General features: G+C 37.4%; 2 protein-coding genes across 7 annotated transcripts; both read left to right on the top strand.

Annotated features, from left to right (window-relative positions):
- The first annotated feature begins 608 nt into the window (after positions 1-608).
- On the top strand, positions 609-69,837 carry LOC139121132 (aryl hydrocarbon receptor nuclear translocator 2-like). Of its 6 annotated transcripts, none has more exons than XM_070685781.1 (17): positions 609-908; positions 9,140-9,179; positions 50,060-50,113; positions 50,482-50,526; positions 51,029-51,186; positions 54,313-54,392; positions 54,982-55,074; positions 55,554-55,671; positions 55,998-56,027; positions 56,274-56,474; positions 57,127-57,310; positions 58,208-58,314; positions 59,956-60,106; positions 60,918-61,383; positions 62,785-62,953; positions 63,657-63,695; positions 64,011-69,837. In XM_070685781.1, the coding sequence occupies exons 1-17, from the start codon at positions 890-892 to the stop codon at positions 64,268-64,270; spliced, it is 2,214 nt and encodes a 737-aa protein (XP_070541882.1). In that variant the 5' UTR covers positions 609-889; the 3' UTR covers positions 64,271-69,837. The 6 variants fall into 6 exon arrangements, with proteins under 6 accessions (XP_070541882.1, XP_070541881.1, XP_070541880.1 ...); XM_070685780.1 differs by having other exon boundaries at positions 56,274-56,480; positions 64,014-69,837; XM_070685779.1 differs by having other exon boundaries at positions 56,274-56,480.
- A 2,742-nt stretch (positions 69,838-72,579) lies between these two features.
- Positions 72,580-97,448, top strand: LOC139121131 (protein AF-9-like). The gene is made up of 5 exons (XM_070685778.1): positions 72,580-72,693; positions 88,529-88,706; positions 90,024-90,250; positions 91,898-92,080; positions 93,594-97,448. Exons 1-5 carry the CDS (start codon positions 72,682-72,684, stop codon positions 94,587-94,589), a joined length of 1,596 nt encoding a protein of 531 aa, XP_070541879.1. The 5' UTR covers positions 72,580-72,681; the 3' UTR covers positions 94,590-97,448.
- Positions 97,449-102,410: the final 4,962 nt, after the last annotated feature.

Here is a 102,410-nt window from a genome sequence, read left to right as displayed (position 1 = left end):
CATTTTGACAATTCCATGCGCAGTCCCAGTAAAATGTATTCAGAGGTTTGACTTCCTTCTCGTATTTTTTGTGCACACTGCAAAGGAACATCGATATCAACTGCCATCTTTGCACGGTGAAAGTGTTTTAATATCGTAATAAACCAACGAACGACGACAAGAACAATATCTTCTGATGTTAAATATGTAAATAAATAAATACGTATACCTAATGAAGAAACATTTAAGTACACCTATAAGTAAGTAAGTAAATAATAAATAAATAAATAAATAAATAAATAAATAAATAAATAAATAAATAAATAAATAAATAAATAAATAAATAAATAAACACACATTTATTCATATGTAGACTGAATATAAAAAACAACAACAATACACTTTGTAATTTAGCATACAATGATTTAAAGCTGGCTACAGATCTAGAACTGCTAAACTTGTGACTCCGGATCTAAAGAAATTAAAAATACAAAATTAGAAGATGTGGCGCGCTACGAGCTACAAAATCATTCGTGAGTACGCATCGCAGCGCCAAAGTGCTTGTTTCATATGTTTTGAGTGAATGTCAACGCGTCTAGGGAGCCCTACAATTAATTATCGAATCTCGCATTGAGCGAGAATTGAAGTCGTGACTTCCGTATGCCAAGAATAAACAGTCGTACGCAAGCCGGAGACGTGACAGACGACTATTCAAGGCCTATGCAGATGTCCACAGCTTTTTGTAATTATTCACCGCTCACTGTTCGGAGTTTGTCGCGATTATAGGATATCGGGTATTCACGACAACTTACAGCCAGCTTATTCTTACGTTGGCTGGTTGACTAGGTTTAAGTAAGCGTAGATATACGCGACGCCTGACCCTTTCTGACCTTGTACAGAACAATTCATCATGTCGGCAACAACAACCGGTGAGCATTGAAATTTATTTTTTATCCCAACCGAATTGTCGCCGTCTTTTCCTTCTTCAAATCGTCTTCTTCCTCTATCGAGTCACATAACGAGATTTCTTCAAGGGTAAACAGATCGCAGTCCGTCGACTAATCTTCCGTTACCAATCAGGAAACGCAGTTCGAGTTCGGAGCTGCAGTTTTTTGGTTTCTCGAACTGGTTGCAAAATACTTCAAAACCGGAAAAAGAAGCTTGTTGCGTATTGTTATAGCACAGGCATTCGAGTATCTATTGTTGCACTAGACTGTGTGATATAAAGGGACCGAAGAAATATAGCTAGAGTAGTAGTTTCCATCACGTAAGGTCGTCTTGTTTATACGAGCCCTCGGTGTTTGTTCGGTTCGCGTTTCAGAGATTTTACCGCCGAAAGCGGAAGTGACATGTGTAAGGATACATATGCCATCTGCCCTTGTCAGCAGCGATTCAAGTCACCGTTAACTGACATCAAGCAAATCGCTCAAATTGTAACGGATAACTTGGCATCTGAACTCAGTCAAAGTTGAATTTGTGCAGGAGGGCGGTTCGTAGAATTTGACAGTACTTGTACAGTTGTGTTATATGACAAGACTATGCGTTTTTCGAAATGACAGTAGTATAGGTGGAACAATTTTCAAATCGATTTAGCCAAAACTTTGATTTACTATCATGTATCTTGATTTTTGCAAGGTAACCAAATGATACTCAAAAATCTGTTCTGTTGTAAGGGAAGACAAAAAGAGTTTCCATGAAACTATTTTTAAAATAATCTCTGGTTAAATCAATTGTTTTGATGAAGAGCCATATTTCACAAAGCTGTGTGATTTTCCATGCATTTTGATTTAACTTTTGAAATTGCCCATGTCAAGAGTTATTTTGTAAGAGGAGTTTAATTGACTTAGTCAAACATATCACAGTTATGAGAATGCTGAATCAAACAATAACATTCTGGAAGGTGTATAGTACAGGAAATAATTAAATATGGCAGAAATTATGAGGAAAATAAAACATTTATTTACTTGATATGGGAAGTTAATGAGGTTAAAGTACAGTGAGTAGTCATTCAATTGTCTGACAGCAAAGTAATAATTTATCCATAAAATGTTAGCTAATTGCCAATAGTAAGAAATAGGGAATCAACCTAGCCTGGCAACAAAGAAAAGATCTAAGAGGGAATATATATATATATATATATATATATATATATATATATATATATATATATATATATATATATATATATATATATATATATATATATATAAATTTATATATATATATTAGGCCTTTTTTTATTCATAGCAAACGTCAGAAGTTTTTTTCCAAAAATTCGGCAGAGTGCAGAGGAAAATGAGTTGCTTTGTTATTTCTTTAACATTTGTCAAGAATGGGGGAAAGCGCAAATAAATTTTCATATTTTCAACAAGAATGAAAATCAAAGGCCCACAGAATATTCACGCATAGGCTTGCATCTTGCAGTCTGCATGAAAGGAAGTGTGAATTGTAGCATCACTCATGAAGTAAAATTTCTGATTTCTTTAGCTATGCCGATGACATGATTTTGAGAGTTAGGAAATAGAAAGGGCCACTTCAGTCTATCAACTACTTATTCCGTTATAGATTTAACTCCCAAAATGTACATAAAACTTTTTGTCACTCCTCCTGTACTATTCAATTTTTCAAGTGTTTTATTACGTACACGTGAAGCATTTTGATAGTTCCGCTACTGGGCAAGTCTTGAAAATGTATGAGTAAACTATCGCATGGTTGTTAATGTCACAATGATGCACATTAAATTACATACTAGTTCAGCTATCATATTTAAAGGACTAGTATTTATGACAAATTTCTTTTAAAATTTGTCATTTTTATGACTACAGAAAGCGAATTGTATTCATGTTCAATCCAAATACAATCTGGAGTGATACATTAATCCTGTGATGTGTTTTTAAAGATTTAAAGGGAAAAAATTAAAGAAAAAATAAATAGCGTAAAATTGAAGAATTGTGTAAGCTTGATGCTGCCCGATGAATAACCTTTAAAATTCAATTTTTCATGCAGGCATATTGCGTGAGTAATTTAGCACGGAAGAAAAAATAGATCATTTCATTGAAAAAAGAATAAAAACAAATGTGTCATGTTATAATTGATGGTAACTTTGGTATTAATTTTAGCAGTCTTTTTTCAATACTGCCAGCTTTTTTTGGGGTGTGTGCATGTATTATTTCAGGTGCATGTATTATTTCAGACATGAGTATTTTTTGACAGCTTTTGAAATATCAAGGAAATATGCATTGAAAAACTTCCTGGACATCAGCGTTCTGGTTAATGAAAAATGTTGAAATTTTGCCAGCTCCGTTGAGGGGCATGTAAAATTTGCAGCTGTCAAGTTTAGAGCAGTGATCTACACTTTGCTAAGTTTGTGAATGTGTAGGTACAGAGTGCAAAGTTTCCCATCGTTGAACACTACCATCTCATTTCATGTTTTTCCAGCTTTACATATAAATGTAACACCCGTCCTCTTACCAAACACAAACATTTTGAGGAAAACTGTACTTTTTGGCAATCTGTCTCCAAAGCAGCTCATCTACATGAGGTATATGTTACTGTCGGTTATTAGAATAAGAGAAAATCTGTATTACCCCACATGTACATGAGGTAGCACTGATATCCTTTTGATCTGCAGATGTCATTCCACATGAAGTCTGAGAAAAACTCTTCTCACAGAAAACATTCTGATCTATTCATATTAAATGAGATGGAATCTAAATGCGCACATTGTGTTTCTGATTGATGAATTTAATCTGTCTAAGAGTTAGTTTTGGATTTTTTCGTAAAGACACGGAACACTTCCATATTAAACTGTATTGAAGGTGTGAGCTATAGCAATTACCATCATGATGTAAGGTAGAAGTGTCGTTTTTGCCCTTTTGAATGCATGAGAGAAAAAGTCACATTTGATTGCAGATTTTCAGTATCACAAAGAATGAGTACAAATTCACTGTGAAGAGAAAGTTGCTGGCAGGTAAAAGACAAGGGTGTTTCAAAATAGAAAGACTGGGGTACGGTAATAAATGTATTTTGAATGGAAGACAGATTATGTGCTGTCATCTCATCATCATTCATAGCTGTGCTTTTATCATCCTTTCCCTGAGTAATATAAAATTCCCAACATGCTCCATGGTCAGATGGACCACACCGCAGGGAACGTCGGCGAATTGTTCATTCATTCCCGATGCAGCATTCCCAGAATTTGGCTGTTATTGGCTCATTCATGATGGATTCAATGCTGGCTAATTCAGTTGGACTCCCCAAACTGAATTCTTTCCTTTGTCAGTAAAAACTGACTTCCCATCTGACAATTGTTTAAGGATATTGCAGTATGCTGTAATGATAGCAAATGCAAAAATAATCCAGTGAATATTGATCAGATTTTATTACTCAAATTACATGAAGAAGCAAACTTGATTTCCTTTGATTGATTTCTCTTGCGCTTTTAATAATGCCTCATGCGAAACATTAGATGGATCTAGATAAAAAGTGAATTCGACAGCAACATGAATGTCTAGTGAAATATTAATTCCATGTAGTCTTTCGTGATCTACCTGTCACGCTACCAGTTTTCGTTGCAATTTTTTTGGTAAAATTTGAAATGTGGGAAAAAAGCTGGTGAAATATTGGCATCATTCAGTGGTTCAAGTGCATTTTATAATGAATTATACATGATAGTTTTGTTTCTTTGACATTGGATGCAAATTATTTTAAGAATACGTGACAGCAATGGGTGTATGTCTTTGCCAAGGAAAACCACACAGTCACCTTTTGTACCTCATGGTTATCAATTTCTACGCAATGGTTGATAACAAATGATTGATTTTTCTTCTATAATTAATTTCAGCATTTGCATCACAGTGCCAAGGCATTAAGATTGTAGAGAATAGAAAATCTGGAAATGTCCTTGTGCTAGTTGTATGTACATTTTAAACACAACAGCAGTGCACAATGAGGATACCATTATCCCTTTAAAATGGCTTAAATATCATTTGAATATTTGAGAGGATCTCTCCACAGCCATACTAACAATGATTTGTGAAGTTTTAACATTATTTAGAGATTGTTGATAATTCCTTGAACTTGGTTTCAGTTCAAGCAAAATAATTCCACCGAGTCCAAAATCGATTGTCCATCTAGAATGGTGACCTAAAAGCTGAGTGAGAATCTTGAGATGTAATATTTATGTCGCAGTAGGAGGCATTGAATTGTGAAACCAGAAGCAGAACCTCAGGTCTTGTAAAGGTGATTTGATTGTGTTTCAACAGAAATGAAATTGGTGCAGCAGAGATTGACAAGCTACTCTTCAAATGAAAAAAAGTCTCGTATATAAAATCTGTATCTTTCAAACAGAACTGCCTACAGTGCTTGATAATATGGAAACTGTAGATGGTTGTAAACCTGTGTGTCATTGGTAAAATGAATAATTTGCATATGAATAGAACACCAAGGTCATGGGGGCTGTACAATAAACCAACCTAATTGCTTCTTAGTATAGGTACAGTTTGTCCATGTATTTTGCTATGATACAGAGAATTTTAGTGTCATACTATCGTTAGTTATCAGATATTTCATAACAGAGATTTATTAGTTTGTAGGAGTCAGGTATTTTCTACGCAGATTTTTTTTTATCAGATGTATATTTTTTCTCGTCTTGATGTCGTCAACTTTATTACAATAAATATTTAATTCAGTGTCAAGTTTTTCCCATCAAATCATCTTCTATTGCAAGTCAGGGATTACTGGAAAATTTCCCCTTTTTGAGAACTTTTAAATTTCAGTGCAATGAAATTTATAAGTGAAATTTTGTGATGATAGGGTCACTTGAAAATATACTGGGAATTTTATAATGGTAGGGTCACTTGAAAATATACCATATATAATATATCTGACAGAACTCATAATTGAATGCTGAAGATGTTACCAAATAACATCAATGAAAATTGCATATACTGAATGTTAATGTTCTTCTCTATGATTTCCATGATCTTGAAAACTGTATTATCCATATTTTTAGACTGGCTTATTGCATATTGAAACATCCTTTTTATTGAAGAGGATTCATATATTGTATTTGAGCATGTAATCCTTCGTGAGTACTTTTCAGCTGTTAATGCCTCGGTAGACTTTCCCGTATTTCCCCTTCTTTGTCATGTTTTATAAAAGCTAATAATATCTATGCTGCAAGTACAAGAACACTGTGAAATTTGTAAAAAAAGGAATGGTATCAGAAGCAAGACTTCATTGAGGTTCCTTGTCTGAAACCAGTTTAATGCTGGAGAAGAGGTGAATCAGCTCCTAGGACTTGAAGGTGAAAGGTGTTCACAGATTGGGAAAACAGACTTCTGTATCTCATTCTCATGAACATCAATCTAGACTGGTCGTGTGAGTCTTTTCTACACATAAGCTTGAAAAAATATCCACAAACTAGGCTAACAGTACACTACACTTTGACAGAAAATTTCAAACTCCTTTGGAAAACATGCACACAGGGATGTTTTGAAAAGTGACCTCATTGTAGTCCCCATCCAAATTTGCCGCTGCGCGTAAACATTGCTGTTCTGATGTGTTCACTTTGCGTGTTTATATTCTTAGCTCACTGCTTTCCCCAAAAAACAAAAACAAAAATCCGTAAAAACACTGAAAATTGAAAAAACCACATCCTCAAATCAGTTTTTTGAGATACTTTGGCTGAGAAACAAACCTATAAGTTTTGCTTGCCGTAGGGTTTAAGTATGACGATTAGCATAATAACCAAGACATATATGTAGTATATCTTACAGAAGCCGTTCTCCATTGGGTATGAAAGTGGAAAGACTGCTCATCTCATTTACCTGAGTTGACAGAATAACCAGCAAACTTTGGTCCAAACAAGTAACAATTTAATGTGATCTATATTTATGTGAAACTCACAGAGTTTAGATGTGAGGGGTTAATTATTGGGTACTGTGAACCATGCAATTGATGTAGTGTTGATGAAATGCATCACATATCTCTTACAAATCAGGCTGATGTTGGTTTGTGTTGCTCAGATTATAAAGGGTTTCAGTGGTATGTTTGACTGCCCAAGACGCTGAGTAAAATTATTGTATTTTGGGATTTCACTCCCATATTTTTAGTTTGTTTATTAGGCAGTGAAAATTATTTCAGTCTTTAAAAAAGTAATTTAGCATATCAGACTACTGTAAAGCAGAACATTACATGTACATGAAGTGTGGTTATAAAAAGTGAACATTCTGGTTCTTTTCCTCAAACAGGTTCTAAATCATGCCGTTTTCTGTTCTGAATTGAAATCTGTGGGCATAGTGGAAGAGTTTTGAATGAAACATTGTAAGGAATATGAGCAGGCATTATTGAATGCCCAGATGAACAATACGTTCCCTAAATGAGAACTCTGAACAGTTCTGTGAATAGCAGTCCCAGTGGATTGCTCAGATAAAAGAAAATGTAAAATCTCCAATTTAGGAGTTCATTATGAGTTCTCCAAGCTGAATAGGATACTAGCACAACGTTCAAGGATATCAAATTACCCAATTTTAAAATGCAGCCTACATGTAACTATTTCTGTGTATACTCATGAATGGATGTTTTAATAGTCTGTGCCATATTTGTAGATTTTTCTAAAAACTTTTCCTAGGGAGTTTTCTCTGAACTTTTCCCAACGTAACAGTTGGATGTATTGAGGCAGTTCATACCTCCAAATTGAAAGAGATAAATTTTTTGCTATAAAAATGAGGGGTCATCATCCAAAATTTGGTACCAGGGAAAGCGATATTTATCCACACTTGAAATTCAAAATGGCTGCCATCCCTGTGTTAACACTACGGGAAAAAATTAGATTTTCGATTCGATTTCACACAAATAAGACGTTGAAAATTTTATTAACTTTTTGTGCCTCAAAATGAGCCCAAACGAGTGGTTGACCAGAAAAGTATGTGAAAATTTGAGAGTCAGAATATGTCCCCGAGGTGAATTCTACCTTTAATGATGGAGTTTACGTCACTGCCAGTCAGCTGATGGTGCAGTGAAGCTACATTGACTTACATATCCCATCAATCTTTACTGTCATTCAAGCAGCCAATTTCACTTCTTCTCAGGGATGTCTCTCAGAGCAATTTATCCTTTTCTCATTTTGCAGATTGAATGATCCCACACTGTGAAATTTCAGACAGAAAATGAGTTCTTTATTTGAGTCAGTTTAACCATTTTCTTTCCTCTGTCAAAGTGCAGTCTTTTACAGGCTTACTTGAAACAGATTACATTGATATGTTGTCTTCTAATCATCAAAATCAAATGTTTTGACATCTACAGTGTTGTCTCACTTTATTCTTATATAATTAGACAAATAATTTTGTGCTGTAGACAAAAAATAAATGTTGTTGAATATCCAATTAATACAAAAAATAAATGTTGTTGAATATCCAATTAATATACATGGAGTTTGTGCATGGGTGTCAGAGCGAAATTTTCATGTTTTTTTAATTTGTCAGTTTATTTTGCTTTTTTCCGAACTGGGAAAAAATTGCCTCTTCATCGATCTTGCGCACATGGGCAAAAACAATGAAATATCATTTAACCCACTTTCTGTGCAGAAGATCTCTTTTGGAAGTTGATATTGAGAAGTCGAAAAGCAAATTTGCTTTGGACATGCTGTTTTACAAGAGGATCACATTACATGACTGAAAAGAAAATATTTGTTAACCTGTATAGAGAGTGAATATCAGTTTTGTTTCTCCAGCGTACACTACACCATGATGAGTGTGTATGTGAACCATGATGAGTGTGTATGTGAACCATGTAGAAATGGTATTCCGAAGGAACAGATTCTGTGTGATTGGAAAACCTGGCTTCATTTAAGATGATCATGTACAGTTTGGTGATTTTTTTCAAGGGCAGAATTCCAATATGTGAAGGATTTAGCTAGCTGAAGTTTATATGGAAGAGAGAGAATTCACAACGGGTATTTCAGTGTTTGTGTAACTCACTTTAAAAAGTTTGTTTCCAAATCTTATTCTGTATGGTATCTACGATATAATCTATCAGTGTCGTCTAAATCATGGAACTCAACATAATCACCATGGTGATTATTGTTGGATTATTGTTGGACTTTCAAACAAAGGCTATTAGTTTAACTGACTGTTTGTGTATTCTCCTTCAATTTCAGGAACCGAAGACTTGCAAGGAAACCGAAAGAGGAAGATGGGGTAAGTGTGACGTGATTGATCCCATTCCTGAAGTACCCTGTGTCGCAAATAACTTGTGTTGTACACCAGTGCGTGTATAGCTACAGTTCACACAGTATGTACTCTGGGTACATGTATGGACTTTGCGGTCTGTTTTCCTATATTGTTTTCTGTGGTCATCATGAATTTCCAGGAACACACAGCCACCCTCATCCCACTTTGTCATCAAAGCCTGCCAACTCCAGTGATTTGTCAAATTTTGAGACAATTCTTCACTCTTCACTCTTTTTCTTTCAATCACACAAAAAATTTAATGTCAGGGCTTGAGATCCAAGAACATTGAATGTTAGGATTTTACCTCCAATAACACGCATTTTTCTATCCCACCACCTCTCAAGGTGATTGGCAAGCCAGTGAAAGGACCCTTTAACTTTGTGAAATAAGGAAGAATATATACATGTACATGTGGATCTGTCATTCCGCAAATGCTTCAGAAATAAAAAATCATTTGTAATTTGAATTCCGCATTGCATACGTTTAGGTTATTGTTACCAGCTTCTGTTTAAGTTTGAGCATGATGCATGTATACATCTCCTGTGTACATGTGCCTCTTTTGATATTCTGATCAACGATTGAGCGGAGAAGAAGCTGATCATCGTCTAACATCTTGCCAAGAATGATGTTGGAATTGTCATTTTGACGTACATGTAACCAATCAACATGTAACAGTTCTCATCGTCACACAAATCATAAAAAAATGAAACCCCGCTTCTGCGTACCAGCAACATCTGTAGGAACTCATTTGATGTGTATTAAATAGTCTGTAACAACTAGGCGTAAAAAATCCCCGTCACCCTATTGTTGTAAATAATTGAACATCCATCTCAGTGAATAGCCTTTGTCACAGCTTTAGGCAAATGAAAGTTTAATTTTAATGGAGTGTGTGCATTTTTCGTGAAGGACGTCAAACAGTCTATCATTTGTAAAGAATAGGATACTTTCCTTTCTGATTGACAACTTTTCCATAAAAATATAATCAGAAGCAAGATGTAGAAAGATGTAGTCACTATTACAGAATCTCACAAACAGAGACAGTGCTTTGTTGGCATGGAATTGCAAAGTCCATCATTTGTAGTTTGTAAAACTTGATATTTACATTTGTTTACATTGGTTTTAAAGTTACTGGTCTGTAACAAAGACCATGTGGACCCAAGTACCAGCTGTTACAAAATGGAGAAAAAGCTTGTTCTGATCTTGGCAGTAAATGAAATGTCAAGTATTGTGGCTCATTGTGGAAGAGCTTTCCGGCAGACGGGATTCAGAATGTGTGTTTAGCTTTTATTTAGCCGACTCTGTGAAGAGTAGTTGTTCAGAGTGTAGAGGTGTATATCCTGATCAACATTGTCTATGAGTGATTTTCCCTGAATGCAGTGAACCTTGAGTTGATTTGTATGAGGACATGTCCAATATATGGTGCCGCTTGTTTCATTCAGTGTCCCAGTTTCGAGAGCAGGTCTGACTGGTTTTGAAACAAGGGCAGTGCAAAACCATTGTCCAGGGTAGCATATATCCATAATTTCATGTGAAAAAAAGCCAGATCAGGTATGCCCAGGGGAACTCTTATACAATAACAGGAAAATCCTTATGATGTTTTCCAGATAATATTTCCCTCTTCAAGGCCTTAGAACACTGTGATACACTCACATCCTAATTGACTCTCTACTGGTGAACTAGACTTGTGCAAGTGTAAAAGAAGCAGGTCTGTTCCGTTGTGTTGAAAATTCAATGCTATTCCAGAACTTAGATTATTGAAAGAATATTTCATGGCAGATGCCCCGAAAGTGTCCTAAAAAGAAAGACAAGTGAATTCCATGGGCACCCTGGTGTACAGAGAAAGAGATTTACTGCTAAAAGCTAAACTATAAATCCCAACATATTTCTACCCAAGTAACAATTTCTGTGCCACAGTACCGTATGCTGTTCAATCTAGGCTGCCCCAAATCATGATGGCCCATCAATTACTGTAATTTTTTCATCATTCCCAACAATGTGAACATTGTATCCCTACAGCATGGCAAGACGTACACTGATAACAGCCACATGTGCTGTTTTCCAGCGTTTTATTATATTTGAAAATTCGGTAGCTAGCCCAAGCCTTATGGTACTTGCTTGTGGAGAAATCCATGACATGTTAAGCTCATTCTTGCCTATATTGGTCTGTATATGTATGTACTGAACATGGGCCAGTCACTTCATAGCTAACTATGGCTCAGGGGCTATGATGTCATTCCAAACGAACAAACAAAAAGGCACAAGGAACTGTTGACAGTTTAGACCAAACATGTTCACACTCTACAGGACAAGGAAATGGGGTGAAAAGGTTAGGGGGGAAAAATGAAAAAAAAGTAAGTATGCTACAAACAATTTGCCTATTGTCAATTGTGTGTTGAAATCAAATTATACTTTGCAAATGTTAGAACATCTTTGAAGTTTTTTAAAATTGGGTATCATATAGACTTAATATTTTGAACACTTTTGCTTATACATGGTGTGTTTTTGCTAAAAGAAGGTAGCCCTGTGAACATTGCCACACAAACAAGTAATTGTAGTGCTCAGTCTCTCACACTGCAAAACACACTGAGTCACTCACTGTGGGTATCCTCAACAATAGGAGAATATGCAGGCTGTTTGTTAGTACACAGATTCCTCTTTCTGTACATCTTTTCAGGAAATTCTCGGTGTCAGCAGTGTGGTCCTGTGAATGAGACTGCAAAAATACTCTCTGGTCCAAATTTTTGTCGTTCCGACAGACAAGTATAGTTTGATGTCAGTCATTGTAACATCCAAACTATAACTAAATCAGAGCCTGGCACCAGTTGTGGAAAAAGGGTATCCAAACTGCATGATCATGCACAGAAAAGGACCATCAACTGAAAGCAAAAAGAATGTAAGTTTAGATGTGAGGAGTAATCAAAATGATCGTTTAGTATTGGTAAGGTTTTACAGGACATACATTGCATGTGGTAATGTTTGAGATAGAGAGATTGTTCTCCTTTGGTGTCCTTATGGGGACAGCAAGTTGAAAGTTTTCTCCGTGGAATATTGCTTGGCCATGCCGGGGTCAAGTAACAACAGCGTAGGAACACAGACCAATTTGTGTGGTTACTGGTATTTCAATATGCCCATAAAGGAAATTGTGTGAAATTTTACAAATTAATACACAAGGAAACAGAAATTTACCAATATTATCCACAACCTAGAAATTCAGATTCGTGGCCAATTTACATAACAATTCATGATTTGCATATTTTTTGTTGTTAAAAATGTATTCTTTTGTATAGTTATTAACATAAGAACAGGTTACCAAAAAAAACTGGGAAGGGCCATCCCCCAAACTCCCCTTGTGGAAAACCGTGTTTACTAGGTCTGGCAAGTATACAGCATCTTAGGTGGAGTACTAGTAATTTTTCCGGATATAAAAGAGTTTCAAATCCGTGGTGTCTTGCTGACCAACATATGTCAAAAATACCAGAATATTGGCGTGTTACAGAGCATGCTGACTATGCATATGTACGGCTCTCACACATGCATGCACAGACTAATAATATGTATCCAAGCACCTCCGACAGGCTTCCTGGGGCCATATTTTAATAGTTGCAAATTAAGTTTGTGAATTACAGCCATTGACATTACTAGTGAGGGAAAACATATAGCAACACCTGCAGTGGTGATGTGTTCAGTGTTATTGCCTTACCCAGCAACAGGACAGCTTGGAAAATATTTGAAGCAAATTTTTTTCTGAATTTCCGCTATTCAAAGCTGTGGATGTATGGAAATATGGCAACCTTGTAAATTCCTCAAAAAATCTGTAAATATTCTGAAGTACAATAATGGGCATTGTGCCTTTACTGTGCTCCAATTTGTCTTTTGTACTATATGGTAGGAGTATAGATATCAATAGGACTTGCATTTACAGTGATCAAAATTGATGATAGTCACAAGACAGATGACAATAACGGGATAAGGAAGTGTCATACCTGTAGAGTAATAAACCAACTTGATACAAGGACATGTATCTGTATTTCAATACAGATATGAAAAATGAGAGAAAATGAAGTTTTCATTGCTCATGAAAATTTTTTACAACTTCTTGAAGAGTCTCCTTGTCATTGTCAACCATACTGGCATCACAGTTTGTCAATATAAGACTGATGACACCTGTGACATGAAAAAACAGCCCTGACAGAGCCTGTTTGAATGTGGGTTGATAACAGTCAATAGCCCGTGGCAATCGACAACAAAAGGACATGCTGTTAATTTAAAGACAGGTGCATACTCTGATTCAAGTTTGGATCGTAACCATGTTTATTGTCAGGAGTTCTTTAGCAAGCAAACCTAAGGCGTTGTATTTTTGTGTCTATTCAAGTTCATCCATATATCAGTTCTCTGTGAAAAGTACTTGTATGGTTGTGTGAACTGCAGGAGGTAACTTCGAATGAATTCTTGTTCTTCGTAAAAATGTGTGATTTTTATGGATTTATGTTTATTGTCAGGAGTTTTAGCAAGCAAACCTCAGGCGTTGTATTTAAGTTCATCCATATTTCAGTTCTCTCTGAAAAGTACTTGTATAGTTGTGTGAACTGCAGGAGGTAACTTCAAATTCTTGCTCTTCGTAAAATGTGTGATTTTATGGACATATACTTGTATAGGTAATTTTATATTACAGCAAAAAAAACTTGAGAACGTTTTGGTTTCAATCTTTGAATCTTTAATGCCAAAATAATGATTTACGTAAAAAGCTGTATGTTTTGCATATGTACCGGTACCACGGTCCGGTACCACGGTACTGATGTGGCAGCTGACCGGGTAGATTGCCTAACGGGGTAGATTGCCTAACAACATGGTATGACTCCACTATTTTCCTGTATGGTGCTGTAGTTTCTGTGTTTACTGTTTGCATAAGCCAGTGCATGACCTGAGCCACAGGGCCAGTGAACTCCTTCCGTCGCTCTTACTTATAAACCCCTCAACCTCTTTTCATGGAATGACAGCTGGCAGGTAATCTCAAATTTTTTCAAAGAAATGAGCTGGCGTAAGGTGATTGACCTCATATTGGACAGTGGAGTTTTGGCGGAAAAAAATTTCTGTTTGATATATGGTGTAACTTGCCAAATCAATTATCTTATACTGATCTTTGGAATCTACCAGAACCAGTGTTACAGTGCCTACGTGCAAGTCGTGATGATGTTCTTGTAGAATTTTGACCTACAAGGTCCGATCAGCCGTTGCCGCGGGGACCTTAATTTATACACGAATAGAATCGTATTCGCCTCACTTTCATAATTCTGTTTTAGAAAAAATGTTGAAAAAAATGTGTGAAAAATTCTGAATGTAAAATTAATTTCTATGCTTGAGTCCTGTTGAGGCGGGAGTATTAATTTACCTTTTTTCCCCAAGCAAATACTTGATCTGACTGATCATAATTTGATGTATTTCATAAATCTTGTCAGAATTTTTGTCAGCCCTTGTGAAAAAGGCTAATGGTGTCATTCTGCCGCCTATAAATTGATGTAACATAGACTCCCCTACTAGTCTCAGGGGTCAATGATCTGAAGTGCCTTGTTCCCTGCAGAAAATTGCAAAGGCAGTATAAGTATCATACTCCGGATGAAATTGTCAGTTAGTTGATAATTGTATCATAGTGGGATACTGAGAAAACATTTGAATGTTTCGTGCTAATTATAGTCAAGATTTTGCTGTCACATTCCATTTGAAGTATAAATTTTAAAAGATACTCAACTTTCTTGGTGTTATACAAGAGGCATTATTAACACTCCCTTATGCATGTATCAGTGGAGATTTTCACACATGAACATACTGATTTCCGTAGAAATCAGAAGGGCTGTGGCAACACTTTCTCCGTGATACACTTGGAACAGGAATCTTTCCCGCTGCAGTCATTGATTTGTGCTTTGCCTTAATGTTGATCTGTGGTATATTAATCTTCAGAAGCCAAAAAAGTAGTGAAAATTAGTAAGACATCAGTGTTTTTGCTAGGGGTGGGGAATATTGGTAAATGATTTTGAAACACTGGTACCATTTCTACTGTCTACTGTCCCTAATCTGATTGCATTGATATACCGAATGGGGTCTTGGCAAAATAACTTTAGAACCCCAGTAGAATTTACTTGCTCTACTACCCTGAACAAAAACACTGGACATTGGTTCATATTCCCCAGAATGATCCAGACTTCACTTCGATTCCCTGTATCAAGGAATTATCCTGTTCCCATTGTAATAATGGGATGAGACCACAGACATGTTCACCAGTACCTCCCGGCAGTACCTACATGCAACCATCTACAAATACTTGTATTTTGAATTCTGATGACTGGTAATTCCAGTCTGGTCAATGTGAATTTCAAAACCATCAGTTCAAGCTCCTCTAATACTCCAGCTGAGTTCCTGTTGTGCACAGATGTCATTAGACTTGGTTCAAGTCTGTGATTTGTGAATGTTTGAGTGGAGTGAACGCAATGATTTGTATTTTGCTTTCATGTGAAACGCGCGCGTGAGTGGACGCGATGAGTAGGGTGAACGCGATGAGTGGAGTGAACGCTATACAGCGGAGTTTCACCCGGAATCACAGACTTGGCTTTCTTGCAGGGTTTGCGTTGCTATAAATTATTCATGAGATGACGTTTTCTTTACTCATATATTATTCATAAGATGACATCACTAAATTTTACACATTGGGAGGAGTTACCAATTGACCCAAACGAGACGTGCATAAAACTCACATGGCGTTGTTGACAAAATGTCGAGTGCGATCACTCCCACAAAAGTCAGCACGACCTCTGTTCTATGACCGAAAACGCGTGAAAATATGTGTTGTTTGTGGGGCCCATGTTACAAAATGCGAAAATCGTGGCCGGTTATTCAAGGATGGAAAAAGACACCGTCCTTACAGTTGGAGCCTGTTCTCTTACGTGCCCAAAGCGATGGAAATCAAAACAATGTGAGGCGACTTCGTATGTCAGTGATTTTCCGCTGCCGGTTGGTGTGCAGACGAACACATCTTTTCCCTCAATGTAACTCTCAACAAGCTTTCTTTGGTAATCTCGGATGATTAGCGGTGGTCGACCGATCAGTTGTAAAACGCGGTGGATGTACGAACTTGATGCTATTATTCGCCCAGATATAAACGTACTCGATGTCTAGCTTTGCACGGAGATGACAACAAACTTTTTAATGCATGCAGATGTTTATTAGCAAGCGTTCTTCTTATTGGCCAGAATAACGGCGGGGGCTGTCAATCATTTTGTATTTGCTCTACGTCACTGTGTACACAGTCCGTCTCACCGCCTGTACTTTGCAAGAAGTCCAAGTCGGTGAATCCGGCAGAAACTAACTCACTACTGCGCAGACTCAAACGTGACGCATTCAATCGCTGGGAAAACCTGGCGTGAGCTGCCAAATTCCGGATAGGTTTGTACGAAATAGGAGAGACACAAGAGAAACTACTATAAGGGAGCCTTCAGTAATTACAGGGGGGGGTGGGCGGGGGAATTTCGCGAACACCTGTACCGTAAAATGTGACCCTCCCCCCAATCCTCCTGTCTAAAATGTGACCCTCCCCCTTGTCCGACATTCTAAAACTTGACCCTCCCCCCCCCACCACCGCGGTATTCTCCCCGGGAATTATTAAAAAAGTATCAGCTAATTTACATAACAATTGGTTCAATTGTTATGTTAGGGACAAATTACAGAGGGGAGGGCTGGTCTTTTGGAGGGACAGTCGCAATTTATCACGCAAGAATTTTTGAAGAGATATGGTATTTCATACAGTTTAGGGCGGGTCACCATATTTTGTGCAACTATAAGAAGGCAAGATGTAGCTAATTTAGTGCTTCATCCAAAAATATCAAATCATAATACATGGAGTCTATCAGGCAAATTTTGACAATTTACCCCCACAAAACATGCTATATCTGTATTTTATATATGTTTGATAATGTATTTAAATGTACTTTGCTTGAATAGGGAAGTAAAATGTGCATTTGTGTACAAGAAATTGATTTCTGAATTTCATCTAAAAATTTGGTTCACTATCCATGGTGTTTATCATGAAATTATGAATACTTTTTTACAATACAAAAATAGGTAAATCTTTGCATTTGTGTACTCTTGATTATTGATATTAATTTTCTTGATTAGACTAGAGTGGTTATAAGTCTATGGTTGTGTAAGAAATTTGATTTGGAATTTCACCAAATGTCATTCAATACACTATGCATTGGGGTATATGATGAAACTATGAATAATTTTTTTTCAGTACAAAATTAGATAAATCTGTGCATTTATGTATGCTTGATTATTCACATTATTGTTCTTGATAAGACTAGAATGGTTACAAGTCCATGGTGTGCAAGAAATTTGATTTTGGAATTTCACCAAAATGTCGATTCACTATGCATAGGGGTCTATGATGAAACTATGAATAATTTTTTTTTCAGTACAAAATTAGATAAATCTGTGCTTTTATGCATGCTTGATTATTCACATTATTGTTCTTGATAAGACTAGAATGGTTACAAGTCCATGGTTGTGCAAGAAATTGATTTTGGAATTTCACCAAAATGTCGATTCACTATGCATAGGGGTCTATGATGAAACTATGAATAATTCTTTTTCAGTACAAAATTAGATAAATCTGTGCATTTCTGTATGCTTGATTATTAAGATTATTGTTCTTGATTAGACTAGAGTGGTTACAAGTCTATGGTTGTGGAAGAAATTTGATTTTGAAATTTCACCAAAATGTCAATTCACTATGCATGACGGTCTATAAGTGTGTGCGTATATTGTTGGTGATTTCCTATTTAGGAAATATCACACGGACAATCAAAGTTTTGGCCATAATATCAGCTTCTGTCAAAAGTGACCCTCCCCCTAAGATAGGTTTATAAAAAGTGACCCTCCCCCTTGAACTGTTTTCTAAAAAGTGACCCTCCCCCAATTCCCCGGCCCACCCCCCTGTAATTTCTGAAGGCTCCCTAATGATTTTATTTTTTTAAAATTCACCGACTTGAACCAAGTCTAAGATGTCATGTGTACAGGAGATGTTCCCCTCATCAAAGTGGACTCAGAATGATGCATCCTGGGATACATCCCTTCAACTGGGAACCCAAAGTGGGTTCAGCATAGATTGTAGGGCAGTTTAATCCAGGGTACGGTTAAGTCAGAGTTGTGTCACATGGATGTTGGTCCAGTCAACTGACTAGTTAGAATAAAGGGGAGAACATTAACAGGGAGTTATTGTGTCTGGGGTCATACAAGTTAGCAAAGGTTGCTGACACTAGATCAAAATGTGTGTATTAAGGTTGATAGAATTTGTGATACAGTCACTCCTACTGAGGTATAAATGTAATGTGAGCATTTCTAGTCAGCCGGCACTTTTACAAAAAATTTGTGGTTCATATGCTGTACCGTAAGTCCATTTTGTAAATATTAAGCCACAGAAAGAAATTATTGTGAACAGTAAATCTGAAAAATGAAATGTAGTGGCGGCTGAAATGTGAACTAAAAGTAGAACTAATAGTCAGGTTAATTTACAAAAGCAGATAAATTGTGTGAAGATTGAAAACCAAAGATATATTCCTCCATGTGTGTCAGAGTGACTTGCCTAAAAGTATAATCAAAATGGTTTTTCCATTCTTTGTACAAACCATTTCAGTGTTTTTGCTAAGGTTGGGGAATATTGGTAAATTATTTGGGAACCCCGGTAACATTTCTGCTGTCCCCTAATCTGATTGCATTGATATACCAAGGGGAACCCCGGTAAATGACTGGGGAACCCCGGCTTAACAAAAACACTGCATTTACATGCATATATTTCCCTATTATTATTATTTTGATTTTTTTATGCTCACTTTGTAGAATCCATAAATTGTACTTTCTTTGGTTTGCCTTCCGTCAAATTTAATATAAAATATATTTAATAAAACAGCTTTTAGTATTAAATGTATACATAAAATGTATTTAGCACAGAAAACACAAGGTGAGGAAAATTGAAGAAAAAAATGATTTTACAACAAAAAAATATTAAAGTAGTATCTACAGTAGACCACACTGTTGAGGTACGGTAACTCACTCATAGAAAATACAATTTTATGAACATAGATTCCTTGTATTGAAACATCTCCATATGACAAAGATAATATTATCAGGCGGTACATGTAGTAAACAATTTCTTTGAAGTCGTGTTGAACTAACAAATTTGCGTGTATGTGTCAAACTCCTGAAAGTCTAATAACAAATATGTTCACTACCAACCACATGGTCAGCATCATTCAACGTGGTAGCGGATATTTTTGATACCAGCTTCCACTTCATTTTTCATAAGATTGAAACTTGGCTCACTCATTTGGACTCATGCTGTTTCTTTTGATAACTACTATACTTTTAGGGGCCTGCGGTAGACTTCCCCCAGTCACTTGGCATTTCTCGGCAGCAGTTACTAGCTGACCTAGCTGTGGCCCAAAGTGTTCACCCCATGATCTACACAGCAGCCTACCACTCATGCGACAGCCTGCTAACGTTTACTACTTCAATTTATTCAGTTTTGATATTTATATGCCCACAGACTAGGAACATGTCTAGGGCCACTGATAATTTACAACACCTGCATGATAAACCAAAAGTTTCATCGTTTACGCCTTGGTGAAATAATGTTATACTGGTATATGCACCGTACCAAGGAATCATTCACATTTTGTTTTGAATTGGTTTTCTGTTCAAATTTATTGTGTCTTTGAGAAGTTCAAATCGAGGTATCATTGTCAGATTTATGGACACCTAAACTTTCATCTGAGAAGGCAGGGATTTTGTATTAAATGCAATGGGTTTGATGTGTTGTGCACATTTTAATCCTCCTCAGTAATGCCAACATGGTAATTAACGTACAATGTGTTATGCTTCTCGAAATGGAAAGACATAAATTTTGGCTCAAACTTTCCATGAGGAAACTTCAAATCATCTTCTCTTGAAAACAAGAATAAACATCAGGGATCACCATGCAAAATTTTGCACTCAGGAAAGAAATTATCTAGAATATTTACCATCTTTTGAAATTCAAAATGGCTGCCATCTCTGTGTATTAAAAAACTCAATGGAAAAAAAAAATTTTTGATTTTCAAAAAAAATAGATGGTGAAATTTAAATTTAAATTTAAAGCTTTAAAATGAGCCCCCACAAATGGTAGACCAGAAAAGAATTGTACATTTTTTAGAGTCTGATTATCTGTCCCTGATACACATTCTACTGTTACTTTAAGGCTACAGCAAAAAGTGTAGTTCATTTCAAGCAAAAATTTTCCCTCTCATCTCACAAAGAAACACAGCACGAAGAGAATTTTTGATGAAAAGCTGGAGCAACAGTGACCAAATGTTTACAATCATTTGATCATATATACAGACTAAAATAAAATTTGATTTGCCAAACTGTCACAGTAAAAACAAAGCATTTTAACAACGGAGAGAAAATGAAATAAAGAAATATTTACTTAGATAAAACATTTCTAGGTTTAAATTTACAGTTGACATGGTATGCCTAAGTTACTGTAAAAATTATTTGATGGATTCAGTTATTTCCATGATGGAAATCTCATCCAGATGTTGGAATGATTGCAGTATTTTTATGGTTTTTTTTTGCTGTCAATATGCTCATAAAAGTGAACTGGAATTACACAGTTTTGCTGTAATGAAACTAATTTACCATTCGTATTACCAGGAATGTGTTCATTGAAAAACTGTCGAACATCAGATTTTACATATACCGGGTACTTCTAGCCTCAGGGTGTACCATGTTCTAGTGTACGTATTTTATTTTTAGCCTGAAGGCAGTTACACATTTCATGGTAGAAAAAATTGTTAGTCCCTTTCATACTACAATGTTATTGTTTGGTGTATGTCATGTACGGCAGTTAACTTGGTAATATTTATGCATCATCTGTTTTTCTTTCATGAACTTACATCCTGGTATTTTTTTGAAGTATACAGTATTTAAAATTCAACATATTTTGTGAGGAAACTACAAATTATTGTTTGAAAATAAGTTTTATCATGGCATGATAAAATAAGTTTTATCATGGCAATTTGTTACATTTGTAGAGAATGGTTGGCTATGGTAGAGTGTACAGTTAACCTGCATTCATGTCAACAAATTACCAGGATGTAAGTCATTTAGGCGGGTCATGAAAATGGCCAATTCAAATTGCTGCCACAAGTAGAAATATTGTATAGAATCTATTATTTCTCATCCTCTCTTATCAGCTGTTTGTCACTCTATGCAACAAACGTGATTTCAGAATATTTGCTACAACATGATCCAGGATTTATGAAAAACATACAATGGAATACTATATTATAAAAATTCTACATACTGGCAGTGGTAAGATAATAGCGCTGATCACGATTTCAGCTACATGCGCCCAACATTGGACACCGCTTCCTGAAATTCGGACAAATTGCGTGGCTGTTGTTGCAGCTTGTAGTCTGAGCCATAAATTCATATGAATGAGTGTGACTTTAGTATCCTTTGTAACACTAGCAGGTTTTATTTTCATCGTTCTTGTTGAAAGTGTGGACAAACATTTATTTTGGCATATTAATGAGACCAAAATGACATCATTTGCGATCAGCCCTATTCTGTACATGCTTTTTTGCAGTGATAGAGGTCTCCTTCAAGGTCCCAGAAAAAAAAATGTGGTGATATTGATAAAACTAAAAGAGCTAGAGAGAAATATTCTAGAGAGAAATATTCTAGAGGAATGACTATTACTGAATTTACACAGTTTTATAGTCTATATTGTTGAACATTTACAACCTATGAAATCAAGCATTGTTATCCGTTAGTTTATTCAAATGCCACATGACTCCGGATATTCCTTTGAATTCAAAGACACAAAATTGAAAACTCAGTGTGTAGCAACTGTATCAGTTATTGAGTGACAGATTCCGTCGAAAATCTTGCAATGAAATATTTAAGAGAAGCCTGGGCACTCCTTATCCTGTAGATTTTTTTGCCGTGAATGCGCAAGTCTCAGTAAATTGAATCACCAATCTTGAAATGCTAATAATTCACAAAGATGATGGTAATGCTCTTCAAGTCAGTTATACTGCATTTGTTCTGCCAGTGGCATCTGACATCATGAATGTCTGGGGATGCTTTCATTAAAACAGCTGTCTCTACCACTCAGCATTTCAGTTTCATCTGTGCCTTCCAGCATGTTATACATAATGTAAAACATGCTGTATGACTTACAGTCATTGATCCATGAAATATTAACTCTAAAATTTACAAAATTTTCCTAAAATTATCATTTTAAATGAAACATTTTAAATGGATGAATCAATCTCTTTCTTTCAATTCTGTTTTTTCGTACTAACATGGCCACCATTGCTCTAATTGGCTTTGTTAGGTCAATTGATGTACCGGTATAGACATACAGCTACTGATAAAATGGGGTAAAACTTGCATACCATGGCTGTTGGTTTGTTTCTGAGAACCTTTTAGACCGATTCAAGACATTCACAAAATTGTGTGACACCAACATGAACCCTACCCTCATAAATTTTTATTCACAAATTATTCCCTTTTGTACTGTTGACAGCAATGAGTTTTTCATGATTGTCACCATGGACATTTCTCTCAACTGCTATCTCTCAGATTCCACGATAGATATCTAATATCGTTTCATCGTTTTTCCTTTCTTTGTTTGAGATTTCACATTGAAAGCCCATTTACTTTATCGGCAAAGAGTGAAATGTAGGCATTGTGCAAATATTAGAATAACGTGGGGACATGCAGGTGGCCGGTAAACCTGTATCGTTTTCTCTTTAGACAAACAGCAGTATGACAAAATGGCATATTTATGTAGTCCTGCATTTACAAATAGACTGCAGTTAAGTTCTATGATGTTCTTTGTGACTGCATGTGTCTTGTGTGTCTTTATGGAGGGATAACAATTTGTAATGTGAAAACCAGCTTCTCTCAGTTTTCTTGAAATAGTCAGGCATGGTTGAGTTGGCAACGCAATTATATTGTTTTTGGCTGAAGGCAGTGTGATCCCACCATTAAAATCTGTGTTCATGTTCTTCACTTTCTAAGATATCATGACCTACATTACTATTGGTGTTGCAACTCTGACTTTTTTATTATAATCACTCCCTTTCTTTTCCACGTGCATCTAAAAGTGACTGTGCTGACAGGTCAGTTATGAAACAGATTCAACGTCTGTAGCCATCATGTGCAACATTCAAAAAATCACAGAAATGGTATGTATGGTCTCTCTCTGTTCAGTGATTGTGATTGGCCAAAGGAAATCACCTGACCTGTCTGTTCAAGTTTGATTGGCACATAAGCAATGATACCAAAAGCCATGCTGTATATTTTTTGTGAAAATCAGTGCCCTAGTAATGGCTTCAGAAAATAACCCAGTGCACATATTCTGTTAGCGTCAATGTGAAAAATGTAACCAGAATTACAACTTGAAATGGTTAAATTTTAAGAGAATTCTGAACTTGTGTTGATGAAAATCAAAACCACCGTATGTGAACATTTATCATTCACTGCATAGCAAATATGCTCTACAGGCCTGTTACATTGCACTTTTACCCAATTCACTGTCTTCTGTAGAAATGCAAATTTTATTGCATCAAAACACATCCACTTATTGTGACTGGATCTGCTCATGACATGACCTGAAACAAACTCCAGCCATGGTGGATTAACTCTGGTAGGGCACGATGTGGTGATTTGTCCATGGTGAGTTATATTATGACGAGTCATTCTGTCCTAACTGAAAGAGACTGCTACATGCAATCACTGAATTTACACAAACTGAAAAGTACACATATGCACTGGGGCAAGAGCGGAAATCACCACCTTGCAATACAAAAGTTTTTCCGAAGGCATACCAGCCATGAATTGGCCTTTTACTGGTAGATCAAAGATTGGAATTTCTCCCTATACTCTGGTCGACATCTTTCAGACTTCCTCCCATCACATAACAGCTGTGTGACATCTTCAGCCTTGGTATTATCCAATGCAATATGAAGCTGGCTTCCACCACCACTCTGTGTCAGTCACCATTAGGAAGCGCTTTTATTCAATATCATTTTGCCATTAACAAGTGGATCCATATCCTGTCAAGGTAGAAAGAATAGTATGTCAGAAACAATCAGAAGATATCAAAGAGAAATTTTCATTTCAAATTAGAGAGAAGTCAAGATGAGCTAGTCATACATTCTAAGGCCAAGAGTGTCAAGATTACGTAGATGTAGATCTGCATTGAATTCAAAGCTGTGGAAAGTGCTGTGCATTTCATTGCATTAGGAATATGGATTTATGGGAATATGATTTCTTGATGAGATGAACTGTGAATATTTGTCGCCTTCAATTTCCTTGTTCTGAGCCTTATCATCAACAAGTATAACATGTATGTATATTTGTGACATTAATGAATCTTGGAAAAGTAATTCAAATGTCAGAAATTTAGAGAAAATTAGGCATAAATTATACTTCAATGTTAAAGAATCAAAATGAACTGAGTAGACAGTTATAATACTTATATGTATTTGTAGCACTGCAGTGAGATACATGTATTGGTTACCAGTGAAATGAGTAAGAGATTAGTCAACACGATCTTGATTCTTATGTTACATCCAAGACATGTATACTTTGTACCACCACTGGATACAGCTTTTCAGCCATTAGCGTCATGGAGAATTTCAGTTTATCATGATGTCAGTTGAACTCAGTGTGCGGGTGAAATACTATACTGTAAGGTATATCCAGAATTCACTGTCACCCGATACATATTACATCAATATTTGACACACAACCAGGGAGAGAGTAACTATGATGGATTTTGTGTAGAGATGTACATGTCCTGCCTCTATCATTGAAAATTATTGCCCACTTTTGTACTTGAACTCTGCAGTTGAACCAAACATGAGAAGTGAAAATGGACCAAGTGGAATTAGCTTATACCCAGGCCATTGTCTTTCAGATACAAACTAAATCATTGCTTTTCACAGTGAAGTTCAATTGGATTCAAGGAGAAGTGACATCAAATTGTACCAGTTGTTTTTAAAGTCATATGTTGATCATGACAAGAAAATAAAGCAAACTGGTATATTCTTGGAGTGAGAAGTAACGTGTTTTATGTTATGTATGTCTCAGTGTAGTTTGCATTTGATATGTTGTCAATCATATTGTTTGGAAGGTTGTGCAAAACCAATAACCAGGTTTGACCAATTCTGTTTTCTCTCCAGTGAAATTAGCAAAGGAACCATGCATTCAAATCTCTGAAGATTTGTGTACTGGATTTGTGGCAATGTTAAATTGTCCAAACAGATGTGTTTCTAGTTATTTATTTGTTATGAAAGGTACCCAAGACTGGCAAATTTAGGCAGATGAGGCCCTTCATTATTCATGTCCACCAGCAAAACTGACTCCTAGCAAAATGACAATCTCACAACCTTATTCAAACAAATGTTGAACTTTGAGGTGCCTTTTAACCCCATCACTCAAATTTCCTTCTAAGCAAGCTTTGATAAATGTCACATTAAAAAACAAGTGTGAAGAAATAGAAAAGTGCAGTTTTCAAAAGAGTTGAACAATCCCAATCGTGTGTAGTCTGTTTTGAAAAAAATTACCGCAAAGGTTTCCAGGCATGGTGTATCTTAATCCCAGTAGATTTCACATCGAGTGAACACACCCAGGCACTGTTTGTAAGGAAACTTACATGTAAATCACCAGATGTGTATCAAACCGTTGGGTTCAGAGAAAATAATTTGTCCAAAAAATGAGAAAACTGGTCCTGAAACTTGACAAATGTGTAATTAGCCGAAAATATCTGAAGGGAAATCATCTGTACAACCCAAATACCAAATTTTAAAGTTATCAGACTATCAGTTATATATACAATGTTTTGACCTAACTAAGAAAATTTGCCCTAAAAATTTACATTTGCAAATTTCACAATTAATTGAACAAATCTGATCTTTAGTCACCTTGAAACAAAGTTAAGCTTGGGAAAATTATTTTCAGAAAATATGTTTTGATCAAAGATGAGGCAAATATCCCCCAAAAGCTCAAATATGCCAATTTCATTATCTTTTGAAGAAAACTGAATGAGGTCATTTATTTTAGGCTGCAGGTCAAATTTTATCCAATCCAGTACAGCCATTGTCAAGATGTCAACAAATGTCCAAAATAAGTAATTTGTAAATTAATTCTTATTGTGTAAATCTTGAGAACCGAACTCTCTGCAGTTCTTCATACTCGATAACTACATCTGTACACCAAATTTCAGTTGAATCTGATCAGCATTGTTTAAACGACAGACTGGAGTATGACATCATAATGAGTAGATACAGCAGCTAAAAAACTGGAAAACAAAACGTTGGCTGGCACATTGGTGATACAAATGTAGCCTGTGAATAAATTCAGCTTTTTTCGCCAACCACATGTGAATGTTGTCGCTCTGAAGAACAGCTTGGAACCTCGTGATTAGATTGGTGGTTGATGTTGGCATGGCAAAACAGCATGTACCGGTATGTACAAAATGTTGCGTTGCCAGCACAAATCTGTGACTATATCATGTCTACTTTTGTGAACAGTGGTGCTTGTACAATTGCTCTTCCAGGAAAGAAACAATCGCATGTAAACCTCAATTTTTTGGTTTGATACACTCTAGTTTTGCTCTGATCATGGCTTTTATAATCTGTTGTTGGAAACACAGTCACAAGATGTCAAATTCAGTGATTGAATTGGGTTCCTGTGTCCTTGGCAAGAGGTCAAGATCGCTTTGCAGACAACAATCTCAGGACTGACGTTGATTTTGTCTGTACTTACCAATTTGGAGCCATGGACTCTGTTGGGAATTGTGCAGGTCTGCACTTGCGCATATTTCATTTTGCATAGTAGCACGCTTAATTGCATTCAGTGATTTCCCTGCTGCTGTGAGAAAAGACTGCCTCATGGGATTTCAGCAGGTTTTGATTTAACCTCTATTTCTATTCTCTTTTCTACTAAACTATATTGCTTTCTGTGTTTTGTTTCACTGCTATACAGTGACTCAGGGTCAAAAGTGTCAACAAAACCTTAGAAAGACAATGGTACAGTCATCATTATTCCAGATATGTGAAATGCTGAAATTGAAATTCATAGATGTTACCTTGCATACACAATGTGGCCAGAGGGACAGGACTCAGTCCAGTGGCTTGGAATTAATATCTTCCAAGGGATAAGATGAACGTTAGCCCTAATTTACATATGAGAACACCACAATTAATATATCTAGGTACATGTATATACTTATGCTATTTAAACTTAAAAGGCACGTTATACCCTATGGTTTATTGTGCATGGTTGTCCATATTTATATTGTATGCATGCCTGATGTAAGTATGGAGGATTTACCAATGCTTTCTTGCAGAATGTTTGAAAATAGAGTGTAGGAATTTAAGACATTTACAAAATTTACCTTCATTATATGCTGAAATTTTCTCACTGAGCTGGTGAGATACCAGTATTCTTACATGTAAAACAATAAGCCTCCTTGTCATATAACTTTGAAGTCATCATATTTGTTGAAAAGATTAGTCAGGGCCTTTGTTTCTTTTAAAGCTTAATTAATCTAAACACTCAAGTGACATTCTTGGCAGGGTAAATGTACATCAAAGCATGACCTGGGCAGGACAGCATTGCCAGTCGATTTCATCTGAAAAATGATATGTTTACAGCACTTAGGCTGTGTATTTGTAGCTAACACTACCGGAACTTTGGAACAACACTTGGTCTGGGCTGGTGTGTTTTTTTTTGACGGTGGGAGGTAGCTTGCATGCTGCTGATGTTTTAAAAGCTATATTGACCGTGAAGGTGTCCTGTTGCAACATTTACCATCTCAGGTAATAGCAACCATCGCAGGAACTTTGTACGCAGCAACTTCATGAACTGATGCTTTCCTGTTGGAGAAGCCTATGTGAATCTTTGATAATATGTAGATGTTGAAATTTTAGCAGGTTTAATATATCAAATTGATTCACAGGTATATATACTAGTATATTTAAGCAATAAAGCACACCCGGTGACGGTATATCATGAAATTTTTACCCGTTCACGACAAATATGCATGAATGATGAATTACATCATACCATTACCGGTACATGTATATTGATGGCGCAAATACTAGATCTGATTGGTCAAGACATCAAAATAACCATGCTATATTTGCAATATACCACAGTATGAACAGGCACAACGTCTCAGCTAGAGAAAAGTTCCTTTTTTGACATTTTATGCCAGAATTTCAATTCAATATGATGATATCATAACAATAAACCTGGGTATCCCACTCCATTTTGACCAGTTCACTCCATAGACATGTACATGTATGAACTCGCTATCACTTGTGCACATAGGTTGTGAACTGGTCAAAATCTTGTGGTATACCGTGGCTTGGTGCGGTTAATTGCTTAATCAACAACTTCTATCAAAGTATTAGTTTGTGATGTTTATTTAGTTCTTATCTTTGAAAAAATGGTTGTAAATTTAAGTATTTTAGTATTAGTCATGCCCTATTGGTAGTTGTAGATAATTTCAGGGTCCAAAGTACCGTAGATTGTGCGCATTTCAAATGTTTAATATGACAAATATATTTTTTCCAGTATAATCTGTACAGTTCTCAAGAAACCTGTTTGGAAACAGGCAATTTCAAGGATCTTTACCGTTAGAAAAACAATGTGCAATTGTTCAATTATGGATTTAAAAAATGACTTTTCTGAAAAGATACGTATGTTACCTGAATTATAATAGCAAAGAAACATTTTGTGGCATAAAAAATCTTTTGGATGATTTGCAATATTTTTTCCACAGACGGTGAAAATATAACACCATTTGTAGAACTGCATCATTATCTCACAATAATGGAAACACAGATGACAAAATATGTGGTGGATGGACTTCGAAGTTACAACTAGCTTTTCACAAAATCATGATATTTTGAATTCTGTTATGAACCTCAACTCACAGAAACTTGAGAGCGCAAACTTATCTTTCCAACTATCACAGGTTATGCAGATTTATTATAAAAACTCATGAAACATTTACAATCTCTTCTCCATGACACCAAGATGGTATACAATGGGATTATTTCGTAGAGTCGGTGCATTATTCACTAACATGGCAGTAATTGGCATCGAAAAACTGATAATATACACCGTAACTCCATGGATGAACACAGACGTTGATTATTAGTGAATTTAACAGTCACATCTCCACTATGCAGATGTCTCTTTCTCTTAAGCCTAACTAAAATGTGAGGTCACATCATGTCTCTCGGGAGGAGTTCATAATTCACAGCCTGAAACTCATGATACTGAGTGACCATGCAATGTCTACATGATATGTACACATTGTGTACATAATATGTACATGATATGTACACATTGTATACATATCATGTACACAAAGGTGTAAATGTGTATCATACCAATATATTTTGTGTGAAAAATCTGTGCATTTCACATGCATTACCATCTGACTGACCTCACTGATTAAATATAATTATTCTGTGAGAACCACACAGTTGGTCACTTTTTGGCCAGTGAAATTTCCCATTGGAAAATTTCCACCCAGAAGATTTGCTATTGATTTACTGTCAAGAGTTCAGTGGAATTTTTAGGCCAAATAGAATCCAGCTGTCAGTTAGTCTTTTAAATTTTGATAACAGCACAAATAACTTTAATCCCAGGAGCAGGCTGCGCTGGTTGAATTCATTTACTGTATGGTTCAAACCAATTACAGTTATCATCCTGGATTTCTTTGTGAGGGAAAAAAGCCTTTGAACATATGTCACTCTGAAGAGAAATGTGAAATATGTAATTCATTGACCATGCACGTTGCATCTGTTAAAGAGACAGCGTCACTATTCTTTGGTGTTTTGTATGGAAAGAGCAAGCCTCTTCAAAAGTAACCGTGAACTCTTAAACGATGATCACATGTTATGACTCCCCCAAAACCCTGTAATATTGCATGCTGTTTGAGAGTAGATTTGAACTCATTAACATGGCAGGTTTTCCAGTTGAAAAGAAGTGATATTATTGTTTTCTGATCTATCTGTAAGCAGGGTTGAAGGTACTGCACATTTTGTTGCTTAATCCAACAGTATGTTTTAATGTTCTGACAAATGTACAAGTAACTGACTTCACAAAATGAATGACAGTAGTGCCAAATGACTGCCAGTTTGTCTGTAAGGTAGTTTGTACCTCAAAATTGAACGATTTAACCTTTTGCTCAAACTTTCTCTGAGAGAACTCAAAGCCTTTTGAAATCAAAATCAAATCAGGGGTCAGCCACCATGCAAAATTTGATACTAGGGAAAGAAAGTACCCAATATTTCCAGACATTTGAAATTCAAAATGGCCACCATGCATCTCTGTATTATGAAGGGGAAATAAAATTTTTCGATTTGCAAGCTTTTCTTTATTATTTAAACTTTATATACTCTGTGAGCTTGAAAATGAACCCCAAAGATGATAAACCTAAAATGTACTTTAACCCTTTGAGCACTGTAATTTTTCCCATAAAATTATCAGGGCAACTTTTTACCAATTTTTTTTGGATTTGTGTGTGAGTTTTTTTATAATTTTGGACCAAATGAACATAAATTTTCATGAACTACAGTTTTTGACCAAAATTTTGGAAAAAAATCTGAAAAAATTTTTCTTCATCTGAAAGAAATTGTTGGCGTTATTTTCTACAAAGGCAACATTAATCACCTTTGGCACTCAAAGGGTTGAAAGTTTGAGAGTCTGAACATTGGAACAAAACCTCAACTCTTAAGGTATCCATAGACAGCTATAAAAATTTGACATGTCATTTATTTACATGTGTCCATAGAGTTTACAGTTCTGCTTGACGAGTATATTTTGTCTGTCCACAGTAAATGCTTATATACAGTTATCACCAAGGTGTTAAACTTCTGCTTTCAGTTCTTGTTAACCTGTAGATAATCCAATGTTTTGTGTACACTGCTCTCTAAGTGTTATCAATCTGATAAAAAATAGGATGTAGATGTGGGTACCATCTCTACCTTTGTTTGTTATTAAACTAACTGATCATAATTTTTGCTCTCCTATTGTCTGACCTATTGTCTGTTTTGTTTAAATCTTGTGCTTCAGTTAGGACAACTGACCAATGAGAAGGTGTCTTACAAGTTGTTTTAATACCTCCATAGCATTGTGCAAATACAATTTGATTGGCTAATGAATCATGGGATAATGCTGAATTCAACACTGACATTCAGTTGTGTCTATTGGCAGAATGGTTTTGTTGGTGTTATATTTATCCTTTGGTATCACTTATCAAAATTATGTATAGCGACACACAATGTGTTATGACAGTACAGTTTACAGAGCTTTGACACTGCATTTTTATGACTTTAATAGGGCATTATTCTGATAGCCAAACAATATCTCAGAGGCCTGTATCTGTATGTTGAAGACATATGTTGATATTGATTTCTGAATGTGTTGTAGAATCTACTGAACTAGTACTGCATGTTTTTAACAAGGAACGTCTATTTAGATGTACGACATGCTGTACACACATTTAGCGTTGTTCAGTAATGGGTATTTAGCAATGTGTGAAGTTTCCAAAGCCCTTATGTTACCTGACTTGTTAACCATTGCATGACATGTTTCACAGAAAAGTATGCACTCCTATACACACTTCAGTATCATTGAAGGTTGGCGGCCTTCCCCGGGTACAATGTACCTTCTATTAGGGGCAGTTTTTTTGTCAGCTTGACTTCTGAGCAAATTGACTCACTGTGCACAAAATTTCAAAGGAGAACAGGAGACTGAAATCACACAAACAGTCAATGTCATCAACCACAAAAGTGAGATTACCAGGGATTGAAGACTGTCCTTTAACCCTTTTCCTGCCAAGTCCATATTTCACCACCAGGTCAAGATGGTTAAAATTAATGAAACACAACATATTCCATATGATGTATTTTAACATAATACTGTACATTTGAAGGCTGTTGAAAACATAATACTGTAAAGTTGATTTTTTTTGGACAAAAGATGCTATAACATACCAAGCCAAGTGGGTGAAAATACGTCATGTTTTGGCTCAATACTGCTTTTGACTGAGTTGGCTGATGGGGAAGTGATACAGTTATTAAAGGAAATGGAATAGCAGATCAATTTGAAATTGTAACAGCAACTTTGACTTGCTATTACAATTAGCTAGGTGACAGATACAAGAGAAAAGGGAAAGCTGCATAATATGTTTCAACAAGGAGACAAAGTCTTCAATACTGTGTATATGTAATATGATCCAGAACTGACACAGATCTTGCCGACTAGCTATTTAAATCTGCAGAACTATATAGATATTGGTATTCCATGTGATGTAGTGAATATGTCTGCCCCCATTATCTATATTTAACCATGCCCAGACTGTTTGAAGTGTTTTTTGAATCCAGTCGAAAAGGAGAAATTTCCTGCTATCTTGAGACTTACCATCATGCATTATGAATAGAAATTGAATATAATACTAATACCCCTTGACTCAGCTTTATGTTACAGACACTCATACCGGCTTGGATATGCAAATGTTAAACTTGAAACACCCCCAAAATGAATGAATAGATAAACAAACAAACAAACAAACAAACAAACAAACATAAATGAATAAATAAATAAATGAATGAATAAATAAATAAATAAATAATGAAAAATAAAAAATATGCAGATATTTAAATTTAAACACCCCTGAAAAAGAATAAACAACAAATAACAAACAAACAAACAAATAAATAAATAAATAAATAAATAAATGAAAATAAAAAAAATTCAAATTTCGTAAGTAACATTTAGGGTAGTCAATAGCAAAATAAACCCAGGCTGAACTGATTGTGAAATTTAATGAGCAATTTTCACCCCTTAAATACTGCCATTTGGCTTAACCCCCCAATATTTGAATAGTGCGGTTTTTGCCTGTAACAAAAGGAAAGATACAGGGGTGAAAGGGGTTAAACCAAGGCATGCCCGTGTGGTTAATTTGGTGTCCTGACCCCAACTCAACTCTAAGAACATTAATTCCTGGGTATTTGCTGCAAGTGCCATGGGTAAGTCAGATTTGAATCTTCTAAGCTGAAAGTGATGATACGTCCTTGGAAGGGAGAGATTCTGTGATGAACTCACTCCCTTTGGACTCGTAAATTTTCCTTTCCCTGACATTACTTACACTGGTAAATGAGAATTTCACCTCTAATAGCTTGATTCTGTTAATACGCACTCCGAGACTGGCATAAAATTCCACACCAGGACATTTTTTCAGCCTAATTTTGTTTGTGAGGAGACTGAAAATCTTGTTTTATAAATTAAGATCAGTACCAGTAGTTACACAATGAGCATTTGAAATTTTTTGTCCAAAATTTGACACAACGATTCCAACATGGCATTTCCAGTACTTGCCATTTATTTTTCTGTATCATGCTCTCAAAGGAACTCTCAAATTCTTTTTATTGTAACCTAAAAACTGTCATTATGCCCATCCCAAGCACTATTTCCCTCCACACCACTGTATCAGTTGCGCTCTGTGCCACAATGTACATGTAACTGTATGTAAGACTGATTCTTTCACGATCATACCCGTGAAAAATCCTTGAAGTCAGGAATATTTAACCCTTTCACCCCTAGTTCCCTTTGTACGTGTCCAACTTTACCATAGAAAACAATGGATTTGGGACAAACCATGGTGGTGAAAGGGTTAAAAGCATGTGTATTCAACAGATTCATCATAGTATCTTTGTTCAATCTGAAAGCATTGCTGGTGGAATTTTATGATTCAGTCCCATTTCACCATCTCCCTTGATTGCTTGTATATACAGCCTCAGAAATGCATACCCATTCTTTCATCATCAGAATCTTACAAACAATGAGATGAAATTTCCTATTAAATACTACCCAGTAACCATTTGCTCTCCTTGCCCTGCATATTCATGTACACGGTATTTTTTTTCTTGGAAGGTTTGTTAATTCTCATACTTTTATAATACAGACCATAAAAAGTGAAACATGATCAGCACGACTTGTTTACCATTGAACTCAGTTCCCCCAGAATGATAACTTCAATGGTCGTATATCTCTTCTTTTCAAATAAAATCTGTGATTACTTTTTTTATTACCTTAATGCTGAGGACAAATAGCGAAGTGAAACTACCAGCACTTGTGATCAAGGTTTTTGATATGTAATCAAAAGACAGAAGTACCCAGGTACTATACCTTCGAACAAATGATTCCAGTCTGAATTCAGGGATTTTTGCTATCCACTTTTAGAAGCCTACATGCCTGGAGCATTCTGACAATAGATGAAGCTAGGGTGGGTTTTCAATTATTTTAATCACTGCTATTAGTCGCTCTAGTTTGTTGCTCTAATGAGTTCTTCAGGCCATTCACCATTGTTACAAGGCTAGTGGAAAAATTCAAACTTTTTATTTTTCATCTGTCCTTTCTCTGTGTTTAATAATTTTTTAGTTGAGCCGCTTATCTGAACATCTCAAACATCTTGAAGCCTCTGCAGACACATAAACCTCTCTGCCTCACAAATCAACAGTACCCTGCTTTTGTGTGTTTTAATATGACACAATTTACATCCTGCTTTTGTGTTTTTCATATGACGCAATTTACGATTTTGTTTTAAAAAAAAATCACCATTTCACTAGCTGATTCCAAGCAGCTCGTATTGAAGCAATGGAACTTTTCTGTTCTTTTTGAAATGTGGAGCGGTAACTTTGATGGCCTAGATTTAGTTCGAAAATCAAAGACTTAAACTTTTGCTCAAACTTTTCTCTAGCAAACTGTCAACCAATTTCTTTCAAAAGGAAGAATTTTGATACTAGAGAAAAAAATTACCTGATATTTACCGATGTTTGAAATTCAACATGGCTGCCATCCTTGTCTTATATCTATGGCAAAAAATAAAATTCCTGATTTTCACAAAACTTAGCCATTGAAAATTTTATTTTACTTTTGACATGGTCATTTTAATTTACAAATATCTACAATTTTTTTCGAGATTAGATTAAATGACGATTCCATGGATTTATAGAGCAACAACTGAAACTTTTTGTATGATGTTTTCATATTTTTGTTTTTTCATTATGTACACTTACTTCAACTTCCTGTAAAACATGGTGTAATACAACCTGTCTGTTTCACAAACAATAGATACAGGCTGTGTTGACAAATCAAATAATATGTATTTCAACTTGGTTTTCAGGAGTAGAATATAAAGACATAATTCACAGACAACAAAGTACATCAAGAGTTACTGCAGCTTGTGGAACTTTTTTCTGTTCACCCCCAATTTCCTATAAACAGGTCCACAATTACCATTGATAACAATAGGTTCAGACCAAACCATTGTGGTGAAAGGGTTGATTTTCACAAAATGTATCTTCTTGATGCTGCTGACCTTTTCAGCATGAAAGAATGAACCTTGTTATTTACACACATGCATTATGCATGTGGGTATTCAGTTATTATGAATTGCGTGGTGTGGCCAGCCTATTTTGAAAAAAAGTCTTGAAAGTGTCAAACTAGGCAATACATGAAACTGACGGTTTATCTTCAAATATGACATCATGTGCTGTATAATGTATGCCACTCTGAAAATTCAGTAAAGTCTCGATTAGATTCAAACTCACAATATACTGGTCTGAGTCACCTGTGAAGACGTCAAAGTCAAAACTGTGTACCCAAAAATTCCTCCAGATGAATTCAGAAATAAATTCAGTAAATATTATAAGAAAGAAGTTTTCAATTTTCTTGACATTTGTCAATCATACTGAGTCAGGAGGAATTTAGAAGCTTATGAGATATTTGTTGTTTCAGTTTTTAGAGTTATTGACAGATATAAAGGTAATGATGCAGAAGATGTTGTTTCAGAAGGAACGACTGTAAAGTGCAACTTGAGTAACTCGTTTGTGAAGAAAATAGCAAGGCAAATCTCTGTAGTGGTCCAAAACAAGCTGTTTCAATGATGTGAACGCTGCAACACACTCTGAATGTAGTTTCATTTATTCATCAAGAAGAGGCAAAGAAAAGTAAATTGCATTCGTTGTCCCCCGTAAATACATCAGACCGTTCTGTTATGCCCCCTCCCTCCAATTTAATTGTGTTCTGTTTCTGTGCTGAAATTGATGTCGGCTTACAAGCCCAGTTGAATTACAATAAGTTCTGGTGCTTATGAGAGATGTATAGTCATCTAATGAGACTTCGGGGGTGGATCTGAATTGAGTTTGTGAAATACTGTAGGGTGATTTTGCTACATGTCGTTGGGGAAAATGTACATTGTGCCATGCAACAAGGTATTTGTGTTATTTTCTGTGGACCAAACACCACAATTTGAATACATGTATTGCATACTGAAAATGGCATCTAAAAAAGGTTGAAAGATTTTTTAGTTTGATGGTGCTGATTCTCTGTTCAAATAGGATTAGTTACATGTTGTAGGAAAAGAATGAAAATCAGTGCTTCATATCACATTTATCAAACTCTGTATTATTTCAGAAATTCTGTCAACATTTCCTTTGTTATGATGTCAGCATATCATTAGAGCCGCAACCCAGTACAGCCTCTTCATCGTTTTCCATGTTCATAGCAATTCTTGCCCATTCATGTTATCATGGTGCGTATTTTATTACTCCTACACTGTGCTGAACTTCATTGTTGTTTCCTTTTGAAACTCAAAAAAACAGTTGTGACTGAAAAGATAAAGAATATTCTAAAACAAATTTTTAGCAGTGTAGAGGTTTATGTTAGCATTAATCTGCTGTTTCTAACGATAGTTGTATGGTCAGAGGCAAATTTGAAACCACTCTGAGGACAGCAGAAACCTTTGTGTTTATCCTAAATCCCTATGATTCAACAGTAATGTAATATTCCCGATGTCATCTGTATGGTCAGAAGGGCAGATCACTATGCAAGTTTAATGTCCATTCAATCTTGATCAGCGCCGTGCCTTGAAATTTATGTTTGTAATCAGCAGGAACGCTACTGAGTATTTCACGGTCAGTTTCTTATCCTCAGGCAAGCCAATTTGATGAAAAACGATTCGGTCAAATTTCTGACGTTACATTATTCAATGCCTGTGTTTTGGTATTAAAACTCATCCGGAATCAGTGTTAAGACTCTTTTTTACCAACACGGTTAATAGGATCATATGAATAATGATGAAGCCCCTGAATTGACTGTTAACTCAGAAAATGCATGTGTCAGCCATGGAGATTTATAGACTGTTCCAGCAAAGTTAATCGCAAAGGCCCATGCGTACTCAAAGCGAGTTTACACAGCTACAGTGGTACTGCAAACCAACAAGGCTTACTGTGTTGGAGAGTGCTACACGTAAACACTGAGAAAACCTAATGACGGTAATGCCAGACCAGAGAACAGACTGTTGTCTGGACGACAGAATATTCATCTTATCCATTCTCCTCCTTCAGTACCTCATTAGTATTCTGGTCATGCTCAACTCTTGTGTTTTCACAGACTAATTCAGGGAGTCTGTTTGGGTATTGTTACACAGTGAACCAATTTTTTTTTCATTTTCTTTTTTGTGTATTTTACCTTAAGTATGAGGAATCAGACAAAATTACGCTTGAAAGAAAAAGGTGGTTAGAGACATAAAAGAGGGGAAAAAGGAGCATGGTATACAGTAAAACAGTATTCCACATCTGACTGTTTCCCATGTGTTATATCAATAGACCGTTTTCATGTAAGTATGTTGCCATTTGCTGAGCATGGTTGTGTATAAGTCTCACACCAGCTGTTTAGTTCTGCTCAGCAAAGATGTTCGTTGATGTGCCATTTTTTTCAATCATAGCAGGAGTGAAGCTTGCACATATACAGTACAGCGACGAACACATGCAGTCTTGTATCTAGCCAACACTTCAAACTCAAGACTACACATACACATACATAGTTATGAGTTAAACTTGTATAACCATTTTGAACAAAGTTATCTTTAAAATTTAATAGGGATCAACATTGGTGATACCAGCCTGGCCATCACCAAGCCCCAGAAAAACAACATGTTTTTTTTTTTCTCTACCAACTGATGCCCTTTCAATCATGAGAATTGAGTTACTTGTCAGGTGTGCTTTGGGAATGCCACATACTGGTGGGAATAAAATGTGAAAAGAAAGTTTATCCAGAATAGGATTTACATGCAAATGGAAGTAAAAGGTTTAATCACCAGAGAAAGTGAATTCCTCCACAGAACTCCTCAATTTGCCTAGCAACAAATCAGGTTGATTTCCTTCCCCCACCTGATGTCATGTGTTTTATCCGTCGCCAAGGGAACAGACTTATCCCCATGTCAACAGAATTATTCTCTTGTTCTTTCCTCCCCAGCATAATAAAGTAGAGTGTTACAATTTTGCCCCTCACATGTTTTACTGATTGCAACTGAAATTGTTGTCAAGAAGCAGTCTTTGTACATGGCCGTTGATCAAGACCAAATGAAATTGCATCTGTTTTCCTGACAACAGACTTATGTGCAGTTTCCACATGGTGCCATTGGTTAGATGTTGTCATGTGAATGTCACATGTCCAGAATGACCCAATCAGAGGAGCTGTACAACCACATGCTCATACACTTCAGATTTCCAAAGATATCAATGATAGAACCAAAGTTAAAATACTATTAAAGATAGGTTGTGATAGTCAGCAGGATATTGAAAATATTCATGAGTGCAAATATTAAATGTAATTAAAAGATCTCACAAAGGATGAAAATGTTGATTCAGAAGCTGCGCATTTGCCTTCAGGTCAAGTTCAAAATCAGTGTAAAATCATGGTACCTAAAGTATTGTAACACATACTGCTGTTATACACACTTGTGTACTAAAATTGTCATGTTTATTTATGTTACAGCAAGACAAGTCTGCATAAATCATGTTTTATGTCTTTTTTAAGGGGTCTGCAAATGATTATAGTCCCTTAAAAATTGAATGGGAGACGTGTTAGGAGCTTTACTGATTCAAACCATAGACAATAGTACTATAAGTTACTCACATGCACATGTCTATGTTCAAATCAACTGGACCTGACTTTGACAGATGAATCTGCCAGGAATAAGGTAAAGGATTACAAGGTATAGTCTGGTAAATGACTCACTAATAATAATGCCCTTTCACTGATAAGGATCTTCCTGCTCAAGTAAATGTACCCATAGTATGTCTTACAGTTACATCTACAGTTACATCTAATAGAATCTGATATCAACTAGACTAGGAACTCGAAGGAAAGTTGGTGGAGGTTAGACATGTATATGACATTACAATGAAACCTGTCTAAACCGAACACTCTCTAAACTGGAAACCTGTCCAAAATGAACTCTTTTCCCAGTCCCATTCCGATAGAACTCTATGTGAAAAGGACCTCTATAAACCAAACACCTCTCCAAATGGAACAATTTTCTCAGTCCCTGAACAGTTCAGTTTAGACATGTTTTACTGTACATGTAATATCCTCAATCTACACACACTGCCAAGGTTGTTTTGAAAATTCTCAACAAATAATCCGCTGATCGCTGAATGATAATTGCATTGTTTCAAATGGTTGCCTGAATGTTACAGAACTTGTCAATTCATAGTCCCTCTGCTCTTGTTATCTTTTGATGTTGGAGTGAAGCGCTTATCAGCTAGTCTGCAGGCCCTCATGGGGTTGATATCGGGATTTCCTCACCATGAATTTGTACATCCGATAACAAGTATCTCTACTGTTCTGTGCATATTTCTTGAATTGGCGACCCTAAAGCACAATGGAAATCGAAAAGATCATGTTTGGCAAACCCTTGTCAGCAGTAAAAAATTCAATCAATAAGCATTATCTCAGTAGTCAGTCTGTCTCTCATCTCTGAGCTTGACAAAGTACGTAGCTTGCATAACAAAAGACACGATAAATCATTTTAAACAAGGCCGTTGACATTCAGGAAAATTGAAAATCATGATAGGTTATCAATAATAGCCAGTGTTTCCCAGTTGTCGCAGGGATTCCTGTTTCATGTCACACTTGATTATTAATATTGATATTTCAATGGCAGTCAATATTGCACGTATCAGCAGGCAATAAAAGCTAATAAAATCTTAGAGGGAGGATAGAGACAATAAAAAGTGATCATAGGTTGATAATATGATAGAGATAGTGAACGGTGAATGAATTACTATTTGATATCATTTTATAGGATCATATTTTATGACATGCAGCAATGTAATATTTCTATATGCAAACGCATGATGACTTTCGATGGTGCCGGAGCCTGGTTGACTTTGAGCCCTGTGTATGATTTGACCCCTAGACCCTGAACCTTGAACCCTATGTGTGTGATTTGAATCCTGAACCTTGAAACCTGTACATGATTTGAACCCTGGATACCAAATTTTGAACCATGTGTATGATTTCTGAGAGCCCTACATGTACGTGTAGTGTAACACAATGTAATATAATATAATGTAATTCAAAGTAATGTATAAATGTAATGTAATGTCAATGCAATGTAATTAATATAGTGTAAGCCTTTATTGTGATTGTGTCCCCATTTTTAGCTTGATAATGAAATATAATAAAAGTTCTGCTGAAAGAAAAACTAGAAAAATTAAAGTATCTGAACTCATGAACTCTGTTCATGATGTTAACCCTGTATATGATCTCTCAACCATTAGCTCTATAGATAAATTCTCTTCAGAGAGCACACTGGTTGTACAAATATCTGAGTACCTGTGGTTTGTTTGATGACTTGGCATCCGGAAAATTTAAAGTTCACAGTTGTGAACAGAATACTCTTCCTTCAAATGATCTGTTGTGAAGAAATGATTCTTGCACCATTGAAGGGTCGGCTGTCCGATCACTGAAGGATTTCAGCTTGCATGCCAACCACACCTCATTTAACTGGAATACATGTACAATAGAACTCCAGGAGCTGTGCATCGTTGATAGATAGCCTGACATGAGTTACGAGCGTGCTTGGTTTGTAGATCTGGCGAGCAGATTGTACGGCTCACAAAAACTAGAGTGGAGCACCACAGGGAGCTTTTGTACATCACTTGTTTCTGCCTGAAACACACACATCATAGTTGTTAACTCATATTATTTTGATATTCAAATCGCGCCAGTGTAAATATGAAGTGTTTGTGATATATTTTGGGTGTGTGGCATGTTTTACAATGTGTGAACAGTCTAGTGTATAGTGAGAAAGGGCATGTGAGCTGTGAGTATGGCTGGTAAATGGATAACATGCTGCATAGTATATGTATAGGCTGGTATATGGATATACAGATGTGTTTGTGTCATCAAATTTCAAAAACAGGATGCTGCAGAAAGCTCCACTGAAAGTGATTGTTTGATAACTTGGCAAAGTTCATCCTGTATACAGGCGGGTATTGCCCTCCCCTTCCCTCTGGTCTGTCTGCAACAAAGAAACTGATACAGCCATGTCACGATTTGCGGTTTTCATCTAACCCAAGCTTGTAACCCGGTCATCACCACCCTCAGGGCTTACATCCCAGTCAGACCAGTCTACTGTGACCCGACCAGCTTTTCATCTGGTTTCGAAACATAAATCTGTTTTCTGTGTCAGCCTGTGTAGCAACCTGATCGTCATGACAACTCCTACCGGTAGTTGCTGTCGTGAGTCCCACATCAACCTTTCAACCTAACATTTACATGTGAAGCTATCTACCACATTCTGTATTCCATACAGGTTCCGGCACCCACTCCAATTCTTTGCCCCTGCAAAGCAGGCTGTTCATGCAGTCTTTCATATGTCAATCATGACAATCTTCCGAACAATCCCTTGCACATCCTTGCATACCCATCCTATGCAATACTTAACCACACCATTCGCCAGTAATCCCTGTAACTAATTCCAGCCACTGTATGCAGCTACTGATATTTGAAATTTAAATCACTGAGTTACTGTACTTGGTATGCCATGTTGACCCATCAATATGATAGACATGTGTAGAATATGTGTATTAAAGGTATACTGTCACCTGTTCCAATTTTGCCACAGTTACCATGGGAAGAGAAAAACTAACCAATCACAGATTTTAACGGGTGGCCACTTTTTAAAAACAGCTCCCTTGCATGGGCATTTAGTTGAATACCAAGGAACGCCCCTTTGACCATATAATAGACTACAGGTGACTGTATACCTTTAATTGTTCTAGCTCCACACAAAATGATTCTACCTTATCTTCCAAGTGGCATTTACCAATTGCAAGATTACCCATGAATGATAACTACATCCCTATTCCATTCCTCAAGAATACCAGCAACATACCAGTAGTTGGTGAGTTTGGTGTATGGGTGGGTGTGGGGGTATACATGTCTTTGAATCATGCGCTGAACAGAAAAAGCAGTGAAACCAAGAGAAAGTGAACCAAGATTGGTCTTTTCCAATCTGTCAAGAAGACACAGAGTGCTTCTTCTTTCTTAAACATATGTTTCCTGGCGTGAACATTATCATCTCAAAGAATCATGGGCCAGACACGAATAATCATCAATAATTCATGTGAAAAAGCCCCTGGTGCATCATTAATGCCTGGTATGTGTTCAGAAGAAGGAGACACTAGGTTGATCAAGAGGATAAGTGGTATGTCAATTAATATGCTGTATTTTTGGAAAGCTATGACATTGAAATTATGATTGACTTTTGCGGCAGGAAAAGAAAAAGCGAAAAGCTTTAAAGACTGTACCTTTTTTCCAGTTTATTCCCATTTCCTATAATAGAGATCCAGCTTTACCATAGCAAACAATAAGGTCTTACCAAAGTTTGTGATGAAGGGTTCCCCCTAAATTCCATGTAAACAGGTTCATGATCACCATTGATAATAATGGTAATGGACCAAACCATTGTTACATAAGAGGGTTAAGGTTAGCACATCTTTTTAATAATATGGCTGTAATTACACCGTGCCCTTTGAAAACTTTAGCTGACCTCTTTCTCAATCACAAATGGTGTAGTGAGTCTGAAGTCACAGTGTAAATGTTTGGATCAGCTAAGCAAAGTTAATACCTCAGTTTAGCTGTACCGGTATATAAAATTCAAAATGGCTGCCATTCTCTGTATAATTCAATGTGAAAAAATTCAATTTCAAATGATCACGACTTTAACCCTTTCACCACCATGGTTTGTCCCAAATCCATTGTTTTCTATGGTAAAGTTGGACCTGTACACAGGGAACTGGGTGAAAGGGTTAAGACACTGAAAACTCAAATTTCCTTGACAGATTTCATTGACCAGAAAAGAGAGTTGAAAAATGATTTGACAGTTGGAAATGTTATCCTTAGAGGAGTTGTAAGGTTGTGCATTTTATGCGTTTTGGTATGGTAATGTCAGAAAGTTTGGATGCTTGGGCAGAATGCAAGTAATAAAGTTATGCAATTCGCTGTATGTAAGACCTACAATATCCAAGATGTGAAATGATTGGATTTCTGTGAATTTGTAATTACAGGTTCTTCATAATTTACAAATGATTAGTTTTGGAAACGAGATTGATTACATAATTTCTGAATCGTTGTGTATCACTGAATCAGGATGCTGAGACGATTCACAAGTTGAAATGTGTATGCTAGTGTCCTATCCTGTAGCATTTGATGATCAAGACGCTGTAAAAATTTATCCACGGCACAATCAGGTCACTGAAGTACAGTCGTAAAATTAATTCACCTTATAATCAGGTGAACAGATTTTCCCAAATGACAGAAGTGAAAATAAACGCTTGTTGGCAGGCAGAGGCAGTAAGACAGAGCACAAGTTTCTGCCGCTTGCACCGGTGTCAGATAAAATAAAAGAGCTGTAGACAGAGGTTTGCAGACAGCTCTGTGTTGGATTAACCTTTGAACTTGTGTGGCAAGATAGTCATTCCATTACAAGTGGTAAAGAGGTAGACGACAAACCAATAGAGAAATGATGACCATGGAATACCAATTAATCTGCAGATACAATGCATTCCCTCATGGCGTGGGCTACGATGACTGTTGCCAGCTCTATTTTCACAGGTCACTTCACAAAAACGATCTTTTATTCCAAGAACGACAGTGTCTATTTACATGAAACAGCACAGCTAGCATGATAGTGACATTTAAAGTGGCAGCTCTGCCGGAATCATAATCGTTTATATTTTCCTTGCCCAAGACCTTTGGTTTTATGTCTTATCTTTCCATGTTTTTTTTGCAGACGTGGATAATTTTCCATCAGGAAAATGTCAATATTCACTGGTCACTAGTTATTTTACTCAAATGTGTGTGGACTATGGTACTGCATCAGTCTTAATCTTGGTTTTAGACTACAGAATATGTAAATTTTTGTCTAGTGGAAAAAAGGAAGAAAAATAAATACCATACAGAAATCAATGCCATACAGATATTTAAAGGCATATAAAAATTTACCAGAAGAGGAAGTGTTAATTATTTTTTGAATTTCCTCACAGACGGAAACCCAAGGAGGATGAGGGCATACATGAATTAAACAAAAGCTTATCCATCAAAGCGTTTTACATAATGAAAATGAATTTTTTATGTCTGATGTCAAATATTTATCAAACAAATATATCAAGTTCTTATAAAACCGTGCTCTTCTAACAATAATAATGATGAAGATGAATGATTATGATGATGAATGAATAAATAAATAAATAAATAAATAAATAAATATTTAATCAATAAATTAACTTTTACTTGCAATTGGTAACTTTGGTTGTAAAGATGACTGCTCTCCAGAAGGTCAAAAGGTAGATCTAAGTACAAATAATCCAAACATGTACCTCAATGTCTTAGATCAAATTTTCCATTTGTAGGTGGACATATTGGAGTGAACTAACATGTTTGGCACAAACAGATATCCTTTTTCTGCCCTCTATCCAAACATGGAGGTAGGAAGAGATCCAAAGTATCCATCTTTTTTTAGGTGTGAAAAATATTTAGTTGTATATGTCATGCAACACTTACGGTTTCCTGTTTTGTTTGTGTAGCATTCAGTACTTGTCACAGACATTCTCACATAGAAGGGCCCTAATCATGCCCCTAATGTGCAGCATCTCAGAAGATGTTATCCAATTGGTTGGCTGAATCTCAACAAATGGACTCCCTAAGTTGTTGTGAATACTGACAATCGACCGATCAGATACATGTATAACCTTCTGAGCATGCTGCACATCAGCAGATAGAAGGTGCAGGTGTCTTGTTGTCATATTCCAGTCATACAGCATTGTAATTGTATATGTTACATGTACCGGTACGTTATTCATTGTAATAACATTCAATAGACATGTATAGTAGAACAGGTGGATTGAGTTTATTTATTGTTGTCGTATGCCGCGATTTTAGAAGTCAGCATATTCTTCCACTGAAATCAAGCCCTACATGTAGCACACTAACTGTGATGCCTGCTGTGTACCGTGGACTTATGATTTAAGTTTTGACAGGCAGATTATAAGATGTGCCAAATTTTATTTGCATGACAGTCGCACAAACTCATGGTGTGTTTGTCAAGGTACTACCTGTTACAATGACTCCAGACAAACCCACTGAGTGAGTTTATGATCAATTTGAGGACATCAGTCTTGACAGGAATATTTATAACTGAAAATAAATATTCATATCAACCGACATATTTTGGGCAGGGAATCTTGGAAGTGATGGGAATTACTTTTAAAAAAAGTTCAGGGAGGTTGATATTGAGAAAGGCGTACAGAGTTGTTCTGTCCTGGTGTTGTCATGTTGTGGTCATGTTTGTGGTTACATTTTCTCAGTACAATTAAGTTTCCCCATCTATATTCAAAGGAACACATTTCTACAGATGCATCCTAAGGACGTTGCAATTGTAGTACAGCTAGCCCTGAAAAACTGATTTATAATGTTATTTGTGCAGGACGTAGGTAACAAATACTCAGTGTATTCTGCACAGTATCGGCAAACTCCAATACATCCCAGGAACAATTGCATGCTACTTTGATTCTGAAGGAGGCGTTTCTGAAAATACAAAAAAGCAGACTGGCAGTCAGTGGAACCACGCCATTTTGAAACTGTGATTAATGGGTGTAAGACTGCAGATTTTTCTCTGTCGTTGAGATTGTATCCGGTTGACTTGATGTAATAGTTGGTTTCATCACATGTGCGGAGGGAGCTGGCAGTGAAGGGTGTAACTTAATATGCATTTCATAGAGCGGTACATGGACCGCCTTGCTGTCAGCTTGTAATCCATAGATTCTTGAGAAAACTCAGCTGCTGTGTTTGGTCAATGTGTAATTTGCAAGTAGCCAGATCACTGTGATTAGCTGTTTGACTTTGTAGCCTCTGAGGTGACAAAATTCAATTTTGTTGCAAGGATTTACTCACAAACAGGGGATTGGTCTGTTTGATTGATTTCTTTGATTATGTATATTATGTTGGGGTGATGCCGAGGTCAGCTTGCGCATTTGATGGAAAAAATGGACTTTATTCGACTTCAATCAATAAATAATGAAAAGGAAAGAAATTGTAAATGATTACTTCTCCTTTGATGAGCACATGCCAGTCAAACATTTCAGTATTGCTACTTTTTTCTGGAATTCAGTAAAGATAAAACGATGAAAATTTAATGAAAATTGGTCCCTTAGTGAATGAAGAAATTTCTTTTCATGAATTTGGTTGCGGTCATTACGTATAACATTTTCAGCTCACTGCTTGCTCTTTGATTAATGGAATGATGGAAGGTCATCTCCTAGGGTCCCACATTGTGCAATGGAATATTGTGATACCATCCATTATTGAACCTGCTCCCCCCGGTTTCCTGTAGACAGGTTCACAATCACCATAGAGAACAGTGGGTATGGGCTAAACCATAATGGCACAGGGTGGAAAACAACAAAAGAAAACTTAAGCATATGCCAAGGTTTTTCGCATTTCATAATTCACAATTTTCATTCATAGAATATACCTCTTTCAACATTCTTGTAGGGAGGCAATATTTTTAGCCACAGATTGCTTTTTTTCTCCAAAATTGTTTCAATTTTACATTATAGCCAGTATTCCAAATACCGTGTGGTGCTTGTGTCATGAAACATGCCAAATTGTGTCTGGCTTCAGCAAGACACTTTACATTAATTGGTCCTATTAGTCCCTTGAAAGCAGGGTCAAAGGTTAGAGGAACTGTATGTAATATATCAAATTATTTCGAAATTTCAGTAACAAAGTTGAGATTGGTAAAAAAGTGAAACAAAACTTATGTAATTGCAGATTTCTAACATCAAAATCTTGGTGACTGTTATAGTCGTTTTCATCTAGTAAGAAAATGTCTGCAAAAATGTTTAATCTACATGCAAGGCATTAAGTCTAATGGGTGTGGTTGTGCATTTTCAGTTGAGTGAGCATATACTCCTTAGAGCCATAGTGCATTAAACATATTGTATCTGACCACCTCACTTCACATCACCATACTAGATACGACAGCATGTACTTGCTGATGTTGACAGAGAAAGGTTTGGGAGAAAGGAATCGTCCGCCTGTAAAATATATTTACCAGTCTGATTGAGAAAAATGTAAGAGCCAAACTCCAAAGTGAGAGTTCCAGACTGCATGGTGAATATTGCTCAATGCAGTGAATTTAGAAGTTTGATGGCATTATAATTATTAAAAGTACTGCAACATAAGGTTTTACCAATGATGTAGATTAGACATGATTGGAACAGCAGGTCTTGTTCAAACTGAAACAGAAAGACACTTTGAACGTATGTCAGAGTTTCTTCTGTGTATGTGAGATTTACTGAATTCTCATTTTAAGTTGGCTATATTACATAGTTTTCAGCATTTGAACTTGGAAATAGCTTAAAAAATATGTTTTTGTAATTAAATGTTGTGTTTATCGTATGACAGCTTTGAGAGGGATGAAAACTCAGAAAAGCATCCACGGAAAACCAGCAGTCAATTATCAGGAATCTGATGTGGGCCATTTATTAAGCATTTTGTATTGGGTTTGGGGGGGGGGGGGCTGCAAATTGTGTTGAAAGTTGCTATTGTCGTCAACCATGCTATGGAAGTTTTCAGATCTCAGAATTGGGCTGAAGAAACTAGAATTTTTTAAAGTGATTCAATCTGCCAACAACACTGATAATCTTCACCGGTGTTAAAATGGTGAGGTTGTTGTGAACTATTGTTTTACATGTTGACCCTCCATCATTATGTAGTTTTAGACTGCTTTAATTATAATTCAGCCACCGTTACTGAATCAAAGCTGAGTATATTTCATTGAACTGTTCGGCTGCCGTTTGTTTAAAGCAGAAACTAGTCATCAGCTCTCTTTGAATTCCCGGCTGTAGCCGCCATTGTTTGCCAAGTGTGCCCTCTGGCAAAGCATTATATGCCTGCTTGGTCTCTGATTAAAAATTCTATCAAAGTAAACATTTGCAAAATTCACATCGTTTATGATAGGCTTGGGAATATTATGAAACAGTAAAACGTCGACGGTCGGGTGAATGCTGAATAACGAGGAGAATGAAGCGATGATGAAAGGTGGCTTGTTTCTGACCCCCTAGGCAAGCTGGAAAAGGGGACCACTGATGATTGGTACAGCTACTTGCTTTCAGTGAGATGTTCTTGTACCAGTGCATGCAGATTCAGATCTGTGGTGGCAATTTTCGTCTCATTTCCTGGAAAATATATCCTGTCATGTCAGTTTTATCTGTGAAGTTATTGTTCTGTAGTTATTTTACCATTTCTTGTCGTCAAATTTCTAAGTGTAAAAACAGCTATGTAGTGGGTGGTAATGTGGTGGGTAATAATTATTTTGTATGGAGGTGCCTTGCAAATATCATCCATGCATATGAATAACGTTCGTAACATGAAATTTTCTCTTGTTTGTTTACGGTCTTCATCAAAATGATGTCTTTCTAAATTGCTTCTGTGTAAATATATCATAAAATTAAAACGTCATCAGACTCTAAGCTGGTTGTCAGCTTGTAAAAAAGCAAATAGTGGTCATTTTGTGAGATGCAATGTTATGTATTTCCTCAATTTACAAGTCTGATTTATAAAGTGGTCACTTTTCATTTCTTTATTAATTTGTGAAAAAGTTACCACATTGTCCGGTGAGTGTTCTCATCTCCTTTCATTTAATATTGAATGCTGGTCATAAAATTATATGGAAAGCACAAAGAATGGGGGACAAACACCCTGGCTTTGTGAAAGTACCAGGATAAAACTCACTTCAGTTTGCTATGTGGCTAATAATTAGAAAACGATGTGTGATAGAGAATAAAGCCTATTTGAAGGTTTTTACACGGTGGGTTGCTGTATACATGGGTTACATGATGAAATAAATGGACTAATAAAACAATATAGAGGCAGAAATCTGTAGGTTTCTCTCTTTTCTTTTTGATGTTTTATGATGTGACTGTCTCATCACGTCACATCTCTTTCCAAATCCCGTATTGGCAGAAACACTGTAATTTCCTATGTTTGTGAATTTGAATAAACAGAAAACCAGGACTATTGGAATATTGGTCAAGAAATCATGAACCACAGATAACAATATAGGTTTTCCAGAATGAGTGTGGAAGCATATATCACAGTGGTCAGTTAAAATTGATTGTGCATGTCATTCATACAATTTATTTTCCTATCTGTTCATTTCTTTTTAGTTTTATTAAAGACTATATTTTGCCTATTTATGAAAATGTGTGATTTCATCATATGCTGATTTTTCTTTTGGAAACAAATAGTTTTATTCTTTTGTTTGATTTATGCATCTTTTTTTTTCCATGAACATTTTGCAGAGAGTTTGAAGAAGATGAATCCTCTCAGACTGCCACCACAACAAAATATGCTAAGTAAGTCAACCAACCAAACCAATCAAAGTGCCTCTGACATACTAGTTTGGATGTTAGTGCAAGATGTGATGTGATTGGCTGATCTCTCATTTCAGTACTTGAAATCAGTTTTATTCTTTTTTTCTTTTATTCTTTCGTCCACAAGTGAACCTAAAGCCTTATGTTCATATTTCTCATAGTCTACTTTGAAATATATGTAGTTTTCTGTATTTACTTTTTACAATCTGTCAAAAAACCTTAATAATTTCAAATTAATCATATATATTTTAAATATATATACTTTTCATTAAAATTCTTTCTGTATGGTCGGCTTCAGCTTTTTCTTTGCTTCACGTTTGAGTATTTTCTTTTTTCCAATGTGGATGTAGGAATGATGACGAGAGTAAACATGGCGACAAGGAACGCTTCGCCAGGTAAGACTGGCTTGGTGGTTCTTGTCTTTGTTGTTTATCCCCTTCAGTGCCCCCCATCAACCCCCCTCCCCCCACCCTACACTAACACATTGACTTTTCTACTCTTCAATTCTGTTCTCTTTTCTTTGCCTTGGTCCCAGCTTGTGAGTAGATTCTGTTTGAAGAGAGTTCGGTTATAGAGAGAGGGCTTTACCATATTACTACAACAACCTTTGCACTGTACCATTCAAATTTGTATTAAAAACTGCCTGCTGTGGGAATCAATGGTGTTGGCTACACCTGGGAATGACGCCCTCTCGTGGCAAGTATAGGGAACGTTTAAAAACAAAACTTTTGGCTTGTTATTTTTTCGTTTGCGTTAGTGGCATTATCTGTAGATTACAAGAAAGCTCTTTTATTTCACTTCAAACTTGTATATTGATTGGTTGGTTGGTTTAAATATTTGTAGCATTTTTGATATTTGAATGTACACAAACTAAATCAATTTGCTACTCCGCTACAGAGAGAATCACAGCGAGATAGAAAGACGGCGGCGCAACAAGATGACGGCATACATCACAGAACTTTCTGACATGGTGCCAACATGCAGTGCATTAGCCAGGAAGCCAGACAAGTTGACCATTTTAAGGATGGCAGTGTCACACATGAAATCCCTCAGAGGTCAGTTTGGTATAACTTCTCTGATTTCAGAAATTTTGCTTGATCTCAAATTCATTTCTGTTAACTTTACTGTATTGCTAGCTAGCTAACTAAACTGTTGAAATTTCCCCCACCCACAGCAGCCATTGATGCTGTCTTTGTCATTTTCAATGACGGTTGCAGCATTCTGTCGTATGCTAGGGGATCAGATGAGGCATACGTGTGATTGAACATGCACTGATGATATTTAGAGGGCTTGTCCAGCATTATGGTAACATATAGAGCACTGTCGTAGAATCAGAGTAAAACCAATCAATCACAATAAAAGTACAGACTCAATAAATTTGCTGAAGTTTAATTTTTTTCAAGGTGAATGCTAAACATACCGTCAAGTTGTAAGTCAAGTTGTACATTGTCATAATGATTTCAAACATTTTTTTCACGCTCTAGAAGCATCTGCATTGTTTTATCACGACATCTAATTTTTCTACCATAATTTTTTTTCTGTCAAAATCTGCACTTTCCAGAGATTTTTTTTATGAGAAAACCCTGGAAACTTGTCCGTGTTTCTTTTTATGGGAATTGTTCATATAAATGTATATGTAGATTGATTCACTGATCATTCACATTGATTTAACTTTTACAAATCAAATAGATGCTTGCTGTATACTCATAATTGCTTATCACTAAATAGAGAGCTGTGGATTCCCTGAAAAATGCTGATTTTGATTTAGTGTCCAAAAGTACACGGTGTGTTATAAAAATAAAACGTGAAGAACCACTATGATTTCGTAATGTCCATGAATTTATTTTGAATGTTACTTGTCAATTAACCATTTGGGTGCTAAAGTCTATTTTTATCGCCCGTATGTAACCCAGTCAATTTTTTCTAGATTTTTGCCAAAATTTTGATAAAAAACTGCTTTTCAAGAAATGTTAAGTCCATTTTGTCCAAAATAAAAAAAATATTGCAGAAAGATATGTGACAAATTGGTAAATTATTACATGCCTAGATGTGAGTGCAAATCAGTGCATTGATTTGAACAGGAACATCCTGGAAGTTAGCGGGCTGGTGAACGATGTACTGACCGGTTTCCATGGTTACCTGGTCCAGTGAAGACCTTCAACAATTTCAACGTCAAAGTAGACGCTGAACGCTAGATGTAAAATTTCCATCCGCGCACTACTCTTTTGATTTTTGTAAATAGTCGCGCCAGCGGCTTACTGACTACGCATGCGCATATTTATAATATACTATGCGAGTAACCGGAAGTGTACCCTTCTTTCGTGGGCGCCGCCATGTTTTTTTGAGTGCTTGTAAATAAACAAATTCGAAACGTGCTCGCTATTATTTTATAACATGCCATTAATAAAATATATCTTTTTTATTAGCGAGTAATTACTATTATCCACCCTGTCGCTGATACAAAATATCGTTACTATCACGCCTAAAAAATAGAAGAAGTGAGAAAACTGTCGTGCATATGAACGAGAACATTTGCAAAGAATGCTGGGATTGAATCTTAGAAAGGCGCCCTCTGTGTCAATAACTATGTGCAAAATTTGCCCGTTTTTAGAAGTAACGCTGGTTTTCAGCTTACAATATCGGAAGTTGGGCGGTACAGTTACTATTGCAAAGTTAATGATGGCACAATACGTCCCTTGTTAAACACAATAGGTAGTAATCATGGTAAAAATTGCCAATTTATGTCAAACTTTTTTACACATAACAGAAAATCTATACCTACAGGGTCTGACATCGTGTACGTGAACTGTCATCAGAGGGTAAACCGGTCATACTTGTACAAACGTATATAGAAAGTAACAATTAATTCTATTTTATCCTTTATGATTACTAATCATGAATCGATACAAATAACATTTTTAATCTCAACGCCTGGCGCGACACTAAGGGCTGAGCCCTATATAATATTATCTGTTTGATGCTGGTCTATAATGGTAAAATTGTTTGAAAATGCCCTGCATGTAACTAAATGTTATATAGCATAATTAACTGTGAAAAGGTATGTAATAAAAATATTATTGCCTGAATACATGGGTTTATGTGCCTTCGCAGCAGGAGACAATTTGCCCTCCTGGCGTCGGGCAAATTGTCACCTGCTCTCGGGCACCTAAACCCATGTATTCAGGCAATAATATACCGGTATAATGTTGCACTAAAATTTTAGCCAGAAAACTTACAGCATTCAAAAGGTTAAAATATAGACTATCTGAGCAAGTAAAGCAAAACCATACAGCATCACAGGATAAAATTACTTCGAATCCATACTGTACTAAAATCAATGTGAGGTCAATCAGCATCTGTCACTTTTAAATTATCTCCTCATTAATGTGGATGCTATTGTCAAGATCCCTGATATTTTAATATTTATTTGACCTGTGGTGGTTAGTGAATATCAACAGATTTGATTTTTTATATTTTTAATTTTTTTAAACAAATTTCCCAGTTTTACCGAACAAATGTCAATATCTACATAACTGTGTTCGATGCAAGGTAAATTGCCATAACTACTAGATACAGCATGACTTTCCATGATGTTGTATCCGGCAAAGTGGCAGATATCAATCCTAGCCAGAAAACTATCCTTGTCTTTCTCTGTTGACCATCAGAGTCTGGCTGGGCAAACTCTGGCAACAACAACCATATCAATATCATCCACTTCATAACTTGTCAGTGGGACAAGACAGATTTATCACAGAGCTCTGTCTTCCAACATTGAAATTTATGAATATTTCATTTATACTTAATGGACTATCAAACAGCGCCTTATTGGCAAAACCCAATGTCACTGATATTTTGACATTTATTTGACCCGTACTTTTTGGTGCTCAGTGAATAGCCACAGGTTTCACTGTTTGTCAGGTTACAAATATCGCACCTGGATCAAAAAGTGACAAGTTTATACAAAAACACCTTTATCAGTGAACACTTGGCTTCTCAAAATATTTACTATGGTGAGTAGTACACATGCTGACCTGCATTACCGTGGATGTGTTCATCAACTTTACCCCTTCACCACACATGGTTTGGCCCAAATGCCTTTGATATGAATGGTGATGTGGACCTGTTGACAGGGAATCAGGGAGGAATAGGTTAAAATCTATAAGTTTGTATCTTTGATGTAGGTACTGGCAACACAAGTACAGAAGGGACATACAAACCTTCATTTCTAACTGACCAAGAACTCAAACACTTGATATTAGAGGTAGGTCCTGATGCTCGTAATCAATATTTCAAACTTCTAGAAGCCATAGCCTAGCCCAGTCTACAGTGTTTTGTTTTAGGTATTTTCCTGCAGCTTGTCAATAATTTCGTTTTTGCTGCAAGACAAGCATTTTCAAGTACTGCCATTGAAGGGAATACACTTGAAGTTTGCTTTGTGAGTCTCTGGTGGACTTGTTTTGTTTGTAAAGCGTAAAGAGGGGCAGAAAATGGAAGACTCCTTGTTTGCTAGATGTCAAATTGTCCCAAGACACCCATTTTAAAACATATCCCCCTAAGTCATCCCACCAAGGGACCATGGTCATCCCCTATCTGAGAAATCAAGATATTTGCCATGGCAGCCAGCAGCACATGAATATTGGATGACCTCAGAGTTTTCCTGTCTCACCATCAATCATTTGTAAGTGACAGCTGTATATAACATGTCAAGAAAATATTTAACCAAAGTGTCAGTGGGACTTAGAGTTCCTCATTGAATTCTGCACCAACAGTTGCTCCAGCACTTGACTCCGCCTTATCAATTTTCGATTACTTGACAATTTATATGGCTTTTGCTCTTGTCTGCCTGACAGGCTGCCGATGGTTTTTTGTTTGTTGTCTCTTGTGAGACAGGCAGAGTTATATATGTGTCGGATTCCGTCACGCCGGTGCTAAATCAAACACAGGTAGGTGAGATTTCCAATCACTGATAAATGGATAATTTGTCACTGTAAATGATAGTGTTATATGACAAAGGAGGTTTGTTTATGGTCACAATGTACTTGAAATTTTGAAAGGAGGTACCGCATTGGGATGGCTTCAAGGGATGTACAAATCATGAAGTTGACCATTGCAAACCGGCAATAGCTAAATGAAGTTTTTTAAAAGCTCTTTCCATTCTGTATCCAAGGAATTGCACAAACTATGGTATACACTGTCAGATATGAGAGAAGGAAAAAATTTGACATCCTTAACCAGCAAGTAGCCATACCTCTTCACTTAAATGTACCCAACAACTTTGTTACGATTAAAAATTGAAAATTTTAGCTTCTTTTCTTTAGAATTCTCTTCTGATTGCTTTTGTATGGCATTTGAGCAGTAATATATTTAAGGTATTATCTCAATGTCCTGGGTCTCTGTTATATTTGCGTGATTCTCTTTGCAGTCTGATTGGTTCAACAACACACTATTTGACCTGGTGCATCCTGATGACATTGAAAAGTTACGTGAACAACTTTCAACATCAGAATCGCCAACAACAGGAAGAATCCTGGATCTCAAAAGTAGGTGTTACTCTTGTCACTTTTGTCTCATTCAACCGAATCATACGATCAAACAGGAAGTGAAAAAGAAAAATCGCAATGAGCATATTAAGTGGGTGTGCTTTAAAGGATTGTGATTGGTTCCATAACATTACCATGTGGATTGGCATGAGGATGTGCTTGTTGAAAATCCAGTTGACTAGTGACACTTGAATCTATTCACAAAACCAGAGAGTGTTTATTTACCCCTCATCTTGTTTACCAGATCTTATTTACCAGATCTTGGCTGCATTTAGTTGTCAATTTTATGAGAAAAAACACTTATTTGCTTTGTTTTATTCATTCAGCTGGAACTGTCAAAAAAGAAGGACATCAAAGTAAGTACCACTGACAGTTTATAAAATCCAATATATCTTGTTTATAATTTTGAATTTTTGAGTTACAAGACCTAGCATCTGACATATGTGATTTGCTGAATCAAACACTGTATACTGTACCATGTCAAAATATCAAGCAAAATGAAATCAGTAAACATCAGCAGTAAGCGAATATTTACCGATCACAATTTTGATTGTGCATTCATAGTGCATTCTGAAAAACGCTAATTTACTCCTGCATTGCAGCATCCATGCGTCTTTGTATGGGATCCCGGAGAGGCTTCATTATCCGGATGAAGATTGGCAATGCCCAGATAGATCCCATGGCATACGGACGGTATCAACACATGAGGAACATCCGCAATGGGCTCGGTCCTTCAAAAGATGGAGAGCATTACGCAGTCGTCCACTGCACCGGATACATCAAAAACTGGCCACCAGCTTCAGGTATAGGTATGATGATATACAAATGCAGTCGTCTCATTGACTGACACACATCACATGTTCAGTTTTACTTTTACTGAGCAGTTGTGTCATTGGCCAACAAAAGTCACATGATCAATGAGAAGATGAATCAGAGAAAAGCAATTGAACATTGTTTGTTCCGCATGTGACAAATTGTAAAATTTACATCAGTGAAGTAAAGTACACAAGAGGTTAATCACTTTCCATATTCAAAAGTGATTACAGAGTCATTGGTATTAACTTTGGAATATATACTTTATTTGTTTTTAATGTTATCTGCAGTTTCTTCTACTACTCCTAAAAGCATGGTTGAGATACACAGTATTCATATTGTCAACTCAGCCTGTACATGAGTTAACTGGCTTGTTACTGTTGACAAGTGAATTCAGGCCAGGACTAGAATTCAAGTGTAAACATTGACAGTGCATTTCACTTTTATTGATACTGTTATTACAATTTCATAGTTGGTATTTCAACATGCTTTGGGGAGTAGAACATGAACTTACAATTGCCGCAAAAAACAAGAATATTGAAAAATTCATCAATGGTTACAGCTACTAGGCCTTGAATGTCTGTTTTCATAGAAGTCTGACTTTGTTTCTTCATGGAAGTTTGATTTTAATCATTTTTACAGCTGCAGGTCGGGACCAGACAGAGGGAGAAGAAGGTCACAGTACAAACCACTACTGCCTGGTTGCCATCGGCAGACTTCAAGTCACCAGCTCGCCAAATTGTGCTGACCTAGGGGGTTCAGGCACCCCAACTGAATTCATATCCAGACATAGTATGGATGGCAAGTTCACATTCGTTGATCAAAGGTTAGTTCACAGTGTTTGTGAAATAGTGTTTTCAATTTACAGTGGAGTCACATTCACTCATTGACGTTGTTGCCTAGGATGAAATGTTGCGTGTTTCGAACATTTTAGGTGATAGAAAATGATATGTCATATATGAAAATGAGAATAAACTGACACCTTTCAAGTCATCTAGTTGTACAGTATAGGATTTGTGATTTATGACTATTCACCATTGATAACTTGTCATTATCATTGATTTACATACTTAAAGTATAGTAATTGATACACTTTGCATCAATGAATATTCTTTATGTTCCACTGCACTGCATTCTACCATAATTATCCTTAGGGTCCTAGCACCCCTGATGATATAATATTGCCATTTAATTTCATTTAAAGTGCTATTTAAATAAATCAATCTCAACACGTAAAGGTAAAGTATTCTAATCAAATGTATGTTCACTGTATATCTCTGTATTCCCCGGTATTGAGATCCAGTCCATCCTATTTCCTGTTATTGAGAACCCAATCCTCCATTGAGAAAAGCAGGATTTGACAAGGTCTGATGGTGAATTGGATAATTATAAAGTTGATCCTGAAGAACATTTAAAAATTCCTCCTGCTTGATAAACCTTAACAGACATCAGTTGCAACACAGTTCTGCTGTAGCTAGACTCTCTTCACAATGAAGCAATATAACAGAATATTTTACTTATAAGAGGATTAGAATATTAAAAGATATTCATGTGATCCTGTTCATAATTCAATCGTTTTAGTTGGTATCATTGTACATATTATTTATCACAAAGGCAAGTTTTGAAATCCTGCTGATGTGGGTTTTAAAGGATTTATTCTTTGAGTATTCCACATTTCATGTGATTATTTCAATTTTCATTTTCATATTCATTTTTTTTTCAGAGTAACTGGTGTCTTAGGTTATCAACCTCAAGAACTTCTTGGTAAATCATGTTTCGATTACTATCACCCTGAAGACATGAGTCATCTCAAAGACAGTTTCCAACAAGGTATTTCATAAGTCCTTCTTGATTTTAGTGGGTGAAATCTGACATTCTTTTATTGATTTCTGACATTTATATAATATTAGGATGTAATTATTGTTGACACATGAAAGGGTGGAGGGGTAGATCACAACTTGTGACCTGCATCATGCAGCATAGGGGTGATGGTGAATTACCCTGAGGTCAATCCTTTGAACTCAGCAAATAAAACAGTCATTTACAGGACACCTGTCAATAGGTCAGAGTTCACATGATTCGGTCATCAAGGTACAGGTGTTATCATTGACATTTTAAAAAAGTCCTTCCTTTGCATCATTTGCACAAAGGATGTACACATGACAAACCATTTCAGTTACACAGTAAGTGAGGCTACCCACAATTCCCCTTGATTTGTTCACTCAGACATTTTTTGCTAAAGGCTTTTTCAATTTTATCAGTTTCTTAACAATTTTTAACTTACAATTTAAGTTCAGGATTATTTGTTAAGACTATGTTCCAAAATTATTGATTATGTTTAACATTTAAGAGTAAATTGAATGAGAAGTTGATGTTCGGAGGTGTTAAAAATTGAACACTTGTCAAGATAAAGTTATCAGCAACTAAGATGGTCTCATCATACCACCTGTCAGACATTCAAACTTCCTTTGTAACGAACATTACAAAAAATCAATACTCTTTCTTTTGCCAACACAGATGCAACTTATTCCCTTAGTTTCCTTGAAAATATTGTGTATGGCTGTCAAAAATCTATGTCGACAAAATTACAAAATTGCTATCTCCTCCGCGGAAAAGGGGTTGATCTTCTCATTATTCACAGTGAGAAATCAGAAAATTATGATGATCAGAACTATGTTGCCAGAATTTTGAAATATGGACCGAGTTGTTCTGTGTACAGACGAAATTTGCTTCAGTTAAGTGAGTGATCTCCGTGTGTACAGATCATGGAGGATTGTGGGTAGCCTCACGTACTGTGTGTTATCCTTTCAAAGAGAACTTGACTTTTTTCAGTCATTGAGCAACAAATGTTTGCATATGAATAGAATGGTACAGGTGATGAGGGTTGAGCCCTCTTGAGTCGCCATTCCACAGAGCTTTGCTCTTTATATATATGTGTTTCTCATTTTAACCTCATGAGATGCAGCTGTTATAGTTGAAGTGATGTCTTCATAATGTTACAGGACAGCTTGTCAGCATCTTTTCTATTGCTTCATCATGAAACCTATTCTCACTACCAGACTTGAATAAAGCTATACATTTTGCTTTGATGTTGCAGGACCTGTTTATAGGACATAGGGTGAAATTTTCAATCAATAAATGTCACATGTTTCTATCTACTAGTTAAATTTTGTGTTGCAGTTCGCCATAAAAACTACCTAGTACACGTCCACCTAAATACCTAGTAACACATTTTTCCATGAAATTACACATAAAGTTTTCTTTCACTTACTATTGTGAAATTCAAATCAAGGTAGTTCGTGTGAGGGCGCTGTTTCTAGATACAGCAAGTTAAGGTTAAGATATACAGTTGAACAGTACATCATCAATTGGAGTGCAGAATTCTACGTTTTAATTTGTTTGTGTATCTGATTTTGAAAATCCAGGGTTTCTATCAAGTGTTAATTCTTACCCTTTTTTCCTTTTGTGCAGTTTTAAAATTGAAAGGGCAGGTGTTGTCAGTCATGTATCGCTTTCAAGCCAAGAATCGTGACTGGGTCTGGTTGAGAACCAGTTGTTTCAGTTTCCAGAACCCTTATACAGATGAAGTGGAGTACATAGTTTGCACAAATACCTCAGTCAAGTAAGTTATCCTGATGCTGTATTTTGCTCATGAGATCCCACTGCTGAATTCCAATTTTTAGTGGCACAGATTTAATTGTGTAGGATCAAACGAAAACAAAATTAGATTTGTGAACAAAAACTTTTGGATAAAAATGCAAGGGTTTTTCTAGAGCCCTTCAGCTATCTACCTATAACCAAATCCCATGATTAAAGGGAAGTTCACCAAGGTTGATTTTTAAACGTGCTACAATTGCATTTTAAGGCTTCATCAACTTAATGTATTTTGAATCATGGGAGAAAGCGCCAAGCTTGGCGCTTTCATTAGGTGATATGGCAGGGACCATCTTTGGATGGGTATGGCATTGTCATTCACGTTCACACCATAACTATTGTATATCTTATGCAAATATGCACAGCCTGGCGTGAACGTGAGTGGTTGGACAATGCCATACCACGGTCCCTTGTGGAGGGACTGTGGCCATACACACCGGGTGATGATGAAGCCCAAAAATGCAACTTCCACCACTATTTTTGTCCGGTTTTGGAAAAAACCATGCACGTTATACCATGCACGTTATAAATGGTGAAAACTGCTTTTCTGGAATAAGTGACCCAATAGCTAGCGCATATGTAAAAATCAGCCTTGGTGAATTTCTCCTTTCATATGAAACACTGACTGTGCCATCAGATCTTTAAGCCTTGCCAAGTGCCGATCTCCTGTCAATCCTGCAGAGTACAGATACATTGTCACCATTTTCTGATGGTAATTTTGTAGTGATCATACTGTGTCTTACTGAGTACTTCTGTGTTTCACTTTATCTTTCCAACAGAAACCTTCAGCAGAACCAGCAGCAACCGGAGTTAGAACCCGGTAAAGACAGCAGCAGCGGGGGTGATGTTCCTCAGTTAACACAGCCCTACCCTCTCCCCATTCAGCATTCAACACACGCCTACCCCCACGCTACTGTCGCGGACACCATGGTCAACAGGGGTGCTGCCTCAGAGGATAGGAAAGATGAGAAACCTGATACTGTCAACAGATTTGGTGCACAAAGATCAGACAACGATGGTTATCCCATCTTGCTGCCAACCACGGCATCAGAAACCAGCAAGACTAATTCCGGGAGCTCGTCTTCTGGATACAGAGGAAGTGTCTATCCCAACACATCACCTCAGGCAGGATACACCAGTACAAGTTTTGCCAGTAAAGCCCTGTCTACTCTGGCACAGCCTGGGAAGAATTATGCTTCGCAGGGTCCATGGCCCAGTCCAGCATCATATCCAAGCCCTGTAGAGGTCAGTGGAAGTTATTTTTCTATTCTGTCTCTGTCAGGTTTTGACAGTACAGACTTACAACCATGCTTTTTTCTTTTTAATTTCCATGATGGCCATATCATGTGCACTACTCTTCTGTGTTTTCTGCCCACCTCTTTCCCGCCCTCCCTTCCTTGCTCCATTTTCTCTCTCCCTCCGTCACTCCCTCCTCCCCTCTCTCTCTTTCTCTCTCTCCTCTCGGTCCCTTCCCCTCCCCTCACCCTCTCTCTCTATCTCTCCCCATTTCTCACATTCCCAACCTTCTACTCTTTCATCTCTTTTACTGTAAATATTAGAGTAAAACATATGATCATTGTTATTTTTGGTTAGATATATTGCGTAAATTGATATTTATGAAGTACAGCTGTTATTGTCTTATTCTCAATGAGGCTGTCTGGGTCAAATTTACAACGAAAAGACTCAAGTCTGTGGCCCAAACATAACCAATACATGATCATGATACAAAGAGATTAAGGTACAAAACACCTCGAGCACAAATATTTGGACTCTCAATCTTTTACAATACTTTTCTGATCTACTGCTGTTGGGTTCATTTTAAAGGTCTCGGAGTAAGCAAAGTTTTCACCATCTTATTTTTGTTAAAATTGAAAATCTAATTTTTTCATGCAGAGTTCTCACAGGAATGGCAGCCATTTGAATTTCAAATACATGTATCGTTAAATTTAACTTGTAGTATGTGCCTTGAAAGTGAAAGCTTTAAACTTTTGCTTAAACTTTCCTTAATGAATCTATCAACCACTCTCTTTCCAGATCAAGAATAAAAATGACGGTCATTGTGCAAATTTTGGTACCAGAGAAACAAATAACCCAGGATTTGCCGATATTTAAAATTCAAAATGGCCGCCATCCCTGGGTTAACTCTATTGAGAAAAAGAAAATTTTTGAATTTCGAAAAAACTAAGCCTGTGAAAAGTTTTCTTACACCAAGAGCTCTAAAATGAGCCCCCTCAAGTGGTAGATCAGAAAAGAATTGTAAAAGTTTGAGAGTCCATATATCTGTCCCTGAGGCACAAGTTCTACCTAAAAGTACTTTGTTTCCATAGTGGCATAAGTTTACAACTATCATTGACTCCTGACTTTATGCTTGATTTTGAAAGAGAATGGTTGAAAGTTTCCTGAAGGAAAGTGTTGGCAAAAGTTTAGGTCTTTCAAATTTTAGGGGGCATACTACTTTACTTGTAAATACTTTGTGAAACCTACCTGCATGGCTGTGTACAGGGTCCAGCCTTATGGTTGCAAATGATGGAGGTATTACCTCCATTATATTTCAGAGATATTTCTGCAGTGAAAGCTAAATGTGTTGTTTTACAAAAAGATAAGACTGTCTATTAAAACACATACTCTCAAATTCTTTCAATACAGGGCAGTGCAGGCGGCCCCAGCACCACACAAGCCAGTGGTTCATACTCATCACACACAGCCCAGCCATCAACGCCTCTGTCTGCTACACCATCCCCTGGGCCCACCTACACACAGTTACAGAATACAGTTGGAGCCAGACAAGTAGCCTATCCATACCAACAAGACAAAGGTGAGAAACGAATGACAAATTGGACCTTAACTGGACAAACGATTTTCTAATTTCAGCAGTTGTTCATATATCTCCAAGTGAATTTTAATCTAAAAATCATCGTCTGCTTTTTGATGATGTATCTCAAGCTGCCAACCATATTTTGTTGTTGATAATGCTCCTTGGAAATCATCAGCTAATTATAAGACTTTCCATCATACATATATTTGCGTCTGACAACCACTCCAGGCGTACACCGCTCTATGTGTCGGGATGATTCAGGTAATCACAGAAAATACCGTTATGCGAAACAGAAGATCATATTCTTCATACGGCAAAACATTCTGGAACTGTTCTATGTGAAAGGTGGTTGTCAGCATTGTGCGACGAATCTAGCTTTGTTTGACAGTAGAATGCTTATATACATGTACTTCTTCCATTTATACGAGACTGTCATGCTCTCTCTAACTCTGTGCATCACACACCATTTTGTTGTGTATGGCAATCCATTGTCCTGTTAACACTTCAGTAATACTACGGTAGATCCTGTTAGGTCTTCAGCACCTTGTGAAACGTACTAATTGACAGTGTTTCCATGGTAATGTCATTGCTTTTCCCCATCGTTGCACGTATCCTACACCCTCTCTTTGTGTACAGTACTGTTTTATGTTTCAATATTGCATGTAACATTATCATTTACTTTCTACATTATTTTTCACACCAGGAGCACATCCCCGTCCAAGCCATTCGACTACACTACAAGGTATTCATTTTGTGTTATATTGTTATAGTACCCACTATCCCTGCAACATTAGATAAGTTTATTTTTTAGTAACCTTTGTTTGAGAACTATATTGATTGCTGTTACAATCAATTGTCTCTTTTTTAAGCAACTTTTCGAGAATAGATGGTTATTGTTTTAGTAGTAACAACTTTGCTTATGATGTGTTATTGTTTAAGTCTTCTAAAAGAATCCACACACACAAAAACACATGTAGATAGTACTGATCAGAAAGACTATTGACTTCCTGAGTGTCCGTTTGTCATGTGTTTTTACTTTCCATTGTTTTCATTTCAGAAGGGCAGCCAGTGGCCTACAGCAGCAGAGACGGCCATTCCTTACCAAGGCGCGACGCAGCGATGTGGTCGCAGTGGCAGAGTGCGGCCGGGAATGCACAGTCCAGCGGTGACCACCCACAGCAAGCCCCATCCCACGGACAACACGGAGAAGAATTCCAGGAAATCTACAGAATTCTGGGAGATCACCAACAGCAGCCTCCTTACAATAATGTAGAAGATTTTGGAGACCTCTCAATATTTACCCCATTCACTGAGTAGCTCCCCTCCCTTGTTGAGCAACGTCTCCTTCTGCCAGAATGGTTTGTTCCAATTTTTCAGGAGCCTCCAGAAAGATAATATTGCCCTTGTTCTTCTTTGTGGCTTCAGTGACTGCCAAATAGTCATGCCACTGTACTGCCCTTAGGAACTTCACCTTTAGTCTCTGGTAATTTCCGTTGATATTGATACAACCAAGGTAACACATTTCCTCCACTGATTGTGAGCAATATTTTCATTTTCTTTTTAATTTGAGCCGGACAATCATATTTCTGTTCTTTAAGTCTATATTTAGATCACAGGTTACATTTGAGAAGAGCTGTGGAATGAAAAAGCCAAAGCAAATACATAGCCCAGTCCACCCTCCCACCGCTGTTATAGTAACAACTAAAAAAGAAATCCCTACACGTTCTATACCTTCCATTACTTCAAATTTCCTTTTAGAAAAAGTAGATAACAATTTTGTTTTGTAACACAATTATTGCTGGTAACCCATGACATGAGCAGGATGTGTAGTTTATTCAAATAATTAGATGCATCTACATAAAGGCTGAATGTGTATCAAAGAGTTGATACGAGACAAGGGGTGGCTTTGAATGGCAAACTGTAACTGATGGCTATTTCTAGTGTGCAGTTGATTTTGTAGGACCACTTACTCTTGCAGGATTTCTCTCTGCCCTAATGTGCAATTTTGCAAAACAATTTCTAGAAGCACGATGAATCGTTAACCACCACTCTAAGTTTTTGACTGTTTTCCTAGAGAGATACGAATACTGCAAAGAATGTGGATAAAGATTTATCAACTTTGCTATCTCAAACATTTTATTCTCTGCTATAAGACTTGTCTCTCCATAAAAAATGCCACTGATGACTTAGGTATTTTTAAGTTTTGGGTTGATTTTACAATGTTTGTGGCACATGGATCAAACATTTGTCCAATAACTACACACTACAACCATTGACACCAAAACAGATGGATCAATTAGTAAAAATCAGTAATTAGTGAAATAAGACCAAGCATCTCCCCATAAGTCGCCCCTGTCAGTCAAAATTAATGAAAGCCAATCAAGATGAGTCTCATTTGAATTTAACCAATCAGCATCGAACATTTGGCTTCTTAATCATTGCTACATTTGAAATATTTCATTTTTTTATCCTATGAACAGAAATAGCAGCCCTTTCTGTATGATACATCATAACTAATTTGATACCTTTCTAATCTACCCAAATACTTTATGAGAGAAATATTATTTCTCGTCTGGATTGTAGAGTTGCATGTGAATTCTCTTCTGCTTTTATCAAACATCAAATTCTTGTCAGGAACTGTAAAACACAGAGTACCATGGCAAAATATCACACCTCCTTTCAGTTCATTCAAACCTCACTTTTATCACCAAGAATTTTTTATGACATTTTATTTACCTTAACATTTCAACTTTTATCTTCAGTTTATTTAAATATTTTACATCTTGTCTTTTTATTTGCCGTGCATTGCTTCACTTGTAGATTTGTCATATGTTTTAATTATTTTTACTTTCTGAATTGTACATAGAAGGTAGCACACATCACCTACTAGATGACTGATCACAATGCGACAAACAACAGGAGAGTTCATGTAATACCACAAGCTAGTGTTGTAGTCTGACTGCAGCTCCTGTATAGTAAAGGATTTTACAAAAAGTGACGTTTAAATTATATTAATGATCTCTGGCGAGAATGAATTCGCAATGTTCAAAGTGTAATCCATGCAAAGCTCTTTTCAGAGGAAGTCTCTTTTTAAATCTTTTCTTTTTTGAATATTTTTTTGTGTCTTTGATGTAGCTATTACAAAAATGAAACTACCCTTGCAGGGTAGGTTAGCACAGCCAGAAACCAGCATCCTCAGTTTTTCTTCCGATGTGAAACTCTCATTCTCAGATTTTTGTCAATCATGCCTCATTTGAATGAAGTGCAAAATCTTTCTGCTTTGCAGTCTTTAACCCTTACATTACCATGGTATGGCCCAATTCCATTGTGTTCTATGGTAAAGTTAGACATCTCCACTGTAAAATGGGGATGAACAGAGAGTACATGTTCTTTGAACTGCCTTGTACCCATTTTTAACGATCAAAAAGATGAGAGATATCTTTGCCACAATGCTATAGAAACTGTGTATAGCTTACTTCAACAATAGTTATTTTTAGTTTGAATATTAGAAAATAATTATTGATTCGAGGTGTAACTTTAACTTGTATGTTTAAGTTCATCAGTTGATGTGTGTCAGTAGATATCTTTGTCATGGAACCCACCCATTTCATGGCAGTAATGTTGGTTAAGTTGTCGTAATGAATTAATCTTAAACTGAGAAAGAAACCTGAAAAAAATCATGCTTGAGGCAATCTTTTTGCCCCTTCAGAAAATGTATGTACCTGTACTTATTATTTTGATGCTCTGTAAGTGTGCTTTGTCCCTTATTGAATATGTATGCTTTCAGTGTGTTCATTGTCATTCAGACACTAGGCAAAGTGTCTAACTGTTCACAAATGTAGCATGTCTGTTTTTACCATCAAAATTTTTCACAACTATGAAGAAGGTTACGGTTTTTGCTAACTCCCACTTTTCTCTGTTCACCTACAAGTCACATTTTGCCATTCATTTCAAAACTTTTCATACACTGTATATACTTTTTCATTTTGAGTCCTGATTTGCCGATCAACCATTCTATAACCCATTTGACCATTAACCCTTTGCACCCTGACCCCCTGGTTCTCTATGACATCATCAGACATTTATGTCCGAGCCGGGTTCAAAGGGTTAAAGATGAGAGAAATGGCATATTGGAAACTAACAGGAATATCCCAATCTTGACTGACAAATTTGCACAGTTGCTGTTTCTGTGTATGCAGAGCAGGTTTCTTCCCTTAAGCCGACTCCTTTACACGTTGGCTGTGTACTCAGCATCCAGATTAGACAGTGTCCGGTGTATACAGTGCCATTTGTCTGATTTGTCAGCTTCATCATCAGTTTGTCAGAGTAGTTATCAGTCACTGTGGCAATGGGATAGTATCAAACATGCCAGGATTTGTACTTGATGACCTTTACGTCACAGTAGGTCAGGTTACTCATCAAGTAAGCCACAACTATGTCCATATAGTTGAGAAATGACCATCCCAGTTACTGAACATTAATATTTCTTTTGATGTTGTTTGATATTTAAAAACATAACATTATTTTAGAATAAGATTGGTAAGTAACAACTTTGTCACTTTAGGCTAAATAAAAAATATGTGTTTCCGTAACCCAACCTACAACCTAGATATTTTTTTGCATTTTCAAAACATTTCCAGTAAATTCTCAAAATTTTATGGTGTTATAGGTCTCAACCAACGAATAAAAAAAATAAAAGAATTTCCTCCAGCCTACCCCACCTAATTTTTTGAGGCATGTAATGGGAAACACAATTTTTTTTATATGGCTTAATGAAACAGACCATGTTCCATCTGTTCGTTCCTGTTGATTTGTTTTGTTTGTCATTACTCAGACATACATGTACACACATTATTTTCACTTTGAGTGAACTTTTAAAATTTTGAGAGGATGGCACGTTGTCTTTTTTTTACAATTTTAATAGGGAGAGCGTGTTTTTACAGTTGTCACATTGTGTTCTGTATATCAAGTATTTCACATCCATATGTTGGACATGTGGTCTCAAAGTTTTTTTCAAAGTAAAGGACAAAATCTTTTTCATTCATATTATTTGTAAGTCTGTAAGGTAAACAGAATCATGTATTGTATTACAGAAAGTAGTGAGTCGGTAATGATATGTATGTCCTGGCAAACCATAAACAAAAAGATCCATCGCTGAAGGGCATTCCCTATTGCTTCTCCACTCTTATAGGTGGAGCATAGAGAGCGCCCTCTAGTGAGTGATCTGTCAGTCTAAGCAAACCGCCTCCATTGCAAAAATGTGTTTCACCCCATTGCCATAATGTTTGACTAACTGCCATGTCGGAAGTCTTAAGAATTTATCGTTTACACTGTTTCTTTTTCCAAACATATCACAGCTAAAAATATTACGGATTGTCTCTGTGTTTTTTTTATGTGAAGGTTTTGTGTACAGAAGTGTTGAACCAGCGCAACAAAAATCTGGCTGTCTTGTCCCCAGAGCAAAAATTCCATTTCTGTGATAGTGTCTTCTTGAAAGTTATCTGTAGGTGTGTGGTCTTAATTTGATTGTATCATGAATCTAGACACCCAACATGTTTTTGTAAGATTTTTTTTATCACAAGTGTAGCGGTACTTTGGCAATTGAGAAGTCCATTATTCTACAACTGACATTTAGAATGATGAAAAAGTAAATGCTACTTTAATTGATATCAAGTTTTAAGAAAATAACAGAAGTCAATAGATATGTACAGAACACATTTGATGCGTTCATTCTAACAAGCTCAGATTGTATAGAGTATCATATTGATATTAGAGTTAATGATCAGAGATCTGAGACACGCAATTCCAAAATTTACTGCTCAGATGAGGTGTCTCAAGCCATATATTTAACAGATTAGGTCAATAGGCAGCTTGATACATTGTTACATTTGAGTATGCTTTCATTTGATATATTGTTACATTGTTGCATTTTAGCATGCTAACATGCAGTTCATTGGTCATGCTGACATTTGCATATGTAATTACAAAGATCAAAGGTGACAGTTGACTGGAAAAATTTTATGTTAATGTTTTTTTCCATAGATATTTATATCTATGAGTTATCACAGTGCCATTCCAGAGAGGACATTTATTCCAGTATATTCTACAATATGTTTTTTTCTTTTCTATAATGATTTGTAAGATACATGCTTTATAGAAATTTTTGAAGGGTTTTAGAATTGCCATAACAGCAAAGCAACAGTGTCATTCAAGATGTTAAAACAAGGACAGTAATTTTTGTAACTTGAGAACACTTTTAACTGTAAAGTAAGGATGTTACATAGTGCAAACGAATTTGTAGTAATTGTAGTGAAGTTTTTTCTTCTTTAGTTTCATTGTGATACCGTGAGACAGCCATATTTGCAATGAAAGAAACTTCTAGAAAAGTACTGTAGCCCATGAATAAAATGTAAGTGTAGAAATTCAGTGTTTGAGAGCTAATCCAAGACAAGAAGGGTAGAGAGCAAGAGTGAAATAAAAAGATGGAAGTCAAAAATATACAGTTTACTTTTATATGTGACAGGGGTTTCCTTGTTATGACAGTCCAGATTTAAGTTCCCACTTGAAATAATCCCTTCTATCTAAGGGGATTTATCCAGTTCCTGTATTTCACACATTCTAACTTTCATTCACAAGTGGACAAGTTTGTGTGAGAGTGTACTATCACTAGCTAGGTGCATATTTTGTTTGGTGGTCTGGCTTTGGAAAAACGGTTGGTCCTTTCTTGGACAGAATGAAATCACATGTACCTTCCATTTTAAGATTTCCTTTTTAATTCACTCTTGCAGTATAGTATTAAAAAGAGAGAAAAAATATTTCAGTCATTTTGAGAAATCAATTATATGTATTATGGTATACTGAATAAAAAAATATAATTCAAAATAGTTGTGGTTGCAGTTTGAACATGTTAATTTTGTTCATGTATAGGATGCAAGAAATGAAAGAGATTTGGAATCGTGATATGAGTAGCTAAGTAAGCACGTCCTGTGCATTTCCATAATCTTATAAGCTTAACACAGTACTGTTCTGATGACAAAGCCATGCCCTTTTCTGTTGCAGGTCTTCTGATACAGGTCTTACAAAGTTGCGTTATGATGTTCTTTTTGTTTTGATCAATCAACTTAGAATACAAGTAATCTCATATCCAACAACTGGACTATCAAATTTTGGAACTTCATTACATTCCGCTCAAAATGTCTCTCTAATCACCAGTCCACCATTACTAATATTTTTGTTACAGTTCTTGTGAATTTTCTGTTTGTGACGTCCTTGATGCGGCAGCTCACTGACATTTAGGGACATTGTAAGTGCCACAGTAAAAATACCACGAAATGCTCTACTTTCGACAATTATCTGAAAAATAACCTCGATATCGTGAGAGAGGAAATCATAAATTTAAAGTCGATGATCACTTTCACTGTATCATCTTTCTGATATGTCAAAAATGCTTCGAAATGGTCCCATCACCTTCTGCTGAAGACAGCTCAGTCCCGGAGCCCGGTGTGTAACAGCGCCATTAGCGACTAACATGCAAAAAAAATTGTGCAATAGTGTTCATAGGCGATGTATGATGGCGCTTTGTGGCTAAATCTGGCACCCCAACATCGACCGGTCGAACGTTCGAACATAGGGAACAGATGAAAGGACCCTGGGGTGGGGAGGAGGTTTTTTGTTGCAACGGTTTACCTTATTTGATTTTATTAATTTTGACTGTGATATTTCAAAGAAAGCTTTCGACTCCAAACTGTCTGACTGTGTTTTCAATACCTACAATATTCCTGATCTCCTCTTCAACCAGTGCACTTACCACTCTAATTGCTGCGCAAACATTGCCAACTGTTAATGACTTGTTAATGGATTAGCTTAATAAGTCAACACCACAGCCGTCCCACACGTAGTTAAATAAGGATTTAATGCGTGTGGTACGGCTGTGGTGTTGACTCAACCACTTAATCCGCTGATACCGACAACGGATTACGAAGTTAGCAATGTTTTCGAGCAATTACAGTGGTGTACACAAGTTGGAGAGGAGATAAGGACTTGTCGGTAATATATAAAGCAGTCAGACGGTGTGGAGTTGAACTCTTTATTTGAAATATCAAGGTCAAAATTAATAAAATCAAAGGTAAACCCTTGCACAAAAAACCCTTCCCCACCCCAGGGTCCTTTCATCTGTTCCCTGTGGTTCGAACATAGTTGATCGCTATTTTGCTAATGTCTAGTTCGCATGCGCAAAGACCTATGACAATTTTCCGACCTGCTCCGCTACAGGACGGAGATAAGGGACCGTTCAGTTTTTACGACCGGGGGGGCCGGCAAAATCCAGGGGGGGGTCATCGTAATTTTGGAATCCGCAAAGGGGGGGTCATTGCTTTTTCACTGGTAGGAAAGGGGGGGTCACCACATTTTCAAAAACATAATACCAACAATAAAGTTCACTTTATGCCATGGCCATGATCGACCCTCTTTACCGGCGGGCCGCCTTCGGCGGCCCACTACAATAAATATACATTATGTATTACCCATGACCCTCTTAACGGCAGACGCCTTTGGCAGCCCACTCCAATTAGGTTTACTTCATGCAATGGCCATGATCGACCCTCTTTACGGCGGGCCGCCTGTGGCGGCCCACTACAATAAATTGACTTTATGTAATACCCTACGGCAATCTTACCGTAAAATTCCCAATTGAAGCCGCGGCTTGTATTTGAAACATTTTTGAGGGACCCCTGGGATCATGCACTTAATAATGGTAATGGCCGCGGGCCTTCAGCGGCCCTGTCCGGTAAAGTGTACTTTATGCAATAGCCATGATCGACCCTCTTTACCGGCGTGCCACCTTTTGTGGCCCACTAGAATAAAGTTGACTTTACGTAATGGCCCATGACCCTCTTAACCGGAGGGCTGCCTTTGGCGAACCACTCCAATAAAGTTTACTTTATACAATGTCCATGGACATGAGTTGTCTATGGAAATGAAGTTAAAAATTGCCTTACAGTCGTCCTAATTAACAGACGTTTCCATGGATGTGGCTGAGAAGTTTGTGCACTGGCATCTCTGCTACACGAATAAAGTGCGCCGCGTACCGGAGTTCAAATCCAAACCATGTGGGTAAATTTGACATATGGGTTTTGGTTATTTTTCAGGGGGGGGGGGTCATCAATTGTTTTCGTCTGACAAAGGGGTGGTCATCTTTTTTCACAAAAAATGCAGGGGGGGGTCTATATTTTTTTGAACACCGGCGACAAGATTTTGCCGGCCCCCAGGCCGTAAAAACTGAACGCTCCCTAATAATGTCTGAACTCGGAGATGGGTTGCAATGCCCTTCTCCCTCGGCCCTCTAGGCCGTAAATAATGAAGGCTCCCTAATATATTGGGCTGATATGATATCTTCGATCATCAGCATTTTTTGCAGTCCTCTCCTTTCACTCCCACTGTATATTTAATCCCCAATGTACCGTTATTTTTTTCAAGTCCCCCTCAAACATGTCAAATCCCCCGCCCCTTCAGATGTGTTTTTGAACGAAACCCGTCCCCGTGCCCGAGCATTGATGGAGGTAAGTCAATAACACGGCTGACTCGCTGCAACATTGGAACCACATTGATAGTTTGCACTGAACTGGGGAGCCCTTCTGACCTATATTCACCGCCATTGCTAATTATGTCAAGCTTCTAATGTTTCTGTCGCGGGTGAAAATCGGAAATTTCTATGGTTTTCTACTCAAATTATGACAACTCAGGTAAGCGTAACGAAAACTACATTATATACACGATACATCTTGGTTGGTTTTTTAGGGAAGGTTGTACGTCTTAAATTTAGGAGCGAAAACAATGTCTATTTCACACTCGTTCCACAAGCAAGTGTAAGTACAAAATGCGTACAGTGTATGTCTTGTTAAACATTTGCACACGGTTTTCAGATTTTTTGGCGGGAGATACCTCTAAACGCCTGCCATAATACTTCGTCGATAAACCATGAGAACTTCAGTATTTACAAAACAGCTAAAGAGTTACACTAATTTACAGTTTGAGACTGAGAGGAGGAACGCAAATATTTTGAGTTTAAAATTCGCTACATTGTAGCTACATTGATTGTAGTGAAAAACGATTGTCACTGTCACACACTGTCAGGTTCATAAACTAAGGGTACCATATTACACTAGTAGCAGAGGAAAAGCTGAAATATTTGTCTAGTTTAATGCTTTATTGTTACAAGACAGTCCTTGGCTAGAGGATATCGCCATACGTATATAAGGATGGAGGAAAATGGACTAGAGTTACTGCATTATAATTGTAAACAAGTCGTTCGATGTTGTTGACTAATCTTTAACTAGTAAAGAGGGCCAAGGTAGTTTCAGTACGTGCATAGACCGTAAAAAAGTGCTACTATCTCTGCAGTGCTGCGGACTACATTCTATATCCTCTACTTGAAAATTGCCAGTTGTAAGATTTTCCTCTCGAGTCATTTTATTCTCATGCGTATCAAATCTGTACAGATTGTGCCTATGTTTGTCCACATATCACGTGCATAGAAGGGGAAATATAAGTAATTGGGAAAACCTTTTTCTGCAAAATGCAGGAAATTTAGAATCTTGGAGAAATTGAGATGTCCGATTACACGTACATGTACAAGTTAAGAATTATAATTCTGAACTGAAGCTACACAGTAGATTTAAATTGTATTTCATCTCACCTAGATCCTGCATTGGACCAGCCAAAATACCAGTTTTACATTCACTGTGTACATAGGTTTTGGGATGGAAGAAGATAAATTCAAAACTCAATCTGCTTTTTACAGGGCAAAGAGATTTATGGCACAATTGTAACAGGCTGAATGGATGCCTTCCTTCAACTCCGGCCCTTCCTGACCTAGCCCTGTGTGTATGATGCTGTGTGTACTGTTCCTGGCATTATGCGGCTTCCCAACACAGCCCAGCTAAGGTCCATAGACAAAACTGGTGACATGTGGTCCCAATTTGGACTGTATATGAAAACTACTTTTCTAACTACTTTTTCCAGCCATTGGGTCATTGACCATGCATTGCCAGCAAACTATCATTTTGGGACGTCAAGAGCAGTCTGTGATCAGTTGAGTGATTTGGGTAGGTATAGATCGAAATGGAGTTGATTTAGGCTGAAAGTAGTTAGAAAAGTAGTTTTTCATGCATGGTCCAAATTTGGACAACATATTGCTGGTTTTGTCTATGGACCTTAGCAAGGCTGTGGTGGGAGGCCGTGTAACGCCAGGAACATACTGCATCGTACACAGGGCTTCTCCAGACCTTGCTTCAAATACATGTACATGCTAACAAGATCCCAACTATTGGTAGTACATTAAAACTCCTGAATTCAAGGATTCAGTCTGCGATGTACTTTAACTTAAAATGCAACAGTCTGTAAGTATGATTGAAATATCAGGGTGAGCCAGACTTCAGTGAAAGTAAATGATTTGGTATAGCCAATGATCTTTAAACTTTCAGGAAATACTATAAACTTGGTGATAGTACACACATGTAGCTTCTGTCCCGTATGTTGTCATAATTAGTTACAGTTACAGACATGTCTCTGTTATGTGACTTTTGCTAGACAGTGTTTAGCTAATGATGCACCATGATACCCAACCTGTCAACCAATTAGTTGAACCAGCAGCAGGTTGCTGTGTCATTATCTATGGGTGTGGAATTGTACTGGTAAATATTGAGAAATTAACCCTTTGAGCGCCAAAGTCAATCTTTCTCAAAATGTAAACCAGTCAACTTTTTTACAGACTTTTTCCCAAATTTAAATAAGAAACGGTGGCCTATGAAATTTCAGGTCCATTTGATCCAAAATTATCAAAAAATTACAGAATATTTCATAAAAATTGGTAAAATGTAGCACTCAAATTGTGGTGGGGAAAAATTACATCATTCAAAGGGTTAAACACTGACGCTAAAAAACCTAGACGAAGCACCATATTGTATCAATTTGTTTCAATCACAACACTGGTGTGTTCATTGCAGAGGCTTACAGATTATGGTTTTTATAAACAATTGCCAGTGCAAGCAGCAAACGATAATTGCTTTGAAGGTGTATTCTGTGTTCGCGCTGCCCATTCGCCACGTTCGCAAATGCGAATCGAAATCAGAAGTGGCGAAGAAAAATCGATCCTAATTCGCCACAGTGGCGAAAGTGATTTTTGTTGAAAAAATTCCGCAAAATAAACGAAAAACGTGGGTTTTTAGCTCCCATAGCCATATGTATATATGGCAATGGAAGCTATTCTTATAGGCTAGGGAAATGTCTGTATGTATGTATGTCTGTATGTCTGTATGTCTGTATGTCTGTATGTCTGTATGTCTGTATGTCTGTCCGTCAACATCAAAACTCCAAACCGCTGTACATTTCATCTGATATTTGGTGTGTACATGGATGATGGGCTGTAGATGAGATTTTGTTCAAATGAAGTTGTCATTGCCAAAAATATGCAAATTAAGTGAAAAAATGTAAAAACAGTCAAAATTGAAAAAACTCAATAACCACTGAGCAGATTACATGAAAAATTAGCATGTAAGTACTTGGGCTGACATGAAATGATTGTGCAAATCTTGGGTCAGTATCTTGGACTTGCTATTTTTCATGAATTTTTTTGTAATTTTCTCCCATTTTGGTCAAAAAATCTTCTCTGAAACCACAAGTCCGATTGATTTGAAACTTGGTATGGAAGTGCATAGGAGTGACCTTTCCCAAATTTGGGCAAATCGTGTTGAAATTTGCGTATTTTTAGTTTACACGTCCATAGACTCCCATGTATAAGGCGGATCTCCATAGACTCCCATGTCTAAGGCCACGAAAAATAAAAATTTAGTTTCTCATATTGCAAAAAGGATGTAGTGACACAATTTTTAGTCCCCGTGGATGAAGTCCAGTGGGCTTATAGATTGGGTCATGTCCGTCTGTGAGTCCATCCGTGAGTCCATCCGTTCATGCAGATATCTCGGATATTTTGACAAAATGTCACGTGACCTTAGTGACCTTTGACCTGAAATATACATATTTGTCCATTACTCAGTAACCACAAGTGCTACAGCCTTCATGTATGGTATGATGGGACACCTTATGACGCCACATATTGTACCTCATTAATTATGCACATATCTAATTTTGAGCGAGCCAATAGAGCTAGAGGTCTGATTTTAGGTATATAGGGATAACTTAGCAAAACAATTTTTTTGACAAAATGTCACGTGACCTCGGTGACCTTTGACCTCAAATATACATATTTGTCCATAACTCAGTAACCACAAGTGCTACACCCTTCATGTATGGTATGATGGGACACCTTATGACGCCACATATTGTACTTCATTTATTATTCGCATATCTAATTTTGAGCGAGCCAATAGAGCTAGAGGTCTGATTTTGGTACATAGGGATAACTTAGCAATGCAATTTTTTGACAAAATGTCGCGTGACCTCGGTGACCTTTGACCTCAAATATACATATTTGTCCATAACTCAGTAACCACAAGTGCTACACCCTTCATGTATGGTATGATAGGACACCTTATGACGCCACATATTGTACCTCATTAATTATGTGCATATCTAATTTTGAGCGAGCCACTAGAGCTAGAAGTCTGATTTTTGGTATATAGGGATAACTTAGCAATACAATTTTTTTGACAAAATGTCACGTGACCTCGGTGACCTTTGACCTCAAATATACATATTTGGCTATAACTCAGTAACCACAAGTGCTACAGCCTTCATGTATGGTATGATGGGACACCTTATGACGCCACATATTGTACCTCATTAATTATGCACATATCTAATTTTGAGCGAGCCAATAGAGCTAGAGGTCTGATTTTTGGTATATAGGGATAACTTAGCAATACAATTTTTTTGACAAAATGTCAGGTGACCTCGGTGACCTTTGACCTCAAATATACATATTTGTCCATAACTCAGTAACCACAAGTGCTACACCCTTCATATTTGGTATGATTGGACACCTTATGACACCACATACTGTACCTCAATAATTATGCACATATCTCATTCTGAGCAAGCCAATAGAGCTGGATGTCTGTTTTTTGGTATATAGGGATAACTATAGGAGAGAATTTTTTTGACTAATGTCATGTGACCTCGATGACCTTTTACCTAAAATATATGTTTATGTCAATAAATAAGTAACCACAAGTGCTATGTCCTTTGTATTTAGTAGGATGGGAGACCTTATGACAACACATGCTTTACGTCATTAATTATGTACACATCTAATTCTGGGCAAGCGAATAGAGCTAGAGATCTGATTTTTTGGCATATAGGGATTAATTAGCAATATAATTTTTTTTTCAAAATGTCATGTGACCTCGATGACCTTTGACCTTGATTATACATATATATGCATATCTCAGTAACCACAAGTTCTATACCCTCCAATTTTGATAGGGTATTAGACCTTAAGATGTCACATCTTGTACCTCATTTATAATGCGCATATGTATTTCTTGGCTGGCCAATACTGCTAGAGGTCTGATCTTTTTTCCCGATTTAGAACCATAGCTTAGACATGCCTCATGTGTTTCAAATTGGGAACAACGACATAGACCTATGTGCCCATAGATCTCAACATATACACTCCAGTGATACTTCTTAATGACCACATTTTCCTGCCCCATCAAGACTAATACTCCTATTACAAGTGGGGACTATGTCATTGGAAATGACTTGTTGAGTTAATGGTTGTATCACAGTATTCGATATATCTAATTCTGTATTTTTTCCATTTTATATTCTGAATAAATACATTAAACATATTTCACTGTCTCCAGTACATTACATTTAAGTATTTTCACTTCATGCACTTTATCCCTTTCACACATGTTCAAATATCTGACCAGAGAACAAACACTAAATAGTCCAGGATGGGAGCTACAGTGTCATTTACGCTATTTTTTAGTCTTTTGTTGATCTGCGCTTCTCTTTCGGCGATTCGCGAAAAAACTATATCTACTTCCGTATTGTTCTCTCCGACGTACGCAATTGCAATCGAGCCAAGTCTCGCGAGAGATTTGACGTCAATTTGCATAGTGTACAGCATGCACATAAACGACTATCGCGAGAGCTGAAAATGCAGGCAGACGCAATCGAGCCCTAGTCATGCTAGTCTCGCGATAAATTTGTCTAGTGTACAGCAAGCAAAGCGAACACTCGCGAGAATTGAAACTTTTGCTACAGCAGACATACGCATTTTAATCGTGGTCACAACGTTCGGTGTTGAAATTTATGTGCATCGTGGTCTAGACGTTCCGTGTTGCGCATTTTTATCGAGGTCTTATTTTAATGGTGGTCGATTTGCATTGCCATCCCAACGACGCATTCCGTGTTGTTGTCGATTTGCATCGCGGTCTCGACGCGTCGTTCCGTGTTGTTGTTCATTAGAGAGGTTATAATCTAATTACGTGTACGTCTGAAGGCACACAGTGGCGTACGCGTATCCATGCTCAGTTATGATTTTTTTGGTTGATTTTGCAGTATTTTTTCAGAAACATACGAAATTCGTCTAAGTTTTAAGAAACGATTAATTTCTCTACGCGAGGACTATTCAAGCTCGTTGTATCCTCGCATTAAATTTACCGATTTTCTGTAATACAGTTATTTATGTGGTTTAGGGAAATCTTTGTGACAGCTTCAGGTAAAAAGCTGAATTAGACGACAACATTTCATTTATGTCAGGAAATCATAGCACGTACGTCTTGTACAGGTGAACTCTACTGAATTTTCTGATATCAATGATGTCTGCTAATTTACAATGATACTCATACTTAACGAGATTTCCTGTCTAAATTCCCGCAAATCACAAAGAAAATCTAAAAATTACTACACGTAATTAAGACTACGTGTAGAAGTGTCGTTTGATGACGTTCCGAACGTCTGTGCCACATGTACGCGACGTCTTGTGACGTGACAAGGACACTACGTGTACTGATGGAATGTAATTACGTGTAACCAAACTTCTATTTTAATCGCAGTCCGAACGTTCAGTGTTGCTGTCATGCCGTTGATTTGCATCGCGGTCCCAACCTTCCGTGTTGCAGTTCATTTTAATCGTGGTCTCAACATTGCGTGTCGATTTGCATCGCGGTCCAGAATCAAGCAATTTCCAGTGTTAAAATGAAGACAATTGGATACAAGGTTGATGTGTTGATAGTTTATTCTTGTGCATGCAACCGACATTGGAGAAAGCTTTGTTTTCGTAAAAATGTGTGGCTAATAAAATTTGTCTGTGGCTAATAAAAATTTGAACTATTCGCCACAGTGGGTAACAGCTTTCCAAACCCAGCGCTAACACAGGTATTCTCTGTTTTTTATCCATAATTTTCAAATCAGTCTTCAAATTTTCTTGATTGTAGCAGCTATGTAAGTAGATTACCATGGACCATCTGGGTTCACTTTCTTACACGCAGTGGTCAGATCATTTAAAGGTATACTGTCACCTGTTCAAATTTTGCCACAGTTACCATGGAAAAGAGAAAATCTAACCAATCACAGATTTTAAGCAGGTGGCCGCTTTTTAACAACAGTGCCCTCACACAGGCATTTTGAATAGCAAGGAATGCCCGTTGACCATACATTGTATATGGGCATATTTAGATTACAGGTGACTATATACCTTTAATCGACCAATGAGGTTGTAACACAAAGTGAAATGGCACTTCTAATATGCAAATGACTATATCATATGACCACCTGTCAACATCAATACACCGGTAAAATCATGACAAGACTAACCTTTAGATAAATACAAACTGTAAAACCACAGCTCACATCATACATGTATTGTACAGGCCCAAATAACAAAGAATGGGTATTTCAAGAAAACGTTTGGTAGTTCATCTGTGTATGTTGGCTCACACTAGGAAAGTACTAATATTTCTGAAGCCCTCACAGTAAGAATTTATTGTAGCTTGTCAGTTAATCAATATGAACCACATTTCTCATGAGTCAGGAACTAACTTTTAAGTTGCCTGAAATGTAAGTTTTCCCAAATTACATTGTATGTCATTAGTTTGATTTAGGAAATGGGTAAATGTACCTTGAATACACTTGAATTGTGATGAACGTGTTTTATCAGGCATCTCCTATCAAAGTAATTGATGCATGCCTACACTGAAATTCAAACTTTTTAAAGACCTCAAACAATTTTGTGAGTTCAGGCCGACAATGGATAAGGATGAGAAACATAAACTAGATTGAAATTGAAGTTGTTACAATAGTAGCAACTTTTGAAGATGAAAGATAAAAAATTCTGTTTATTTCAGGTTGCAAATTGACTGATTTCTGGTTAGACTATAAATATCTTCAGAGGACATGCTGCTTCTGTCTGGAGTGTAAATATATCATAAAGCGTAGGCTTTGAATGTTTTCATTTTACATCAAGATGTGGTGGACTGGTTAATCCTGTTTCTACCAGGCTCCATAGACAAACCATAGAAATAAATACAACTTGGGAGAAAGAGGATTCATGTGCACCTTTCATTTTTAGCAAATATTACTTGTGCACAAGTGCTACATTCACAAGTGTATCTCTTACCAGATGCAGAATATTGTATCTTGTACCACCTGGTTTCCAGGGTCCGGGATGTAGAAAGGTGGCAAAAATAAAATTATAAGGGGTTACAAGTGTGTGTGCAAATTAAGTTTGTGCAAAATGTCGTGAGTTTTTACTAAAACTAAATTTTCACATATTTCAGCTGACAGCTGGTTGTTGTTGCCGGCTGCCAGCTATTTTCTACAACCCCACGGTTTCCCAAAACTTACACAGCTTTGGTGACAGGAATTTTCTCCATCGCACCTTTAACCTTGTCTTTCAACAAGTATTTGATTGTGTATTAACCATCTACAGCTTGTTCTAATACCAAGTATTCTGCTTTAATATGTAAACAGCATGGCTGCTCCCCAGCCAGGCTCATATGTCACTTTCAGATCAAGTTTTGCATTTTATCCGACTTTACCATTTCAAAGACTCCCAAAAACAAAGATTGGCATGATTTTCATTGGATTGTCCTGCTAAGATGCATTGACCTGATATTGATACCTTGTCACAGTTGTTTTTGTCGCAGCGATTTTCTGAGTACCCTCTGTATACATCTATGCCAAATTAAAATGACATGACCTGAGAAACAGGTTAAAATTAAATGGACTGCCAACATATTTATCCTTTTGACAATTTGATTTGTTTCTAGTTCAGTTGTTTAATTTGATTCACAAATGACTGGGTATTTCATTATGCCGCAGGGAAACCATTGATTTTCTCTATTGTAGTTTATGCCTTGAACTAAAACCTGAATATATTTCTGAGAATTTCAGTCTCTGAACCTGTCAGTCGGGCAGTTTAGCATGTTCCATGTGTGGTTCTGTAATTGAAATAATCAGATTTATTAATATATCTGTAAGATAACTTATTTTTAGATGTCAGACAGCTGCCAGTAATTTTTCATCATGGTACAGTTAGAGAAGTCAGTACAGCACATAACCAATAAGCGAATCAAAATTATGTGAATTAGATCTCAGAGAAACTTTCTTTGAATTTTGACATTCCAATAGGGTTATTTGCATGTGTTAAAAATGTTCTTGGAGTTGAACTTACACATATACTTTCCCAAGTACAACATGTAACATTTTTATCAGTGTATTGATCCACAATATAACATTGCACAGGAGGGATGAAGAAATTCTTTGAGTGTTTGATAGTTTCAAGGCAAATGTCAAGGCAAGTTGGATAGCCCCAGACCTTAACATTGTAGTGTCATTTAGTAACATTTGTTAGATATTTTTTTATTTCAATGGCAATGGGTAACAATATTGGTATAGTGTGGAAGGGCAGATATGCCAAAGATGCCATCAAGAGTGTTTCTAGAACTGTGGAGGTACTAGCGAGTACATGCTTGAACTTATGCACCTTGTGTCATTTGACATTTCTGTTCATTCTGATGTTGTTAGGATCTTACTGCTTGTCTACATAGATTTATTAAAGTTTTGGACATGTGAAAATTTCAGAAATTGAGTCCTGCACAAGCTGTGGAGATTGGAGTGCAGAGTATATCAGTAGTACATGTCAGTAAACTCAACAAGATGCATGTGTTTGATAATTTAATGTTGTGTACATGGACCATAGACCCTGCGGTGTATGTGTGAACCTATCATGGATGTATGCACATATGTGTGAATTCTGGACAAGTCAAAGTACAAGGGTTTTAGCATTAAGATGTTTATATGTATGCATGTGTACAAAATGTATGTGTGTGTGTGTGTGTGGGTGTGTGTGTGTGTGTGTTTGTTTGTTTGTATGTGTGAATGGCCACTTCACTCCAAAATTTGAGCACAGTGACATCCATCAACACGCTTGCATGGTACATATATACTGAATGTGTGTTGGAGGTTCTGTAAAACGATTTTGTTGAAGTTGATCACTTGCAGCACAGTACAAAAGATTTCATTATACAAAATCATTTTATCAAATTAAATCATGTATGTGTTGTAGTGCGCATCTGTGGCATTTGAAACCATTTCAAAGTTGCCATGACAACAATGAATGAAGGCCAATCCATCTGGACTGATGGAAGACTCCCAAGACAAAACTGTTGTCATGGTAACAGCCCCACAGTATGAGAATAGCTTGATGGGCATCTCAAGAAATGGAGAACATTCCAATTATTTGCATTGCATCATCTTGTATGTTCTTTTAAAAAGATAATATTGAAAGATTTTGGCTCTCTGCCATGAGTTAGTCAAACAGGTAAAGATTGAAACAAACGAACCAGAAATACTGGCTTTGGGGATTAAACAGTTTTCCATAATTAAAACGAAAATTACATTCTGCATAAATTGCTTTTGTTCTCCTCTTTGTAATATAAAAGAACAGCAAACTTTTCTGGTCTGAACACACTGACGGTGATAATCCCTAGGTCTGTCTTTACCCAATGTGCAGATGGACAGGTACATGTACGGTACTGCTCTGTACATGTACGTGTGCATCTGCCAGTTTAATGTCTGCTAAGCTTTGGTAGAGCATTATAAGGAGAATAATAATATTGCTATTCATGCATTTTGGCTGCATCATCTGCCTGCACATTATACACTGTATTGTTAGCTGCATTCACAATTGGAAATTCTGAAACAGATTTTTGGGTATATTGAAAATTGTAATCTGGATTACCTCTGGTTGAATTATTTAGGTTTTTGGATATAATTACCAGTAGTTTAACCCTTTTCCTGCCGAGCGCCCCTGTCCGTTATCCTGCCAAGTCGGTCAAAACCGGCCCCCTTTTCCGTGTCTACAGAAGATAGGCTCTCCTGCACGCTTTCCTGCCAGGCATTTGGCGGGAAAATACCGCATTTTCGGGGTACGATTACCGACCATATACGTGTTAGACTTCAAAAATTTTTGCATGCCCGTATAGAGGGGCAACCGCTGATGAGGTTGTGTCGAGAAAATGACGAGGTCTTGGGCGTTGTTTGCCCCGGGGGACGTGCACTTTTATGCCCTTTTCTAGCTTACTTTTGCGGAAGTAAAGCTCGTTCGCCGGCACGCACGTCCACACCGGGGAAACATCACCTCGCTCGTGGGTTAGTAGAAGACCCAGGGGTTAGTGCTATGGGTGCGGCAGCACCCTCAAACCTGTCCTGTTCCCCCTGGGTTGTGTCACTTGGCCACGTACTTTGAACGACTTGGAAGAGTCGCACAGTGCAGTCTGCTTTGACGTAGTGTCAACGACATAGCTTCGCCATTGAAGGAAGGCGTGTACGTAGTTTGGCCAGTTCAGTGCACACTTAGCTCGTTAGTGTTACCGTTTCCTAACAGGTTAGTTGTGCAGTTGTTACTAAGGTGCAGTTTTGTACCACCTTAGCTCTGGACAGTGCAACTGCTCTATGCACTAACCCAAACGACAGATGGTTAGTACAACGTCTACGTCGCACGAGCACAGCCTCCGTTGGGCTGTGCCCCTCCCACGTGATACGACGCACGTTTATCCATTACTATAGCGTCCTTACGGATCTGCCAAAAACGAAAGTGGGGGTAAAAACAAAACAAACGAAAATATGCGATCATAGATAGTATTTTATTCGGGAATAATTTACATTATGCCGAACAATAAATCTCGGAGTCTGTCTCGATGTCCGAGTGCATGGTCCGTGTTTCAAAAATTACAATCGGGGTGGCAGATCTGTGTTACAAAAATTATAATAGGGGGAATTGTACAAAATAATCCGTCTAAACAAAACAAACGAAAATATGGCGATCCATAGATAGTATTTTATTCGGGAATAATTTACATTATGCCGAATAATAAATCTCAGAGTCTGTCTCGACGTCCGAGTGCATGGTCCGTGTTACAAAGATTACAATCGGGGGGATTGTACAAAATAATCCGTGTTTCAATTTACAATCAGCGGGATCGTAAAGCACAAACAAACGGCACAACCGTGCTCAAAATGTGATCATGGTCCGTGTTAAGAATACAGTCAAGCCACTGTTAGGCGAAGCTGTCCCCTGTCCGTTATTTACGTCGGGTTCTCTTGCTGATGGGTGTCGTCGGGGCTGTGTGAGTAGAGGTCTGCACGCCAACGCTCCTCTTACCTCGTAGCATCATGCGATGATGAAAAGCCGCAAAACACTCGCCCTCGTGAAGATGAACCCCGCACAGACTACATCCTTTGGACGTCTCAGACAGTCGTCCGCTCGCAGTGGTCTTACCCTCTCTGCTGCACACTTTACAGCATTTCTGCCGCCCCTCCAAACGGCTGACAACGTGCATCGGCTGATTTTGTGGATTTATGTACGAGGCAAGAGAAACGGTGGCCTCGACCTCTCTCACACTGGGCTGCGATCGCCCACAATAACCGCCAATGAGTTGTTTCCCGACACGCAGATGAAACATCTTATGGGTCAGCTTATTATCAGGGTGTACATGCTTGAAGCATATATATGCATTTACCAGGGCAACATCAATCAGGTAACATGCCAGATATGTCCACCATCTGTGATTCTTGCGCCCAGTGTGAAGTACTTGCGCTTCTGGTTGGCTCGGTCGACACCTCCCATGTACCGGCGATAATTATACAGCGACAGAGGCACTTGTCGCTGCTCGTCTCCCTCCCCCACTGGCACGCACTCCAAGGGTGGATAGACCGTATTCAAGATCAGCACCTGAGCGTTACTATCCTGATAAGCAGTGATGTTAAGACGAGAGTCCGTTCTGGTCGTGGCTTTCATATCCCCAACAGACAGAGGAAGGCGCTTCCTCTTACCCGGCGGAATTAATTGAGGGGGCATGGTGCGACGATTACGGCGGTTAAAACTCCCGACCATGTAGATCCCGGTCTCCATCAGCTCTCTCGCAGTAACGACCGCGCTAAACAGGCTATCACAAAATAGGCTGTGATTATATCCACAAAAAGGCTGGGCCAGCTCCCTCGTAATTCTTTTCACCACACCTCGCTCCTGCCGTCTCCCATCAGTCCGATCCCGAAATTTCACACCTAGGTACGGTGCAAAGTTAGCGATGTATGCAGTGGTGGAGTCGCACAGCTGCCATATCTTGAAACCGTCTCGATCAGGCTTATGCGGTAATCTCTGCTTAAATTTAGAACGGCCCTTAAATCGCACCATGCCCTCGTCGATGGAGATCTCTCTACCCATCTTATAATTAATCACGCACCTGTCAACTATGGGCTCCATCCATGGATTGATTTTATAAAGGGGATCCTCCTGACACCGACGTCGGCGGCGTGCCTCATCAGGATCACGACGTGGATCGTTCTCTGGGTCTGCCAGATGAAAGTATCGCATAAGCTGCTGAAAGCGACTGCGGGTAATCACAGTAGAAATACCCTGGTTTCTCAGAAATGGATCGCTAGACCAATAATCCTCCACTGATGATTTACGGTCGATACCCATACAGACTAAGACGCCAATGAACGCCTGCACCTCTCGGTAGTCAGCGTTACGCCAGTATTTATCTATCTTCCTAGCGATATATCGCTGGTGGAATTTGGCGTATTTATTAGTCTCGTCCTTTGCCAATCTGATCAGTGTAGCTGGAATAAACTTAAAAAAGTAATCGATCTCACGGGAGTGGCTGGGCAAGGTGAAGGTCGGTCCTCTCTCATGGTCAAAATCAGTCTCCTCAAATATATTAGCATCGGTAGTTTCCGACATACGCCAGACAGGAGGGGTGTCGTCCTCCGCCAACACAGCAGCAACGTCATCATCGTCGTCAGAGCTTGCCTCACCTACATACTGCCTGTCATAAAAGTCATCGTTCTCTGCCGCATCCTCGTCAACCTCCGAGTCGGACTCAGCGGTGCGTCTGGGCCTGAACACGCCCGTAGCGGCATCAAGGATCATATCTGGCTCAAAATCAGGTGGGCTATCCTGATAACGAACCCTTCGCACTATCTTTTCGGCGGGGGACATCGCAGCACACGAAACTATGGCAGGAGCGGGCTGGGCAGCCTCTGCTGATGACGAGGACTCAAGCTCTTTCGCACTGGGCACAGGAACCTCTCCTGACGCAGGATGAGGACTCATGGTGCACGCAACAGGTGGTGTCTCTCCCGGAGCAGCCGGGGGAGAACCAATGGCATCAGCCGTCTCGTTACTCACTGTCTCACTAGCAGCAGCAGACGTAGTCTGTGCAGGTGAAGTATCTCCCACAAGAGCAGATGTAGTCTCTGCAGGTGAAGTAGTCTCTCCCGGAGCAGCCGGGTGAGAACCACTGGCAACTGGTGACCCGTCATCATCCTCATCGGCAGAACGATCAGTCTTACGTTTACGCTTACCACTGGGTTTTTCAGCCGGAGATAGCTTCGCCTTACGGGAGCGTTTCTTGCCCGACTTCTTAGAACGTTTACTAGGGACATCACAACGATCGCTACCACTACCGCCCGGAGACTCTGCATCTTTGAGCTTCAGTCGTCTGCTCGCCTTCAGAAACTTTTGCTGTCCGTCAAGCTCATGTCTGGAACAGTGTCGACAGACTAGCAGGTCCCACCCTTTTAAAGCCACAGGGAAACAAAGCCCTGGACATGATTGGACGCAGGGGTGTGTATATATGCAGCCACCTGTTATTATAATGGACCTACGGCAATCAGTCCACCAACCGGCGCTGACATTCCTACCCGTCATGTAAATTGCCTGTCCGCACCATTTGATATGCTAATAATACTCATTTGCAATGCAAATCCCTCGAGCACTTAGCATAACATAGTCAATGTCATTAGCATCTCAACTTGACATTCCGTCCAGCTGGGTACGTGGCATGCGCACCTGCCACCCAAGGACGTTGGCCCAAGCCCATGTTTAGTACGGGTGGGAAACCCGTATCTTTAACCTCATGTCCCTTCTAAGTACGCCTGCGCAGGGCGTATTGTCATCCAAGTCGGTGACAAGCCAACCCGACAGATCGCCCATTAAGCAGTAATGGACTGGCCGTCTCGTTCTTGTACGGCAACGAACAGTGCTTCAGCGGCTTGTTAGGTCATAACCGTCACCTGCCGAGCGGCTTACCCAACTAAGGTGGTCAAAGATGAAGGATGCCAAAATTGTCAACAGCTGTCTCGGCCTCGTCCGTTGGGCAAACATGGCTCCTTCAAATAACGTGGCCAGCACGTCTACGTCATCAGCGGTGATGACGACCCGTCATTGACGCCCGAGTGCGTAAAACTCGGAATATACTGACAGGTACCTCTACCTGAGTCGGTCATACTACGGTATAAACCAAACACAGGTCTGCCAACTCCCGTTAGACTCGGCCGTTAGCCGAACTTCACAGGGACAACATAGGCGTAACAAGTCGGTGAACAACGGTTCACGCACCTAACCGCAGCCGCCAAGTCGGTGAACAATGGTATCAAATTTTGAGGCCATGTTCGTGAATGGCAAGGCTGAGGCGGTGTGTTTCGTTGCACGGCTTGAACGTCTAGAGCCAAGTGCAGCCGACAACGTCCGACATCTGAGTGGGTAGTCTATTCGAGAAGGTAACAAGTCGATTAAAAGCGGTGGTTACCCTTCACAAATGTCGCTCAAGTCCGTTCGGATCAGTTCCATGTCAGGGACTAATCAAGCCGAGTCCGTCAAATCCGTCCGCACTTCCCGTCAATCAGGACTAAGTCCGTGATTTTCGTCTCGCACCATTGGCAAAAAATTGCACCGCCAGCTGAGGCGGTCTTAGGCGGTTGCCTTACAGATTAGCGTTGCCAAGACGGTCAATTTCGGCCGCAATCTATGTAGTGCCTCAGAGCCAAGTTAACCCAAACTCCGCTAGAATACGTCACCGTGCTAACCTGCCAAGTACGCTACTCGTCCCCCCCAAAAAAACCCAGTTGAGTGTGTTTACAAGTTAAAGAAGAGATGTGAAATGAATAATTTATCTAGTATACATGTATGTACCTTTGTACATCTCATACTGTGTAGAGGTTCATAGAGTCATGAAGCAAAAGTGACTATACATGTATATTCTGCGATACGTTTTGTCAGAACATTGTATGAAAATGCAATAATTTCCATTTTTTTTGTTTCAGTGTGTTCAGGTAAAATTAGAGCTTGGTCACAGAGCGACTGTCCGGAAGAAGCCAACGATAGAGGGGTTCACGCATGACTGGGTCGTGTTTGTACGAGGACCAGAAGGCAGCAATATTCAGCATTTTGTCGATAAAGTAGTTTTTCATCTTCATGACAGTTTCCCTAAACCTAAGAGAGGTATGTGAATTTGTGTTGTACAACTACTGAATCTTTGTGTAGTTTGTAGAATAAAGAGTTGGCAATCTGACATAAATGTAACATTTGCCTGTCTCTAAAGGACCAGCATCTGTGTAGAGCCTGCAATTCTTCAGCCTTCATGTTATATCTTTTTTACTGCATTTATTAATTATTTTCAATTTGCGTCTCTCTTCTGTTCCTTTCTACACTTGACGTGCAGAAAGACCAACCATGAATCAAACCAACCCTACAAAAATTTCCCCAAAAATTATTTTGCTTCCCAGAGCTCAAACCAGACAAATTACACTGTACTCTTATTTACAGTCTGAAAGTTTTTCGAAGACAGGGTTGTGAAACATTTCTACCTGTCATGGTGTCATCCCAGAAAATTTATTCAGAACCAAAGATGATAGATAGCATTTGCAAATTTTGAGTTTCAAGTTTTGTCAGTTGCTGTCAGTGTCATTTTTATTTGAATGTTCTTTCAACGTCCTCCTATATGGTGAGGATGGAAAACAAGTTAAAAACTGTCGGTTTCAGGCCAGGCATTGTGCTGTTGGTGAAAAAGTGGACACGTGTCAAAAAATACCTGGCTAGTTAACGAGAGCATTAGTAATTAAGGAAATTGTAATGGTATTTATGGTACAGTAACTGTGCATTAAATATACATTTATTTTGAGTGTATTCTATTAATCTATTACACCAGAGCTGTTCACGTTTCTGGCATGCTCACCCCATGGCGTGAGTATTTAATCTCACAGCGTGTGTGTTCTTTGCACATCAATTCATGATCTGTGCCATCATTTGAAACACTAGTGTGTGTTAAAAAATAAAGTACAATATTCAGGCTTTATATTTCCAAGTAACAGATGTAACAGTATCAGCAGGAAAAAGGACTTTGTGAAAGCATTTTATTAGATTCTGTGAAATACAAATGAGTCAGGAGTGAAGTTTTTCATATGAGAGCCAGTGGTATACTGTACAGTTGCAATGAAGGAAATGCACAAGTGGTGCAGTTATTTCATAATTAATTCATATTTTTTTGACATATACTGTATTAAAAGTATACAGTCACCTGTAATCTAAATATGCCCATATACGGTCAAAGGGGGGTTCCTTGGTATTCAAAAATGTCCATGTGAGGGCGCTGTTTTTAAAAAGCGGACACCCACTTAAAATCTGTGATTGGTAAGATTTTCTATTTCCATGGTAACTGTGGCAAAATTGGAACAGGTGACAGTATACCTGTAATGTTTCGACATATGGCTTGTAAGAAGAGCAACAGCTCATCTCGCGTATGTGGGTTTTTCCTGGCAGTTGTGAAGGAACCACCTTACCAAGTTGCAGAGTCTGGTTACGCGGGATTCACCTTACCCATCGAAGTCTACTTCAAGAATAAAGAAGAACCAAAGAAAGTGAAGTTTGAGTATGATCTCTTCTTGCACCTAGAAGGCTGTCCACCTGTCAATCATATACGTTGTGAAAAATTGACGTTCAATAACCCTACAGAAGATTTCAGAAGGAAGCTCATCAAAGCAGGAGGGGTATGTACATGTATTTCAGGTCACATCAGTAAGAATCAGCATAAAGTGCATATCATGAGTCTAAGTTAGTAAAAATGACCAAATCTAGCTTCATGCTGCACACTTGTCTAGCTGTACATGTATGTGTATAGTACAACAAATCAGTGAAAAATCCTACGTACCTGTACTTTTCAAATTGTAACATCTGTCAGATAAACTTTATAAGATGATTGTGTCAAGTTATTCAAAATAAGGTCCATGTTACAAAGTAGGCATGACTGGTTTTAAGCAACTTATCCCGGTAAGAACAGATTCATGTAAACCTGGTATGAAGAGGGTTAAATTTTGATAGTATAATATGAAAAAGCTTTTTGCAAACCATAGTGAGAAGTTTTTCCATCATACACAATTTGTTATCTTTTTTGTGATCTATTTTCCATCCCTTCCTTGTTACTGAAGTGACACAGTTTTGTTAGAGATTAACCCTTTGAGTGTCATTATTTTTCCCCACCAAATATTCTGTGCAACTTTATACAAATTTTTATGCAATTTTTGTAATTTCTGGTATAGTTTTGAACTCAATTGACATAAATCCCTGTTTGCTACAGTGTTTGATCAAATTTCTGAAAAAATATCAAAAAGTCTGTAAAGTGACAAAAATTACCAGGGTGCTTAAAAGGTTGTAAAGGCTAACAGGTTGTCGTGTGCTTCACCATATTATGAGCAAATGCTTGTGTCATGATTGACCTATGACACTGATAGTAATGTAACAATGTCTGTTTATTTCAATAAATATCTATGACATTTGAATGTTGGCACGGTGACCTGCCAGTGTTTTGATTCTGTGATCCCTATTTTTGTCACGTACAGCAGAACTCATGTCATTTTACACTAATACATGCGATGATGTGAGAAAAGTTTTGAACATGTCAAGATGAGGTCAAGATTGTTTAATAGCAAATACACATCTTGTTCCCTAATTTTGCCCTTGCAAAACTCCAGTTTAATCTTGAGAAATAAAAACAGTTTTGTAATGGGAATGTGCTGCACTTACTCTGTCACCACTGAATCCTGTATCCATATCCATGACTTGGAAACAGTACATGTACCAAATTTTCACAGTATTCTTTCTATTTAAAGAAGGGTAAGACCTTGTAATTGTGTCTTGACACAAAATGAAATTGAGATTCAAGACTATTCGAGGTATCATCTTTAAGACTTTGTGTATGATATTCAATTATTTTTTTTTAAAGTATGAAGAGCAGCTACATATTAAGTTCAATTGAAGTATAGCATAACGTGTAAATATTTGATTTCATGATTTCAAGCACATACCAGAAATAGTCATCAAATTTTTCTTGTGTCATAGCCACAGGGTAAGGGGACAAAGTCTGATAGCTTTGAACTGGCAATTTACCCACTGGATGAAATACATGCATTTTTCACGAAAGACAGAAAAAAAGCCAAAATTATGTTGAAAAGCAACCGCTTTGTCCATTTAAGGACATCCATACTGTCTGAACAAATGACAAGTTGTGTATATGAGCACATTTTTTGAAACACTTTGCTCCACCACTTGTGATACGAATTTTAGGAAATGGAGATCCTAAGAAGGAATAGCTGATATAGAAAATGTTGTATTTTCACTCGATGTGTTTGCATTTTCAGGTTGGCATCATTCCTGGCGAGCCCACCTTGTCCACACCGCCGTCTAGTTCTCAGTCCAATGGTGATACCAGCCTGCACACCAAGTACATGACAGACAGTTTCATTAAAAGCAAACCCTATCCAGAAGTTTGTCCACCACCTGCACTTGTGCCTCCAAAGAAACAGAAATCTCATTCGTCAAAGGTGAGTCATGTCCCATCTTGTGTTGTTAAGGTAGTGTGCGCCTTGAAAGTGAAACACTTCACTTTTGCTCAAACTTTCCTTAAAGAATCTTTCAACCATTTTTTTCAAAATCAAGAATAGAAATCGGGGGTCCCCATGCAAATTTTGGTACTGGAGAAAAAAATAACCCAAGAGTTACCAATATTCAAAATTCAAAATGGCTGCCATCCCTGTGTTAGCTGTATGGAAAAAAATCAGAAAAGAACTGTAAAAGTTTGAGAATCCGCATACTCGTCCCTGGTGCATGTTCTACCTTATTGAGGATTTGCAGCTTGCTGTTAACTTCAGGGGTGTTGAAATAGATAGTGAGATTTTCAAGAAACCCCAGTACCTGTCACTTACTTAGCAGTTACTGTATGCGCAATTCCTGCAGGCAGTGTGAATTACTAGGAATCTAATGGTTGGCTGAAAATTATTTTCAATAATAAATTACATTGTACTTCAAAACAGCCAATCAACTACATGATAGCCCTAGTTCCTGACTCCTTGAGTTGTCCTAAATAATGACACTCTACCAATGAGCTATAACTGTCCGAGCTGCTGCACATTAAATAGATTCCTGTGTATTTTACAAAATCTGCTTTCATTAAAGTTGTAAGTGCCTCGAAATTGAAAGACTCAAACAATATACTATATCAAACTTGCCAAAGGGAAACTTTTAACTGTTGCGCTTTTTAAAATCAAGAATAAAAATCAGGGGTCGATGTGCCAAATATAGTACTGGGAAACAAATTACCCAATATTTTAATACAGACATTTAAATTCAATATGACTACCTTGCTGTGTTAAAGGTATTCGGTCACCTATCATAGCCAATCACAAATTTTACGTGGGTGGCCGCTTTTTAAAAAGGGCGCCTCCTCACAACCAGCCATGGCATACTTAACAGCGTAGACCACTACCATGTTCTTTGACGTATCAAATATGGAGGACCGACAGCTACAGGTGTTTTGGGGTAGTACGCTAAGCCTCGCCCCTTTGCCATATATGGAATATGCAAATTTACGGTGACCGTGTACCTATAACTTCATGAAGAAAAATCAAATTTTCAATTATCACAGAAATAACCAAGTGAAAATTTTATTAGTCCTTGAGCTTCAAAATCTGTCCCCACAAGTAGAAGCCCTAAAATGTATAATAGAAGTTTGAGAGTCCTAATATCTGTCCCTGAGTTTTTGCTGTAAAAGAATGCTTGCAGATTGGTACTCTATCAGTTTTCTCCATAGCTTCAAGCCTTGAAAAAAAAAGAGGGATAGCTAGTTAGCATAACAATGCATAATTTGCATATTCTTTTTTTTCGCAAAAATATTTTCTTTTTGTACTTGTGATTTTCCAAATCCAACATATCATCATTGTCAGAAAAGTGTTGATTTGTCTCAGCTACTGTAACTCTCAGCTACAGCCGTTACTGTCACTTTAAATAGCCAGTCTGTTCTCCAACTTATTTTTGAATATCTTTGTTTGCAATTCACAGGACGGTAAGAGTTCACAGAAGGCCTCAAAAGAACCAAAACAAACTAAAACTGGTGGGAAAGAACCAAAGAGTAGCTCCAAGGAGAAGTCATCCAGCAAGCGACCATCGTCGCCGTCCTCGGAAGATGGCTCGAAGAAAAAGCGGAAGAAAAGCTCATCAACAACACCAGATGGAGGGCACAAATCTAGTAAAGATAGGAATTCATCAGGAGAGAAAGTGAAGTTGAAAGAAAAGTCTAAAGTAAAGAGCATCAAACCTGTGGTGAAGTTGGAACCACTCGGTGATTTATTTACTCCAGAAGCCGTGGTTGAAAAGCGGCACATCAAGCCCAAGCTGCCTGTACCAAAGAAGGACTTGCCTCCTTTTGATGATGAGGTTAGCGCTGAAGAAAATGATGATGCCAGCAATGAGGCACACAGTCCGAACTCAAGTATTAGTTTCTCATCCTTGCCTGTAGGGGGCGCTGGTGCTCTGAGGACTATGATGGCCGAGTTAGGGGATGAAAATGACGATGATGACGATCAAGACATCATAACGCCGTTTCAGTCCTCTGAGCTTTCCCAAGGCTCAATGCTTCATAGTGACAGTGAGAGCAGTGTTAGTATGACTCCACAGGGAATGCCTAATCTCTCCACTGGGAGTAAACACGATAAGAAAAAGTCCCCGTCACACAGCAGCAGCAGTTCATCGCATAAAGACAAGAGTAAGAAGAGCAGCAGTAGCAGCAAGAAAAGCAGCAAGAATTCTGACAGGAAGAACAAGAGTTTAGAAAATCGCAAGTCGTCTGGCGGGAACACAGAGTATCTGAATGAGCTTGTTGAGTTACACACCAAGTTGATGTCTTTGAAGGACAGAGGTTATCTTCAAAAGGTGGTTGATCTTATAGAGGAGACTGGCTCCTTTGAAGTCACAGCCACGACTTTCGATTTTGATTTGTGCTCACTAGACAAGACTACAGTGAAGAAATTGCAGCATTGTCTAGAAGGCATTGCATGAATGTTTTAATGAATTTTTGGATTTGTAAACTGCTGAAGATTTGACAATCAGAGAGTTTCCAATTTAATTCGTCATACATGTAGCCCCACAGCTCCCATAGCAACCCCTTCAAATGCACATGCCAACATCAAGTTTTAAAGGGCCATACCATCTGACTCGTGGTCTCTACCACTTCATGTGACAATGATGTCAGTACGGCATACAGTGGGTTTAAATTCGGTGCTACAACTCTTTGTGTGAGACAGTTTTAGCTGAGAAAACATCTAACTTGCAGCTGCAATTGGTAATTAAAAATAGCTACATCGTAGATCAAGTTCATTCTATTGTTCAGCTGTCAGTCCAGACAGAGTTGCCCAATGTTGGCTTACTATAACTAATCAATTAGTCAGTGGCTTTGAAATGTTTGGTGATACCCAAGCTAATCATGTAGGTTTTACATACGGTGTCTCTCTCTCATATACTGAGTTGGGGTACCAAATTGAAACCAACTGAAGAATCTTTGTACATTCAGAAACCTCTGTCTCTATGATATATGTATCCACTTTGTCTTCAGATGCACCGCAACCAGCTACACCCTTTTTGGACAAATGTTGCTTATTGACGGTAAACAGCTGTCTGAAATCATTCAGTACATCATTTCTCACAATGTAAGGGACAAAATAATTGGTACATCTTGTTTTGCTTTAATATTGTCATACTGTCACACATACCCTAAACAATGTAATCTTGGGAAGACCTTCATACATTGAGTAAGTTTATGGAAAGCATGTCCCACATATAAGAGTAATTCCTTATTTGTTATTATTCCTATGAAAAAGTACATCCTATTTGAAATATGCATCAATTCAATTAAAACCTTGCAGTTGTGATGTACCGTACTTCAGTGCAAAATTTTGTTTGTTGTATGTACTAAGCAGTACTGTAATTTAAATACGTGTATCTACCTAGCGTAAATTTACTGTAAGACAAGATAGCAGATTATTTTCACAGAGACTTCTGCCGCATAGTCTATACCCAAATTAGAGTATTTTTGCCTTCAGAGATTTTTTGGCCTTTGCCCGTACTCCATCTAGCCCCGTGGTTGATGATAAAACTAGTGTGGAAAACTGCTAATGTTAATGTGAATGGTCTCCAACAGAGACCGTGACATCACTGGTGTCCCTTTCAAAGTCAATCAGTTAAAATGGTCCTCTCATGATTGGCCTATGATAAAATAGATGTTGTCATTAATATTCATTTTCCCATTTATGGCACGTTCTCTGGCTAGTTTTTCCCGTGGTAATTAAAATGTAGCTACGCCCCCAACTTTTGAGTGACTGACTTTGAAAGGGACACCAGTGACGTCATGGTCTCTGTTGGAGACCATTCACATTAACATTAGAAGTTTTCCACACCAGAGCTTTATCATCAATCACACGGCTAGACGGAGTATGGGCAAAGGCCCAAAAATCTCTGAAGGCAAAAATACTCCGGCTAGGGTATAGACTATCTGCCGCATGATATTGACTTGCTTATCCTCATTTACAGTTTCATATTGCACTTCACATCTCAGTCGTAATGTTAATTAGCATAAAGATGCGGCAGCATTTCTCAGACAAGAATTTGACATTGAGAGCATTAGGTTGTACACTCTGTATGCCACTGTGAACACACAACCAACATCTTTGTGCATTCCTCTATGTATTTTCACTTAATCAGTAGATACCATATGATAGAATGTGAAACTCAAAGTTCGCGGGAAGATGACGATTTACTGTATGTCACATTCAGAGGGCAAAGTTCATGTACATTTCAGTAAATAGAAACCAATTCCAGATGAATCTGTTTGTCATCAATGGCAGCATTTTTTTGAGTCAAATTTTGTTCATTGGAAAACTTTAAATCGGAACAGTATTTCAGTACCTGTGATGTCAGTATCCTTCACAGATGTCTCTGGCAGTGTGTGCTGTATTTTTTTTGGATATAAAGATACACGCAGCCATATTTATGAAGAAAGCATAAGACTTTCGAACAGGATTTAAATGTAAGTTCTTTTTCAGCGAAATGTATAATTCTTGTGGTGACTTTATTTACTTCGTGTTCTTTGGAGAATTATTTGTCTGCGGTCACCTTCATCATAAGTTTACTTCTGAAAAAACTTTTCAGAGTACAAATCTACTGACATAGTATCCACTGTGTTTCATTGGTACTTGCCAGTTCCTGTTTGCTGTGTGTAAATACAGCAGAAGATTGTTTTCATTTGCTTGGGTGTATACAGCACAGAGCAGTTGAGTTGCACACGCACCAGCATTCAGTATCTGCATGTGTGCATATCTGTATGTGTGCATGTCTGTCTGTTTGTCTATCAGTACACTGCAAAAAACACTACAAGTCACATCCTTTTGCTTGGTGTGCAGACATCATTTATCAAGATGAGATTTTTGTGCAAATGAACAAATATGCAAAGGATGCTGTTCTCATTTTTGGTCAGATTGATTCTTTCCTCAGAAACTACCGTACTGATTGCATTGAAATTTGATTTGCTGTTTCCCAGCACTATCTTCATGCGTTTACTCAATGACCAATATCATTTTCCTTAAATGTTACCTTTATTGCTCTTTAAAAAAAAAAACTTTGAAAATGCTCATGCAGTTTCCTTGACATTTCATTACACAAGTACAAAGGTATGTAGTGCCTGTGTCCGTGTCAGAGCTTTTGCTTTTAAAGTTGATCACTGTGAGACCACGTACACTTGATAGAATATGTTGCATTGTATTGAACACAATGGCAGTAATGTCATCAATGCCATCTTGTGAAATGTTTTGCTTGCTATAGTCTAAATGAGCCCGCTCAATGATTTCCAACTTTGTACTGTGTTATTATCCTTCCAGAAAACGAAAGAGCCGCAATCAAAGTCTATGGGAATATTTTTTCAATGCAATTGTGACTGTAACAAGGAGGAGCACCATTACACTGATGATCACCACAGGATTCAATCTAACAAGCTGAATGTGTTTCACCCCTGGTGAACTGTAGATGCAATTTCCGCAGACCTGCATAGGCAATTATTTTTAGACATTACACTCTTGTCAAGGGAGTGTCCAAAGACTTTCTATGCTTTGCATCAATTTTTATATTCAGTAATGTGATGACTGGCTTAAGTGATACAGAAGCGGGGATATGTGGTGTTGTGTAATTTTTGAGGCTTTAATATTATTTGTTAAATAAGCAACGTCTTTTATCATACCTTTATTTTCATTTTGTTATATTTAGTCATAGTATGCGTTTTGTTGTGCAATTTTTGTATCTCTTTACATTACTTCAATGAAATTTGCCTGTTTATGAAACTCAAAATCTTGCTGGTTCTGTACCATTGGCACTTCCAGTGGGATCTCAGACATTCCAAATCTTATCCCATCATATAGTTATACCCACACTGTGACACATTTACACGCATTCATACATTTAAACATATACACACAAAATCCCTTTCTTTGACACTCTCCTCTTCATCCACTCACGCTGTGTTTTGCAGAATTATTGCGTGCAGTGTCCCCAGTATTTGCCAGCAAATCATTCCTGAGAATCGGATTAAACTGGGAAGTCAGCATGGAAACTCAGTTTTGCAAGTCAATTTTGTATCAGAATTTTTTATCAGCACATAGTCTTTCCATCCAGAGAGCTTTTTGTTGTAACATCTGTTTTGTCAATGTATATTTGGACATGTTATCATCTTTGCAATTTGTTGTTTTGAGTTTACAAACAAATAAACTTGGCAGCATTCTCACACTTTACCAAAACCTTACCAGCCTTATTGTATAAATGTGAGTTTTGTTTTTCAAATTTTGATATTTTCTACCAGAATTGTACCAGCAATTATAGTTTTTGTGGTGATAGAATTGTGTATAAAAATGGATGAGTTCTTTGTTTCCCACATAGAGCTATCACGCTAAGTATAGCAAACATTTATTTTGTTGCTGTAGAAGAGTTTTATTCAAATGTGAGTTCTTTTTTGTATTTCTTATTTAAGAAATCAATGTTTCTTAAACCCAGGAATTTGCACTGACTCAAAATTACTGTATTTTTATGAAATTAGCGACAGAGGAATGCTAAGGTTAAATAGTTGTATTCTCTCTCACATGCGTGTGTGTGTGTGTGACAGTTTTGATAGTAGAGTTATTTTTCCCCTTTACCGCCAAATTTTGGTACAACCCCTGTCATTTGCAATGGCTAGGCTGGACTACTGTAAAGGGGTGTAGGAATGTTAGGATTTTAACCAGGTTTTTGTAAAGTATTGATGTAGTTTAGATTACTGGTATATGTAAATGCAATCCTAGACTGCCATATGTAGTAGTATATTAGTGTATTAGTGCACACCATGTCTTTCCCTGATCCAAGCATCTATTTTTGTATGAAGCTATTTTAGCAAAAATTATGGAGCAAATTAATTTTGATATTCCTTATGTTTCCTTGTGTTGTATCCCTTGATATATTGCTTATTTATACAGTGAAAGAAAGACAATTTCTCAAATGAAAATAAGTACTCGTCAACTTTTAAGTTGTCCAAGAGTGTTATCAGAGAGAGTTTTAGTTATTCAGTGATGAAATTTCTATTTTGCATTTCCTTGACTTTCAGCATATTGGCATATTGCTGCCACCTTTGAACAAGACAGGTGAATAGATTTCCAGAATTTAAATACAGTGAAAGAAGTGGCAGAACGGTGTATTTTCAATCAAGTGCTTCAAGTAGTTAGAGAATGAGAGATGTAGATACAGTGGTATTTTGACATCTAGAATGTAAAGAAAAATCTCAGTGATATTCGTTTTAATGATATAGGTATACACAAAGATATATTTATGTATCAAAGTGATCAGCTGAACCAGCAGATAATGAGTGTTTTATTTCTCAGATTTCCAGGTCTTGTAGGTTAATCTGTACCTGAAAAGCAAATATTCATCATCTCAGATTAATTTCTTTTTTTATGTAGACAATGATGTTTTTATACATTTGGTACTAGACTCAATGTTTCACAAATTTTAGGAAAAACACGATTGGAACTAATTTGGGATAATTGGATCTTCATATTTTTCAAATTTCTCAAAAATGTTAGGTGTCATATAGTTGAATGTTTCAATATTGCAAGTTACTCATAAAAAACAAGTGTATTACTTATAAGGAAAGCAGATGAGCTTATATTTGAAGATTAAACTTCATTACTTCACCATCCAATTATCCCAAATTAGTTCCAATCGTGTTGAAAGTACTGTTACTTTTTGAGTTTGTTTTTTCCCCAGTGAAAATTCTTGTGGTCTGCAATACATTTGTGTTCTAATGCCCAAGTAATGGTAAAACACTAGTACATGTAGTAACTTTCATGCAGGCAGCCCTGACTTTCTCTGTGTAGTTTGCGTAGGCATTTAAAAACACTTTACCAACATGAGTGCACAGTTGAAATTCAAGGAGAGGTGTGTGACATTTAGCAATTTAAGCAGTAGATGTTTTGGATTATCACTTTGCAGGAGATGCTGTTGAAAGATATTTATGATGTAAGTCTTAAAAGTGCCCAGTAATGCAGACTGTCTTGCTATTTATACAGACTATGTTATGTATTAGAGGAAGCAGATCCTGCTGCACTGGTTTAACATTGAGCAAAACAGACCACACAAATGTACATACTGTGAAATAATGTCAGGGGATTTCTGAAATCTGCTGCAAAAGCTTTTCAGGGTGTGTGCACAATTAGTGTTGTTGAAAGAAGTAGCAACAAGTTTCTAAGGTTATTGCCGCTTGAAACCAATTACCGCCGGTTTATTTCCTTTAAATTTGTGTATTCAGAGTCTAGTTTTTGTCAAAAATAATATTGAACACAAGCTGTTAGTGCTTTTTATGATTCTGTTATGAGTACATTTCAGTCAATGGATCAAGAAAAATACAAATTGAATAGAAAAGAGTATAGGATTATAAGAATGGTGCAATAACCATTTACTCAATCAAATGTTTACTGAAGTGAAATCTGTGATGCGCAGTGTATTTCTATCATTTGCAAAAATACTGTACAAAAGTCACCTCTTTACCATATCTCATATTAGCAGCTACTTTATCAAAACAAAGCACTTCATTCAAATTTTTGTCCATTCCTGATTGTCTTTACTATGACAAAGTTGAATCTTTAGAAATAGAAATTACAATGAAAGGGATCAGATAGTGATTCAGTTTATCCCACCACTGCCATCAATGTCACATGATTGGAACATATTGTTTTTGATCACTTGTTAGTATGTCAGAGACAGCAAAGGTTTAAGGTAGTATGCGCCTCAAAATTGGAAGACTTAAACCTTTGCTCAATTTTTCCTCGAGTAGACTTTCAGCCATTCTCTGTCAAAATCAAGAATGGGGTCACCAGGCAAATGCAGTACTAGAGAAACAAATTACCCAACGATCACTGATATTTGAAGTTCAAAATGGTTGCCATCCATTTATGCAGGAATAAAACTCCAGATTTTCTCAAAAGTAAACTTGTGAAAAACTTTATTTACTCCATAAGCTATAAAATGAGCCCACACAAGTTGTAGACCGGAGGAATATTGTACAAGTTTAATGAGTCTGAATATTTATCCCTGAGGTGCATTCTACCTTAAGGTACTCGATGACAGACATTCGGACTCTCAAACTTTTCCAATTCTGTTCTGATATACCACATGTCGGGGTTCATTTTAAAGGTCTTGGTGTAAGAAAACTTTTCACCAGCTTAGTTTTTCGAAATTCGAAAATTTTTATTTTTCTTCATAGATTTTACACAGGGATGGCAGCCATTTTGAATTTCTAATATCAGTAAATCTTGGGTAATTTGTTTCTCTAGCACCAACATTTGCATTGTGACCCCCTATTTTTATTCTTGATTTTGAAAGACAATGATTGAAAGATTCCTTGAGGAAAGTTAGAGCAAAAGTTTAAGTCTTTCACTTTCGAGGTGCATACTACCTTAAAAGGAAACTGGAGGCAGCGAGTGCTTGAGACTGAGTTGCTACCAAGTGTAAACTGAAGACTGAATATCACACATTGTTAGGAGACAGATACACTCATGATGTTGTGAATAGCAGTGAACAGCTCATTAATAATAAACATGTCATGTCGCATCGGTAATTTTTTCAGAAGCATATGTGTGCTCAAATTATTTCCACAGGATTGGTATATCAAATGTATGTCATTAAACAAACTTACAACTGAACCATTGAAGTACTGTGCTATGGTCATGTATAGCATTTTCTAGCACATGTCAGAACTTATTGCAGGTTCAGTTTTTGTTTATGTACTTTGTATTTGAGTGATGGCTTCTTATTATAGGTGATATTCACCACAGACCTGCCATTTCAGCCATTTATCGTAAACTTGATTATTTAAAGATAATGTCATCACTTATTTCTTACATTTTGTGAATATTCTGTCGAAAGTCCAATGTACACAAAACTTCTCTCCTGAAAAATTTGTTTTTCTCTCTCACATTTAAAATGTAGTGGCCATGTAGATATGCATACGTTATCAAGACAACTTTAATATGAAAGCCTCTGAGAAAAAAAGTGTACATGGGCCATATTTAGAAAGCCTCGCAAGTCATTACTAGAAATTTGAATCTTTGATCAAAACATGAACCCACCCAGCAATTTCTTTCTTTTCATTTGTATACCATGGTCAATTTCCGAAATATTGTGTCATTGTATGATTTATTTTTGTAGTCAATTTCCTCAGTTAGTCATTATCATGATGTCAGAAATGCTAATTTCCTATATTTAATTAAAAAGATTTGTTCCATGTAATGTTAATACTGCAACTCTCAGGAATAA

The sequence above is a fragment of the Ptychodera flava genome, chromosome 21 (assembly GCF_041260155.1).
Source record: "Ptychodera flava strain L36383 chromosome 21, AS_Pfla_20210202, whole genome shotgun sequence".
In the NCBI taxonomy this organism is placed as follows: Eukaryota; Metazoa; Hemichordata; class Enteropneusta; family Ptychoderidae; genus Ptychodera; species Ptychodera flava.
Note: the sequence above shows the minus strand (reverse complement) of the source record. Positions and strands in the feature narration are given on the sequence as shown.

What these genes read in the sequence shown, in the direction of transcription:
- LOC139121132 (XM_070685779.1), top strand. An exon ending in CAAAAAAGAAGGACATCAAA is followed by an intron (nt 56,028 to 56,273) that starts GTAAGTACCACT and finishes CCTGCATTGCAG; the next exon opens with CATCCATGCGTCTTTGTATG. An exon ending in TCCATACCAACAAGACAAAG is followed by an intron (nt 62,954 to 63,656) that starts GTGAGAAACGAA and finishes TTTTCACACCAG; the next exon opens with GAGCACATCCCCGTCCAAGC.
- LOC139121131 (XM_070685778.1), top strand. An exon ending in AGCTCATCAAAGCAGGAGGG is followed by an intron (nt 90,251 to 91,897) that starts GTATGTACATGT and finishes TTGCATTTTCAG; the next exon opens with GTTGGCATCATTCCTGGCGA. An exon ending in AGAAATCTCATTCGTCAAAG is followed by an intron (nt 92,081 to 93,593) that starts GTGAGTCATGTC and finishes TGCAATTCACAG; the next exon opens with GACGGTAAGAGTTCACAGAA.